Here is a 141085-nt window from a genome sequence, read left to right as displayed (position 1 = left end):
TGGCTATTAACACTCAGCAGACAGCTGTTCCTCTTCTACCCCAGAGGCAACTCTTTTCCTCCCTTTGCCTTACCTACATTATATCTGCCTCTTGTGTTCTGCATAACCGTTGGGATATTTTTCTCACTGCGATCCTGTCTTGTGAGTAAACACACTGTGAGCATCCCTTCCACCTACCAAAGCAGTTCAACTGTCATTCTGCATCTGCTGAGCTGGTCGTTTCCTTGGGGTGATCAAGCTGGCTAGCGTATGGCTTCATGAGCAAGGGACCAGGCTGGGTCCCACAGGATCGCTGTTAGTTCTTCAACATCGCCAGTGGAAGTCCACTGGTCAGGAAAGAAAGTTGCTGCTTGCAGCTTTCTGAACAGTTCTGAGTTCTTAAAGCTCTGACCAACCCACACTAATATCAGTGAAGCATTCCCAGTGATTCTCCAAGGCTTGCACAACCATAGAAAAATAGCCCTTTCTGATCACGTATTCTATAGCAAGGTGGCCTGGTACCAAAATAGGTATATGCTTGACATTTGTTGCCCACTGCAGTTAGAGAACCCTATTGCTGCAAATCCATTCATTATGTCCTGACCATTGCCAAGTGTCGCGTTCCTGCGTAACAGGACACAACTCGCCCTATGCACTTACATGACAGTGGTCCCCACTTTGAGTTTTCCAACTTCAAAATGATTTTCCATTGACTGGTAGCAATTCAGCATTGCAAGTTTCCAGTGTGCGAGTGCCATTTGTTTTTCCGTTCTCAACAAAGCTCTTATTCTGGTGTCCATGAACTGGAGGGCTGGGGTGAGCTCTGCACACAGATCCAGGAATGTGGCCTTTCATATTCGAAAGTTCTGCAACTACTGCTTGGTGCTCCATTGCAATGTAGTCTCATTGCAATGCAGACCCGTTGGTGATACTCATTTCTCGGGCCCAGAAACAACTGTCATCTGAAGCTGCTCTGTGAATGTCACCAACAACCTTGAATAGTTTTTCGCAATGTCCCTTAACAACGTGTCCTCCAAAGAAATCCTTATGTCCCCCATTGTTCTGATTCTTCCTGCAGCTCTGATAATACTGGAGAATTTGTGTCTTCTGTATTTGCAACATTCATTAGAATAGTATGGAGCTATGTGGTTCCATGCTTCTGTAAGAGGTGGTAGACTCTGAACATTGCCTCGTGGGTTTGTGAGGTTTTTTTAAAAAAAAAAAAAAGTGTTGGGATATGGATGTCCTTGTGGGATGGAGAAAGTTGCATGTTGGGAACTTGAACCCTAGTTCCTAGAGATCCCGGAGTGAGTTATTTCTATCCCACAGCATGTTACAAAAATTTCCCAGGTGGCAGCATGGCACACACTGGGATACCTACCCATGGTGCACCGCCCTTTGCATTAACATAAGCACTACTGGTGTGTACACACACCACTGACACAAGCAGCCAAGTGTGCACATGCACCAGTGATACTCACTTTGTTAACCGAAGTTTGTACTGTAGACATAGCTTTACTGTTGACATAGGTCATGCAGTATTTAAACTTGCACTGTGTTGACCTCTGTAGGTCGACCATGTTCATCGCTGTTTGGGGAGGTGGTTTTAGTGCGTTGCCGTAACAGGACACTTATGTTGGGGGAGAGAAACTTGAGTGTAGACATGTGCATCAGTAGGTTGATGCAAGGTGGCTTATGCTGACCTAACTTCATCGTATAAACCAGGCCTAAATCTCTGGAGCGGGAGGGTAGCAGCACAAGAAGCCTCTCATTCCCTGAGGTCAAAAGTCCTTCCTTTCCTCCTCCCGTGGCACCTTTAAAATCCTTACTGGTTTCTTCCCTGAAGTGTGTTTAGGCCAGTTAGCTGTAATCCCTTTGTTTTAAAGGGAATAATCTAAAATCTTAAGTATCCTTGTTGGACATCCAGTTTCTTTTTTGTGGTTGTGCCATCCCTCCTTCTCCCGCTCCTCCGGCCTCGGTCGAAAATCCAGATCCAAGTGTATTGTTTTCTAGGCTGCAGAGAAAGGTGCATGCTTTACAGGTTGGGTCCTCCAGTGTTTTCTTGGAAGCTGTGGGGTTTTTGCTGTTCATAGTGAGGTGGCTGTTACCCCATGTTTTTCTTTTGTATGCACAGAAGCATGTCTGCTTTGCAGTACACACTATTGGTTCTCCAGCAGGAATGGAATCACAGCCCAGTGATGTGCTTGAAAAAGGAGTGATTTTCTTACAATTTTACATGTATGTGTTCTGCTGCCTGTATAATTATTTTATATAGATTAGATTGATTCCCTACTTCTGAGGCCCTATATACTTTATAGCAAGCTAGACTTAAATTCTGCTGCAAGATCTCAGGGTTTTCCAGCACATTCTTGTAGCACACTAGAAACTTCTGTCACAGCTTCATTTTAAATTTAAAATGTAAACTTTCTTATGAAATATTTAAAAATGAATACTACAGTAACCATGTTTGTTTTTGATCTTTACAATTTATTTATGCTGTACTCCCACTCACAAATGCCTTTAGCGTATCTGAATCAACAACACAACTGCATCATGGAAGCCATGTGGGGAGGAAAGCTGGAGATTGTGGCAATTGGGGAAGCGTGTGAGGCAGTCGCATCTGTACATAAAGCTGAATTCACACCCCAGCCCTCTGTGCATATGTTTAATTTAAGCTCTAGAGAGTAGGATACAGGTAGTCGCCAATATCAAACCATTCAAACACTCTACATAGATTCCCTAAACCATCAGAAGAATAAATAAATTGGCTTGATTTTTGTTACCAATATTGAAATTAAATTGTCCTCTTTAGGTTGAGAGTTAAGAATCTCATTGAGATGAAATGAGCAGTTCATATCTCAGAGTTTGTGTTTCAGGCTTTCTGCAGACTCAGGAAGATAACTGCTTCATCACCATATGCTCAGTTTGTGTTTTCAAGCTTTTCTTTGAAGTCATAAGGGCTAGAAACATTTCTTATGCCAAAGATTTAGATTCTGGAGCACAGTTCTGTAGGTAGATTTTTGCAGTAAGTTCTTTAGCTGCAAAATACATAGAGGCCTGGCTTCTGACTAGCATCCTTAATTGTGCCCTTTCTGGTCTTATTCCTTGACTTTGCTGACATTTTCCAACACTTAAGAATTCTTCCTGGAGTGTGTTTTGGAACTTAAGAATTGGGAGGTAAAGAATTACATTTTAGAGTCTGTATTCCTCATGCTGGGTCTTGTTCTGTTAGCAGAATGTTGCCAGTGAAAATGGCTGACTGTGCTAAGTAAAATGAAGCACATGCTGTGTAGCTCTTATGATACCCTCTAGCGATGGCTTGAGATGTGTGGAAGAATGGACTGTATGTGAACTTTCATTGAATTTCAAACTGTTACTGTGTCCCCAGCATAATCCTGTTAATAAGTGTGACTAACTGGCTTGCTGCTTTGTAGCTCCACCCATCTGTTAAAGCCTTGGCACAAGAATATAGCAACATGCCATCTGAGTCCTTTAAAAATATTTCCCCATTGGAACACTTCTTCTTTATTCCCTTTGTTGCTCCCTCATGCAGTGTAACTTGGCAGAAAAGGCACTGATATTAATTTAGGTAGTGTGCAGTTAACTTTCTAACTTCTTTCTGGTTGTAGCCACTTATACATTTTCATAGAATATGTATCCCATGCCCCGTCTATTTCTGTTTTAGGCAACTCCTATGAACAGTTACCTTACAGAACGGAAACAAAACAAGAAGCTCTGATCTGATACATATAACTGAGGTTCCTCACTGGCACATGTACTTTCAATATGTCTTAAATGGATTACACACAAGCACACATTGGAAAGCTGAGTTCTTATGTCACACTGAGAGGGAGCTGTGTTAGTAATATGCATGAATTTGTCCTACTTCAGGAGGATTCTGGCTACCGAAAGGAAAAGTGTTTCATGAATTTCATTCCTGAGCTCTGTCCACACTACAACTTGTAATTCTCTTTGTAATCAGTAACTAATTAGTCTGGAGGAGAGAAGACTGAGGTGGGACATAACTGTCTTCAATTACGTAAAAGATTGTTATAAAGAAGAGCGTGATAAATTGTTCTCTTTAACCTCTAAGCCTGTTAATTCTTGTCCTGTCCTCAAAGCAAGGAAGATTTAGGTTAGACATTAGGAAAAACTTCCTAACTGTAAGGGTAGTTAAATAGTGGAACAAATTACCTAAGGAAGTTGTGGAATCTCCATCATTTTGGAGTTTTTTTAAGAATAGATCAAACACCTGTCAGGGATGGTCTAGATAATACTTCGTCCTGCCTTAGCACAGGGGACTATACTAGATAACCTAACAAATCATAGAATATCAGGGTTGGAAGGAACCTCAGGAGGTCATCTAGTCCAACCCCCTACTAAAAGCAGGACCAATCCCCAACTAAATCATCCCTGCCAGGGCTTTGTCAAGCCTGACCTTAAAAACATCTAAGGAAGGAGATTCCACCACCTCCCTAGGTAACGCATTCCAGTGTTTCACCACCCTCCTAGTGAAAAAGTTTTTCCTAATATCCAACCTAAACCTCCCCCACTGCAACTTGAGACCATTACTCCTTGTTCTGTCATCAGTTACCACTGAGAACAGTCTAGATCCATCCTCTTTGGAACCCCCTTTCAGGCAGTTGAAAGCAGCTATCAAATCCCCCCTCATTCTTCTCGTCTACAGACTAAACAATCCCAGTTCCCTCAGCCTCTCCTCATAAGTCATGTGTTCCAGTCCCCTAATCATTTTTGTTGCCCTCCGCTGGACGTTTTCCAATTTTTCCACATCCTTCTTGTAGTGTGGGGCCCAAAACTGGACACAGTACTCCAGATGAGGCCTCACCAATGTCGAATAGAGGGGAACGATCACGTCCCTCAGTCTGCTGGCAATGCCCCTACGTATACATCCCAAAATACCAGTGGTGGTCTTGGCAACAAGGGCACACTGACTCATATCCAGCTTCTCGTCCACTGTAACCCCTAGGTCCTTTTCTGCAGAACTGCTGCCGAGCCATTCGATCCCTAGTCTGTAGCGGTGCATTGGATTCTTCCGTCCTAAGTGCAGGACTCTGCACTTGTCCTTGTTGAACCTCATCAGATTTCTTTTGGCCCAATCCTCTAATTTGTCTAGGTCCCTCTGTATCCTATCCCTACCCTCCAGCATATCTACCTCTACTCCCAGGTCCCTTCGTCCTACATTTCTATGATTCTGTGGCTGGCTCTAAATGTGGATTTGTTCATGCATGGCATCATGAAGACTCTGTTGGAAATAATAACAGCAAGCAATGGGTTGCCTTTGCCAGATGCCTAACTTGGTACATGGCTATCTTCCTCCAGTCAGTTTAGCAAAGTATGTGGACGGGATCTTCTGACCAAGACTATGAAACTGCTTTGACCAGTCCTTTATTCCTCCCAGCAGTCCTTGTGGTAAAACATCCCAAAGTGCATTACCTCATGAGCTGTACTTACTGCTCTGCATGTCTTCCCCCTACTGAGGGAGTGGGGGATAACTGCCTGAACAGTGATCCTCAGACTGAGGCTCAGGTGGCTCTCTGCAACACATGATATTAAAATGCGGTGTGATTTTAATTAGCCAATTAGAGTCATTAACCATTCAGGATGTTTGTACTATGTTCTTAACCATTAACTGCTAAAGAATACTAAATTAGAATACTCGGTCAGTCATTCTCCTTTGAGAATAATATGCATAAAATAGTAAATGAAATAATGAATTCACACTATGGTGGTTTGGGTAAAGTTGATTGCTAATGTGGCTCCTGAACCACTGAGATGTGAGCATCACTGGCCTAGAATGCAGATGCAAACATGTTGAGGCTATGGAGCAGGTATGGACATGCAAATATGGTTATGATGGCAGAAAAGCTGCTGTATGGATACAAACCAAATTGTGTTACTTGTGGTTATGCTGCAATCAGTTACAAAATCATGGTTATGGCTATAGTGTGAACAGGCTCTTTGTCAGCCAAGATAGTCTTGTGACATACTGTGCAGTTGCTGACTAAAAGCATATCTATGTAAATCGCTAATTTGTTTAAATGGTGGTGAAAGCAATGTTCATTTACCAGTCCATTCAGAAAGATTACATCTTGTGGGGCTCTTTAAATTTTTCACCATCCCTCTGTAGAACTAGTTTAAAATGCTGATAAAATGTAGAGTGAACTACGAAGGTCACATGCATCACAAGCTGTGATTGAAAGTGGGCTATAGCTCTCTTGCTGACCTACATAATACTTGGTTTTTCGTAGAAGCAGCTATGGCTTGTTAACTCATTCTTTAAAACTTTTTCCAGTAGTGTAATTCAACCATTGGTCCCATTCGTTTTAAGCCCATAAGCAGTGAATGAGCTTAAGTGCTTATTTACCACTGGTTTCTCTGAACAATTTTGTTTAGTCTTATGCCATCCTAGTGATTATAGCTAGAGCTTTAATATCTTGCTTTTCTTTACCTCTCCTTCCTCTATTATAGCGTGCTCTATAACTGACTCTTAGCCAGATATATTCCATTGTGGGAGTTGTCTGTTGGCCACCTTCAGTGATCACTCGGCTAACTCTTTATCCTGAGGTTATTCTATATGAGATTTTTGCTGGAAAAAAAACTTTCAGCCTTTTCCACATGGAAAAGATACGTTTGTTGCATATCACATTCTCTTTATTTCTTGCCTTGAGCAAAGACCCTGAAAATGGCTCGTTCATGCAAGAAAACCAATTGATACCTGCTGTTTCTGACCGTCTTAAATCATTGCTGGCCACCAATACAAATTCACTAGTGATCACCAGTAATTTAGTACTGCATGTCTACTTTTGTAGTGAAAATTGATAAGCAGATAACTTCTAATTTTGCAAAGTGAGGTCATGTCTGTCTTTCTCCTATTGGTTGTTTCCAATTAAAGCATCAGGAAGAGGTCTGGTAGAGCTGCAGTAGAATACAGTCTCTACCTGTGCCCCTGCCATTCTCCAATATTTGAAATTTCCAGTTCTGCTGCGACACAACTAATAAGAAAAGTACAGTGTGGTGCTGTTGATACCTGCTTCCACCAGCCTATTGGAAGTGGTCAGAATAGGCAAGAATCTAGCAAAATATTGATTTACTCTGAAGTAAACCTTGAAAAGCTGCCTATTCTAGGAAATTGGCTTCCTGTTATCTCTGATTTCATGCTTTCCATCTGTCTTGAAATGAAGAGATTAGGACTGATCCTAGCTATGTGTGTGAGGCAGAATCAGGTAATCTCATTATTCTGATCTCATTACATTTAGTCTTCTGGATTTGAAAATTCCCTCTATTTAACCCTTTCTTCAACAGCAACAAAAATGGTGTAAAATGGTAATTATGGGGCATGGTGTGCTGTTTGCTCCTGGAGCGAGCAGTTACTTCCCCTCTTCAATTTCCAAACAAACTCCTATTTTGAGGTGAAAAACCTATTCAAGTTCTAGTTATCCAGCAGGCCATGTAAGGGTGATTCATAGTTTACTCATTTGAGTTCTAAAAGATTGTCACCCAAAATGGTGCAGCAAACAGCTAAGGGATGTTAAAGGGATAGATTAACATTTCAACATACTAACATTTTTCTATAATGTTAATTTCTGGGTTCAGAATATTTATATCAAATATGACCCCTTCTGAAAATCAGATCCTTGTGGGACAAAGTTAAATTTAGATCTAAAATAAGTGATGTAGAGATTTACAATTTGGAGAGATGCCGATACTAGTTCATGGTAGACCAGAAATTTCAGATTAGTTTTTTGGGTAGAATGGTTACTTAATTTACCAACCCTCATCCAAATCTTTGAAGAAAATTCTGAGGCCCTGCAGACTTCACAGTGGAGCAGCCTGTGGTCTCGTTTCAATGTGACCATGATCCACTGACTTGTCAATTCCTTACCTGTTTCATGCTGGTACTTGAGGTACATAGGTACACGTTCTATGCTTTGGAAAAATTGGCTGAAGTTTGAGCAAGCAGTCCCTATTTTTCCATTCCTGGTGCAGAAGTGCATTGACATTACTGGGGGGTTTGCTTTAGCTGACTGCAGAAAGTTAAATTATGGTGCTTGTATTTGTGACCGAAAAAAGGATTAGTGTATGCCTTGGACTAGCATGTCTTACTGTAAACACTCTCTAGTGCAAACTTTGTCAGGTGGACTCAGGTTTACAAGAGGCCTTTGTCTCTAGCCTGTGAAGGAAGCGCTGTTCTTTCTGGACAATCCCAGACATAGATTATGAAATAAACTCTTTCACTTGATTGGGCCTGTGTACGTAAGGAAGGTAATATGATAAAATGAGGATTAGCTGACAGCTGCTACACTTGGTAGTTGTGGGTAGAAGTAAGAGTCTGGTTCCTTGATGGCTTTAAAAGTGCAGTTTGCTGTAACTTACATTGGAACACATGCATGGGGCATTTGAGATTATATTGTACCATAATGCTAGACTTCCAGATCAATGAATCTTGGGCGTGTCTTTTGAGAGAACAGTGCCTTTGTCTTTTTCCTGGTACCTTATTGCAGTATGAGGGCAGCCAACACAAGGCAAGTAATCTGAAATATTAAATACTGTTAAATTTTAGGACAACCCCCACAACCTTGTGGCATTTAACACACAGGCTTGGTGGGAGGGAGGAGAACAAGGTTTTTTTCCTTCCTTTTACCGCTCCTTTTTTTCCTGGTTCTCTCCTCACTTCTCATAGGCCATGCCCATGGTAGTGAAGACAAGACAATATAGTATGGTCTTGCCTAGGTTAATCCCACATCATTATCTCCCTGGAACATACTGGTTGTGAGATTCTTTAATTAGGATTTGTTGCCATTCATCAACACAGCTGAGCAGTCTGCCCTCACTACAATCATATTGCTGCTAGCCTAGGGAGCAAGAGAGTACGAATGTAATTGGGTTTTCCCCACAGCAGAACAGGGTTCTCCTGTAGTCACTGGGACAGCCCATTAGTTTAATTACTTAAATTATTTTTCTCACTGTTTAGAATAATCCCTTAGAAACACAAAACTGGTGTTTGTTTCCTTACCAAAAAATATTGCCTCAATTGTGCATTCACGCTAGGTGGTGATGGTTGTTTTGCTTGTGAGAGCTATGTGGCAGTCAGTGTTGTTTTAATATATACTTTTTTAGATAAATGAAGTATTTGTTTAATGAGTAGTGGGAAATTGCAAAGACTAAAGAATTGCATGATCTGGTCTAGTCCAGTGATAGCATATGTCTTCCATTTTGGGGGTTCCTGGAGGGTGGGGGTGAAATGGGATGGAGCAAAGGGGAGTTTGCAGGAGACACTTCTCCAACGATTTTTCTTTTTTTGTCTGCAAGCAGTTATAACGGATGGCTGAGACTAACAAATTCGGGGTTTCGTTGTCTTTGGTCGTCTTTGGTGTTATCACAGTTCAAGGCAGCTACACCAGTATTGCTCCCTCCACGGTCCACAAGGGCACCTACTTTTAGGCTCCTGGCTCCTCAGCTGTCACCTCTCTTGGATGGAGACCCATGTGTGTGTCTCTCCTTACTGGGGTTTTTCCAGGCTGCAAAGTTCCCTGCGTACACTGTGATATCCCCAACACACCAGATGGCCTAAAAGGCTCATGTCTGAACTTTTGCTTACTCTTTGAAAGTGATGAACTACATAATTCCCAGCAATTATGACTTACCACCCAGGTCTTTCTAAGCAACCACATTTATTAAGGTGAAATGAAAGCATTAGATAAAACATACTAAAAAAAAAATTAAGGTCACCCCCATCTCCAGCAGGGGGCTTCTGGCAGGTGTCAGTCTTTTCAACCCTTCCCTAAGGATCGGGGGCCCCCCGCTCTTGGCCAAAGATTCTGTCTGTTTGCTGGATCAGAAACGAGGTCCTGATTTTAGGACTGTTCAATAAATAATCTGACTTTAAACTTTTTTTTTTTTGTCTGTTGGTTTCTGGAGAATCCAGTTTGAACTAGTATATGCAAGCCTCTCCAAGTGGCTCTCTGGAAGTGTTACAACCTGAGTGAATTTATCTGATCACTCTCAACTCTTATTAGTTCTGGAGGGCTGTGGTCATCCTCCCCCATGAAATTGCATACAATCCCTGGCCAACAATGGTGCATAGACTTAATACAGTAAGCTCTCCCAAAGACATTTCAGGTCATTACCGTATCTGTGACAGGTGTCACTAAAAATCAATGGGTCAAAATCATGCCTCTCAAAAAGAGAAAATAATCTAAACAAGCGTGATGAACCCATGTTGTAGTCAATACAAAACTGCAGAAGAGTTTTTAATGGGTGTCTTGCCTTGCTTCCAGAGGTAGGAGATGATCTGCAATCAGTCTGGATATAGGGAGCTGCCCCTGCAGATGATGGATTTAGTAATCCATCAAATTCTAGTAAAACAAACCTCCAGACCTCCTTTTACAAGAAGCAGGAGGCAAGTAATGACTGATTTGCAGACCTGCTTGTTTTTAAAGCAGCCAGGACAAATTTTGCAGCCAGAAGAGCCACGTCATTTATTCAGACGTTTATTTGCATAAAACAGAGGCAGTGAGGTTTTTTTCTGCAGTATGTTAATTGTGGTTTAAAGTCTACTTCTCGTTACTCAGGGTCTCTGCTGCCAGTGCATTAGGTCAGGTTAATAAAGATCTGTCCTCTTCCCAGTGCTCATCTGTGTCCTGTTCCTCTCCATTAGTTTTCCTGTTAATCTTGCGGCTGAATGCCCAAGCTATTCCAGTGGTCCCAAAAGGTGCAGATACAGTTGCTACTGCACTTCTTGACAGCAATAGTGAATCATGGGTTCTCTGTCCAAAGTGTTAATTCTTGATTTAGGAACTTCTTACATCCTTGTTCAGTGCATGGATATCACTCAGCAGGGATCTCAAGTAAAATCACCTTTAGATTATTTAAGAAAAAGAAGAGATTGCTATTTGCCATCCTCGCCTCAATCAAAAACTGAGATGTCAGCCAGTTTTTACTTCCTTTAATTGGAAGTGGGGATTTTAGAGAGATTCTGCAGTTCAGGGGATATAGCTGAAATTGTGATAACTGTGTTCATGGAGTGCTAAAGCTGTAAATCCTGTTTTGGTGATTACAAAAAATGGCAATCTTCCAATTCATTGGTCAGAATTTTTGGAGTTCTCTGCTGGGGTAATTTGATTAGTGACAACACTTGGGGCAGCTGTCTCTAGGTAATGAAATGTGGGCTTTTTCTTGCTTTCATATGTAATCATGCATACAGTGTGTTCTAGGGACTGACAAAAAATACACATCAACGTATAACATTCAAAAAGATCTAGTGTATGTAAATGTTACCTGAAAGGATATGGCAGTCATCATCATATGGCTATATCAAAACCCTCTTCTCTGATTGACTGGAGTCTCACTATTCATGCACTTGTATTAATAAAGTCTAGTTTTTACCATGTCAACATATAGCCCTAGTTTTCTCCATTTGTGTGGGTCTGTAATGCATGATCAAGTAGATTGGCAGGTACAGTAAATAAGGCCAATGAGGAGGTGATTAGAGAAACAAACCTGCCTAAGGACTTGAGGGCAGGCATGTCACTTGGATTATAAAGCAAAAAAAAAAAAAAAGGCTTTATCAGTCTACCATCCATTATTATAATAAACTCAGTGGCCCTGAACTCTGCAGCTGTCCTATGTGTGAGGCCAGTGTTTTCACCATTCATGCTGTAGAGAGCTTCAGTGTCTGTCTCCAGGATCAGGATTAAGGCTTAGCTCAGCCTGGCTGGCTGACCTGAGAAATATCTTTTATTCCTATCTCAGCAATTAGAGGTCATGATTTTCAGAAACGTGACAGAACTGAATTGAACATCTGTCTATATAGAGAGTTTGAAAAATTGCCTTGACATTTATTCACCCAAGGACTAAGCCTGGGAGCCCTGATTAATCAGTTCCATCCCCTCCAAAGAGTAAAAAACAATTCTCTATTCTTCCCCTCCACATCCACCAGTAAATTAATTTGGGGCTCCCACTACCTCTTTGCATGGCTCTGTCACTGTTGCCACCCTCCTAGACATTCAGGAAACCATCTGCGTCCTAGCTTTCTTTCATGTACTCTGTTCTCCTCCTTTTTCTCCTTCTCTTGAAGAAGCAGCAGCAACTAGGATGTTCTGCTTCCCTGCTCCTTCCCTCACAAATTATTGCTACCTCATCCACCATATTCCCTCTTTTCTGTTAGAGGCACAGCAACACTTGGACAATTCCGCTGCTTCCCTTTCCCCTCAAAGCAGCCAGAGACTTCTCTGCCTCATTTAGCTCACCTCCTGGGCAAAATCTGTGCTGTTCCGGGAAAGCAGAACTATTAAGTTGATTGCATAAATGGGTATTTTTGGAGCCTTAGATAAGGGTCCCTTGTATTTTAAGGGCTGCAGAATTGTGCTTCAAGCTCTCTGCTTTTTTTTTAAGTTAACATGAAAAATGTGAACTGAGTTTGAACTGTTGGGTGCATTGAAGTCTTCCTGAATCTGCAGATCACATGGAACAAATGCTTAGCATGTCAGTATTTTAACCATGAATGGAAGGTTTCGTCTGTTTTGTCAAAAAAGAGTGTTCAACCATCAAAAGGAAGGACCTCTATAGCCTGTTGTATAGGTGTTGCCATTGCTGAATTCTGTAACCGCAGTCACCTTCTCATTGTAATCACTGTAGCTGACACAGCTGCCAGAGTTATGGCGAAGTCCAGGGCTTGGCCACCAGATGATTCTCCATCACAAATTTGTTGATCTCCTTTCTAGAAACGTTAGGCAACTGCTCTGTGAATTTTGCCACAGAGCCCCAATGTTGAAAGTTATATTTTGAGAGCAATGCCTGTTGATTTGTGATCCTCATTTGTAAGGAGGAGGTCAAATAAATATTCCTGCCCATGAGATCCAACCTCTTTATCCTTGGGCGTGGATTTGTTCCTCCCATGACATCATCTTTTATTGGTCACTGTCATGGCAAGCAAATTAGGAGCAGGATGCATATAAGCACTCAAATCCCTCAGTAGGGATGTAGTAATGCAGTAATGCTTGTCCTTACGCTTTGCCACAGGTGCCGCAGAAGCTAGGGTGTTTCACAGAGTTCTGGCTATTTCCAATAAATGCCTCATTGATCAGGAGAGCTACTCTCCCTGGGGACAAGGACTGGAGAATGGCCACTAATTTGTGTGTTTTCCTGTATACCTTCAGTCTGGATAGAAGGTTGGCGTCAGCCCTAGGTAAAAAGTTCTTGATGTGCCCAGAAATCCCCTAGCACTGGAGAGAAAGCATCTGGTCCCATGGCATTGTCTGGTGGCAAGGAGGACAAAGGACACTGAGTCACTGGATACTCTTTGTGCAACACTGTACAATGGCCTCAGGCTGTACCTGCGCTGAGGTGGCATCCATCTGGCTATGCAGCATGGGTGGCTACGTCACAGATTGGTTAGGTGATCTTATCTAGAGTGGGTTGAAGATCAGGAGCTAAAGGAATGAGGAGGGCCCTGTGGATTCCAAGGCCACTGTGGATGTGAGTAAAGCATCAATGGACAGGCCACGAGCCCCTATGTCTACTGTGTGATCAGTGCTGATCCTGGAATCTGTCAGTATAGCCAGGGGACGATCTAAGAGGCAAAGGGCACGAGTGCTAGCCCTATGGGTACTGCCAGGTGAATTTCTCTGGCTTTGGCGCACTGGGTGCGCGCACACCTGAGTAGAATACATGTGCATCCACATTTTAAACAACAGTTACGAAACAGGTAAGTAACAGTCTTTTTTCCCTGGAGAGTGAAGTGTGTAAGGGCTAACGATTATTTTAGGTAAATCCATTTGAAATGTACTTTTTGTTTCAATCCTGTATCAGGTAGTTTGGGTCCATCACACCTTTGGAATAAGAAGGAAATGTATCTCCATCCCTATATTCCTTTTTGCTTTTCAGTCTTGGAAGAGGACTTTTGGGGGTGTTACGTTAGAGGTTTGGAGCACTAAGGGTGAGATTTTGAAGGAGTGGTTTGCTTTGGAGGATAACATCCTGTTCCTCTTCACTAAAATGGAAGCCAAGTTTCATTTGTCCTCTAATCGCAAGACTACTTCTGTGCATGAAATAATAGTGTGGTTTAGTGAACTGAGTGTGTGTCCAGCAGTTGGGAACTCCAAATTCTAATCCTGGCTGTTCCACTTGCTGTGTGACTTTGGGAAAATCATTAACCTTTGTTTCTTCCTCCATTTTGTAAGATGGAGAGATTTACCACAGAGATGTTGAGGAACATTGTTTGTAAAGTACTACAAATGCTAAATCCTAGGGTCATAAAAGAGGAGCAACAGTAACGTGGTAAATCAGTGAAATCTTCCCAGTTTTTTTCAGGGCAAAATGAGGACTGGACTCCCCGGGTTATAAATCTAGTATCACAACCCTGCTGTGACTAGTGAACCATGGTTTTTTGTTTTTGTTTTTTTTCCTTCCACAGGATATCTGTTTTTTAGCTTTCCTAATTCAGACCTGCTTCATTTGTAGTGTGGTGTAGTAAGAGGGCAAGCTCTGAGTTTGAATTGTCACAACAGTTAGTATGTACTGATCATGTCCCTGTCCTCCACTATTTTTTTCAGCTGTCCTATTTCTGACATATCATTTAGTAATGGTGCTTGCGACAGATTAGTTTTGCTGAATGGAAATTGCAAAATTGAGAAGATCCCACATTCTTGCAAAATGCCACAGGACCACTGTTAGACTTCTGCAAAGTCTCTTCCATGAACTTAAAAGGAACTGTAAAACACACTCACTGGAATGTGTTTGATAGCCCCTTTTTTATTTTCTGGCAATGACTTTCAACCTCCATCCCTCAGAAGTTCTGCCAAGAGCTTTTACAAAGGCCTTGCAATTTCATTAAAGGCTGCTCTGAGAAGTTACGGTCAGAGTTGTTTGTCTAAATGTTCTAAAAATGTACAACAGCAAACGTGTATTTCGTGCTCAATAGCTGTGCTCCTAAACTTAAACGGAAAGCTGGAGGCAGCTTGAGCAGACTGGGAGGGACAGCAGCTTTTAAGACCATGATGTAAGTGGCAGATCTGGGAATAGAACCAGGAGGACTGACTTTACCCTGACTGCTAGATAACACTACTTCTCATTTTGACGCGTGTTGTTGGATTGAATCAGAAGTGATTGTAGATTTTATTAAATGTTCGGTTAAGTGAATCTCATCTAAGTGAATAGAATTGATTGGTACATCACAGTCAGACCAAGTCTAAACTATGAAGTTTTGTTAGCATAGCTATGTCTGTTCGGGGTATGAAAAAATTTGAATTTGATTTTTTTTAAATAATTTCTGTGACTAATATGAGTTTGTTTTTAAGCATTTTTTTTTAGATTTTCACTTAAATTTCAGTTACGTAAAATTATGGGTTTTAAGCATTTCTAATTTTTTTAATCAATATTAATTTTCACAATTTCAGGAAATTATGGGGGAAAGTCAGGCTGTTTAATTATAGGAAATGTTGAGATTCAAAAAGTTAAAGCTTTGTAAACTGTTAAAACACAAATTGTCAACATCACTTGTCAATATACAAAGTAAATATCCTTTTAAATCAGCAAATCGTATCTGGTTTTGCTATTCATTTGATAGTCCGCTGTAACAAGCCCATTTCAAAAGTCTAAATCACTGGATTTTGAGGCTAGTAAATTCTCAAGCAGCATTTTTCTTTCTTTGCCTTTCTGTAAATTTTTATCAATGGAAATATTTTTTCATCTGTTTGTGTGTACACAGTGAAATCGATATTTACTGACATTTATTGATAAAAATCTAATCCTTCCAAGCCTATCTATAGCCGACATAGCTATGCCAGCAAAACCCCCAGTGCAGACACAGCTGTGCCAACAGAGTGCTGCTGTTGGGATACCTAATGTTGTATTGCCAGAGCCTGCGTAGTGTAGACTAACCCTCAGTCTAGTCCTCTTGAGCCTTGGTCTAGGATAGACCTATACTATATTCAGACTCAGTGAAGCCTGTCCATGCTCTTCAGTGAGTAAGTAGGAACTAGGGAAGAGGTATCTACAGGTTCTAAGAACTTGTATTTATGGTTCTTTTTAATTGCTTCATTGATAGTTTCTCTTTAGGGGGCCTGCTTAAACAGTGGTGATTTGTCTGTCAACTTAATGAAACTTCAGCATAGGGAAACATGTTAGATAAATGGCCATCTAAGCAGGACCTGAGTAAATTAATCCACTCTGCATAACAGCAAACTGAGGCAGTGCTGTGTTCTTCAATTAAATGTGGATTGGGTTTGGGATTAAGGAAGATCTTCTGTTTCCGTAATAGCATCCTGAGCGATGTAGTTAGTTATAAAAGGCAGCTGGTTCTGGGCTTCAGTCAGAGTAAACTAGTCTGTGATCTCTTGGAGGAAAACACTGTTCCTCTTCCTCTTTTTAAGAAATTGTTCTTGAGAGCAGAGCTATGGGATTTAATACATATAAGAGCCAAGCTATCGAGTTAGATCTACGATAAAGATCTTTTTATACCACATATCGGATTGTAATGAAAGTGCAGTGTGTTTACTGCACCCTGGAACTACTGAACAGTCATTGCTCCTTTGGTCCTAAAAGCATAGGAACTAAAATGGCGAGTTTTTATGCTTGGTAACATTATCTGGGGTGCCTGTCTTGAAGCTCATTTTTGGATTTCCTCAGTATGTTAATGGTACTTCTGGGAGTCGTTCAGGTGGAAGGAGGCCCAACCAGAGAAATGTATTGGCTACAACTATTTCGAACTCCATAAAGCTATTCTTATTATGGCCTATTAGTAGTTTGACATTTTAACTTATATTGCTAGCCCTCACTCTGACTACATGTACACTAGCCTTTCCATACAATTTCTTATCAGTGGTTAGCTCCACCTACCCTAGTCACAGTGAGAGGAGTAGTATAAATGAAGCTATTGCAATCTCTCACATTTCTATCGCTGTGCCTACCCTTTACAGGGAGTCTAGACAACACAACAGTAAAAACGTTGGCACTTGATCTAGGCCTACCTATGTCAATGGTAGCAACAGTGGGAAACTTTAGTGAAAAGTTAGTGTAGATGAGGCCTGTGGCTAAACTGGTAGAGTGTTACTCAGTATGTCTTTTGTACTGCTATACAACTTGATTTTGTATAGTGGCTTTTATGGTGGTGTTTGCTTTACAAAGCTAAATACAGATAGAAAAAAGCCAAAGAGAACAATCAAGAGGTGTAGGCTGGGGAGAAAGAGAATCATCTATCTTTTTAGATGAGTTCAGAAAATAGTCCAGATGGTTGGAACTACAGAGAAGTGTGGGCTCTCACCAGCTGTCAGTGAAGGGTTGCAAGGCTGGTGCTAGGGAGGGGCATAGTAGGAAAGTTTGGGAGGTTAGCTTGGGCAAATTCATGTAGGATTTTAAAAACAAAGGCAGTTTTGAACTGGACCTTGAGCACTGATTGCCTGACATGTTCCTGATTGTGATTCTTCCACTCTTATTGCATTTCTTATACTACCTAATGTTTAGGCACCGTGCTGTAGGTTTCCTGTCCACCATAATTCTTACTCTGTTTCTGTCCAGAGTTTTGCAATTTAAATGATGCTGTAATGGGGTCCCTGCAGGGCCCTCCTGGCTCCTGCTGGGCTGAGAAAGTCACACAGGGACCTTTTGGTGCAGTGCTCACCTGGTGCTTTTATTTACAGGCTGTGCTCCCACCACGTTTCCACCATACACAGTCCCCTGCTTACAATCCACCGGCAGGCAAGAGGGGGCAAGCTATCTGTCTCTGCTTCCCCTCACTGCCTTTCTTCTAGTGCAGCTTTCCTCTTTCCAGCTCCTCTCCCTGGCTTCCTCCCACTGGGGCTCTTATCCAGCCCCAGCCTGATGAGGCAGCAGCTGTTCCAGCTTCCCCAGTCAGGGCTAGGTGATCTACCCAGCTCCAATTCACCTCCCATAATTGGAGCTGGAGTGACAGAGGGGTTGGCTAAGCAGTTTTCTGCTTAGCACACTGTCACAGATGGAATGGTACTTGCAACTTGTCTCTAACTTGCGTGTTAGAAAGGGTATCTGTTACAAAGCTATCTTTCCCTCTCATCATTTCTTTGATGTTTTGGGATGTTATTTTAGCATATCTGTAAGCATTCCTGCAGCATGATACTGTAGTGATAGGTATGAATTGGTGTGACCCACACGGGGAGAGCCTTTGTTCTTTTTAGGCAGTGTGAAGAGAGAATCATGGGTCCTGGCACAGCTGCTTTCTGTGACATACAGAACAGTGGAAGTTTATGGTAACTTTCAGCTTTGTTTTATATTTCACTGCTGACCAATATAATGCCCTCCTTCAGAGACGGAGAGAAACAGCTAGTTACCTTCTGAGGAGAGAGGAAAATGTCCAGGGATAACACAGCATAATCAAAAAAAGTATTTCAGAATGTTCACGACAAAACCAGTTCTCCTTGGCTCTAGTTGTGTTTAAACTTCCTGGCTCTTGCTGCAGTGAATGGTGTCAATATGAGAACCCAACAATATGTATGCCATGTTGAAGTAGTAAGTCAAGACTTCGGCCAAACCTTCCAATAGAAAGAAGCATTGAAGTATGGGGCTACCCGTGCCGACTTTTCAGATTGGTTGTTATGTGAGCCCCTCTTGTTAGCTACTTTTGCATGGGCCTGATTTTTTTTTTTTTTTTTTTTTTTTTTTTTAAGGAATGAGGATGGGGAAAGTATTTATACGGAGGTATAGGCAACAGGAAATCTGGGGTGGAAAATGACAAACCTTTGAACCTTTTTCATATCAGTTTACATGAGTTGTTGAGATGTTAAGCTATGCTACTTGATTGTTGACTGCGGCTTTATAGGAAATGTATTTACACTCATTATCTGATGGCTGTTTCAAGCCTTCATTTGATGGTCTGCATTTTTCACAGCCTCTGCATTTGTCTGGATGTTTCTCTGCTAACAATAACAGATACTAAATTGATTAGTCTCTAAGGTGCTACAAGTACTCCTTTTCTTTTTGCGTATACAGACTAACACGGCTGCTACTCTGAAACCTATAGTTCTTCTTGTTACGCAACTGTGTCCAAGAAGCTCAGTGCATCAGCTTCTGGTCTGTAAAATGGAGATATTGCCCTATCTTTCCCCCTCATGCACACACACAGGGGGTGTGGTGAGGATAAATTGTTTGAGATGCAAAGAAAAGCCAAAAAATGTGAAATTTAGAAAGTTGGGTATTCCTGAACCAGTCTTCTCTTCTCAGGTGTTTAAGTGTATTCTTTAATGTCTAACATTTGACCTGGTGTAGTTAGAATTAAATGGAGTGAAATTATGACATGGTGGGCATAAACCAAGAGAAGGGGAACTTGCTTTGTGGTTTATAGCCTGATTTGTCTTTCTCGTATTGGAATGCTGGCTATTTTGATGTACAGGTTACCCTGTGCTATAAGGTGCTGTTTCCTTAACACACCCTTCTGCGCTATGTCCTCTTACTGCGATTCCTAAAAAAACCTGCCTCCGTGAGGGGAGTAGCTCCCAGCACTGGTGCACTGTCTCACTGCCACTTTACAGCGCTGAAACTTGACAGTGCTCAGGGGTATGTTTTTTCACACCCCTGAGTGAGAAAGTTGCAGCGCTGTTAAATGGCAGTGTAGACAAGGCCTTAGTATTCTGTGGTGCTAAATTACACAATTGCTTTCTTCTTTGGAATTAAACACAGTGGACCAGATTCAACCCTGTTGTAATCTGATTCAGTTTACATTGAAGTCATTGGTAATTGTGCTTGCTTGCATTTGGGCTAATTTGGTCCAGTTTTTTTGGAATAGGGGCCATCCCTTTTTAATCCCATCATCCTTCTTTGCGGGTTTTGTTTTGTTTTTAAAGGCCCTTTATCAAGTCAGTCTCCTGAGGAGGGTTGGACCTGGCTGTCTCTGGAGCCTCTTAGTGCTTTTTGATGTCAGCCAGGAGTCAGCTGACAATCCCCTCCTAGCCACTGTTCCACATAAGGATGTAGTTTGGGTAAAACATTCTGTGCCTTGCTGGGATTGTTTGTAACAATTGCTTGCTTTTCTGAGTTTGAGAGAATTCTCATTCTCTAGTTGTGGAGCTCTGTGGGCTTTCCTTGGATGCCTGAGACTTGAGGGAAGAGTTCTCAAAATGCTGCATTGTTTTCATTGTAATTAAGCCAACCCATCATTGTAAATGCGGGAAACCACATCAGCAGCTGATTATCAAGGCTATATTTAAGAGCTGTTCAGTTGCTTTTTCTGTCTTAATTTGCACAAAGAGGACATGAGGAGGTAAGAGGGGTACATCAGGGGTAAGGCGCCACTCTGCTGCAAGAGTCTTGTATTTTGTGGAACTCCAGTGCAGCAGTCTGGGGTCACCATGGGAATTAAAAAGAAATTTTAAAATGAGGTTAATTGAATATGAAAATGAATGCTATAATCAATAAATGTTCCCTGAACTATGTTAAATTTTATCCTCTCTCTAAACTAATGTTCTAAACTATGCTGCAGAATGTTGTATTGAAAATTCATAACACTGTAATAGAAGTTGACAGGGGAAGCTAAGGGTTTTAGAAGTTGGGCAAGGGACTGCCCCGGGATTTCCAGCATCTAAGAGGCTCTAACTGGATAGAAATTCTAGCTATCAATAGTTAATGATGACACTGGAATTTTCATGAGGTAACAAAGTTCATTATGATGAACTATGCAGTTCGTAACATTCAGAATTGTTTCAGGCTGTCTGCAGATTCAGGAAGTGATTGTATTCAGTTAATGTTTGGAAGATTTTCTTCTCAGGCATTTAACTTTTTTTAAGGAAGCTTAGATACTCAAGTAAAAAGCTACAGCTAGGGAGGATTTTGAGTAAGTTCTACATTTATGGAATTGTGGAGTACATAGGGCTGTCTTTTTATAGACCAAAAATACCATATACTGCAAGACTGTGCATTATGAAGTTCAAGTTGCAGCTGCTGTCTTCTTCCATGGAGTCCCTGTCACTTTGCAGAGCTACCTCTAAGAGAGGCACTGCCACAAGAGTGAGTCATGGAGTCAACATAACAGTTCTCAAGCTATACATAAAGCAGAAAACATTCGGTACATAAACAGCTTTGTCCTGAGCCTACTGATCAACCTTGATGTGGTTTTTCACCCTGTTGCGGCCAACATTATTTTAACAGTAGTTAATTTAATAGAATGGGCTGGCAATTTGTGGTATCTTTTTTTCACATTTATGGCACCTAGCTATGAAAACATTCTCAACACACTTCCCCTCCACCACTTTGTATATCAGTACAAGCCACCCCGATATGGCTAAAATTGCAGTTGTACTCTAATAGTCACATTTGTGGGCATCCCCACCCCCAACCAGCATATTTGAATGTGGGTGTCAGTCTGGGAATTAAGATGGTTCCAATTTTTACAGTTGCTAGAGATTTGGTTGTAGTTCTCCCATTCACAGTTTCTGCAGGCATCTCAAAACGTATAGCTTGTGTTTTGAAACTGTCAGGAAGAGGCTAATGTTCAATTTGGCAGAAACATTCTGTGATGCAACCTGGAACTCTGGTACCACTGAACCGTTTATCTTCCCAGCCTGGGCTCCCTCTCACACTGTGATGCTGTGACAAGCTGCAGACCCCTCCAGGTCCTGCACTCACACAACCAATTACAGGCAGGGACACCTTTTTGCCAGCCATTCATGAACTAGCAATAGAGAGACGCCAACCAACTCCCCATAGCTCCCCAGCATAGGACCCCAGAGCTATACCACCCTGCCCTGCTTAAAAGCCTGACCCGTGTAAGTTTATTACCCAGTCCGCTCCTCCCTCAATGTGGAGAAGACATGCAGGTTTTTGTTAACTGATCTAAGATTTTTTTTTTTCATGCACTTAACTCAAACCACACTGTTTTTAGGTGAAATATAAAACAGATTTATTAACTACAAAAAGATAGATTTTAAGTGATTAATAATAAATGTACAGATCAAAGTAGATTACCTAAGAAATAAAACAAAACTGCAATCTAAGGTCTATAAACTAGACAGGATTTGAATCAAGCAGTGTCTCACCCTGGTGGTACAAACAGTCCACCAATCTTCCATATACAGGCTGGAATTCCTCCTTTCCCACCTGGGACCACCTCGCCAGATCAGTCTTTGTTCTTGAGGTGTTTCCAGGTGTTGAATTGTGGGGGGAATGAGGCCAAGTGATGTCACTTCCCCCTTTTATAGCTTCTGCCCTGTGGAGGGAACTTCATTGTCCCAAACTAAGCCCCAGCACAGTTAGTGGAAAAGTACAGGCACAAGATGGAGTCCAGTGTCAGATGAGCTAGTCACATGCCCGTGCATGCTTCGATGACTCATACCAGGGGCCGTTACCCATATTCTGGCTAGAATATCCACAGGAAAGTCCATCAGGTGGGGTTTGAGAGTAACAGCCGTGTTAGTCTGTATTCGCAAAAAGAAAAGGAGTACTTGTGGCACCTTAGATACTAACCAATTTATTTGAGCATAAGCTTTCGTGAGCTACAGCTCACTTCATCGGATGCATACTGTGGAAAATACAGAAGATGTTCTTATACATACAAACCATGAAAAAATGGGTGTTTACCACTACAAAAGGTTTTCTCTCCCCCCCACCCCGCTCTCCTGCTGGTAACAGCTTATCTAAAGTGATCACTCTCCTTACAATGTGTATGATGATCAAGTTGGGCCATTTCCAGCACAAATCCAGGTTTCCCCCACACACACACACACAAACCCACTCTCCTGTTGGTTATAGCTTATCTAAAGTGATCACTCTCCTTACAATATGTATGATAATCAAGGTGGGGATAAGCTTCTTCCATAGCCCATTGTGTTCATTGATGGGCCATCAACTTGAATAGTCCATTCACAATGTGCTGGCTAGACTGGATATATACCTTGTGTGGGAGTTACAACAGGAGCAAACACATTTGAAATGCAGGTACATAGTCAATATTCATAACATCAGATAAAAAAATGATACATGCATACAAATAGGATAATCATATTCAGCAAACCATAACTTTTCCCTTGACCCCTCACATGACATATTTTGTACAAGATTTGTTGTGATTACATAACAGTGGTGAATATGGGGTGCCAGGGTGTTGCTTTGGGGTACAAAGTATCACAGGTTCCTTTCTACAGTTTCTTAAATTATTGGAAATAGTCATGGGGTGTAGGACTGGGAATATCTTGAATATTTTCCTCAAGCTGTTGCAGCAAAAACTTCATCAAAGCTGCCTTGCTGAACAGCCTTTCAGCAATGCATTGTCTTGGTTTCCATGGGCACAGATGGGCTTTTGCTGATAAGTGATCTATTATGGAACTAGGAAACTGACAGGTAGTATTTGAGCCACTATTACTGTAACACAGGGCTGACTACAAACTGAGACCATCACATGGCAATATTTGTATTTAAATATAATGGCTAAAAATATCCCTCCTCCTCCTTCCTCTCATGCACAAATGCTCCAGTGTAAAAGGAACACAGTTTTTAATTTCTCATTTGACATCAATAGCAGATTTGGGATTTGGCTGCAAAAGAAACTCAAGTTCATGTTTAACCAGAGAGCAGGAATGCTCAGTGCATTTCAGTGAGGATTACAGGGCTTCCACATTTCTGTAGGCTCCCCAAACCACCTTCATCTAGAACAGCAAAGCTTACAAAATTTGGTTTAACACTTTCATTTGGAGGATTTAGCTCTTTCTGTATGCCCTTCAGATTATTAGTTTGTACAATTGGTTGAGGTTGGGAAGCACTGTTACTGTACTTTACAGCATTCTGGTGAAACAGTCTGAAAAATTTGTGGCAGCTTTAGTGAAATTTAAAAAAATTAAGATTTCTTTTTTTTAAATAAATGGGATATAAAAATAATGCTTGGGATTATGGGATATGTAGGTTTGTCAGATTTTTCTCTGAAAATTTTCAGCAGCAAAATAGGTAACTGACGCTTTGTTACCATTTGGTTTCAAAGTTCACCCCCATTGAGATTGGGCCTGTCCTTACTCCTCAGAGTTGTTGTTTCAGGCTGTCTGCAGTCTCAGGAGAAACAACACTGCTTTAGTTTACTCAGTTCACATTTTTATTGTTGTGTTCACTTCCATGAAGTGTGGAGTTTTTTTAGATAAAAGCTGAAATTTTGCAGCATGCTTCTGCAGTAAGGGGTACAGTCCATGGCTGCAGAATTGTGGGATAAATTGGGCCTACTAAAAGAGCTGTTATCCGTTGAACTAATTATGTGGCTTCTGGCTCTTTGACAGTTCCACTGCTGCCATTTTAAAAATATTCCTTTATGCAACTCCTGCTTGGGTTAGTTTTTGTTTTTGTTTTTTTTAAATTGCATCTCGTGGCCTTTGGAGTCATATAATTGCATCGAGGATCGACAGCTCTCCCATCCTTCAGAAGCCAAAGACCAGTGTCCTTTGATTGCTATCACTAATGCATCCCTCAGCAATGACCCCATCCTGGCATTTGGCTCTGGGCCAATGTTAATGAGTACTCACAGGCATATAGAATTTGGATCTCCATATCTAAGCATATCTCTAGAGCCAAGATCAAGCTCATTTAAATCACGTATGTTTGAGTATTAGAATTTCAAATAATTTTTAATGCATCCTTACAGTTTTGGAAGTATTTCTTACTACTGAGCTATGATCCACCTATAAGTCTTCACTTTTATTCTAGAGGAGGGAAGAGGAGTCAGTTATGTTCCCTCAGTTACACACTATAAAACTTCAAAAAAATACAGCATAAGGGGAACTTAATGCAAGAACTTCTCAAAGTGCGATCTGTGTCATAGATTCTATGGTAAAAAAAATAAATAAATAAAAAGAAACGGCACATTCCCACAAAGTAAATATTCACTCATGGCATTCAGCATGTGCAGAACACTATCAAATACACCAATATAATTAAATGCAAACATGCTGCAAGTCAGCCTGCTGATGACTGCCAAGATATATAGCAACTGGAGCCTGACAAACACTAAAACAATACTTGCAAAACAAAGGAGTAGCTGCACAAAAGGCAGTCCAAAGAAAGATCCTTTAAAATTAAATTGTTTGAATGCACTTTCGTGTTATTTCTTATTCTTGAGTCTGCGTCATAGAAAGGACAACCCTTTCTGTGATACTCTTGGAGAGGGTGGACATTCCATGGCTGCTCAATGCCTATCTAATGAGTAGTTTGGTCTATGTTGTAGTGTTGGCAGTAAGGAAGAAATGGCCGTTAGATGATCATCCATTATTATTAGAGAACTGTTACTCATTTGCTAAAATCAGTCATAGTTATTCAGATTTTACTGTTGTCTGCTTTACTAGGGCCCAGTTTAATCCAGAGTGGGGTTTCCTTCTTATCCAGATCTAGCTATTGGAGTTGCATAGGTTATGATATTAAAATGCCACACAGTCATCAGCTACAAGGGCCTTGCTGAGGCACGTGCTAATAGCTTTGCTTTGTGTAATTCTGCTTCCCCCTTTTTCCTCCCACCCCTCAAAAAAAAAAAAAAAAAAAAAAAAAGTGATTAGATGGCCAAAACATCTGAAGTGGAAATAATTGCTAGTGAAAACAGGTTTTTCCTGAGAGGATTTCTCCATTATAGAGAAGGCTGTAAATCAACACAGATGTAACTTGTGAACTGTGTAACTGCTTTGTGGGTGCACCAGTATACCTTATTTTTCATACATTTCACACATTTTAGAGCCTAATAGTAGCATGTCCTGTTCCTTCTTTTGTCTTTCCTCAGCTTCATCTACCAAGGCAGCCTGCTGGTCCCTGATGCTTTTGTTACAAAGGGCCAAAGCCATCTCTGCATTTTTAATCTTCTAGATTGACAGCTTTTTGTTGTTTTTCTCCTGGATGAGTAACTATCTCTAGAGAGGTGATTTGGGAGGGAATAAAAAAGCATAAGGATGTTGGCCAAAAAGCATACCTTTACGACAAAAGTGTAAAATTACACACACGCTCACGCTCTCGCTCTCGCTCTCTATGTTGGTGTTGGTAAATGTGCTGTCAAATACTAATACAGTTGGACTTTGTCCTGTGGAGATTTCTTACCCTGTGGGGAAAAAGCAACTTTCAACCTAAGTGCCTAGGTTTTACTCCTTCCTGCCTTATCCATCAAATCCCTTTGAAATAAATTAAACAAGAAACAATGGGGATCCAAAGTATTTGGGAGTAAAGGCACTTAAAACACACAGTGTCCCTGGTGCTCTCTACTGTCCTTCATTAATACAGCCTCATCCCTTATGACTTTCTGGTCTTGTACTCATTTTAAAGTGTCGTCATAGTCAGAAAAGTGCATATTAAAAATTGGAACCTTCATGTTCCTACATCTGTTTGAAAAGTGCCAGAGTTCCGTTGACTCACTTTATTGATGTACACCTTGTCTACACTAGGGAACTTTACCAAAAAAAATTCACCACTGCTGCTCCCTGTTCATCGGGGTTTCGTTAATGGTAAAAACACCTGAAGGTGCCAGTTTTGTTTACAGTTGGGCTCCCAACAGTGCTACCATTAGGGAATTTTCAAAAAAATTCCCTAATATAAGCACTACTTAAAACCCTGTTGATCCAGTACAACCACAGGAGAGAGAGACTATCATCAGAATTGCCAAGTAAATTCTGAATGAATAACTATTACTGGTGGTAAAAGACAGAATACAACTTGTTTCTCAGATCACAGGTTGAATTTGCAGTGGTGGCAATTAACCAAATACTCTCTGGATTTATATACTGAACTTGATCTAGAGAAGTTGCTGAGGGTAAATATAGAACCTACAGACTATGGCTCTGGCTACACTAGAGAGCATACAGCGGTGCAGCTGCACCGATGCAGCTGAGCCTCTGTAAGCTGTCTAGTGTAGCCGCTCTAAGACGATGAGAGAGAGTTCTCTCGTTGACTTAATCCACCCCCACCGATTAGTGGCAGCTATGTCTGTGAGAGAAACTCTCCTGCTGACATAACTGTCCACTCCGGCGCTTAAATCGGCATAAGTTATGTCACAGAGAGGTGGTTAATTCACACCCCGAGCGACATAACTTATGTTTACTTAAGCTGTAGTGTAGCCATAGCCTATGACTTTCCTACTAAACCACCCAACTTCAACATTGAAGTTTCAGATGATTTCAAGTGACTTTTTTCCTTCACCCTGCCTGCTATAGCTTTCAAAGTGCATGGGGTGCATTGGAACAGAACAGCAGATGTCTATCATAAGAGCACCCTGGTTTCCTAAGCACATTTCTGTCTGTCCTGCTATAAACTAAAATATGGTAAATGGTTTCTTTGTTTTTGTTTCCTGTAGGTTTTGAATGAAGAATGTGATCAGAACTGGTACAAGGCAGAACTCAATGGGAAGGATGGCTTCATTCCCAAGAACTACATAGAAATGAAACCACATCCGTAAGTGGAGCATCACTGATCCCCTTCCTTCACTCTGCCTTGTTTTCATTTGCCCTTGAAGTAATAGGGAGGGCTGCTGAGCACATTGTAATGAGTGCAGGACCTTAGTCACTGGCACAATCCTATGGACTTTGAAAGATATAAAGAGGTTACTACTGGCGACTGCATCCAGAAATCAGCCCTATTGTGATGAATCTTAATTGCACAGCTCCTAAAGTTTGTAGTAGTGGGACTTTCTCCTGCATACCTCTTGAGGAGCAAGGGGAAAAAGTGTCCTGGTGGAATCTAACTAACTAAATAAATTGGCTGGAAATTTCACGATGTTGTCAAATCTGGCAGCCAGAAGAGCTTCAAAGTCTTATGTATTTTCCTATATTTTTTTGGTAAAAATAGGAGACTATTTAAAACCCAATCCTATATTAAGAGACTGTCAAAGTTGTATGGTTAAGCGCTGCAAAAATCAGAAATGCCATGTGTTTCACCTTAACTCTGCCCTTTATGTATTCGATACTTTTGCAACGTAGATTTTAACAGAGTAAGAGTGAAAATTGCTGGCATGTCACCTAAATAAAGCTACTTTTGTAGGTAAACCTTTATGATGTGAAATGTCCATGCTAAATGTACCAGTGTAGTTACTTGGCTCCCACTTCCAGGGAAGCCTGCCTTGAGTAGCCTCTCAACACATGTCCTTCCTCAAATACTGAAGAACAAGCACATAGGAACAGTACTGTTCCATGACTCTGGCTGGCCTCTTGATCATTTCTTTTCAGACACTTTTGCATCTTCTCTTGTTCTCGGGTTATACTGAAATTCTAGCTAGTTGAAGTGCTTGACAAGAAAGCAGTAGCTCTGTGCAGTGCAATTCTGTCGAGCAAAGAATCTTCTGGGCAGTCCAATAAAAGCTGTCACCGGGGTTTCTAAACACTGTGGTGCTGCTTTTGTCAATAGTTGGCTTCAGTATTTAAATAATAAAGAAGAAATTGCAGTTAAATATTGAACAGAAATTATTTCTGTGGGGCCTGCCTTCCAAACAGAAGGATGAAGATTCTCCCAGTAAGTGCGCTAAGAATGTGGTGAGGAATATCGCAGTAGTGGTAGATCATCTAGGTAGGAAACATGGCAAGAGGTCAGTTAAGACCTGTGAAGGGTCTCTCTAACCATTTAAAGCCTTGTCTATGCTGGGGGAATTCTGTAGAAATTTTCCGCTGTTAATGCTTGTTCAGCTCTGCTGGTGTCAGTAATGTTGGGAGCCCTAATGTAGCTGGCCTGCTAGTGATTTTAAGCACTGTCAATTATATTTCCTCTGAGCAAGTTTAGATGAACATTTAAATTGCTGATAGAAGCCAGTGGCCCATGGGCTCCCATCATTGCTTAAGCATAGAGCTAAACATGTATTAGCAATCCTGGAAAACTTTCCCATAATTTCCCTAGCGTAGTGCAGACTTAACTGTGGTACTGGGCTGTACATGTAAATAGATTAGCAGCATAGGTGCTGGAATTAGGAGTGCTAGGGGTGCTGCCGCCACCCGGCTTGAAGTGATTTCCTTTATATATAGGATTTATAGTTTGGTTCAATGGCTCTCATCACTCCCACTATAAAAATTGTTCCAGCGCCCTTGATTAGCACTTCGTATAAACAGCAAGTTGCAGGCAACTGAACAGGGACTTGAAAGTGCTAGGTTCTTTTGTAGGACCAGAATCTCAAAGGGCTTGTTGTGGGTGAGCAGTATGGAGACTACTTCAGTCAAGAGGGGTTGGAAACTAAGGAGCTGTCTATAAAACCTGGAATGATTTTCAATTTAAGACCTGTCATAGAGGGTGGGCTTTAAATCCTACAGTTCAATAGCAAGCCTTCAAATGTAATGTGGTGTTTTCCCCAGATCACATGGTGCAAAACTTCCAATTTGCTTCACAATTATTAACAAATGAAGCCTGAAAGAAAAGAATTACTCCTCCAGTTGCCAAATTCAGAAACCCTTATAAAACAAAGGGTAATTCACACCAATTAATACAGTAGAGAGAGGTGAGATACTCAATGAAGAGTAGCAAGAAGCTCTGGGAGGGAGACTTCCTGCTATGCTCAGCTCTGCATTTCATTGGCAAGGCTTGCTTTTTGGGGTTGCTTTCATGGTGTGGTTTGTGTTAGACTTTTGGCCTGTACATCTTAAGTGCTTGTGCATGCATACTGGGTTATTCACACAGATCTTGTTGGAATATCTCTTCACAAACATTGTAACTTTTATGTATGGAGGAAATACAGCCAAGCTAAATTATTGCAATGAGTGAGGCCAGAAGAACTGCCAAATTGCTGCTTGCACAAACAAGAAACTAGTCTGTATGCCTGGTGAACTTGGTATTTTACCTATCAATGCATCCACCTCCAGCCTTGCAACATCAGCAGTAAAATCTGGATTTGTTTGTCCAGTCCTGACTGGACAAACTTCACGAAACAAAACATTTGTCTCCAACTTGCTTTGTAATTAACAGATCTAACCATTCAGAAGGAAATAGTGGAAACCACTGGAATAGTAAAGGAGTACTTGTGGCACCTTAGAGACTAACAAATTTATTTGAGCATAAGCTTTCGTGAGCTACAGCTCACTTCATTGGATGCATTCAGTGGAAATCCGGTGAAGTGAGCTGTAGCTCACAAAAGCTTATGCTCAAATAAATTTGTTAGCCTCTAAGGTGCCACAAGTACTCCTTTTCTTTTTGTGAATACAGACTAACATGGCTGCTACTCTGAAACCTGTCATTGGAATAGCGTGGATGGGTTTTTTTTGGTTTTAAATTTTTTGGCTATTCTGAGGATTTTGCTAGTTTTTGAACCAACCTACAGAAAAGATTTGTGTGCAATATTCTGTAAAGCCAGAAATTTTATTGGTGCCTTGGATGTGTGCTCCTGAGCAGTCAAATATGTTTCCGTAAATACAAATTTCCTCTTTTTTTTTCTTTTTTTATATGTGAAGAATGCCTGAAAAGTATTTTTATGATTTGTGTTTTTGATTGCTTTTACATTAAAAATTCAGGTCTTCTCTATCCTGAGAAATCTGTGGATGACTAGAGAGCTAGTAGAATTATGACCTCACAAGAGACAAAGCTGAGCCATTGTAAAGAGGATTTTTAATAATTTTTTTCACCTATTTAACTCAGATACCTGGGAAATTATTAAAAAATGTCTGTGCTGAGGATTCGATTCAAAATTGTTTCTCTTCAATAATCGGAGATATTTCTTAATGTACGTTTGAAATCTCTAATGAGCCAGCAAAACCAGGGAAAACTAATGTTAATATTTCTGATTCAAACCAGCCCCCCCCCCCCCCCCCCCAAATGCACAAAAACATTTTTTACCTTTTGCAGGTCAACTTTAACATGGTGATAAAATGTCAATCATATCTGAGTAATTGAGAATTAGAACAAAGCAATCACACAATAGTGAAAATCATAAGCAGAAACTATGGAAAGAATCCTCAAATTCTTAATATAAAACTTGCAAAGTGCAGTATTAGGATAAAGTAAAATGTAATGCTTTACTATTACCGAAAAGCGAGAATGTGGGAAACAGAACCCCCTATCAATATCTTGACTCAGTGTGTTCTGAAGGAGTCCTAGATAACGGTTGCTCACAACTGATTTTGAAAAAAATACAACACACTGATGTGATGGTTGTAGGAGCTCCCTCTGCTGGCTCTGTGGCAACAAAGTGCTGATTTCAATGAGGTTATTGCAAAAACAAGGCAATATTAAATTTGTTAGTCTCTAAGGTGCCACGAGTACTCCTTTTCTTTTTGCGAATGCAGACTAACACGGCTGCTACTCTGATAGCAGCTCCTTTGCTATTGGATACAGGGTGGGGGTGGGAATTAGCCTGTCCTTTCTGTTTGGGGGGGGGGAAGTGTAACGCGCACGCACATGCACGCACACACACACAAAACTTACAGTAAAGTAATATACATGTAGTTGATGAGTAATGTCTGGGATTTGTAATAGAGGATGTTTCCTCCAATCTGAAAACTCTCCATAAATGGAACTACTTGGAGTGAAGTTAAAATTTTCTTCACAAGTTTTCAGTGGTGGAAACAATTTTCAGACATGCTGCCTATAGCAAAAATATCCCTATGAACATATCAGGTGTCCTTTACGTCAATGATGTCATTTATATACTGTGCATTGTATCAGACAGACACCATAGGCAGATGGTGAGAGGAGCTGGGGCTGCCAGTTACAGAAGAATCTGCTCATGGTGTGGTGAAGTCTCTCTCCCTCTAGATCATGCCTGATCCTGGAGAGCAGAAACTATTATTCCATCTCTGAGGATTTCACAAAAAACATCAACTAAATGAAGGCCAGTCTTACAGAGATCTGTGTCCTCCCTGCAAAAGGAGACCTTGGTGTGGGAATGGAAAGGAAGTTCTTTGGAATGGAAAGGAAGTTCTTTGGTATGGAGCCCTTGCGGTTTAGCCATGAAATGGGCCCCCAACAGGAATACCCCGCATGCTCATGTATTGTGGCAATGAGTGTCTCTTGACCCAGTTTGAGATAACTATCACTCAGCATTTTAGCCATTCTGTCTCTAACTGAAGGTAGCTCTGGTTTTCCCAACACAGCACGTGCCCAACATCCCAAACCCAGTTTGTTTTTGCTGTTCTTGGACTGGAGTCTGGATTAGAAACCTGTGATCAATGAGCTGTGGGCAGCACCTAACAGACTAGGCCTGTGATTTAATTTCACCCTGGCCCAGGAACAGCCAGCTACTGACTGAATGTAGTCACTTTGCTCACTGCAGTTCTGTATGAATTATTCATAATCACCTGATCCAGGACAGGCTGGAAATTGTTCTTTGGCACAAAATGCATTTTCCATTTGCGCAGTAGTGGTGCGGAGCTCCTATTAAGGCGTGAAAAGCTCCTGTCTCAACTATTTACAGCTATATTGTGAAGTGTAGCCTTTGAAGAAACCTGTGGGTGAAGTCTGCATTTCAATTTATTTAAAAGCGGAATAAATCTTGTTGCTTTCCCTTAAGTGCTACTAAAGCGACAGTTGTTGTTTTTCCCATAAGTTTTCTTTGCTTAATCCACTATAATCTATTGTGACCCAAGACCCCCTTAATGCCAACTGGCAAGGGAGTTACAGGAATACACTGATTCTGGTGTGTGTGTTCACCAAAGAATGTCATGTGAGGTCTTAAATGACAGCCGGAGTCACATTGATCATTAATATAGTTGAGAAATGTATATACAGATACTCGGGATATATATACTGAAAATGTGTTTTAAAGTCTGTATCAAGGCCGAGGTGAAAAACAGGTCTTCCTTGAGACAGGAGGTAAGAAATGTAACTCTCCTGGGATGTAAATTAAGCATTGTAAACCAATGCAATGGATGCCCGTTGATGTACAATGTGAGATGTTAGTGAAGAGATGTGAAGTCAATAGGGAAGCAGCACACAGGAAAAGAAGGCCATGGGTGGTTATCCTCTTTGAGTATAGACAATGAACTTGGGAGGGTGGGTATATGTCAAAAGCAAAGAAGACAGTGCGCTGCCATTCATGAAAACAGGATAGCTTTGGTTGAAAACACTGCTAAAGAGTTTGGGTGAGATAAATTCCTTCTGACAGTAAGGGTAACCTGGAAGTTTTGTCTCTAGAGAGCATGTTACAATTTTGTTTTATGTGTAACTGTTTGTTTCCAATATTTTTGTTCACTGTCTCCTGAATCTCTAGGCTTTGATGATAAACTTTGTTTTTGTTTTCACATAAATATATCTCAGTGCAGTGGTTTTACACTAAGTGCTGTCTTGAGCTGAATCTTAAACTGGTGTATATACTGTTCCTTTGGAAACAGGAAGCCTGGTAGTTCTGTGAGTAGCCAATGTCGGGATGAATATCACAGGGGAACGCTTCAAAGGGACTCAGGGTCTGGGATACATTTATTGTTAATCTGCAAGGCAAAGGAAGGGCTAGCATTGCCCAGAAGAGTGTGCTGGAGGGGCTGACTGACTGGTGGTGTTTGAGCTGATACCAACCTAAGCACAAGCAAGACTTCTCCTCACTTGTGGCAGGGAGTGACAAGGGGACTCACCTGTCCTGGGAACCCCAAGAACCATCACATCTGTCTTTCAAAGTGTCTGCTTTGCAAGTCAGTACAGAGGCACTGCATTTTTCCTTAGCAAACTCAAGTAATAAGAGTGTGTATAATTACTTTCTATTGACCCACGTAGATGCAGATTTCTTGGTAGTCATTGGTTAAACTGTGTATGTGCAACATGGGGAAGCAGAACTGGGTATCTTCTGCTTCAGAAACACAGGCCTCTACACCTGAAGTTGTACAGGAAGATTTCTATTAGCACTTGGCTTGCCCCAAAAGGGGAGCTGTTTTAGTCTAACAAAAACCAAACAAAAACAATAAAGTTATGGGACCTGATTACCAAAATACTCTCCGGAACCATTCTATAGCCTTTAGATTTAGTTAAGTAACTGGACAGATTCAACATCATCCAGGTGGGGCACAGTGCTACATGGTTTCCTACAGTAGTTTCTCTTTCTGCTCTTTTAAATTCTGCAATTTCAGTGATTTAATTTACAGACATACCGAGTCATCCCAATATAGTAGAAAAAGGCTAGTGTAAAGCCCCTCCTGGTGGAATCGTGGCAGCCGTTGCTCTCAAGATGAGGGGGCAAGCTACTTGTGCCGGTGAAGGTTCTGTAGAGTAGTATGAGGGTGCAGTTCAATTCATTACCATTCTTTTGAAATCACTTCACAGCTATGTACACGTCCAATCCTGATTTTTTTCCATGGAGAGGGGATTGACTTTAATTCTCATCTTTCTTCTTCCACAGATGGTTTTTTGGGAAGATTCCCCGAGCAAAAGCTGAGGAGATGTTAGGCAAACAGAGACACGATGGTGCCTTTCTCATCAGGGAGAGTGAGAGTGCTCCTGGGGACTTCTCTCTCTCAGTCAAGTGAGTAATGCTCTGTAGCATCCAGTGTGCTAATTAGGACACCCCTTGTGTGATAAAAGTACAAATGAGTGTTCCTATTTTTCACCTCTGACACTGTTTCCCACATGTGTAGTAGCAGTTCTTCTCTTCCAGTGACATGCACCCATGCTGTCTTTTGTAACAATAAATATGGGTGCTCTATCCTACTAAGAGTTACATTGCTGAGATTATGGTAACAAGATATTGTCCTGTTTTGTGTGAAACGATATACTGGTTCAGTGGTGAGAGCAGGGGAATGGGACGACATGACTCAATGGATTCTGAGGAATGATGATATACTGTTTTTCCCTCTTTCTGCTCTTCTTCTTTACTATTCTGAGGCTTTAATTCTTTCCACCTTCTGCTCTTGCTATCTGGCACCTTTCAAATGTGCAGTTTTTCATAACTCTGTGGGAGGCACATATTTTGGGAATGTCCTTATTCTCCAGCATAGAGATGTGGAGTTGTAAAAATGGAGCATGCTTCCCATCTCTTGTCAGTAGATTCCATGTTGGCACAGACCTGACTATTTCATTTTGGAGATGTAGCTGTGTTGCAAGGAGCTATGTCATAAAATAAAGGGAAGGGTAACCACCTTTCTGTATACAGTGCTATAAAATCCCTCCTGGCCAGAGGCAAAACCCTTTCACCTGTAAAGGGTTAAGAAGCTACAGTAACCTTGGTGGCACCTGACCCAAAATGACCAATGAGGGGACAAGATACTTTCAAATCTGGAGGGCGGAAGGAACAAATGGTTCTTTGTCTGTGTGATGCTTTTGCTGGGGACAGATCAGGAATGCAAGCCTTACAACTCCTGTAAAGTTAGTAAGTAATCTAGCTAGAAAATGCGTTAGATTTTCTTTTGTTTAATGGCTTGTAAAATAAGCTGTGCTGGAGGGAATGTATATTCCTGTTTTTGTCTTTTTGTAACTTTAAGTTTTTGCCTAGAGGGATTCTCTATGTTTTGAATCTGTTTACCCAGGTATTTACCATCCTGATTTTACAGAGGTGATTCTTTTACCTTTTCTTTAATTAAAATTCTTCTTTTAAGAACCTGATTGATTTTTCATTGTTCTTAAGATCCAAGGGTTTGGGTCTGTGTTCACCTGTACCAATTGATGAGGATTCTTATCAAGCCTTCCCCAGCAAAGGGGGTGTAGGGCTTCGGGGGAGGATATTTTTGGGGAAGACATCTCCAAGTGGTGTCTCTCCCTGTTCTTTGTTTAAAACGCTTGGTGGTGGCAGCATACTGTTCAAGGACGAGGCAAAGTTTGTACCTTGGGAAAGTTTTTAACCTAAGCTGGTAGGAATAAGCTTAGGGGGTCTTTCATGCATCTGTACCCTAGAGTTCAGAGTGGGGAAGGAACCTGGACAATCTATTTAATATTTTTATTACAGTAGCATCTAGAGATGCTTATTTAAATAGCTTTAACAGTAGCTTCTGTGTCAGTATCAGTCTCTCATATTCCTTCACAAGCTGGGAGAGCCCCAAGCGGCTGCCGTGAAATAGAATGGAAATGTTACAAGCTTTAACAGTATGGGTCATGTACTTAAATGAACAAACTCTTGTCCTTTAGCAGTTGATGCCCTTCTTCCCCTCCACTTCCAGTTGCATGCCCTTTGCCTGGAAGAGCTGAGCAAGATATCCTTTGGAACCTAAGCATCATATTTTGATTATCCAGCTGAGGTTGCTACAGAATACCGAGTTTTCCATGCCCACCAAGCACAGTACCTCAGGAGTGTTTCCAGCCCTTTCCTTCTGTGATTACATTCTGGACCTCATGTGTGGCAGCATAGAGTTTTGCCATCATGCTGGCTTGTTTTAGCAGTGCATTTATATTTTGCCTTTGGCACAATAATCAGATAAGCTGGGGTACACAAAAGGCGACATGAATTACCAGAAACGAGATGTAAATGGAACCTTCATTCCAGGAAGCATATTTCTTTACAACACTAACAAATGTATTCGAAATGCTGGGAGACCACGGATCATCTCTGTCTGCCTAGTAGCTCAGTGATAGCTCACCTACCGATATATTTCTCAGTTTGGGGATTTTTTTTGCTGATTAGCTCTTGTAAAGGCTTACTAAAACCTTATCTGCAGGATCTGAAATGGAAAGAAACTGACTGAGAAAGGGAGACTTGAAGCATTAGCCATGAAATACTTGCTGCAGATTTGACATTTGCTCATAGCAACGGTAGACTGTACATCTCCAGGTATTGAAAGACTAAACATCAAATGAGAACTGCTGCCTGCATTTGTCATTTCTTAGAGCTATAAAGGGAAAAATGGTATAATTCTGTCTACATGTACTCTCTATTGGTAGCCTGTTTGGATCTCCTCTTCCTTCAGAAGAAAATTATTGGAAGCAAGAGACAGAGGTTTTTATTAAATATCAAAACTTCTGTCTATTCGCATACCAAAAGATGTAGTTAAAGTTGAGTTAAAAATACTGCTGTGTAAGTCTATAGAAGTGTTTTGGGTTTTGTTTTTTCTTGTAGCACTAACAGGCTTTGTGTGGGGAGATTTTAATTGAGCACTTGTTCTGAAGTTAGACTTCAAAATCCCAAACTCAACCACCCAGAAGGGATGGGAAACAGAAAGGTGCTGTTGTGCAGCAGCAACCTTAACTCCTCCTTAACAAAGTATTTTATAAGTACGTTTCTTTTGTTTTTAAACCCGTGAGAACCTCCAGCCAGCCTGACTCATTCACATCTCTATCAACAGAATGGGTTTACTCTCTCATGGCTGGGATATCAAGCCTTAGTAGACAATGTTAGACATTCTTTGAGTCTTGGGGAGTTCAACTCAGGTGCTTCAGAAACAGCCAGCACCAGAAAAAGCCTGCATGCATGGCAGTCCTCGAGTCATCTCTTTACTTTGACAAAATGCCTAATCACTACTAATAAAAAAGCAAGTTACACCATGCACACAACATGCACCTATGGCCTCTACAACTCAAACATCCCACGTGATCTCCCCAGGAGTACAGGTGATTATGGTGTACATATTTATGATGCACATAGAATGCCATCATTGGTAGGGAGCTGTATCTTGGGAACCTCTTGACCACATTTGTACCATAGATCTTGATGGACTTTAGAGAGATTTGAAAATTTGGCTTTAAAGCAAAACCCTGTTGCAACCTTAAGTATGGAGTATCTAGTTACTCTATAGTATTCCTTTAACAGGTCCTGTCTTCTGTAGCTTCTTTTTTCGCCCTTTTCTGTCAGCACATAAAGTGGTAACACCTTCTACAGTCTTAGCTGTGCTGATAAAAAGAGACCGTTATCAGCTATTTATCTGGAATCATTTGAAAGAACCAGTTTTTCATTCCCGTCCCTAGAAGTAAAACCTAAATCTTCTGCTGACTTCATGTTCAGCTCTTTCACGCCTGCCTGTAATATGCATAGGGGATGTTCTGGAAAGGTGGCACTTTATTTCTATAAATATGGGTTCAATCTTGGCTCATATTGTGAGTGGAATGTTTCTGGTTCCAAGATGACATTCTTCCAGCCCCATACACTTGTCTTTGTTGAGGTGGGAGAGCAGCCATTGCTTTAGGTCAGGACTGAGTGCGTTGGCATAGCTATATGGAAGGAGTTTGCATTCCACCTGCCTGCCATTCTATTTGCCTCTCCAGCCAGTATTTTCATTCCCTCTTTCATGAAAGCTATCGTCACAAGCTTTTTTTTATAGTATTTATTTATACTTTTAAAACACACCCCAGACACTGATAATCTCTATGATCCCTTCTTCCCTGTGCAAGGTCTGAGGAAATGCAAAAGCTTCTTTCCACCAATCCTTAGCTTGCACAGATGACAGTGGGTTAGTGTATCTCCAGAATCATTTGAGACCTAGGTTCACAGCCGTTAAGAAGGGAGACATTTTTTATGCTAGTTATGCTTGGAATTGTTTTCCTAGATTTAATCAGTTTCCATTCATGTCATTCTAGGAAGAGAGACTCAGTATGACTGATACATGCAGTCTGTCTTCTCTCCCTCTCCCACATCCCAGGTTTGGAAATGATGTGCAGCACTTCAAGGTGCTCCGAGATGGGGCTGGCAAGTATTTCCTTTGGGTGGTGAAGTTCAATTCTCTGAACGAGCTGGTAGATTATCACAGATCCACTTCTGTCTCCAGGAACCAGCAGATATTCCTTCGGGACATTGAGCAGGTGCCACAGGTAAGATGGTGGGGGAGAGGAGCATTGCCACTATAACCAAAATGGAGAGCTTTCTGTCAACAGCCCAGGGTCTGAAGGATTGCTTGAATTTTCAGCAGGAAGATGTGGGGAGAGAGAAGTTAACCTTTTAACTTTCCCTTTCTGATGTAGAATTGTCTGCTTGTACAATTCTGAGTCCTGGATTCTGCAGACTAATTGTACTGAAAAATAAATGCAGCCCTTCTGCCTTCTTTTGGATGGGCTTTGTACCACTATGAAAAAGTTGTAAATCCCCTTTTGTTCTGGCAAAGGATGTCCCTATGACTTTTTGATCATTCAGGTCACATCTTTAAGAATAATTTTGGATTATGCCTATCCTTCAATACATAAAGCACCATAGTGAGGCCGTGTGTTTGTTCCCACCAGTAGAAATGGTCGTAATCATATGTTATATTCCCTTCCCCCTGCTGCTTTCATGGAATTTTGTTTGAATTAGTTTTTAGCCAGCAGTGCCCTCAGCAGTACACTGCATACCCTCAATATCTTAATGCACATTCCCCTTCAGAAGCACACTGTAGAGAATAATTAAGGATATTGGTATATGGAACTTATCTCCTCTAGGTTGCTGGTTTGAATCTAGTACAAACTGGTAGTGACTAAAAGTTATGGTCTAATGGAAGTTCTTGGTTTTAGTTCAGCTCCCAGGCACACCAAAATACCATCACAGTTGGCAATTGGTGTCTGTTGGGCTCTGCAAGAAGACCATCTCACCATTAGATGTGGCCCCTCCAGTCCAGGCTTGAGACATGCTGGAAAGGCTGAGTGGGGGAAGCTTAAGGTATGTCTAAACTAGAGTGTGAAGGCATAAATTCCAGTTTGAGGCGATATACCCACAATAGCTCTGATAACCTAGCGTGCTAAAAATGGAAAATGAAGCTGCAATGGCATAAGCAGCAGGAGGCTTTTGCTGCCCCAAGTATGATCCTGTCTGAGTCCAGAGGTATGGACTTGGGGCAGCTAGCCCCTCTCATGGCTCGTCCTACCATGGGTACACATCTATTTTTAGCATGCTAGCACAATCAGAGCTAGTGTGGGTGTGTGTCTCCTCAAGCTGGCATTTACACCTTCCAGCTCTAGTGCAGACATACTTTATGCTGCTCTGTCCATGCTGTACCTAGTCTATAGATAAACAGGACATCAGGGCTGTTGGACCAGTATTAAATTAACAATATCAAAAGAGAGAGAGCTGAAAAATACAGAAAAAATTAAAATAAAAGTACTTCCTAGCACCATAAACTCATTTTTAAAATGAAGCTTTCGTTTTCATGAACACAGTATGCAGATTTGCAGAAAACATATTGGATAAAGTCTGTCCAAAAATCTTCTCTCAACATGAATGAATGGTGGTTAGAAAACTTGAAATGGAAGCATTTAAAATTTCAGTGTGATCCAACGGTCATTGTTTAGGGGGAAAATTAAGTGTCACGGGTTAGGGTTGGTTAAGAATACTCACTGAATGTTGTGATCTGTGTGGGAAGCAAACTGAGGAAGAATAAGAGTAATGAAGCTGTTGGGACGCAGAAAGGAAATGGAGAAGAGGGACAAGGATGCAGAGGTGAAGGGAATATCTAGTAGCATATACAGTATGGGCCTCTGATACAACATGGTCACAAAGGGGTGTCTTACAGTGAAAATGCCCAAGAGACTCCACCTTGTAGAGTTTTATTGTAACTCATTTATTTAATTTTGACCATTTTCAAAGGCCTTGTGTATTCTAAACTTATCCTTTGAGCATCTTGTCACAGTTGATGAAAGAGGCAATTTGCAGAGAAATGAAACAGCCCAAATATTTACTAGTGGCACCTGAACTCTGTTGCAGAGGTAGAATGCAGCCTGTGAAACAGGGACAGTGGGAGATTTGTATGCTGTGAATGACTCTCACTCTTGGCTTTTTCCCCATGCAGCAACCCACATACGTTCAGGCCCTTTTCGATTTCGACCCCCAGGAGGAAGGTGAACTCGGCTTCCGCCGTGGAGACTTTATCCAGGTCCTCGACAATTCTGATCCCAACTGGTGGAAAGGAGCCTGTCACGGACAGACGGGCATGTTTCCACGCAACTATGTGACCCCCGTGAACCGGAACATCTAGAGATAAATATTAGAGATTATTTAAAGAAACCAGAGAAACAGTAAATACACATACAGAGTCTAACTACAGCCAGTGATCTAAAATCACAAGATGGTAAAACCTGAATCACTTCTTACCACAAAGTGATCTTCCTTCTCTCAGTATGGAACTTTGGGGGTGGGAGGGAGAGTTCAACTTACATGCCAAAATTTACCTTTAAATTAAAAAAAATTAACAGATTTCCTCAGCTGCTCCTGGGTTGTCCCATTCATTCACTCTTCCTTTTCCCCCCTCCTCTGTCCATCAGTGCATGAAGGTTTAATGCTATATAAAGTCCTAGCCATGCTGATAAAGGAAAAGGGAGAAACTCTGCTGGTATTTTCTCTCTGAGCAAACAGTCTTCATTTGACATGGAGGGACTTGAGAGAAGAACCAAATCCACTGTCCTGCCTTTAAAAAAACAAAACTGCTTTTTGCCTTCAGCATTCAGCTCTTTTTGGTTGGGAAAAAATGGTGTTTTCTTTATTTTTCCTTCTCCATAGCCACTCTCCCCTCTGAGGCTCAGCAGCTTCAGAGCAGAGTGGAGGAGACCAGCTTTTTTTCACAAGTCAGAGCGGCTCTGGGAAATTCCAAACTACAATCAAAGTCTGTTCTCTTTTATTTTGGTGACACCTTTTTTTCTTAAAGGTGTACGGTTGAGCACAGTCTGTAATTTTTTTCCATAGTGCCTTTTCCCTTATTTCCTTTTTTTATTATTTTTAAGTTAAAAGGACAGTCCAGAGGTTTTTTTCTGCATACATGTAAATATTTTTTTGAGGGGGAGAAGGGGTAGTTTTATCCGTGAATATAAAAAGACATCTCCAAAAAAGATGGAGCTTTAATATTTGTATTACCGTCTGACTTTCTTTATTCCAAGGAAAAATACAAGGCATATACAGTGTTGTAAGTGGCAGCACAGGCTGCTCAGAGGTGGGGAGCTGCAGCCAGGAGCCTCAGGAAAAAGGGGAGAGAAGGATTGCCTCATTAGGACTGTTTATAGAATCATTTAAAATGTAGGATTGGAAAGGACCTCAATAGGTCATCTAGTCCAGTCCCCTGCACTGAGCCAGGACTAAGTATTATGGGAAATGGGCAAACATATTTGGGGGTGAAGGTGGGCGATATTCTATCGAAGTACCATGATGGGAGAGAATAGTGTGGAGGTGTCTGACGAAATGTACGTTCCTCTTGACAGGAAGCTTTATATTACAGGGAAACCTCAAGAAATAGTACTTAAGTACACTTTAAGGTATTAGTGAATGTCCATACGTACGCATGTAATCAAGAGTCTGGCTCCCTTTAGGCTGGGGTAGGGAATATTTGCAATCATGTCTTCTTCTTGAAAAGAGGGGGTGGCATCACTGTACTCCACTTTGTCCCTACCTCCTCCTCCTCATGCCAGTGTTACACAATTTAAGAAGTTGATTCTTACTTTTCACTCCCAGTTCACAGCAGGCTGTGTGGTGACTGCATTCCCCCTTCCCTCACCACAGTGGCATTCGTTAATGCCATTAGCTCCTCTGCCAGAGCAGTTTGACGTTGATGTGGACAAAAAGGAGATAAATCAAACTGCAGAGCTTTGTGCCAATCTTCAGTTATATTGTTTCCTCTTGGCAGCCCTGTGGCTGAACCCTTCACCCCAACGATGAACCCCAAAACTGCAACAGAGATCTCCTGCCCAAGTGGAGATGTTCCTGTGTTGGCGGGTGCCTTTTTTGTACTAAGTGTTACAAATGTTTTATTCCTGAGATGGACTCTGCCTTACACTTCATTTCTCCAGCAGATGAAAGAGAGAGCTACCCTGTAGAGTATTACTTTCTCTCCCTGTCCTTGCTAGCTGTCGTTCACTTTGTCTTCTTTCTAAAATGATTGGAAAAGGAATCTATGGCATTCTACACCTGGACCATTTGATTGTTTCCTTATTTTGAAATTGGTGTATATCATACAGCCTTGCAGACATATGTCTTGTGTGTACATATATTAAAAAAAAAATCAGTGTTTAAATAAAAAGGCCTATGTACTTAATCCTTTAACTCTGCAGCAGCATTTGGTAGATAGTAATTAACTGTGAATAATAAATATACAATGAATTCTTCACTTTAGCATCTGTCTGTTATTTCCATTAACTGAGCAAAACATCAGCCAGTCAAACTAATTTATAACGTGTAATTCAGTGGGAAGGAGGAGATAGCTTAGTCCTTCATCCTACCAAGATAGATAAATTGAGAATTGCATAGGTTAGCATGCATGGCCTTCTGAGTTCAGATAAAAATCCTGTCGGCTGCTTGCAGACATTAAAGATCCTTTGTCCATTATCTGAACAGTAGGTGGAGCCTAGATGTTTTTGTTCCTTGCTCAAAACTTTTTATTGATCTCTACAAATGGGCATGAATTGCTGACACATATTAAGGAACCAGTTGTGGAAGATGCTTTGGTGTATCCGATCTGACTTCTGATTGATAGTCTCTGAGTAGTTTATTGCTGCTCTTTTACTGAAGGACCCGGGGGAGGGGGGGGTTTACTGGAATCTGACTTGTGAGAACAGCAACTGTATTTCCAACTGACAAATGAGTGTTTTATTTTTTTCCTGCTCGATTTCCACCTCAGCCTAGCTGCCTTTATGGATTACACCGAATTATGAGAGTTGGTTCCAAAAGCACTTTCAAATGGGACCTGAATGGCTTGCCAGGATCATGCTAATAAGCTGTATGAATGCAGTGGTGGAAATGGTCCTTGAAAACCTGTCTGCATCAATATCAACCCTGTGTTCTGTGTAGATTATGTTCACAAACTCCATAGTGGGATTTAAAGCACAACAATTGAAAGGCTGACATATAAGCTCCTTTGAGTTGTCAAAGAAAATTCTTGTTTGGTTAGGAATTCTTTCACCACATCTGTTCTGGAGCCTGCTGTCTCTGGCAATATCTAAATTATCCAGTGAGAATTTTTCATTGTTTTTCCTGAGTTGTGCCAATTATGTTAGTCAGTATCCCAACCAACCTTGCAATGATTTGCCTTGTGACTTTGAGTTGGACATCATTTATAATGTTGAACTGGGACACCTTCACATTCTCAGTGGTCTTTATCTTCTGTTGAAAGTTTAGAAAAATTCCTTATGGCTTGTAAAGGAAGCAAAACATATTTGTTGCCATTTTGTATGGTTGTGTAATATTAATGATGGTGCTTGGTTCTTGTTTTTGGTCAAAACCCCTTCTGAGTAAATCATGTATCTGTTTAAGGTTCTCTCTCCCACATGCACATACAACCACCACCATGGGTGCACACATACACCCCCTTCCCCTGACAATGCAAATGTCAAAATTAGGATTAAAGGTCTCCTTCCTCTTCTCCCCCCACCCCGCTGGAAAAAATAAAAAAGCTGCTTAAAAATCTCGACATACCTGACTGTTATCCTACCTGATACTAGCAAAGCAAAAGTGATATGGCCAAAATTTCAAGTCCTGGCAGTCAGCTTATATATAAAAGGCCTTTAAGTATCCATTGAATATCTACTGCCACCACAGCAACTGCTTCGGCTGCTGATGCTATATGTAAGGATTGTTTGAACAGGAGTTGTAGACACAGAACAAAGTAATGTGATGGGGCATACAATAAAATGCAGCTGATGCCTGTTATATTTAGCAATATATTTTACACTTTTTGACTCCTTTAAGAAAGGATCAGCTTCCACATAAAACCACGATGATCCTAATTCTGCATTTAAAAAAAAAACCCAGAAAACCTAGCACTTATCTCAAGACTCAGAAAGTCTGATTTCAGTATTTCACTTTATTTTAACACAAGTAAAAAAAAAAAAAACATATGAGCTGGCCATGTTAGAAGGTGAGTGAATGATGTGACTGAATATTTGCTGCCAAACCAGCATGACTAATCAATGACTTGCCACTGTGAGTAGTACATAATGTTAAAGGTGCAGTTCTTAGCTCCTCCCTCTCTTGTGGTAGTATGTACAAAGCCTGGGTATCACTACGTTCAGAATGAAGAGCCAGAAACTTTTCTTTTACTACCAGCTCTGCCATGGCCTCCTAAATAGCCCTTTGAGAGTCATTTTAATCTGCTTCCATTTCTCCAGCTGTGAAATGGGAATAACCCATCTTCAAGGGTTGAAGACTATTTAAAGTACAATCTGCACAGCGCATACATTTGCTTTATCACGCTTGCCATTAATTTAGAAAACTAAAACCATGGAAAACCAGCTGGGTAGAAGGAGTTAAGGGGTGGGTCAGGGAATCCTGTCTTTTAACGAAATGGTGTTGCTCTGTCAAGTGCAGGTGGGCCAGTGCTGTATTATATGCTCTGCTTGGTTTGAGTGGCTCTCCTGGACTGATTAGTGTTGGGTAATAAAATCCCATTGGGAGAAAAGGTAAAAAGAAAATAATCTTAGGGCTAGACTGATATGCTTCTGTGCTCTAATATCCACATAATAATCTGGGCTCTGTCTACACAGCTGGTCTGTGCCTTCGATAATGGCTTACTATGTCTTGCCTGTCTGCATGGTGGCTAGCAGGCGGTAGGTGTGCTGAATTAAAAACAAAAACTCCTTGTGAATCTTTGGTTTGAACACAAAACCAACACAAAACAAATGTATTTCCCCCATCCTTCTACAGGCCATCTACCTGGGACTTCCCTCAGTTGAGCGATTTGATCCTCTATAGCAACTGCCTGGCCCCTTCTGAGCTAGGTGTGATAATTGCCTCTGGGGGGCCCAAGCACATGTTCTGAAAGGGGGATCTGCCTGAGACTAGGATTGGCTGGCTCCAGGTTCTCAAAGGGGCAGATGACCCTGTTATACTGTCCCTCTTTTTTTCTTCTCTGTTGCAAAGACCAAGATGAATGTGGGACCTTTTTCCTCCTATCACCCCAACTGCTTTCCTATGACAGCTTGGGACGAGGGGATGGAGAGGCAGGGAGAAGGGAGTTCAGTTCCACCCTATTGCCCCTGGTGGCTGGAATGTTAGGGAAGGTGTCCAACTAGAGCTTGAGTTTGGGGAAGGAATTAAGGGGAACAGTGGCCCAATGCCACGTTATAACTGTGTAAAGGTTTTGCTCTGGAGTGGGGTGTGTCCAAAGCTCCCTCTCCCTAGCAGTGGTTCGTGGGTGCTAGTGCCTTGTCTGTAACGCTGCTGCCATCAGCCAGGGAGCAGGAGATGGTGGCACCGGGAGCCTGCTGGCTGCTGCTGCAATGCAATGGGGCCTTTGGACCAGTGTAAGGGACTGGGGGAGGATGGGAGCAGAGGGGGTTGAAAACCAGGTGCCTCCTGTGTGTTCTCACTGCCTGCGGCCTAAGGCTGCCTAGGTCCCACCCACCACGGGCTCCAGGGCAGTGAAGGCCGCAGTGACCAACACAGCCGCACCCTATAAGCCCAGCAAGTGGGGGAGTTCCCTTGCCCTGCACGCATGCGCGCCCCCCCCCCCCCGCATTACGCTGCGAGGTCTGGCGTGACTACATCTCCCACGAGGCCTGGCGCCTGCGATGATCCTGAGCATGCGCAGTCTGTTTTGTCCTCCCGGACCAGGACAGGCCGCTGGCTGGATTGTCAAGAAGCCGGGGAGCGGCTCTGGGCAGCGACGTGAGGAGGTGACAGCGTCCGGGAGCCGGCCTGGGCAGCACCGGGGTGAGCGTCGTCGTGGTGAATGTCTCCTCGGGAGGGCGCTGTGGGGCAGAGGCTTGAGGGGGAATTTCTGAGGTGCGGTGACCCCGGGTAGCTTCGACCTCAGCGCGTCTCCGTCCACACCAGCGACCGGTCCCCTCGGCGCGTCCCCGCGACCGGCCGTTGGGCGAACGGCCGTTGGGCTCGCGGCGCGTCCCCAGCCTGACCAGCCTCTGCCCCCAGCCTGTCCCGGTCCAACCCGGGAAGTGTCCCTTCTGCAAGTCCCGACCAGTAACCATCACTTCTGCCCCCCATCCACCCGAGCCCCACACCAGCAACCATCCCCTCCAGTAGGGCTGGTGCCAGCATGTCTGTTCCAAAAGTTATATCCTCCCCTTCCTCCCAAGCCAAGGTGTGTTTATTGTTGCCTTTGTTAGGCTGGATGAAGACCTTTTATTTTGCTTTATTATTGACCCTGTTTAAATAGTCCGTGTGTTCTGGTGGCGGGAGCAGTTTTAGGAGTCGGGGGTTCCTTTTTGGGATCAAAAATATTCACAGGCCTGAGGCTAGCTTGTTGTGTGACAGAGACTTCTTTGCTCCTCTGCGAGAGGTCAGAAGTAGACCTCTCACTGAAAACTCCTCATGCTCTTCTGTCTTTGGACTGTAGCACTCCTGGAGGTTGATGCAGGTGGAGGCTGCCTGTGGACCAGGTAGTGATGGTCGGCTATGACCCCAAATCTGAAGTGAAGTCCATCTCCGCTGTGGAGGTGGCTGTGGCAGGATCTGCATCTGGGTTTGTCACTCGGGCTCTAGTCAGCCCTGTGGATGTCATCAAGATTCGCTTTCAGGTACCTTTCCCAACAGCCCCCGTGACACATCTGGAAGAGGAACATGCAAAGAATAAAAAGAAGCAATGCTTTTTCTTTTAACCTTTTATAGTATTTAAATAAATCATTGCCAGTGTCACAAATACACCCAGAAGCTATTACATAGCTGATTAAACCTCTGTGTGTGAGTTAAATACAGATTATACACGGTAGACAGATCTATTCTCTTTGGGGGCCGTTTCTGCTTTCTGTTAACAAATTAATGTATTTTTCTGCTCCGTCTTATTTTCTTGTACATAGCTCTTATGTTTTTCTTGCTTTTCCTTTTTTTCCCCTCTCTATCTACCTGTCCTAATTTAGTTTTATTAACATTTTTGCTGAATATCACATCTCTTTAGCATTGCACATACCTCTTCTTCTACCCCCAACTCTTAAAGACCAGCAGCAGTGGTATCTGAGCCAGTTGTAGCTGCCATGAGGGCACACAAGGAGAGGGGTCTGAGTTAATGTAGGACACTGAGTGTTTCAAAGATCAGTTCAGGTCCTTGAAGCAGATCACAGAGTAAAGTAATTTCTTTGTTCTTTTTCAGCTTCAGATTGAACAACTCTCTCCCAGAAACCCACTGGCTAAATATTATGGCATCTTGCAAACGGCACACCGGATCTGCCATGAGGAAGGGCCAACAGCATTCTGGAAGGGGCATGTGCCCGCTCAGCTCCTCTCAGTCAGCTATGGAGCTGTCCAGGTAAGGTGTCAGGAAATCATCCAGGGCTAGCTTTGTTCTGAAATTTTTAGTTCCTATAGTGGCTTTGTCAGCAGCCTCATCCTGTCATAGCTGCCCATCGTTTACCCAGCTGTTTGTAGGGCTAGACCATTCATAGGGTATTTTGTATGCCAAAGTAAAGACTCTGGCAGTGTGATTAGGTGATGGTAGAGCAGTGGACCAAGAGGACAGATGTGGGTTCTAGTCTCAGATGACGTACTTACATGCTATGAGTCCTTGGGTGTGTCACTTATCTCTCTGGTTCACTTACTGGCTTTGTTCATTGAGGATGACAGTGTTGATAATACTGATTCATAGGTTGTTGTGAAGCTTAATTCATTAATGTTTCTAAAACCTGTTGAGACCATCTATTGAAAGGTGATGTATAAGAGCCAAATGTGTATTATTTAATTAATAAATTGTGGAGAGGAGGGAGAATTAAAATGGAATTGTCCTAGGAGGCCTTTTTGTTTTAAATCCCAGACTGTATTCTCCTAAAGGGAGAACTGAAGATTCTGAATGCCAAGAGTATTCCCCAATTTGATGGCTGCATCCTTGGAGGTTGCAAATGATGGATTTATTTATTTTTGTTAGAATGTGTTGGAACCAGGAGGGTTGTGGGTGATAAGAGTTTTCTCTGTGACGTATGTTTCTGTTTCTCTGTAAGTTTGTGACCTTTGAGTGCCTGACGGAATTGGTGCACAATGCCACATCATACAACACCCGCAACTGCATCGTGCACTTTGTGTGTGGCGGCCTGGCTGCTTGCACTGCCACCATGACAGTTCAGCCTCTTGACACACTACGCACCCGCTTTGCTGCTCAGGGCGAGCCTAAGGTATGAGTTAGGGGAGAAGACCTTTAGCTTTGTTATATTTGTTGCCAGTAGTCATGTTTCATTCAAATTAGTGTGGAGAAAACGTCACAACTTCCAGCAGGTGATCTGGGAAGGCTGGAGCCCTTAATTGGTGGTATTGTCATTACTGCAAAGTTATCCTTTGGTCCATTGACACATGTTTTGTCCTGGCAGAGAGAAGGAGGAACTTTTTTTTGGCAGGGCTGATTTGGCTCTCGTTTTGGTACTCAGCAGCACAAGGGATTTATTCCTCGGCCTTTCCTGAGGGGACATGTCTCAAACAAAGAATCAAAGAAATATAGGGCTGGAAAGGACCTTGAGAGGTTATCTAGTCGAACCCTCTGAACTGAGGCAGGACCAAGTATACCTTGACAATCCCTACCAGCTATTTGCCTAACTTGTTGTTAAAAACCTCCAGTGATGGGGATTCCACAACATCCCTTTAGGAGCCTATTTCAGTGCTTAATTATCCATATAGTTAGAAAGTCTTTCCTAATATCTAATCTAAATCTCCCTTAGTGTAGACTAAGCCCATTACTTCTTGTTCTACCTTCAGTCTACATGGAGAACAATCTATCACCATCTTCTTTACAACAACACTTAAGATATATGACGACTGTTACCAGGTTCCCCCTCAGTCTTCTTTTCTTAAGACTAAACATCTTCAGGGTTTTTTAACCTTTCCTCATAGGTCAGGTTTCTAAATCTTACATCATTTTTATAGTGCCCCTCTGGACTCTCTCCAGTTTGTCCACATCTTTCTTAAAGTGTGGTGCCCAGAACTGGACACAGTGTCCAGTTGAAGCCTCACCAGTGCCAAGTACAGCGGAATAATTACGTTCCTTGTCTTACGTACAACACTGTTGTTAATACACCCTCAAAATGATGATATCCTTTTTCACAACTGCGTCACATTGTTGGCTCATAAATATGCAAAGTGTACAAAGAGTCATGTGCAGGCTCTTACAGGTATGAAGATTTTAAAGCAGTCCTCTAGTAATCCAGTTTTATGTCCTTGTTTATACAAGGATCTGTCTCCCCCCAACCAAGTTCTGTCTCCCCTCTGTTCTTACTGGAGACACTTAATTTTGAATCAGAGCCATTTTCTCATTGTGTTTCTGCTTGACTTGTAATGGAATCGCAATCCATTCCCATGTAGTCAGTGTCAGGGCTTCACTGCAGGAGTAATGGTGAAACTAGGCTGTGAGGAAGAAATCACACCTCTGATACAAATACAAGTGCTGGTGAGCTAAAGCCATTGCGAAAATTACCAAAAATATGAGAAGTAGTTACATTTTTTAGTACGATAAGTCTTTGAGTACTGGTGTTTTCTAGCTACAGTCAAGACTGGACAAGAAATGTTCTCAGCTTGTTGAGTAAAGAGTTGTGACTGGCATATTTGACATCACTCTTGTAAATTAAGAATCTTTGAAGGACACACTATCGGTGAATTCAGCTGTGTTTTGCTCAGTTACCCAGAGCTTCCCACCTGCCCCATAATAGCTGTCCTGATCTGCCAGTCTCCCCTTACTGTCACTTTCTGAAGCTATTCAGATTAGGATGTTCTCAGTCATGGGGACCCATCTTTGGGGCTTGCTTCCCACCAGAGCCAAAGTTCAGGCAACTTCAGGATACAATGTCCAGACATGCCTTTCAGTGTCCAGCAGAACTGAGGGTTTGTTGGTTCAGTTAGTCTCATGTGGTAGAGATCCATGTTTATTCTGTCAGTCTGTTTTAATTATTATCAGGATTTCAAAGACTCAGCAGTGAGTGGTCATGTGATGATACGTGAAATGGTTTTGTTAATCTGTTTGTGCTAAAAATCAACCTGTTATATGTTGGGAGATGGGAATCCCCATGATCTATATCAGGAATGTAACCGATTTCTTAATAGCTGATTGTAAGTGTATCTAACAGGAGAACTTTACTGTTTCTGTTTCTTGTTGTTTAGGTTTATCGAAATCTTCGTCATGCTGTGGTGACCATGTACCAAACAGAAGGGCCTCTGACCTTCTACAGGGGTTTGACCCCCACTATCATCGCTGTCTTTCCATACGCTGGTCTCCAGTTCTCCTTTTACAATCTCCTGCAACAATTGTATAAATGGGTGATGCCATCGGAAGGAAGGAATGCAGGTAGGTGCTTGGGACGGTGAAATACTCAGTCATGGAGGAAGAAGAAGGGTGCTCCAGTGGCTAGGGCACTAGTCTAGAACTAGGACCTGAGTTCAATTTCTTCTCTTGTCACAGACTTACTGTGTGACCCTGGGCCAGTCACTTAATTTCTCTATGCCTAAATACCTTACCTGTAAAATACCTAAATACCCTACATCATAGAGGTGTTGTGAAGATAAATACATTAAAGACTGTGAGGCACTCAGATATTGTGGTAATGAGGCCCATAGAAGTATCATCGACAGGAAGATGAACTCTCCAGTCCAGTATATTATTTCTCAAATTGAGTCACGCGGCTAGTGCAGTGAAAAGACCTTGCTGAGACAGCCTTTATTTCTTTCAATTTTAGTAATATTGTGGGGATAGGACTGTCAGTGAGTACAGGATCTCTGAACAACTGTGTGTTCTAAAGTTGCTTCCCCTCTTTGGCTTGTACAAGAGGATTCATCTGGTGCAGGTTAAATCTCCCAAGTTGTTCTAATATTGATCTCCTGCTCTTTGGCTATTCTGAGTTTTTAAGAGAATTTCATGAAAAGTGGCACCTTGACAGCCCTGGAGATGGGACCTCCATCCACCAGAGCACATACATCATGGGTAGCATCACTGCAAGTTTCTGCTCCATCAGAGTGTTCTCAAGTAAAGAGATTACCTCCTGTGCGTGAGAGCAGCTCATCCTCAATGTTCATTCAGTCTTAGACAGCAGGTTGTGATGGTAGTTTTGTGTTGTGGACACCTGCCAATTAGGACCTGAACTAAGACTACCAAACTCTGTACAACCACCAGATGGTACCAATTTATGATCTCTACCAAACTGTTCTGATTTGAACCCTCAACTGGAAGCACAAGGTTCCATACCCTATTACCAATCTCCAGTACTTTTTTTCCCTAGCAATGTGAAAGCTTGCCTGGTTATTGATGATAAACCCTTCTGTTATTGTTTCTTTTGTGTATTGCCATTTGACAAAGCTGCAGAATAAATCAGTCTTTAAATTAAGAGTGGATATCTTTCTAAAAGATATGCCGTCACTCAAAGGAGTTGTGGACTTGATGCAAAAATTCTTGGGTGAGGTTCCATGGCCTGTTTTATGCAGAAGGTGAGACCAGATGATCATAATGGTCCTTCCTGGCCTTACAGTCTATGAATAAATGGGTCTGATTTACTTTCCATGATGCTTTTGTAAATCAGAACTTCATTCTAATCCTCCATTTCCTCCATACAATTTTCTTTCCACTTCTCTGCTTTTCAGGTAATGTTAAAAACCTCGTGTGTGGCAGCTGTGCCGGAGTTATCAGCAAAACCCTTACTTACCCTTTTGACCTATTTAAAAAGCGGTTGCAGGTGGGAGGCTTTGAGCAGGCCCGGGCAGCCTTTGGGCAGGTGAGAGATATTTTGATCAACTGGTTTTCATATGTTTATTTCTTGGTCTACATTTCAGCATTACCCAGAAAACTCATTACCCAGGTAACATCTGATTTTGAACAGGGTTCTGTTTATTTCCTCTCCGAGCCTACCAAAGCATTGTTGGTTGACTTGTTCACAATATACTATATATGAGAGAATCCTCTTATTAGACAGTCATTTGGGGTGGACCAGTCATCCCAGATAAGCAGCTACCCTGATTAGGAGATTATTTTTCCTTCTAGAAACAAAAATTTCTGAAAAGACCTGAAATTAAATAAAATACTGTAATGAGTAAAAATAACCATGATTTTTTTAAAAAATCACCTGTCTTCCTAATTTTGTAATTTCTGTGTTAAACTAGTGTTGAAGTTCTGAACTCTGATATTTTATCACCCAGTTAAACTCCTTAAACAAATGCAGAATTTTTGCTAGTACTGTTCTAAATAATCAGCAGTTACTGCAGTTCACTAGTGGAATAAATTGCCTTTCAGGAAGATGACCCGACTGAGCCGTGTATACTATATCTGTATGTATAGATCTAGGCTGGGAGACTCAAAGGCACCTACGGGATTGACAGTAGTCATGGCCATGTAATAAATTGCATTTATCTTGTACTATTGACTGAGCGTCAGATTTTTAAAGGTATTTAGGTGCTTAACTCACATTGATATCAATAGGAATTAGGTGCCTAAATACCTTTTAAAAATCTGGCCGTGACTCACTTGCATTGTGCTCTTGGAGAGGGGTTGAATGAAAGTGTGGAGGAGTTTGGATTTATTTTATTTTTCTAGGCACTCAGAATTCATGGTGGGTACCTAAAGAGACTTGTATAAATCGAAACAAATTAAATACTTCTAGCATTCCTTACCACCTTGAAATAGACACCCATTTTAAAATTGTATTAGAGAAATATTTCCTTTCTCCCCCAAATATGAAAATGTACCTTCCAGTTTCTATTGGCCTGACATGCAAATTGGGTAGTACCCAATCTTTGAACCAATGACAGATATATAGTCTGAGAGGAAAGGATGTAAATACTAGGGAGGGAGAGGAGTAAGTTAAGCACCAATGTTGACACAAGAACAAATGGATATAAACTGACTATCAATGAGTTTAGGCTTGAAATTAGATGACGGTTTCTAACCATCAGAGGAGTGAAGTTCTGAACAGCCTTCCTAGGGGAGCAGCGGGGGCAAAAAATCTTACTGGCCTCAAGACTGAGCTTGAGACATTTATGGTGGGGATGGTATGATGAGATGGTACAATGGCATGTAGCTGATCTGCGACTGCTTGTAGAAAATATCCCTAATCGCTGGTGATGGGACCCTATATACGGAGGGCTCTGAGTTACTACAGAGGATTCTTTCCCAGGTGTCTGGCTGTTGGGTCTTGCTAAAATGCTCAGGGTACAACTGATTGCCATATTTGGGGTTGGGAAGGAATTTTCCTCCAGGTCAGGTTGATCGAGATCGTGGGGGTGGAGCATGGGGCAGGGATCATTTGCAGCTTTAAATTAGTGTAAATGGTGGATTCTCTGCACCTTGAAGTCTTTAAATCATGTTTTGAGGACATCAGTAACTCAGCCAGAGGTTATTAGTCTATTAAGGAGTGGGTGGGTAAAGTTCTATGGCTTGCAATGTTCAGGAGGTCAGTCGACTGGATGATCATGATGGTCCTTTCTGGCCTAAAAGTGTATGAGTCTATATGGAAAATAATACCAGCACATTCTGAAACAGTTGTTCTGCAAACTCTGTAGCGTGAACAGTGCATGAGGTGTGGTATAAAGGATTTCCTGTCATTCAGTTGGCGTGTAAGCTGTTGCTGATAATGGTAAATGTAATTTGTGGCTGTGGTCCCTGCATCTACAAATCAGTGTACACTCAGACTGATTCTTTAATGCTGCCAATTAGTCATAGTGAATATCCCTAGAATCTCCATTGCACGTATCGAGAGTACATTTTTGAAACAGCCCTTGGCTTTCTTTCAAGTCCTCTGAGTCCCTTTCCTGGATGTGTGGAATATGTTACAGAGCTTTCTGAGAGAATTCTGCCCAGGTGAGCTGAGCTTGTGCTATTGCTCTCTTTACTGTCTCAACTCTTCTCCCCCCAGGTGCGGACGTACAAGGGTTTAATGGACTGTGCTGGGCAAATTGTGCGAGAGGAGGGGCCTGTTGGATTGTTTAAGGGTCTCTCCCCCAGCTTGCTGAAGGCTGCTCTCTCTACTGGCTTCACCTTCTTCTGGTATGAGTTCTTCTGCAACCTGCTGTATGCCCTGAAGAACACTGGCAGCACTAAGGGGTAGGAGGGCTGAAGAGGCAGGACTTATCATCTGCAGTTTATTCTGTGGAGGAGTAAGACTAGTGGCCTCATTGTCACATGGAGTGGGGTGGGGAATGGCTCCTCCCTGCCAGGGCTCTGAAAACACATGTCCACTAGCTTTGGAGGAAAGATCTGTTTGCAACAAAACCAAAGGAGCAGGTGACTGCGGCTTCTGTTGAGGACACTGAGCCCTGGGGTACACTGAGCATCTTTCATCATATCTCCTATAGTATCAGCATTCACTGGGAGAAGGAGTTTTATAAAAACCTAATGCTACTACCCGTCTGGCAACATGCTCTGAAGTGGCATCTGATCAAATGTATGAAATCCTTCAAGCACAGGGACCCATCTGACTTAGCTAGTGCCACTTAATGATGCCACATCTTTAAAGATTCAGCCCTCTGCTTAGGGCCTGTCCATTTGCTGCATATTCTCATCTCCCTGCTGTACAGGTAACCCCTTCCTTATTCTGCATAGACACCTGTCTTCTCTTTGCCATTGACATTTACCAGCTCCACATCCTCGGCCACTTTAAACGTAGCGTCATCTAGCAATGTTTATGCCAACCCTGATTTGCTTTCTCACTACAAGTGGCAAGCTTACTTTTGTTTTACAAGTGTCCCTTATTTTGCCTGTGAGTTCTGCTATGGGCCTCTTAGGGTTCTACTTTGCTAGTGTAATGCTCTTACAAACAGTTCTGCAGGTCTAATGCTGTTTGCTGTCAGGAAGGTCTCTCAATGCACAAAACCTATTCTTGCTTCGCACTGACATGTTGGGGCTCTGCTTTGCTATTAGATTGTCATGATTAAACAGATGCTATAAAGATTTTTTTTTTTAACCTACCTTAAAATAATAAAGATAGTCCTGTGGAAACTAGTGACTCTTTAGTCATCAGAGAGCCAAGGAATTGCTGAGCACCTGGTGCACTTGGGAGATTAATTCTTTGAGTCTGTTGCTGAGGCTTGAGAGAGACCTGAGAATTGCCAGTTAGACTGAAAGAAATGACATGGTTGCTCATGTGCAGGGCATTGGAGCAGATCTTCCTCCCTGGAAATATTTCCAAACCTTCTCTATTGTGGGTTGAATGATCTAAACCTGTCACAGTCCCTTGTCGGGACTGAAGGGCAAAGAAGCTTGAGGAGTTTGGAGTTGTTTATGTATAGTTTGTTTTTGTTTTTAATTTTTGTGAAGCAGCCTGGTGAGCCTCCATTTGCACTAGGAGGGAATGAATGGGCAGAGAGCCTCCACATTGATCATGGTTTGTTGCACACTGGGCTGTTGATGATACATGTGATGGGTCTATATAATCATTTAGCTGGTGGGGAAGGGATTTAGTGGCCTCTGTAGTAGAATGAAAAGACAAACCATGATAGTCATTTCATCTCCCATCCTTGATGTCTGTGTCTTTAAAGTATTTCTAATGTGCCAATCACTAGTCTCTAAACATGAGTCACATCATAAGGAGGGGAAGTGGCTAAAAACAAGAGCATTGATTCCCCTTACGTAAAGGAGAGAGATACTGGTTTAATACAAAGAATTAGCAAGGTGGGTCTTATTTTCCTCCTGTTGAGTTTTGCAGGATCAGTACGTCGGGGTTATATTTCCTAGAATCAGATAAATTAAGTGATGGAAAAGATTCATTAGGTCACCTTGTTCCTCCCACCTGCAAGTGCAGGGTTGTTATTTTTGACTGTATACCTGACTTCAGTCCAGTTTCCAGTGACTCAAGTCAATAGGCTTGCACCACTTCCCTCGTGAGACTGTGCCCCAGTCTAACTGGTGGCGATTGTTGGAAGTTTCTTCTAATGTAATCCTATCAGTGAGGATTTGCTTTGCCTGAAATTCACCCCACAAGCTGCTCAGCAATTGCATTTGTTTTTATCCTAGTGCCTTTTATCATCTGGGTAAAGCAAAGCACTTTACTAAGCAAAGTACAACATACTAATATTACAGTAGCTGTAATGGAATCCACAACAGTGGCTGCCTAGCCTTGGCCATTAGGTCCTCTATGTGCAAATACTGCAATGAACACTTTCCAATAGCATGTGTATTATTTCCAATAGCACTGATTACTTGAACTCATGTACAGTAACATTCATCTCTCAGGATGTTTACACAGAGCCGTATTAGGTGCTTCAGTGAGAAAAACAAATGTTCTAGGATTGGTTACTGAAGTGAGTCATTTTCCCTTTTGATTTTAAGCCTCCATTGTTATGCAGAGCCTTAATCCTCTGCGGCATTTCTAGCGAACATCTGAATGGACCTTTTGCAAATTCAGTAGACTTAAGGCTTCTGACCAGCTGTGTTTTTTCACAATATATGTTTAACGTGTGCCTGTCTCTAAAGAGAGGAAAGAAAACATTAAATATTTATTATGTTCCTGTCTGGCTTTTCCTTTCATCTCTTTTGAAGCACTCAAACCATGTACATGATGGGGTGATGCAGTTGGATCATATTGTTCAAACACCCTCTAACAAGGGCCTGATCTTGCTCCTGTTGCCTGCAGTGAGAACAAGGCTCATGAATTATACTGCAGATGCAACCATATTTTTTATTAGAATTCCAAAGTTCCTGGGCTTGGTCACTAGAGGGTACCGTTGCCCCAACCGCAAAGCAGGAGATGGCTTCAGTGCTTAGATATCCATTACTGCACGATAACTAGTGATTGTCCAAATGGATTTGCACAAGCTTGATCATTCCACGGTGTGAGAATTAAAGAAGCAGATGTTTGACCTACTTCGCCAATCTGTGGTGGACAAGTTCAGACTTAGTTTATATGTATCTGTAACACAGTGTTGCAGAATGTTATCAAAAGCTGCTAATTCTTCATTCACTAAAGCTGCTTTCTAGCTTCAAGAGTATGCTTTGTTCTACTTTTTATAAATATGCTAATGCTAAGGAGCCTCATCACACATTAAGCACTTGGTAACTTTGGAGCATAAAGTGTGTTCTACAGCACCTGCTCTTTTGAGACCTTGTTAAAGTGTGAGCTGGCATATTCCCCCTCTCTCTCTATTTATTTTTTTTTTTTAAAGCTCATATATTTTCCCCATTCTTAAATTCTTCAAATGTTTTTTCCTACCTTGCAAGTAAAACCCCTAGTGCCAAGACCTGAGCAGTTCTGCTCCAACATACTCATCAGGTTGCCTATCTTAGAGAGGGAAGGAAAAATAGAAGAGTAAATAGATTTCAGTTTCAAGCTTCTGAAGTTCACTTATAAACTGTGAAGGAAAATACGAAAGCAAGAATAAGAGGTTCGGCTCTTTGTTTATGAGCAAACCCCAGACTTCCAAGCTAACAGAGGAGAATGTGAAGCCATGGACTACTACTGTACAAAAGGAATAGCCTGAAAAGAGGAAAAGTAACCGTCAGCTTCAAGCACGTGAACTGATCTGAAAGTTACAACCATGTGGTGTCTGCTGGGAGGCACATGAGGCCTGTTGGATATAGACATGCCCAATTCCCAGTGAGTAGTTTTTCATGTTTCATTAATCACCATAACCACTAGTGAAAATCGCGCACCCCTTCTCTCTATTCTGGTAGTGCCAATAGAGGCCAAAGGTTGAATGGACCATGGAGTGGGAAGGACTCACATGCCTGGAAAGTAGATCCCTACAGGGCAGGAGTGGGGCATGTTTGCAGGACAGTGTGGGGAATCTGCACTGCAGCTTCTTTTGCTGTATTGTATCTATCCTGCATTTAAACAGAGGGCTGTAGCCTTTTGCTAGGGCTAAGTTCATAGAAAAGTCAAAAGATTGTATGGTCAAAACAGAGTATTAAAACACAGCTATGGACGAAGAGCTCTTCTGACTGGGAGACAACAGTCTGAGTCAGAGGGAAACGGGCACACTCTGACCCTCACTCCCCCAAGTCGTAGGATGGTGAAAGAGAGCGGGGGAACAGGGGGTTGCAAGGAAAGAGATGGACAGGTGAATGCAGAAGGTTGCGTAAATCCTGGTTCTTCCAGGCGGTGGCGCTGCTGTTTCAGCACTCCCAAGTTCCTCCTCCCCTTGGCTCTGGCTGCTAGGAAATGACCTAAGAGGAAACCCGCAGGTTTGCAATGGAAAGAATCCGTCTGGTGGTAATCACTGACCCCAAAGAAGCTGAAAAGTAAGAGCAGCAGTTGAGAGTTGCCGCCTGATTGTGCTGGCTGGGGTCTCTCAGGGCGCTTTCCTGGTGGAGGGGCGAATGTACGAAGGATGCCTATCTTGCATTTGCATTCCATGCTTGAACTGCTGCCTTTCCTGCTTCTGCTGCTGCTGTTCTTGGCGCTGGGTTTTTTCCTGATCTATCTCCAAAAACCCGAACCTGAAAGCAAGAAGAATTAGGGGTAGGGGTGGTTCTTCTCTATGCAAAGAAGGCACCAAAGATGCGAGCGCTCGAGTCCTGAAAAAAACTCTCTGGCAGAGTGAAGAGAAAAGCCGGAGCAGGTTGGTGATATTTGCAAATCTGTCTGGGCTGGGCTGCTCAGAAACAAACTTTTGCTTCTTTTGGGTGGAGTAGCAATTATTTTTCAAGCCGGGACATTTCTCTACTGACTTTCTCGACTGCTGTCCTGCTTTTAAAGCAAACCAAACACCTGATTCCTTGATCCCGTTCTAGGCTTTTTCAGTAAATTTTTTGTTCGTTGTTTTTTCCTCATCCAGGGAGAGAGTTTGTAATTTTAATGGTGGCCATAATTTGAGGCAATTTTTCTGGAGTTTTTGAGGCCTAAAATCACTTTTTTCTCTTAACCAGCTAACCTAGATAGATAAATTCCTAAAAACAGGTGATAGGGCAGGCACTTCCATAATTGTTTTATGCTTGAAATTTACATTGATATCCTGATTTCCCCCCTCCTGCTGACAAACAATGGGAAAGTGTTCCCCTGCTGTAAATTAATATATAGGTGGCTGTTTAGGTACCATGGTGATGGGGTTCCTTCTTAAAAGGTAAATGGATAGAGAGACACGCCCCTAAAATTGTGTTATGAAGTAAATCAACCCACATCAAGTTCTGGGTATTTAACCCCTTCTCTCAGCGTGGACCTTCAACCCCACCACCATTATCACCAGCCACACCCATACACATTATAGATAACCCAGTCCTGGCAAGGGGAAAATCTTGACTCCCTGTTCTATCTTTTATTCATGGCTCTCATTACCAAAGTATCAAAACGCCTCACAATTTTAATGTTTTTATCCTCAGCACCCCTATGAGGCAGGACAGTGCTATTATCCCCATTTTACAGTTGGGGAACTGAGGCACAGAGAGACACTGACTTGCCTGAGATCACACAGGGAGCCTGTAGTAGAGCAGGGAGTTGAACCCAGGTCTCCCAAGTCCCAGGCTAGCATCCAAACCACTGGGACTGTCCTTCCTCTCTTTTGTAGTGGTTTTAGTTGGAATCGGAGATTTTAATGTTGGGAGAACCCTGTTATGCTGCCTTACTGTTTTTCCTGCCCACATGTCAGGAGATGAGTCCCAAGATTTGGGAAGGGGTATTTATAGTCAGTCACTTGAGTGAGGGAACCTCAATCCTGTTGCTCACTCTTACTGTTTGTATGGAGCCTTCTCTGAGCTCTAATGTGGGGAGGCTGGTATTGGACTGACAGGACATAGTTGGGAGTAGTGGAGGTGGGACTCCCACAGCAGTGTTATAAAATATGCCAAGGAACCAGCAGCAAACTGAGTTGCTTGGGACAGTTTCAAATGTACCAAGTCCTGTGTTTTATCCTGCTCCTCCCCAGCAGCCATGTAATGACTCTTCTGTGGTGAGTAAAGGATCTTCAAGGACAGATGAAACATGTTACTGGTGGGATCACTTGTTATCATCTTAAATTGAGTTATTTTCTCCTGGGCTTCTGAGGATCTCTGATCCAGGCCTGGGAAGCTCAGTGTTCGGGTGTGGAAGGTAGGCAGGAGCTCATCCCCCCCCCCCCCCCACCTCCCTGTGGCAGTATTAAACCTATGAAGGTGCATTGTGCAGAGTGATGTGCTTCTAGCCATGGCAGCAGCCCACATGCTGGGGTTGGTAAGTGGCTTCGCTCTGCACTCAGCTGGCAGCTCATCCCCATTTGGAGGGGTGAGACCCTCCTATTCTCCAGAAACCTGAACAGGCTCAGATGAAGCTGAGTGCTTGCACAGTTAGTAAGAGTGCTGGGCCTTCTCTCCAGCCAACCCACTTGACTTCTGGGTGCTCTCACCACACATTCTCTGAAACACTCTCATCCTCTTCTTTCTGGAGAATGAGCAGCAACTGTGCTCTGGCCCAGATGTCTGTGGTAGGAGACAGAGGGAGAGAGGACCAAGAGAGGAGAAATGTGACTGAGTCTTTAGAGGATTTAATAAAAGAAGGGAAGTCTCAAGCTGTGGCCTGAAATTCCTGAGAGGCCAATGGGGGTCACAGGCGCTGGCTTCTAATTTTCCCTGGGGGTGCTCAACCCCTGCTCAGCCCCAGACCCTGCCCTTCATAGAATATCAGGGTTGGAAGGGACCTCAGGAGGTCATCTAGTCCAACCCCCTGCTCAAAGCAGGACCAATCCCCAATTTTTGCCCTGATCCCTAAATGACCGCCTCAAGGATTGAACTCACAACCCTGGGTTTAGCAAGCCAATGCTCAAACCACTCCTTCTCCCAAACCCCCACCCTGTGTCTTCCTGCCCCCGATCTGGCCCCACCTATTCCCGCCCCCACTCCACCTCACCTATTCCCTGCCCCATTCCGCCCCTTCCCCCGAGCGCACCCCATCCCCGCTCCCCCTTCCTCCCAGCGTCTCCTGCATGCTACTGAACAGCTGTTCTGCAGCATGCAGGAGGCACCGGGAGGGAGGGGGAGCAGTTGATCGGCGGGGGGGAGCTTGGCTGGCGGTGGGTGCAAAGCACCCGCTAATTTTTTTCCATGGGTGCTCCAGCCTTAGAGCATCCACGGAGTCAGCACCTATGATGGGGATGTTTGGTTGTCAATCAATAGAAGCTCCATTCTGCATATCCACAGTGTATGTGTCTGCCCCAGCCCCTGTGTTCTGTTCCTGCCCATCTGCATTGCACAAGGAACTGGAGTCATGCTGTGTGGCTGGCCACTACTGAACTGACTGCCAAATGCTGAAGTTAACAAGCGGGAGGGGTATTGGGACCAGGTGGCAGATACTTGAATGCAGTCATAGATTTTAAGGCCAGAGGGGACCATTATGATCAGTGGGTCTCAACTTTTTTTACTGGTGACCCCTTTCATATCACAAGCCTCTGAGTGCGACCCCCCCCCAATAAATTAAACACACTTTTTACTATATTTAACACCATTATAAGTGCTGGAGGCGAGTGGGGTTTGGGGTGGAGGTTGGCAGCTCGCGACCCCACCATGTAATGACCTCATGACCCCCTGAGGGGTCCCGACCCCCAGTTTGAGAACCCCTGATCTAGTCTGAGCCCCTGCGTAGCCAGAGGCCAGACACACTCACCCACTGATTCCTGCATAGAGCCCATATGTCAGAGGTTTTCATGTTGGGGGGCGCACAGAGGAACGTTCGGGGGTGCTAGCGATGATGCCAAGTGCCTCAGGCTTTGGCTGTGGGTGGCGGGGCTTGAGGAGAGAGTGCCACCTCCACCCCCTGACTTACGTTAGTGGGCCACCCAGCCTGTGAGTCAGTGTCAACACCTCCGTGCCCAGCAATGGCTACGCCCCAAAAGACCATTGCACACACCTTCCTCCACCCTGAAAATCTGAGGGGGGGAGGTTCAGGTATTGGGGAATGCAACCAAAAATTGTAACTCAAATTGGGGGCTCAGCTCAAAAAGTTTGCAACCGGTGCCATATGTTGTGGCTGAGCTAGGCAATCTTGTTTTTAGAAAGATGCCCAATCTTGATTTAAAGACTTGGGTGTTGTGTTCCCTGCTCCCCTTTTGCTCCGTGATCTTCACTGCACTGAGAGTCATTGATGCTGCAGTGTCCCTTGGAATAGAGACATGATGGGACTCGGGAGTAGTGAACACAACTGGGATTTGTTGTTTATTACGCTGAGCATTCATGGCTGGTCTTCACAGGCCCTTTTCTCCCCAAACATCCCACCAGTGCTAACCACAGTAGGATCATTTGATAGACACAGCACTGGCATTTTTACTATCAGGCCATCTGCATTTGCTTTGAGCAGGGTTAGTTGATGCAGTGGTAAAAAGGCCAGCAGCTATGGGCTCTCTACACTAAGGCGACCACTGGCTGGGAGCTGTTCGTGTGTTAGCAGTGGTGGGATGCTTCAGGGGAAAAAGGCTAGGGGAGAACCAGATCCTGTAGCCTCCTAGCACTCTAGCTTGCAGCCTAAGGTGGAGGTGCTGCACAGTGTTACCACGCAGGGTGTGTCAAAATGCCAGGCCGGACTCAGCAATCGGAAAGTGGACTACCACTACTGCTTACCCTACCGGCCATTCATGAAGCTCTGCCTGATGGAATGACATCACATCCTCATTAGGAAAGAGAAGTTTAATCGAGAATGCACACAGAGCTCTGTGTGAGTCATCATCATTGCTGAATCTCAACATCTGTGTCTGCTCTCTGTGAGAGATGGCTGCCAAGATAGGCAAAATATTCTACATTTTCCAGTTCTTCTTTTTCAGTGTAAATCTTCCTTGCTGGGTCTGATGATTGACCAGGGACTGGCTGGTGGAGAACTTTTGTTTTGCTGATGTTTAGAGTTAGTCCTAGGCTTTTGTAAGCTTCAGAGAAGCAATTTAGGGCTGTTTGTAGATCCTCCTTTGAGTGTGCAACTACAGCACAAACATGTGCATACTGAAGTTCGGTTATTGTTGACGATATTACTTTAGTTCTGGCATGCAGACGATTTAGTTGAGAATACACACAGAGATCTGAGTAAGTACGTGGTATAAAACCAAGGAGGAGTTTACCTCGAAGAGACGCCTTGTGGACAGGGAGCAAGAGATTGTAACTTGTGTGAATTTCCGTAACCAGAGAATGTTTGCTAATTAAACATTGCTGTAAAACCAAAAGGGACCTCCCATCTCCTTATAAATGCATTAGGGGGTATAAACTATATCTAAACCCAAGTCTCTAGGCAGACAACATGTTTGACTACAGGAGAGTGTTCTGCTGTCCGGAATGTAGTCAGACACAGAGCTGTGAGAGAGCTAGAAGGTCTCTGCTGTGTTTGAAAACAGGAAACTTGCAATGACTGGGTCTGATTCTGTGCTGTGCTTCGGGTACAGCCGAGCGGGGAGCAAAGGTGGCTTTACCCCACCTTTGCACTCTCCAGTTTCTGGGCTGCTCCAGGAACCAAAATGACGCTTGTGTCAGTTAGAGCATTGAGGGGTTGCTCTAACTTACAGCAGCCTGTCCCAAGCTGCTTTTGGGCTGCAGGGCTATACCCTCTTACTTCTGGCACACCTCTTATATAGGCCTTCATCTCGCTAATCCCTGATATCTGCTTCCTGGGCAGTTTGCACAGTGACTGTGGAATTCTGATGAGCTGGCAAAACCCATTGAATGCTCCACTTGGACATTTGCCCTCCCAGTGTTTGTGACACAGGCCACTGCAGGCCTGCAGTAAACATTTGGTGCCGCACCGACCAGTGGCTGGTCTCACATTAGGTAAGACTGGATGCGTATGTGAAATGACTACTCCCCCAAAATAACTAAGCAGAGGAAAACCCAGGAGTTTCTAGGATCATTTCGTACAAGGGAGAATAATGCGAGCTCTGAAGGAGACTAGAGACTTAATAATGTTGTTGGCTGTAGAATTTGCTCGCTATCTCTGTTTGCCACAGTGAGCAAGATTAATCTCTGGTGCAACCCCTCTGAAGTCGATGGTACTGTGTGAAAGCAGCTCTGCTATTAACTGACAGTGCAGGAGGGAGGTGGACTGGATGATCATCCGTATGTTTTGAATCTTTCCTATGTCTTTGAGCAAAATCAGCTGAATTGTGGGTTCAAAGCCACATGCGAGCAAATGAATCAGCAGATCCATGCCGTGCTCTTGTGTGCATTTCCCTGTGACAGGCTCAGGCTGTTACTCCCTTTAAAATAACATATTTTTGTTGCCTCTGGGTGGGCTGTTTGTTTTTGAAGTTGCAGCTCAACAGTTTAAACAGGTTATTATATCAGAAAATATATGGTCTACCGAAGAGAGCCCACTGGCCCAAAACCCCTTGTTAAAGTGTGGCAGACGGAAGGGATTATAAAAAATAGTAGTGATGGTTTCCCAGGATTTGGGGGGTGCAGTTTGAAAAAATCTTACAACCCCAAAATAACTGAGTGCTCTTTACATTAGTGAATTGGTTAAACTATACAGTACTCCAGCGTTTCCCCAAATGGCAACAAAAACACCAACACTTACCCTCACCCATCTCCCTGCCTAACTAAGCCGTGTTTGATCTCTTCTTCAGGGTTTGCCACTAACAGCCACTTCCCTAACTGTGCTGTCGGAGCAGGCCAGACATGGGAGACACGGGCAAAGAAGAGTATAAGATACAGTCGTTCGACACCGAGACGCAGCAGTTACTGAAAACTGCTCTCAAAGGTCAGCAAGCACCTGTCTTTCCAGCCCCCATGCCATGGCTTTCATGCCCAGGCTGGCTGGCAGATCATTCCTGAACAACCAGATGCCATTTTGTCTTGTTAACACTGATGGCTCCGAATAGGAGAGCTATGTCAGAAATGCCACTAGGCTGCTGCTTGGCCCCCAAGGCCTTTTCCCCACCATGGGTGAGCTAGTGCTCGAACACACAATCTCTACTCCCTGCCACCTCCTCCCTGAGATTTAAGGCACAGTTGTCTGAGTTCAATTCCAGATTCTGGAGGGGCGTGTCCTCTAGTGGTTATAATCTTTCTGCTCCTGTGCCCTCAAACTGTCTCTGTTCCCATCCACCGGCCATCCCTCTATTCATTCTCCCCCACTCCCAGATTCTGCTCTCCCACCCTGCCACTATCCCCCCATCCCCCTACTCCTACCCCAGCCTCTGCTCCTGCCCAGTCCCCCCATCTGCTGTCTGTCTCCCCCATGCTCCGAGTCATCCCTAGCTACTTCCCCATCCCCTTCAGCAAATAATCAACATCCTCCAATCCCAGATTCTGCACTCCCACTCCTCCTCCTGCCCCAATTCCCTTTGCTCCTATCCAACCCCCCTACCTTGCCTTCTGCCCCCTCTACCTTTGTGCCTATATATTCTCCCATTCTCCTCCCCTGCCCTCTGTACATCTCTCGCCCTCTGGCAACTGCTCCCCTTCTGCTTCTCCCCACCTCTTGCTCCTGCAGTCTCCCTTCTTCCCCCTGCCACCCCATTCCTCGCTCCTTTGCATTGCAGTCAGGGAGCTTCCTCCTTCTCCTGGGCCCACCAGCAGGGGGAGCATTGAGAGCACAAGGGAGAGTGTCTCACTGCTCTTAGGTTTCAGAGGGGTAGCCATGTTAGTCTGTCTCAGCAAAAACAACGAGGAGCCCTTGTGGCACCTTAGAGACTAACAAATTTATTTGGGTTATGCCCAAATAAATTTGTTAGTCTCTAAGGTGCCACAAGGGCTCCTCGTTGTTTTTTCCCTGCTCTCAGTTCTTGTGCCTGCTGCCACGGTGGCGTCTGACAACCAGGAGAAGCAGTTGCAAGGAGAGTCCTGACCAGTCCCTGCAGACCTAGGTTGAAGCATGCTCAGTGCAGCCAGAATTGGCAGAGAATTTCTCCACACGTTTCTAATGAGCACAGAATCATAGAACTGTAGGGCTTGAAGGACCTCAAGAGGTCATCTAGTCCAGCCCCCAGCGCTCAGGACCAAGTAAACCTAGACCATTCCCAACAGGTGTTTGTCCAGCCTGTTCTTAAAAACTTCCAGTGATAGGGATTCCACAACCACCCTTAGAAGCCTATTCCAGTACTTAACTATCATTATAGTTAGAAAGTTATTCCTAATAGCTAACCTAAATCTCCTTTGCTGCAGATTAAGCCAATTACTTCTTGTCCTATCTTCACTGGACATGGAGAACAATTGATCACCGTTTTCTTTGTAGCAGCCCTTTATATATTTGAAGACTGTTAGCAGGTCTTCCATTAGTCGTCTTTTCTCAAAACTAAACAAGCCCAGTTTTTTTAAGCTTTCCTCAGAGGTCGGATTTTCTAAACCTTCTACCAGTTTTGTAGCTGTCCTCTGGACTTTCTCCAATTTGTCCACATCTTTCTTAGAGTGTGGAAACCAGAACTGGACACAGCACTCCAGCTAAGGCCTCACCAGTGCCGAGTAGAGCGAGACAGTTGCTTCCCGTGTCTTACGTATGATACCGCTTTTAATACAGCCCAGAATATTAGCCTTTTTTGCAGCTGCACCACATTGTTGACTCTCAGTCAATTTGTGATGCATTATAACCCCCAGGTCCTTTTCTGCAGTATTCTTGCCTAGCCAGTTATTCCCTGTGTCATAGTTGTGCATTTGATTTTTCCTTCATAAATGTGTAGCTTTGCCCTTGTCTTTACTGAATTTCATCTTGTTGATTTCCGAACCAATTCTCTAATTTGTCAAGATCGTTTTGAATTCTTATCCTGTCTTCCAAAGTGCTATCAACCCCACTCATCTTGGTGTTATCCACAAATGTAATTTATAAGCATACTCTCCACTCCATTATCCAAGTCATTCATTAAAATATTGATTAGTCCTGGACTGACCCCTGCAGTATTACATCCCCACAGTTTAGCAGCAAACCATTGATAACTACTCTTTGGTTATGGTCCTTCTACCAATTTTGCACCCATTTTATAATAATTTTAAGCTAGACCACATTTCCCTCTTTTGCTTTTGAGAATGTCATGTGGGACTGTGTACAAACAGAACACGTGTAAACTGAAGGGTTTTTTGTAGCTTGTAACTTGGCCAAATTTGGGTGGAATGTCACTCCCCAGCACCAGGACCACCCCTCTTGCCAAATGTGTGAGTCTGTGCCTCAAAGCATGGAGACCCTATACTACAGCATCTCAACTAAACAGTTGTAGGAAATTTTTTAACATGAGTAAACAACATGTTTCCCCCTAATTTCATTCTTAGAAACAGCTGAACCATTTTAGCTGAAATATTTCAAAAACTTCAGCCTGAGGCAGGCATCCAACATAGAAAATTTCATGTCAAACAGTTTGTTTGGCAAAGCTAGCAGCTGAAAACCAGGTCTTATAATGGAAAGTGTAGGGCAGTGGTCACCAACCGGTCAATCGTGATCGACTGGTCGATCCTAGAGGATCTCCCAGTCAATCACAATCTCCAGTTGTGCAGCAGGGCTGCCACTAAAGCAGGCTCCCTGCCTGCCCCAGCCCCACGCCGCTCCCGGAAATGGCCAGTGCGGCCCTGGGGGGAAGGGGGGACAGGGGTCTCCCTCTCCGTGCTGCCCCTCTCTGCAAGCATCGCCCCCGCAGCTCCCATTGGCCGGGAACAGGGAGCTGTGGCCAATGGGAGCTGCGGGGGTGATGCTTGCAGAGAGGGGCAGCACGGAGAGCCACATGCCCCACCCCAGGAGCTGCAGGGGCATGTTGGCCCCTTCCGGGGGCGGCATGGGGCCAGAGTAGGCAGGAAGTCTGCCTTAGCGGCAGCCATGCTGCACCGCAGACCAGGAGCCGCCGGAGGTAAGTGCTGCCCGGCGGAAGGCCACACTCCAACCTCCAGCCACCCTGAGCCTCCTCCTGGAGCCAGCACCCCATACCCCCTCCTGCACCCTGAACCCCCTCCTGTACCCCAAGCCCAGCCTTGAGCCCCCTCCCAGAGCCAGAACCCAAAAACCCCTTCCTGCACCCCAAGCCCCAGCCCTGACCCCCCTCTGAGCCAGCACCCCGTACCCCCTCCTGTACCCATGCCCCAGCCCTGACCCCCTCACAGAGGCAGCACCCTGTACCCCCTCCTGCACCCCAACAATCTGCCCCAGCCTGGAGCCCCCTCCTGCACCCAAACTCCCTCCCAGAGCCCACACCCCCTCTTGCACCCCAACACTCTGCCGCAGCCCAGAGCCTGCTCCTGCACCTAAACTCCCTCCCAGAGCTTGTATCCCTCACCCCTCCTGCACCCCTGCCCCAGACTCAGCCCAGAGCCCTCTCCCACACTGCAAACCCCTCAGCCCCAGCCCAGAGCCCACTCCCCAACCCCAACCCCAGCCCAGTGAAAGTGAGTGAGGGTGGGGGAGAGCAAGCGACGGACTGGGGGAATGGGATGAGTGGGACGGGGCTTTGGGAAAGGGGTGGGGCCTCGGGGAAGGGGCGGGGAAGATCCTGAGTTGCCCTTAAATTCAAAAATGATCTTGGGCGTAAAAAGGTTGGAGACCACTGGTGTAGGGCAACCTTAACTATAGGCAGCGCTAAGGGTGCTGCCTACAATAACTGTAGAATGTGTTTATGTATATACATACTACTGCTCCCAGCTGGGTGGAATTAGAACTGGTCATTTGTGTTTTAGGCTCTATGCCACTAACAAATTCTCCTGTAGGTCAAGTGGCTAGGGCTTCTGCTTTTGACCAGAAGGATCTTAATTCTGTGTGCATTGTCACCATGTAGTCTCAGGTCCTGATGGTGCAGCACAGTGACAACTGTGAAGTTCCATTGTGGCTTCCAATTATAGGCGTTAACTCTTGCAGCCTCCTGTGAATTAGAGCAGTATAGAATCATAGAAATGTAGGACAGGACATTGTCCCTGTTTTTCAGGTGTGGAAATTTAGGCACGAAGAGGGTAAGTGACTTGCCCAAGGTCTCACAGAGAGTTGGTGGCAGAAGCAGGAATAAAGTGCAAATGTCCTTACTCTTGTACCCTTGCTCCGGTCACTCCTCAGCCTGTTACCAGCATCCTCCCCTCGTCAGGGGCTTAACAGACACTGCCATATTCATTTGTCTTTCATGCTTTTTAAGCATTTTTTTCCCCTTCTGGAAGTTTGGTGTCCTAGGGAAAAGCCCAGGTAGGAGGGGTTGGGGTTGGAGGCCTCATAGGGAAAAGCCAGCCCGGCTTCTCAGCTATAGCATCTGTATTCAAAACATAATGAAAATTTGCCTATTCAGCTCAAATTTAAACTAGCCCCCTACTCTCACTCTTTTCCCCTTTCTCCTCCCCTTGTGATGACTGTCCCTCTGCCAAAAAATGCTAAGCACCCTCTGAAGATGCCAACCCTGATGCAGTCTGTAGGGGGGCTACAGCAGCTGAGTTAATTGCCTCTGGTCCCTGCCAGCCTGGGAGTGAGCCTGAGTTCTTACAGCATGGTAACACAACACACTGCCATGTGCACCTTAGCTGCTTTGCTGGTGGTCTGAAGCACGAGCAGGGAGGGTGTGAAGTGGGGAATCTGTGCAGTGTTTGGAAGTGAGTGTGCTGTGCTGACGGTATCATCTCTTTCCCTGCAGACCCCAGCAGTGTAGACCTGGAGAAAGTGGCTAATATAATCGTGGATCAGTCCCTCAAAGACTCTGTGTTCAGTAAGGAGGCTGGGCGCATTTGCTACACCATCATCCAGGTGAGAGGATGTCAGCATGCTGACAGCAAATCCGTAGTGAGTCACACAGCCTGCCCTTCCGGATCACAGCTAGTGCTAGTGGGTACCCTGGCATGTCAGCTGGGCCTGCCTCAGTCCTATAGCATTTACAGAGAACTTTTAATCTGCAAAGCACTGTACTAGCACTACTGAGCCTTCCAATGCCACCCTCTAGAGGAGTATCATCTCCTTTTCAAAGAAAGGGGAAATTCAGGCACACAGAAGGAAAGACTTGCAAAAGGTCACGCAGGGAATACAACCCAGCACCTCCTTTCTCCCAGTCCTGCATTCTGATCACCAGGCCAGCTGCTCTCTGTCTTTGTAAATGTTTTAATGGAGGCTACCACCACGTGCCCCATCTGCCACAGATATGCAGAAATCCAAACCTGCCCCCGTCTGTGAGTTCCAGTTCAGCCTGAGAAACTGCGGAGGGTTCCCTAATCTTGGGGGCAGTGGCCTTCATGGCAGAGGAACTTATCCAGCATATATAAATGGTTTATTTCCATAAGATCAGGAGTGAGGCTGGCCTATGGAATTCTGCATGCTGGGAGGAGATTCTCTAGCTCCAGTGAAGCAGTGAAATAGAGGATGAGAATGGGAAAGGATGTACAGGCCATGACAGTAGCCTCAACTCCGCTTGCAGTTAGACTCCCACCAGTCATCTTTCTCTGTGCAACAATGGGAGTCTGATAATGAGTGATATGTAAAGACACTAGTAATGTGGGTACCCACATTGTCTCCCCCCTCCCCTTTCCTCACTGTTCTGGGGTCCTAGGCAGAGAGCAAGCAGGTGGGCCAGAGCATTTTCCGACGGAGTCTGCTTAACCGACTGCAACAGGAGTATAAGGACCGGGAAGAGCTGCGAGCCCGCTCACCCCAGGCATGGATCTGTTACGTCACCTTCATCTGTAACATCTTTGACTACCTGAGGGTAAGGTGCCTATGCAGAGGACATCCCTATCTGCTGCCTTATGGCTAAAGAGGATCTGAACCAAACCCCTCCAGAGTTAGGGGCCAGAGTTTGGAACCTGGAGTGAATTCTGAATTTTGTGGCTAAACCCAAAAATCTTGATTCTGAACCCCTTACTCTTTGTGTGGACTGGGGATCTGCATTCAAACATTACAGTTCAGGCTCTTCACTATTGTTATGTTGCCCTCTGCATATTGGAGACCATTGCTTGCTGTTCCCCTTATCAATAAAGTAGGGGATGAAGGAAGCGTTGTCGGTATGTAGAGCTGAGCAAATAATTCTTAACAAACAAACTTTGAACAAATTTAGCATCCCTCACAGCTCCTGGAACAGGTGCGCATACCTTTATTCGTTGCTTGGCACACACTTTTTGGAGTTCTTTGCTCCAACTGATCTCTAAATTCAAGTCTCGTTGCTTAATTGCAATTGGTTGGGGAAGTTCCATGGTATTATTTCCTGTTCCCTGACTGGACGAGTGCTAAAGCCCTCCCAGCATGCATACTGAAATTAGTTTTCTGGGAGCTTTGTGCTCATAGAACTCATGGGCTCAGATACTGGTAGGCAGTGAAGACGAAAGGACTGTGAACACATTTGAAATGTGGGAAAAAAGCATGGGTTTAGCAAATTCATTTTAAAATATAACCAAATATTTTTGGAAAATGTGTATTTTTGCATCACTGTCCCATCTCTGTTGGTACCTTTGCCCCATGCAAAGATCCCTGGTCCTCTGACTAAGAGAGACGTGTCTATATGGTCTCTTAGGCAAATCCTGCTAACAGGAGCTCTGAGCCAGAGTGACACTGTGACCGGTTTCCAGGGGAGCAGTTCCCCTCCCATTTGAGAACAGTGAAGGAACAATTCTTTAAAAATAAAACTCTTCCTCCTCTACCCATGTTATACCAATAAATTAAAAACCAGCAGGATCTTATTAAAGGGAAAAAGGCAAATACCACATTTATTGTGAATACAGAAAGAATCATAGTAAGCAGTTAGTTACAGCTATAACATTCCATTCAATCTCATATTTACACACACACACACACACACACACACACACGTTCTGCAAGGTTGTTATCATGGTTACCAGCCTTAGAGTTGCTCATGCCAAGCCACTGGCCAGGTGGCCTGGACATGAGGAGGGAGCAGGGCCTTGTCAGATGCTCATCTGATGCTCCTGGAAGTTGCTTTGCAGAATCAGACCCCAAAGTTCTCACTTTTTAGAGTCTATTTTTATAGGAATTTCTTCCTATGCCAGTCTATGGGAATTGCTTCATCATGCTGTTGCTGAATCAATCAGCAGATAGCACATTCCTGACGGCTCCAAGAAGTTATCTTGTTCTTTGGTTCTCCCATTCTTGAGGCTGTTGGGTGGATTCCAGTCTGCCCTCCGGGGGTCCTCTGGTTATTTCCACTTGACGCCTTCTTCAGCCGATGGACACTGGATTCTTAGGCTGGCACCTCCCTGATCATTCAGTTATTATCCACACCAAGCATCCATCCACATACATCCTCTATCTCTATTTTAATCACAATTGTTAATACAACAAAAGGGCGGGGAGCCTCTGGGTGCTGTTTCTGTTGTTAGAGTATTGCTTTGAGTCTCTCTCTGTGTGAATTGCTTTGAGAACAGACTGTCAATTAGCAGCTTGCAAGTTTCACACATAGAGGGAGAGAAACAGTACCAAAACCCAAGAGACCTCTTAATTAGTAATACCCTGGAATTTAAACTATGGGGAATCAAACTCATTTGTGATTTTAATACAGAACTTCTTTAATATGATCCAACACCCATGAGCTGATATGTGCATCCGTCCCATTAACAGGTGAACAACATGCCCATGATGGCACTGGTGAACCCAGTTTATGAATGCCTGTTCCGACTGGCACAACCTGATAGCCTGAAGAAGGAGGAGGAGGTGAGCGCTGGTGGGACGCTAACACGCAAGGAGAGTTTGTACAGCCAAGTGACTGGCAAAAATACTGTCCTGTAAGGGCCGCTCAGAAAGGTTTGAACTGATGTCTGGACCAAAAGGGAGGCATAAAGCCAAACAGAACTTATTTTTCCCTTGTACCTATTGTAAGTGGGGTGGGGGCAGGGAACAAGGGAGGCTTGTAAGGTGGGACGTTCTCTGCAGCCCCAGAATGGAGGAATTATGGAGGTGCTGGTGCATCCATAATTATGTTGCAACCAAGGTTCCATTCTCCTCCCCCATTCCAAACATTTTTAGTTCAAACTCCAGATCTGACTGTGGCTGATGTAGCTGTGCAGTGATCAGAGCCTCTGAATGCCAAAAGCACTGAAACAACCAAAGGACTGTTATAAAGTTCATAAGCCACTGGACATGAATTTTGCTTTTGCTTTGATGTTCTCCCTGGCATCCTACCACAACATACCCTTCAAGCACTCAGCCTTACCAGCATCCTGCTCATAGCACAGGTGCTGCTGTTCATTGTTAGTTGTGAGAGCAACCACCATATGGTCAAAAGAATCCAAATCACCCTGGAAACAGAGCATGGTTCAGACAGTTCTGTCTGTTCTGTTCAGGTGCTTACACTGCACCCATTGAAGGAGCTCTGAGGAAATGGTGATCTAGCTTTTGCCACCTGCTGGGACCCTCAGTATGAGTTGATGCAGGTCTAATGGTGTGAATTGCTGCCAGCATGTTTCTTCAGTAATTTCATGTGTGAAGCTGTGGGATCTCATGGAGACACCTCTTTCTGAGAGAGAGCCCCCTCCAAGCAGCTGTCAACATTCAGGTTCCTAGTCACTACCAGAGATTGATGGCAACAAAGAGTAGATGTAGCAGAAATACAGGGGAACAGGGTGGGGAGAACCAGCCTGGATTAATTTAGAGGTGCTGGGGCAGGAGCTCTATTTAGAAACATCATAGACCCACACTCCATCTTAAGGTGGCCTTTTCCTTTCCTCTTTTAAGGTGGACTGTCTGGTGCTGCAGTTGCACCGCATTGGTGAACAGCTGGAGAAGATGAACTCCCAGCCAATGGATGAGCTCTTCTCCCTTCTCCGAGATGGTTTTCTCCTGGAGGAGGGGCTCAGCTCGCTCTCTCAGCTCCTGTTGCTGGAGATCATAGAGTTCCGGGCTGCAGACTGGAAGATGACAGATGCGGCTCAAAAATACTATTACAGTGAAGTCACAGATTAAACCTTCCACAGCCAAAACTCTCACCCAGGGGCTCAAATAGTTTCACCCTGGCACTTTCACGAGCAAACGTCACAAATATGTTTCAGATATTTTTAAGTTAACATTTTTTCTAATGCTTTTTCTAAATAGGATTTATATTGTTTACTCCCAATAGACCCTTTGTACTGTGCTAGACTGCAACAGGGGACAGTTTGATTTGGGGGCAAGGGCAGTTTTAACCTAGCTAGAGCTTCCACTGTCTGTATTTATGGCCCATGTTAGTTAATGCCTCTCAAACCATTTTACAGTAGCAGTCAGGAAAGCACAGCCAATGGTTTATACTGAGGTCAGCTCTTGTGTGCCAACTCTGTCAGCCACCAACCGAGTTAAGACAAGTGGAAGGAAAAGCTTTCACAGCTTATTTGGAAAACTCCCCTCTTTGCTGCTTATGACACATGGAATCTGAGCCCATAACACACAAACCAAGTTTTAAAACCAGTCCTCCAGGATGAGTCTCACCTTGTTCCCTGTGAAATCAATGGCCCTTTACATGGGCAATCTATTATTTCTCCCAACCCTGCCCTCTGGTAGGCTGGGTGCCTGTGGAAAGCAGAAGCAACACCTGCTCCTGGAGGAAGGAGACACCACCCAGTGTACATCATAGCAGCAATTTCCTTGAGCACATGTAGCTAGAAACTGTTTTTATGAGTTTTATATAGTAACCACTATGGAATTTTTTTTCTAAAAAGCAATGTAATGAACTTCAATATTGTACATTTCTGTTGACAAAAGGGACAGGTAAAGGGGAAATAATGTGTTCTATTGAGGTTTTTTCTAATAAAAGTTTTACACTAATGAACACCATGTTTTCTCTCTCCACAGAGCTCTTGCTTTGTAACATTTCTAGGGAGTTAGACTACTATGGAGGTAGCTACAAACAGGGCATGAAGATCTCTTCGGTAAGATTGCCATGTGTTAGTTTTCCTCTAGTGCAGAGTTGCTTGTGAGCACAGAATTAGATTTTTAAATCAAAACAGAGGCCAAAGTTTGTGGTACTGAATTCTTCCCCATCCTCAAACTAATCGGTCTTTCCTTTGCAGTGAGCAAAAGTGCTCTGTGCTTTCTAGCAAAGCACAACAGGTGCAGAAGTGCTAGCAGCTCTTTTACAGGACAAGAGAAGGATTTCAACTCTGTCTAGCAGAGTGTAGGTGGGAAGGCATCTCCTAGAGAATAACCCTTCCTTTGGCTGACCCGCTGGAGGGCTGAGAAATATTGCTGCTCTGGTAGAGTGATGGGCATCAGTACAAAACCCTAAGGCAAACAGCCACCACTAGAATATGGTGATAGTCAAACTGAGGATGATAGAGAGGTTCCATTTTTATTTTCTCATTAACATCCAGGTCACGTGCTCAGTCAAAATGATTCTGCTAACAGACAGTACTGCAACAATCACAAAATTCAAACTGGGCTCTTTTCTGTCTCTAGCATTGATACACATAAAGAACATTCACAATACATTCCAGCTTGCTCACCCTTGGCTTGGATGCTAACAAGAGCAAAAACTTGTTTATCATGTGAGTAGACTGACTTGAAGACATCCCCTCCCCTGCTCTCAGAAAGCAGGTACATGGAGGAAAGAGGAAATTTTATATAGTGTTGCTCAGAAAAATATCTAAAGGAAATTAAGCTTTTATGGGTGCATTTTTCATCTTGATTTTTATCTGCTTAAGGACCCTGCCTAGAAGCAGTTAACAGAAGCTGGCAGGCAACCTCCCCTATACATCATCTCTCCAGAAAGTAGACAGAGGCTACTTCTTCACAGGTCTGGGCTCCACAAGTATAGGAGTGTGACGAAATGTTCTTGTTGTTGTAAGGCAAGGTCTCTCTTGCTCTCAGGGGGTCCCCTACCACCAGCGATAATGGGCATACGCCCGGTTAGCCTCGGCCATCTTGTGCATGTCATGCTTTCTCTTGATCACAGGGCCCTCATTGTTGAAGGCCTGCAGCAGTTCCTGGGATAGTTTTTCATGCATGAATGTCCGATGATGCTTATGTTCCCTGCATTCAGTAATTAACCACTTCATGGCCAGGAAGCGTTTCCGATTGTCCTTCAGGGGACTTGGGACCTGGCAGACATTCAAGCAGTAACATGGTTAAAAATGCCTTACCTCACAATAGGACCATATGCTGAAATACCTTTTTTCAATTGTTTAACACTCCCAGGTGATTAAAAAGAAAGTGATTGCTGTTGAGGGGGAGGGAAGAAATTAACTCTAGCCAAGAATGAGTGAGTTTAGCACTGGTGAAACATTCCACTCTGACTCCAGCAGCAGCAAACTGTCTGCCTCTATCAATCCACAGATCACACACAGCAGTACAAAATTTCCCATATTGGCAGCAGGCAGCATTTGCCTCAAACCTGCCCAAGAGCAGTAGCCACCTGTTGGGACTAGAGGGAAGTTCCATTTGGTTCTTGGCCTCATTGCAGAGACTGCCACTTACAGACTGGTTTTTGCGATGTAGACTCTTGTCTATGGGAACTTGACCAAGATATTTCCTGCAGGTCTCTGATCAACCAGCAGAGGGCAGTAATTTATTGGCTGGATAGGAGGTTGGTGAAGCACTCCATATTTCATTAACAATCCCATGAGTTATCTAGGTGCATTTACCTAATTAGGAAAGCTGAAGAGACAGCCTTTGTCCAGGCTTTACATAAAACAAGGTATCTATATGAACCTTTTCTATTTGCAAAAAGAAAAGGAGTACTTGTGGCACCTTAGAGACTAACCAATTTATTTGAGCATGAGCTTTCGGGAGCCACAGCTCACTTCATCGGATGCATACTGTGGAAATTGCAGAAGACATTATATACACAGACACCATGAAACAATACCTTCTCCCACCCCACTCACCCTGCTGGAGAGTGGGGTGGGAGGAGGTATTGTTTCATGGTGTCTGTGTATATAATGTCTCCTGCAATTTCCACAGTATGCATCCGATGAAGTGAGCTGTGGCTCACGAAAGCTCATGCTCAAATAAATTGGTTAGTCTCTAAGGTGCCACAAGTACTCCTTTTCTTTTTGCGAATACAGACTAACACGGCTGTTACTCTGAAACTTTTCTATTTGCTAATCTGCCTTCTGCAGGGGCTAAACTACTCTGCTGTTTCTACACAGAGGCAGCATGGTCTAGCCAATAAGACATCGGCTTGGGATTCCAGAGACCTGGGGGGGTTTCTTGGCTCTGCTACTGGTATGTTGAGTCACCTTGGACAAGTCACTTCACCTCCCTGTACCTCAGTTTCCCCTCCTGCACTTTATCCATTCAGATTGCAAACAATTTGCAGCAGGAACTCTCTCTAATTATGGGTAAGTACAGCACTCAGCACTTACAGACCCCAGCCAAGATCAGAGCCCCATTGTGCCATTATAATACAGATGATAATAAAATGGTACTTCCAAGGGAAATGCAAGCAAGTTTTGGGAGGGGTGGGAAAGACACTGGTAGTTTTGCCCCCTGTCCAATTCTTTCTATCCTGGGTTGGTCTTCAGGTCCCTCTCCTGTTTACCTGGTAGGTTTTGCCTCCTTTCTGGATGTTGCAGAGCCCAATGATGGGCTGGCAGTTTTTCAGTGCCTGATGGAAGATGATGTAAGGGTTGCACTCAATGCTCTCCCTCTCCTCCTCAGAGGCTTGATGGTATTTCTCAATCTGCTTCCTCTTAATGGTTTCTAGGGTCTAAATACAAACACAAGGAAACATGCCCATGCGCCTCAGTGTATGGAGTGAAGTTAGAATCAGGACAATTTCAGACACACCCTCCCCTTCATTTGAGAAATCTGGACCATGGAGGATTCCACCCTGCTACACCTTAAGTAAACCAGTAGAGAGTGCTCTTGAGCAACTACAGGTTTTACTCAATCCTCTCACCTCCTTACCCCAGATTTCCACACACAGACACATTCCCTTGCTGGAGTCCAGTCCTCACTGGTTTTCCCTCTTACAGCCCGTTGGTGGGTGTGAAGTGTAGCAGTGATCACCAACAAATGGGGGGTAGCAGAGAGGCGATAAAACACTACTGCCCTCTCTCTCACCTTACAACTACCTATTAGATTTTCCCAAGATGCACTTCCACCTCCTCAGCGTATCAGTTACACCAGTTTACATATCATACGATTATGCTGCATTCACCAATTTTCTGGTCAACTTATACCCACCATCCAACACATACTGACCGTGCAACACACACTGCCCTTTACAGCACCAGTGGATGCCCCCTAAATCAGGAATCCTGAAGCCCATTAAGTTGGGGCAGTTTGGTACTGAAGAAATTAGAAGGCTTCTAGACTTCAGCTCTACATCAACTAATGCCCAAAGGGAGGCAGCCTGGTTCAGTAAACTGAGTTGGGGATACCCTGAGAGGCAGGACACCTGGTTCTGACGTCTGGCTTTGCCCCAGTTGTCTTGTCTGATTTTAGGCAAGTCACTTGACTTTTCTGTATCACAGCTACCACCAGTAAAACTGGATAATGATATCCCCCTTCTTTGTGAAGAGATTAAAGATCCTCAGATAAAGAGTGCTAAGTAATAATATTATAGAAAGGAAGTATCCACCTATTAGTGTTGCCCAACACTTCTCATAAAACCACTATTTTCAGTTGCTTATAACTTGGCCAAATTTCAACTCTTTGGGCTGACATTTTCCATGCTGGGTGTCTGCCTCAGCATGAATTTTTTGGAGAAATTTTTATCCAGAACAGTTCTGAAAGCAATGCTAGGAAAAAACATTTTGTACATGTTAAAAAATTCTTGCAATCTTTTCTTTAAGCTCTAGTGCCCCCTTGCTTTGGAACAAGGACTTCAAATTTGGAAGGTGGGTGGTCTGTGTCAGGGATGTGCCTTTTGCAATCCCTGTGAAAATTCACCCAAATGTGGCCAATTTATAAATCACTGAAGAAAACTGCAGTTTGCACATTCTCAGTAGATACTAGCTAGAGCTTAGCAGCTAGATTCCATCTGCAGTAGGCATGCTCCATCCCAAGGCTGAGTAAGACTTTCACTGCAATTGCAGCTCTGTGCTGCTGCAGTCTGTGCCAGTGATGGGCATCAGAACTGAAAGCAGGAAGCATGTCTCTCCTGTATTCTCAATGACCCTCCTACTTGGCCCAGGTAGCATGGAGAAAGCTACCCGATTTGATTGTAGGGGGACAAACTCTGCACAGGCAACCTTACTTCTGGCATTTCTGAGTGATTCCCTTGGCAAGTTTAATAAGGTTATTTTAATGCTGTTTTTTGGCATGCAATATTTAAACACAAGAGAGTCCAGTCCCCTCACCTGTGTAACGATGGATCTGGCCAGCACTTTGTTTCCTCCCTTCATCATCATGTTGGTGAACTTACTGCAAGCATAAAACCAAACATGATATAACTGAAACTTTGGTTCCATCACCAGAGGTCCCTAATTGTGGTGTTCCTGTGATTAAATCCTATCCCTGCTAGATTTTGGGTGGCTGTGCTCATCTTTAACCACTATTATTCAATGGATCTTTTTCATGGAAAGAGATTAATCAAAATAAAGGGATTACACAGAGTAACAAGAAGGCAATGGGCAGCAGGTAGACAAAGGCTGATTGGGGGCGGGGAGGCACTGCAATGGCTTTACTTCTCAGCAGTAGTGGGCTCAGAAGCAGAGCACTCAATTACTCCATCCATTACGTTGTTTCATAATAAGAGCTATTTATTCAAATATAAACAGCAAATCCCTGTCCAGGTAAAGAGAGCTCACTAACAAACCTCTGTATCCAACTCATCTGCTGCCCTCATTCTGAAGAGGGGAAGAGAGAATTCTGTGGACATGATCCTATTAGGAGCTGACCTCGAGCCATCCGCCAGGGTTGTGGCTGCTCAGCACTTCTGAGCAATGAACCCAGTCCTGCTCCCATTGAAGTCAATGGCAAAACTCCCAGTGACTTCAGTGGGAGCAGGATCAACTGTCCATGATCCTTGGGAGACAGCTGGTGTTAACAGCTTTCTGACCTGATTGTAGGGTCACTGAACACAGAGCTGGTGACATTAGAAGGGGTAGCTTTTATAGGCTGGAGGGCCTTGAGCTCCTGTTGCATTTTCTCCTCCTCAGACAGCTCCTCCAGGGGTTTGCGGTACACCTCCTTGTTCACTTCTGGTTCGAGGTAACTGGGGCCATACTGGCTCCATCTCACCTGGGTCAGCCTGCAAAGAGTAAGATGGGATGAAGGGGTCTGTAAATTGGCATCATTATATACAGCATTCCTCAGTCTGGCTCACCAAGTCCATCTCCAGTGTTATGGAACAAGTCTCAGAACAGACAGGGAAAGAGACTGGTACTGGGGATATGCACCCTTCCACCTTTATTAGCGAGATTTGTATTCTAGTATTGCTCTGGGGCCCCAGTCAGGATCAGGGCCCATTGTGCTGGGTGCTGTAGAAACACACTGTAATAGAGTCCCTTCCTGAAAGAGACTGCAATATCAATAGGTTCTAAAAATGTCCACATGGCAAATAATGAACTTCTGGTCACCCATAAACTGACCCATAAACTGCTGAATGTTAAAGTTAATAATTAATATAAAGCCAACAAGAATAGAGCGCCTGGATAGCAGCATGCATCTCTCCCTCTCTGCCAACCACTCACCTGAGCTACTCCCAAACAGCAATGGTGCCCTCTCCCCCGCGAGGATATACAGAAGGCTCCTGAGAGGCTGCCAACCCCTTTCTGTGCAGGGACCAGGGATGCTAATCCCACAAGCCCTAAAGTCTGAAAAAAATTAAAGGCCTGAAACTGTGAGGTTCCAAGTGCCATCACCTCTCACTGGCTCCAATACAAACAAATCTTGGTTAAAGAGTAATGTTATTTTAATAGTGGTGTGGACAAAGTGAATAAGGAAAAGTTATTTACTTGTTCCCATAATATAAGAACTAGGGCCCACCAAATGAAATTAAATGAGTAGCAGGTTTAAAACAAATAAAAGGAAGTTTTTCTTCACTCAGCACACAGTCAACCTGTGGAACTCCTTGCATGAGGAGGTTGTGAAGGCTAGGACTATAACAGGGTTTAAAAGAGAACTGGATAAATTCATGGAGGTTAAGTCCATTAATGGCTATTAGCCAGGATGGGCAAAGAATGGTGTACCTAGCCTCTGTTTGTCAGAGAGTGGAGATGGATGGCAGGAGAGAGATCACTTGATCATTACCTGTTAGGTTCATTCCCTCTGGGACACCTGGCATTGGCCACTGTCGGTAGACAGGATACTGGGCTGGATTGACCTTTGTTCTGACCCAATATGGCCACTCTTATGTTCGTAATACTTTTGACAGATATGGGGCGGGGGGGAGGGAGCATTTCTTATAAACAGCTCCTCCGTAAAAGCAAAAGTTATATAGATGTACTTTGTTCAGGGGTCCTAAATAGGGTGATGTTTTCCCTTTTAGTTACTGTTAACAGGGAACTATGGGGGTTTTTGGAGGGACAGAGGAAGAATACGGTTACCTCTGGATCCTACCACCAAAGCCTCTCCAAATAATGTAACATTAATAATGTATCCATGATACAATCCACAGAATAATAAATGCAAAAGGGTTCAATTCTAGGAGGAATTTAAAATTCTGGTCCCAATCCTGGTCCCTTTTAACTTCAATGGAAATGGGATCCGGCTCATTATTTAAAGTAGGGTACCACTTGTGAACGTTATAATAGTAATTAAAAGTATATACAAGAATGGCAATAGCAAAAAATACAACTGAAGTTCAAGGAAGAAAACAGAAGTGGCAGCCCTGAGCTTTAACATACAAATCAGAGTCTCCAGTTCAGTAATATTGCTTTGATCACAATTATCCTGCAGTTGTCTGCCACTTTATTGTTAGAGGTACACTAGAGGGCACAGTGCTTTACAGACAAATACAGAGACAAGGTACCTACCCTCGGGAGCAAAGATCCTGGTTACCCTTTGAAATCAAAGATCCCAATCCTGCAACTGGATCAGCATGGGTTCAAATTTCCACCTGTGTAAAACCAGTTGCAGGATGGGAGACTAAAGTCAGACCAAAAACATAGTGAAAGAACAGACCACAGGGTATGTGGGACTGCTACCCACAAGAGGGAGTGGAAAACAAACATGTTTTTTGTGCAGCCTACCGTGACTGCTCAGAACTTCATAGAAACAGTAGGGCTAGACCTTCGATCCTCCTGCTCCAAAAGCACAGGCCCCTGCCACATTAACAGTGAAACTTTTTTTTAAAGTTGTTAGCAGTACAGGGGCAACAATACATCTTATACTAGTCCACATCTTTCACTGGTGGAATAGTAATGGAAGGGCTTTAAAAGAGAAGCAAGCTCCAAGAAGGGATTTGAATGAGGAGAGGGGAGATTGGTTCCAGGCCTGAGAGGCAGCACAGATGAAGGGCAGAAAGACTTTGAGAGCAGAGCAAATGTTGAGAAAAATCACTCCACTGGCATAATAGGCAAAGCCAGGTCAATGTCAGTAAGATTTCAAGCCTTTTCTTGAAACACCCAACAAAATCCTCCCTGGATGCTCTAAAAATGATTTTAAAATAATCCATAATAAGTGAGATTTGGCAACTCAAAAGATCAAAATCTACAGTGGCACTTACACTACAGTGGGGCACCACCACCAGAACACACTCACTTGCTCACCTACCATCCTCCCCGGGGTGCTGCGAGAAGCGGCTAGTGCATGCACAAAGCTTGGAAGCTAGGAAGTGCCATCTCCTTACTAAGCATCACTAGAATGAGCCTTTCCCCCCATAGGATCCCAGGGCCCGAGGCTGGCCTTACACATATGTCCCCCATGTGTGCTGGAACTAGGGATACTCGCTTAAAGTGGTTTCTATGATATACAGTAGTGGTCCCCAAACTTTTCAGGGTCACACACCCCCTTACCCCTGTCTGTGCCCCCCCCCCCAGGGCCCAGAGCAGGGCCGCAGCTCCGGAGGGGGGGCGCAGATAGGAGTAAGGGGGCCAAGGCTGGGGCCACAGCCAGGACCCTGGGACAGGAAAGGACGTGAGACCGGAAGCAGAGCTGGGTACCCCTATGGGGACTGGCCTAGCTCCCAGCCACGCCCCCCGCCGCCCCCACGTTCCTCTGCACCCCCTAAGGGGGACGCGCCCCACAATTTGGGGACCTCTGATATACAGAGTTTAGTTCGGTTCAGTGGCCGAGCACCCCCACGATACAAATTGTTCCAGCGCCCCTGAATGTCCAGGTCGGGGGGCAGTCGCGCTGCCCGCTCTTCCCCCGGCAGCAGGGCCGAAGCTTGGGGAGAGGGAGAGCGGCCTGTCCCCTCCCGGAGAACAGGGACTAGCGGGTCTGCCGGACAACCTGCCCCGGCAGCGGGGGCAGCCCAGGGCGGCGGCGGCGGCTCCCCTCCAACAGCGCGAGACGCTGCCCCAGCCGCTCCGCGCCGCCAGCCCCGCGCCCCGCCGCCCTCGTTCAGCCTCCGCCGCCGGGCTGCTCCTTACCCGGGCAGCCAGGCCCGCGCGGGAGCGGCCAGCCGACGGCCCAGCGCCGCAAGCCGCCCCGCCGTGGGAGCCGCCATCTTGCATCTGGGCTGCAGGACCCCGTCAAGCTGCCCCGGCCGCAGCCTGCGTTGCTGTATCTTGCCCGCCGGGTTGCCGCTTGCGTGTGCAGAGCAGGCCGGTGCGCGCCGGCCTGCTGATGAGGGGCAGGCCGCTTTCCTGTGGTAGCAGGATCTTGTTTTCTCCACTCTGTCACTCCCACCCCCACCCGTCATGTGTATTGCAGTAGAGTGAAATGTGGGTCTCATTCTCCTCTCATAGCAGTTTTACTCCAATGCAACTCCATTGACTGGGGTGGAGTGCATCCTGATTTACCCCCGTGTGCGATCAGAATCAGGCACAGTGACTCTGTTTCCCCCTCTTTACAGCTTTCAAATACTGGCATCTGATCTCAGCCAGCGGTCTGGCGGCAGTTCTCAAACTGGGGGGCACGACCTCAAAGTGGGTCGGGACCCCATTTTAAAGGGGTGGCCAACAGGGCCAGCATTAGATTTGCTGGGACCCAGGGCTGAAGCTGAATCCTGACTTCCACCCCCACCCCCGGGGTGGCAGGGCTCCAGCTGCAGCTCCCTCTTCCCCCTACCAGGCCAGTGGGGCTCAGTCTCCATTTCTCCTCCACACTCCCTCCCCAAGGGTTATGTAGTAACTTTGTCATCAGAAGGGGGATGCAGAGCAATGAAGTTTGAGAACCCTAGGCTAAGCATTGGCAGACATCTCTGTGGGCCCTGACCCCTGCATAGTGCTCCGTGGAGACAGACTGGAGCACTCAGGATATCTCAGCACCAGCTCTGCACATTAAGGAGCAAAGGGTAATATTTTCAAAAATACCAAAGTGAATTATTCTCACGAAAGCTTATGCTCAAATAAATTTGTTAGTCTCTAAGGTGCCACAAGTACTCCTTTTCTTTTTGCAAAGTGAATTAGGAGCTTAAATCTCATTTTCAAAAAACTATTTAGGAGCCTAAGTCCCATGAGTCACTTGGGCTTTTTGAAAATGTCACCCAAAGTGCCAGTATCTGTGCTTTTAGTCCGGTGTGATGTCTCGGTAGGATGAAATGTAAGCCTGTCTTATGATCACTTTTTACATTACTGTCATCGTACCAGACCACAGTTTAGATTTCAAGTCCAAAATATGCATTTTCCATATGCATGGAGTTTCCATCCACTGGATTTTGAGCCAAAATTGGGTAGCAACTCAGGCTCTGGTCCTGCAACTGGAGCCATACAGGTGCAGAGTCCACCGACGCGGACCTATTTGCCAGGAAGGGGCCTCAGTTTGCTAGTTAAGGTTGACAAAATAAATAAAACCAAGCCACATAAGGGGCTCTGGGCTCCACTTCAGACATAGCTGCGTACTGTCCGTTTAGGCTAGTGTTGTGGATAAGAGAACCCAGGCGAAACTAGACCCCGGGGCCTGAGTTCTGGGGGCGGCTCCCCTGGCCAAAAGCTCTGCCACCCAGTTCAGGGGTCAGCTCCGCTGCAATGGGGCACGCACCCTGGCATGGCAAAACCTCCGCCACACTTTGGGGCCTGTTGTAGAGGGAGCTCCTGGGTACTGTGAGTAAATCAGAACAGCCCCGGCTCAGCCTGGGGCGCTGTGCGCACCCAGTGATCAGGGATGTCTGAGCCCCAGTCCCACTGGGGCGAGGAGTTGAGGGGGCTTTTACTAGCCATTTGTTCTTGGGAGTTAGAATACCCCCAGCCTGCTGCGGGAGCCCTCTGAGAACAGCACTAGAGGGGGCCACAGCGGGGACGGGACCAGTCCCCCGCCCTGCAGGATCCTCTGCCCCACAGAACTGCCGCCCCGCCCCCCCGCACCCCTCCCCCAGCCCGGCCCGGCCCGGCCCGGCTCTCGCGCGGCTGGGGCGGAGTCTCAGGCCCGGCCGGCAACATGGCGGAGGCGGAAGGGGAGAGTCTGGAGTCCTGGCTCAGTGAGTGACCCCCGTCCCCGTCCGCTTCCCGTCCCCCAACCACAGCCCCCAGTCCCTGTCCCCTCAGCACCCGCCTGCCGCCCTCCCTGGCCATGTCCCCTCCGTGCCCCTCTTCTGCTGCTCTCCGCCCCCTCCATGCCTCTCTGCCCACCTTACTGCTGCTCTCGGAGCTCATGTCCCCCTGTCCAGTCCCCACTCTACCCCGTCGGTGACCTGTCTACAGCCCTCCGCCTCATCAGTACCCCTTCATCCCTATGTCTCCCTGTCTGCCGCCCACTGCCCCAGCCATGCCCCTGTGTCCCCCCGTCCGTGTCCCCCCATCCTATCCATGCTCCTGTGTCCCCCTGACCGTGTCCCCCCCGTCCTGTCCATGCCCCTGTGTCCCCCCGTCCGTGTCCCCCCATCCTATCCATGCTCCTGTGTCCCCCTGACCGTGTCCCCCTGTCCTGTCCATGCCCCCGTGTCCCCCGGTCCTTGTCCCCCCTCCTGTCCAAGCCCCCGTGCCCCCCCCTCCTGTCCATGCTCCTATGTCCCCCTGTCCAATCCATGCCCCCGTGTCCCCCTGTCTGTGTCTCTCCGTCTGATCCATGCCCCCGTGTCCCCCAGTCTGTGTCCCCCTGTCCTGTCCATGTCCCCCGGTCCGTGTCCCCCATCCTGTCGAAGCCCCCGTGTCCCCCCCCGTCCTGTCCATGCCCCTGTTGCCCCCATATCCATCATTCTCTGCTTATGTCTCCCCCTCTGCCAAATGCTCCCATGCCCACTCCATGCCCTCCCACTCCATATCCAGTTCCCTCTCCCCTTCTGTGCCCATGCCCCCTCCACCCACTTTCTGTCACCTCCACCAGCTCACATGAAAAAATACTCTTAGCAGCATGATGGGCTATAGAGGTGTTTTCTCTGTGTGTAGATGGACAGAGCCTTCTGGTCTCTTGCAAAGGGAAATGATTATGTATGCAATTATTATTATACTAGCTGTTTTATAAACAATGTACCAAGCATCTGCCTGGAATAGGGCTTTCCAGTGCATTTGGGTTTTATCCCATGTGTTTGTTTGTCCTTACTGCCCATTTCTGAGTCCCTGTCAGGTTATCTAATAGCCTGATGCTGTCTCTGCTGCCTTTTCCCCTTTCCAGCCCCCACCTAGAGTCATGCACAGTCTTTCCTCATTGCTTTTAAATTGAAAGTCTGATAATTTCTGAGTATGTACTTGACCTGTCTTGTGCCTGTCCCCTCTTCTCCCAGTGCCTGCTGGCTATCTCCACCTACTCGCCCCACTCAGTTTTGGCTTGCTCTCTCTCTCACTGCCTGGCTTTCTTTCCCATTCTCTGTCTGCCTCCCTGTCACTCACTCCCTGTCCCTTTCCTGCCACTGACTTCCTGTTGCTCCTCCGCTCAACTGTGTAGCCCATCCCTGTTGCTAAAGGGGATTGCCTGCTTATGGGGTAATGCCAAGGAGGAACTGACTCTGTAGACTGGCTCTCTGCTAGAGCTGGGGCGGAAGGGGAGACGCGTTGTTATGTATTCACACTGGAGGAATGATTCTCCTCTCAAAAATATCCCCACCAATAACTTGTCCAACTGAGTGTTCAATGTGCTCATCGTGACTGCATGAGTGAAGCAGAAATCCAGAGCTGCAGTTGCAGTGGCCGCAGCAGCAGGTCTGGCCTGTTATTTGGTGATTCATTTGTGAACCAGGGAAATTCTTTACTCATTCCCCACCTCCTCCAAACTACCAGTTCTTTGGCTATAAAAGGTCAGTATTCACTTCTTCTCTAAATTTTCCTGTGGTTTGGATTCTCATATGCAAAGTATACTGTACTAGGTGGCCACACACTTTGTAGCTTTTGTAAGCCGAGCTCCTTGCATTCCTCCATTCCCTTCCACAGGTTCCCTGTGTGCTGCTTTCCCACCCCCCTCTATTTCAGGGACTCTCTGCAACCCCCTCTTGCCAGGAGCTCTGTGTGTGTCCCCATACTCCCTCATTCTTCCTATGCCAGAGATTCCTGTGCTCCCTCTGCCCCCATGACTGGGGCCCTCTTCTTCTCCAGTGACAGAAGCTCTGTGTCCCCCCTCATTGCCCCCTCAGCCACATGTCAGGGGCTCTGTCTGTCCATCCTCCCCCCAGACCATTGTCCCCCATTTTTCTCCACTATAGCAGGGGTTCTGTGGGCCCTCCAATTTCCACGGTCTTTATGTCCCCTTCCCCCATTCTGCCCTCCCATACTAAATGCTCTGTGTGCTCCCCCTACCCCTCCATGTGAGGAGCTCTGTGTTCCTTTATAATGCCCTTCTACACACCATTATTATTTCTTTGTGGGAGGGAATGGGAAGTCATTCAGGGTGTCAACATGTTAAACTCTGTTGGAAGGATGGGCAGAGATGAGATGGGGGAGATAGTTTTGCTGGAAAGTGTTAATTGGTGTCATCAACTAGTTCTTGGATATATAGACAATTACAGAGGTGGTTGAAGCAGCTGGGTCTGTTGACTAGCCGGAAGGAGCTCCATGTGCCTACCATTTCCGCTTCCAGTTTTCTGATTTTCACCTAAAACAATAGGATTCTGCCCACTGATGCCTAGAACATTCCCTGAAATTTTGGAATAGATCAGGTGCACCATTCAAAGTTATTGTAATAGATAGATGACAGAGAAATGCCACCAAGTTGAATGTGAGACCTCGCTTCAATTACAATGTGCTATTTGTCTTAGTCCACACCTATAGGAATTTCTCCATTAAATCAGTCATACCTTATACGTGTTGTTGTAACCATGTTGATCCCAGGATATCAGAGAAAAAAGGTGGGTGAGGTAATATTTTTTATTGAACCAACTTCTATTAGTGAAAGAGAGAAGCTTTTGAGCTACAACCTCACCGACTGTGTCTCTCTGATACGTTATACTGTCATGGGAAACCCAGGCCTTATTCAGAGCTATCATTTCACAGTAGGAGTTACAGGCTTCAGATGAAATAAATAGAGTTTGTCTTTTAAAAAGATTTTATAACAGGAACTGTTACAGACTTCAGTATTTGGAATCATATCTTTAAGGGCAAGTCACTCTCTAGTCACAGAATCCTGGAAAGTTAAGGTAGAAAAAGTCTTGGTTAGTCCATCTCCCAGCCAGTGCTGAACAGTTCCCAGTTGTACATTATTCTGTCCAATCTGACTGTCTTTTTGTCCTGTGTTCGTAAGGCGTCTAGCATAATGAGGTCCTGGTCCATGACTGGAGCTCTTAGGTGCTGCTGCAATACAAATAAATAATAATAATGGTAATAATTTGTTTTCAAATGTTCCAAGGTCTGGGGCTTCCACCACTTCCTTTAGCCACTAGATCTTACTGCCTAGATTTTTCCCTTTCATTATTTCATCCCACTTCTTTCTTTATTTGTGTTACAGTGGGCCTAAAAGCCCCAACCAGGGTCCAGTACTGTACAAATGTAGAACAGAACATAGTCCCTACCCTATAGAGTTTACAATCTAAAATCTATTACTCCTAGTTGTATTTCCATACATTAGCTTAAATAATTCCTCTTCCAGCATGGTGTTTACACTGTTCAAATAGGTGTAGAATGTTATCATCTATCTCTGTAGTTATGTCAGTTGTTTTTAGCTATTAGTCTTTTCTTATACATCATTTCTGCCTGCCTGCTGATTATTTTGGCTGATCTTGTGAGCTCCTCACAATGTGTCAGTATCTTTCTGGCAATGTATTAATTATAGCCAGTGACATAATCAGAAACACCCAGTCTCTCTCTCTTTCTCTCCCCAAAGAGAACTGATTAATGGAATACAGCTCATGTATGAAAATATGTCTAATATGAAGGAAATTTTAGGTTGAGTAGCAGGAAAAGTTTCCCAATAGTTTGAATTTTAAGACAGTGAAAGTTGAGGGACCGGATATCCTATGGCTTGGTCACTTACAACTAGATAGGCCATATCACTAACTTCCGTGAGCCTGATTGGGGGCTGAGGGAAGGGCATATTTTTCATGGGACATAAGTGGGCTTGAAAGAATCTGTTTTTTATTGGTAAATGTCGATTTCACCTCACATGCACAAACTGACAAAAATATTTCCATGGATGATAATTGAAATGTACAGAGAGGCAAAGTAAGAAAAACACTGCTTGAGAACTTAATAGAGTTTGATTTAAGGACATTTACTTTGTGTATTTTGACATGTGATATTGAAAATTTGCATTTTAATAATTCTAAAGCTTTATATTTTTGAATGGCAGTGTCTACTGTCTTTTAATAATTATTGTCTGATGACCCATATTTTCTGACCCTCCACATAATTTCCCACAGGTGTGAACATTTAAATCAATAAAAATAGAAAAGCTTAAAAATAAACATATTATCCATCTAAATTATCAACAAAAATGAAAATGGAATATGCCAAGACTAGATATAAGACTTGAATGTTGCTTCCTAATTTAAAAAAATACGTTTATGCTTGATCACTGGTACAGTGACTCATGCTGGGCTGATTATAGAATCCTCCCATTGTAGAGGAGCACAGATAATTTATTTTCCGTTGGCCATTGAAGAAATGTATGTGGGCTAGTGCGGGGAGTCCGGGTGTCTTTGCCAAATGACACGCCCTCCCTTAGGGAAGTGGAGTTTTGGGAGGAAAAGGTCACAATGGAGATATACAGGAGAGGTACCTGGTGCCTTTTGGCCGTTCTGTTGGATAAAGGTGAGGGGAATGTGTGACACTGTATAACTCTTCATTACTTCATGGTAATTGTGTGATTATGGGAGTGGGAAACTTGGTTAGGAAGCGGAACTGCTTAGACCAGTGGTTCTCAAAGCCAGTCCGTCGCTTGTTCAGGGAAAGCCCCTGGTGGGCCGGACCTGTTTGTTTACCTGCCGCGTCCGCAGGTTTGCCCTTCCCACAGCCCCCATTGGCCTGGAGCAGTGAACCACGGCCAGTGGGAGCTGCGATCGGCTGAACCTGCGGACGCAGCAAGTAAACAAACCAGTCCGGCCCGCCAGGGGCTTTCACTGAACAAGCGGTGGACCGGCTTTGAGAACCATTGGCTTAGATTGTTTTTCTGATAACTTTCTATAAAAAAGAGTGTTGTGTCAGACGCTAAGCTAGAAGATTTGTACCCATTGTGTCCTTACTGAAGGAAGGGGCAAAATCCATACAGCAGTATTGACCAACCTCCCACATCAAGGAAAGGACAGAACATGACTTGTGTTACCAGGAATTTTCTGAATCAATGGCACTTGCCCTTCAGCTGAGTGGCAGAGCCATTCTGTCATCAAATGGGAGTCACAGGGCCAGAGTAATCTCATCCTCCAGTCCTCACACTGCAGCAGGAGATGTGCTTCAGTATGTGATGACCCAGCATCTTTATCCTCTCTCCCTTCCCACTTTTGGCAGTTGGGATGACAGGGCTCTTTCTCTCCCTGCATGCGGTTCCACATCCAGCCTTAGCTGAAGGAGGTTAATAAATGAATTTCAGTTGCTCCCACACAGCTGGATCCTTTTACTTAACACTCTCTGCTCTGTCTGATGCCCACATACAAGGTAGCTTATTTATATTATAGTTACCTCCATGATGTGCTAGACACTGTCCACACATATAGTAAATATATTGTGTACTGCCCCAAAGAGCTCATAATCTAAGAAGAGGGAGGGGAAAGAGGGATAAAACCTACTATATCTGTGTGTGTGTGTGTAAATGCTGTCAACTATTTCTATGTTATCATCAGTTAGCATTCTGCTTATTCTACCTGGGATACAGACAGAGTGAGAACACCAGACATACAGCTGCTAGGAGCTGAGGATCCCAATTCAGGCCCTCAGTCTGGTAATGGGCATCTAGAATGTTGGTTTGTAAGTTTTCTTTCTTTCAACAGAGAAGTAAAACTGTGAAAATATGAATAATTCATTAGACAATTAAAGTTCTCTGTTCCCCAGGGTTCAAAAGCATTGTTATATAAATGAAATAGGCACCCTTGATTTACAGCTGAGTGTCACCTCTTTAGTGTTTCAGGATTTAGAACAGCAAAGGAATGCTGAGTGGCTTTGACACTCAGATCAGGTATGAGATAACATTATTATACCGTCAGATGTGACTCAAATGTTTCAGTGTCTAAAAGCCAAGCGACTGGATGGTGATGGGATTCTGGTAATGTGTTATAGAGCCCTTTCCTCTAGGTGCTGGTTCAGATGTACCGAGGGCTGTTCAGTGGTTGATGTGAAATCAGCTGATAAGTTTTAGTTTGTGTCCTAGTAGACCAAGTGTTCACATGAAACCTGCTTCCACAACGGGTGCTAACTGGATCCTTGTTTGGCAGTATTAACAGAGAGGCCAAGGACTGAGAACACTGAGGAGTAAATCTCTCCTCCTAGAGGTGACCCTTCCAGATCATGGTTGAGGCACCTTAATGAGGCAATGTGGGGAAGCTTGTTCTGCTGCTGCCTGCACTTTACCTGCTCTGTAGACAGAGGATTTCACTCTCCAGGCCAGGACAGAATTTCTGATAGAGCATGTTGACTTCTCTGAAATAGGATGATATGCAGATATTACATTGATATTTGTAAGGGGTGATTTCCGTATATGGAATGTAATCTCCCCCTAATAATGTGTCTCTTCTTATTGGAATTGACTATCATGAGAGTTCTGAGTATAAAACAACAAGGCTTGTGAGGTGACTCCAAGCCTAAACTGAGAATATGCAACCCTCTGAGATTCTAAGAGATGTTGGGAGAAGTCATTCGAGTTAAAAAGCAGAGCAGCTTTAAAATTAGTGACTACCGTGGAAATGTCATTTATGTTTCATTGCCCAGACCAGATCTCCCTCCTGGTGTCAGATTGCGCAGCCACCCAAATGTCCATTGATTGAAAGGAATTAGTTGTTTTTTTGGTAATAATAGTACATCCCATTGTATATTTCTTAAGTCTGCATTATGCAAAGAGCAGCACAAGCTGGTGGCGCTAGCAATGGAAGGGTGCTTTGGAACACAGAGCCATACAGAATGCTGCTTTGCTTACATGAAGATAACAGGCTGTTTTGTAAGCCTGGTTTTTCATGCTGCTGTCATGGTGTTTAGAAATCAAGGGCATGGTAATAAGGTTTTAGTGTGTTTAACAAATACATGGCACTACATTTTTAATTAAACTTTCTTGAGTTTAAAACAAAGCTCGGTAGCTTAATTTAAAGACTAAGGGAAGCAGCTTTGTAGTGTGTGCCCTTTTGCTCTCCCAGAGTCCCATAGAAGCCACTGGGGCTCAGCCTGGGCACAGGGATCCGCATATGTGGAGCATCTCACAAGACTGGGGCCTGTGAGATTATGGGAGCATTTTTCTGGGGAAAGCAAAGCCAAGCAAACACTGTAGGAATAAGAAAAGGAGTACTAGTGGCTCCTTAGAGACTAACAACTTTATTTGAGCATAAGCTTTCGTGAGCTACAGCTCACTGCATCCGATGAAGTGAGCTGTAGCTCACAAAAGTTTATGCTCAAATAAATTGGTTAGTCTCTAAGGTGCCACTAGTACTCCTTTTCTTTTTGCGAATACAGACTAACATGGCTGCTACTCTGAAACTGTAGGAATACAACAGCAAGAGGGTTTGGATGCACTTTAAAACAGACATTTCAGTGCAGTAGTTTGACAATTGTTATATTTATGGCAGTGGACTGGTGGAAGGATGTGTTTTTCTAAATTAATGCTGATATTTAATGACAGTTTGTAGAGTAGTGTGCACTTAAACTTATTCTTTTACATTTGCATTTAAGACTACAATACATGCATGTTTACATACTTTCACTATGGTTTGATTTGCGGTATTTCAGCTGGATTTGTAACACATTTCTCTTCCTTGGTATTGATTCCTGCTGTTGATAACTTAGTCATTGCGGGACGGAGAGAGTCCGGATTGGTAATGCAAAACTGCAGCATGTTGTTGCTGCCCCTATAACAAACAAATTTCCGCTCGACTACAGTCATGCCTCAGTTGGCTCTGCTGTAAAATTAGGTTGAAGCGGGAGCCTCGGTCACTGTATCTGAGTTGACTTATCCGGAGCAGATAAATTCTTAACAAAAATAGATCTCAATAGCTTCAGGATTCTGCAACCTGCTTCTTTGTGAGCTAGGGAGTATCCCAAAGTAAGGTATTGGAAAACTGGATTGTGAATCTCATTTCCAGTAAGAAATGCAAAGGCATCTAATAAATTCTGTGGTATTCCAAGAACAAGGCATCAAAGGTAAAGGATCTATGTACTGTATTAAACCCCAGGTCCTGCAATTTGTACACATGCAAAACTCCCAGTGACTGCAAAGGGAGATTAGCATACAACAGGATTGAAGGCTCTGGCCCTAAGTAAACGGGCAAAGAGGAGAGAGACAACATTGCAAGCCTGCCTAGCTGGGGTACGACTGTGAGGTTGTTCTCTTCTATTCAGTAACTAGAAAATACTGAATCTGTAAGTACTTGAGCTTCATTGCCTGGTTCTGCAGAAAACTGTGTTAGGTGTTTTGCTAATTTTGGGTGGCCTGACTTGACTTTGACACGCCTTCCTGACTGAGCACCCACAGATATATGGGAATGGAAATTGTGAACTCATTTCTCAATTTTGATGGGTGGCAGTTGGCGCTTCTCCCTCGGAAAGGCCAGTTATTCTGCTTCTTGTGTTTTGGTAATATGTGTTCTCTGTTTTTATTTTTTTTTTACTAAAGATAAAGCCACCAACCCGTCTAACAGGCAAGAAGACTGGGAGTACATCATTGGGTTCTGTGACCAGATCAACAAAGAACTTGAAGGGTGTGTGTTCCAAGTCAGTTAGACTTAGTATTGTATTTTAACATTCTCAATTGAAACAAAATTTTATGTCCAGCTGTTGATGTTTTATGTTGGAAAAGTATGTTGATATTACAAGGAAAACATGAACATAAAGGAAGTAGGGTAATGTGGAAGCATATAGCAAACCTCTTCCTCTTTTCTTTGAAAAACAACGTGATCTGAGCGCAGGATTGGGTGCCAGGAAAACATGAGTTCTAAACCTGCCTCTGACGTTAACTGCTTATCTGGCCTTGGGAATCTTTCCTAACCTCTCTGCCTCAATTTCTCAATCTGTAAAATGGGGATAATAATCCTTATCATTCATTTTCATAGAATATTTCATAGAATCATAGGACTGGAAGAGACCTCAAGAGTTCTAGTCCAGTCCCCTGCACTCAAGGCAAGACTAAGTATTTATCTAGACCCTCCCTGACAGGTGCCTGTCTAACCTGCTCTTAACCTCCAATGATAGAGTATACAACCTTCCAAGGCAATTTATTCCAGTGTTTAACTACCATGATAGCTAGGATAATGTCCAACCTACACCTCCCTGGCTGCAATTTTTATATATTGAGTGTTCTCCATTCTGACTAAGCCATTTACAAGTTGATATAAAGCTTTACATCTTTAGAAAACTTTATAAACAATAACTAATGAACCCTCATGGGTCATGGCACTCCTGCAAAGTAGGGAAGTATTATTCTACCGCAGACAAAGCAAAGTGAGGCACAGAGAAGGTTCAAGGCCACACCATGAAACATTCAGTGAAGCAGGATTAGATCTCAGGAATTCCTGGCTACCAGTCCTGTGCCCAGACCATGTGCACTAGACCATGTTCCCCTTTTACATGTGTAAACACCCCAGTTTACATAGATGCTGTAAGGATTATTTTGTTAAAGTGCTTTGAAGATGTAAAGCTATAGAAGGGCAAAGTGGCATTTCCTTTTAATTTTGTGATACCGTACTTGTCTAATCAGAAGATTTTGTGAAAGTCTAGAAAGTCCTAAAATCCCTGTGTCTGTTTTATTTATAATGTGGCACCTTGGTTTGTTTCAGTCCACAGATAGCGGTGAGACTGCTGGCTCATAAAATCCAGTCACCCCAGGAATGGGAGGCAGTCCAGGCCTTGACAGTAGGTAGTCCTTATCTCCTCTCTCAAAGCCCAGAGCCCAGTTGGGCTCTTCAATGAGGAATTTATGGGGGGGCGATCCCTACTGTTCAGTGGGGTTATCTAGTACCATCATTCCCATGCTCACTGAAACTGACACAATCAACTCCTTAATTCTCCTCCTCTGCAAGGGGAGGAAGACCGAGAAAGAAGGATACTTGACTCATGTAACTGAAGCATGGAGTTAGTTTACTAACTGTACTGGAGCCAGAAAAACTCAGTTTCACTCTAGGTCCTTTGGTTTGTTACCTTCAGGGAGGTTTTTTTTTTTCCCACCGCTGCCACCCCTCCGCAGGAGAGGGCTCCTCAGCATGCTCTCTCGAGATTGGGGAAGCTACCTGTTTCGATAATTTCACAGTCAAAGAAGTGGGGTTCGAGCCTTGTGTCCTTGGGTGGAAGTTCCTCTATCTCAATGAAATGTGACCCTTACCTGTCACCTGTTCTAGTTGGGGCCTCCCTTAGAAGAAACCAGCTGTGTTATTTCTCTGGGTTTGGGATGTGTTGATTTCACCACCTGTTTCTGTTGCTTGAACACAGGTGCTGGAAGCTTGTATGAAGAACTGTGGGAGAAGATTTCATAATGAAGTAGGGAAGTTTCGGTTTTTAAACGAGTTAATAAAAGTTGTGTCTCCAAAGGTCAGTCTTTAAGCTATTTTCTATACCTATTTTGTAACAGTCTGGCCTTTCTAAAACCACAAGTAGCTCCCAAAGTGTGCAGCACAGTATCTGGCTCACTGTGTGAATTAGTCTGTAGCTTTTGTTTGCTGGGTGTTTTGCACTGTGATTACTAGTTCTCTCAGCAAGCAGCAGTTGTTTCTCATTGCTTGTGCAATACTTAGCATTGCTCATTCCCTTAATGTGGTGCAAGCACTTTTAGACCATGTGTTACTCATTTTGTTTAAACATGATCATCAGCAGGGAGCAATCGTAATTCAGTGGTTAGAGAAAGGGACTAGGAGTTGGGGCTCCTGGATTTGGTTCCTGGGTCTGCTACTGACTTGCTGTGTTGTCTTGGGCAAGTCACTTAACCTCTCTGTGCATCAGTGTAGCAGGCGGGTAATACTTACATACCTTTTAGGGATCTTATGGGGCTTCATTCATGTTTGGAAAGCATTTTGAGATTCTTTGGTGAAAGGTGATGTCAGTGCAAAGTATTATCATCACCATCATTTTCTTATGACAAAAGCAACTGGATACTAACAGGAGGTTTGATCCTTCTTCCATTGAAGTCACTGGCAAAGCTCCTACTGATTTCACTGGGAGCAGGACTGGGCCCAGAGCATTCCATTTAGCCATGGAATAACTCCAAACTGAATTTGGCTCATGTTGTCTCAGACAGGTGGAGACAAGATGATGTTTTATCATGAAACACAATGTAAATATTACTTTAAAGAGGTAAGGGAAGTTTATGTCGTGGTGAACTTCATCTTTTATCAGTGTAGTTAGTGATGAGTGCTCCTGGCCATCTGTGTTACAAAACTGTATCCCAGATCAGCACAGACAGGATACAGGGGGATATTCATACTCCCATCTAATATGAAAACAGACTTTAATGAGCACACAATGAATTTCCATATTGAGTGGTTGGGTTGGTTTTTTTTTGTTTTGTTGTTTTTTTTTTACAAAGAGAGAGAGAGAGATTGACATGTTTTCCTTTCTTCCCCCTGCCCCCTCAGTACCTGGGAGACAGAGTCTCGGAGAAGGTGAAAACCAAAGTTATTGAGTTGCTGTACAGCTGGACAGTGGCACTGCCAGAGGAATCCAAAATCAAAGATGCCTACCATATGCTGAAGAGACAAGGTGGGAAGCAGCTTCTCGTTCGTGCATTCCTGCACCCTACATGTTTAAGCAGGAATGTCACAAAGTGGGGTCAGTCAAGAAAGCAGCCTGTATCTGGGGGCAGGACTTGTTCAATCAGATGGTAGAAAAGACCTAGAAAAGTCTACGTGAGAATTTTACACTGGTTTAACTTAAATTGGTTTTTAAGCTGATTTAGTTAGTGCAAACCTCTGTGTAGACGCTCTTATTTTAGTTTGAGTGGATTATCTTGATTTAGCTTAAATTGATTCCTAATTAATTTAAACTAAACAAGCCTGGTTTAAACCAAAATAAGAGCATCTTTTTCACATAGGCAAGGCCTAAAGTGGTCAGAAGAGACGCTCATAGCTTCAGCACAAAGAGTTTGCCTTTGGAAGCCTCTATGAGTATAATGCAAAGTTAAGGATTTTGTGGTGGGGCCTGGCTGTGAAACTTGATCCTTTCTCCAACTAGTGGCTCGGAGTCTGTGGATACCGCATCCTGCATTATTGTTCTCTGCTTGTCTGTTCTGCTTCCCTTATGCTAAAAATATACATGGCTTTGGATTTGCATAAAGCAGGATTACATGGGGCCTTACATTGAGGTTCCCAGGCCAATGTGAAAGGAGAAAGACCCAGAGTGGAGAGCTATTGATTATGTGGGTTGTAAGGATGTGGCAAACTAACCCTTGGAGAGTTGGCCTTTCCCTAAGGAAAACATCCCTCAGTTCACCAGATAACATGCACAGGGATTTTGCTGCTGTATTAATCCTCACTGAAATATCCTTCCATCTCAGTGTTCGAAGAGCTGGGCTGCATGTTCCCTCTGAACCCAGTATGTGAACAGCAGTGCTGCACCCTCTCTGTGCTGCCTGTATACAGATATTAGCACTATCCTGAGTGACTGCATGTACAAACCTACTTTGTTTCTCTTTCTTCTCAGGTATTGTTATGTGTGACCCTGTAATTCCAGTGGATAGAACTCTGATCCCCTCTCCACCACCTCGCCCCAAAAACCCTGTGTTTGATGATGAGGAGAAATCCAAGGTAAAGTGAAGGCTGGAATCTTGATACCCACCAACAAAACAAAACAACTTAAAGTATAAGGAAGTGCTCTGACTCAGCTCTAATCTGCTGGTATATGGGCCTGATTTCACTTGGACTGTGGGTTGGATTCTTACCACTTGGAGACTCAGAGTTGAAATCCTGAGTTAGAGACCATCTCAGTGTTGTCACTGTCTGGCCATTTCTAGTTAAGTCGCTTTCCAACTGCTGTAATGGAGGAGAGGAAAAGCTTTTCACCTTTCTGCACCGGGAGGAATTCTTGTCTAGTATCAGAAAGTCTCCAAGATCCCAATGTGCTTGTACTGTACATGAATGAAAATCTGGTAATTTAACAAAAAACAAAATAGCAAACCCATTGAATGACTCCTAAGGAAGTTACTGTAGCTGAAAAAGCTTTGACCTAAGTCTGCTTTCTCTGAACTGTCCACTTCCCTTTCTCCAGTGCAGCAGCCATTGGATACATGATCCTTCTGCCTCCCTTTATTAAGAGGCTACTTTTCCCTAAAAAGTTCTCTTCTCTTCTTACAGCTTTTAGCCAAACTGTTAAAAAGCAAAAACCCAGATGACTTACAAGAGGCAAACAAGCTTATTAAATCAATGGTAAAAGAGGTAAGAAAACACAATAGAATTATTTAAGAAATCCCTGTAGTAATGATCATTATCAGGGGCTTGCTTTGTCATTTGTAAACATTTTAACACCAGCTGGTACATAGCTTTAGTGACTCGTGAACAGCAGAATCGCTGGATTTGTTCTTTCACTCTCCATTAGTATTGCACTAGTTCAACTATTTAAACCGGCCTCCTCATCTGTGCTTGAAGCTTTGGGGACTGAATGACTCAAGGGAATTAGCAATGAGGTCTAGAACCTTTCACCTTTAGGATTGCCAGTCACATCTGGTCCATAGTAACTGAAAGTTGATATCATCCAGTGGCTGTTGGGTGGGCTGTGTGAAATGAATTTGTTGGTGAGTCTCACTCTGGGTCCTAGTTAGCAGGTGTTTGCATCACAAAACCTCTATAGTTGGTTCCCTAGTTGGAATATAATAGCAGAAAGGGCAAGGATCAAATGAACCATGGGGAATGAACTACCTTCTCACTCCTCAAGGGGGCACTCTGCATCAGGGATTGGTGAGGGAGAAGCTTGAATTGCTGCTGTCTTTGTAATATCTGATCTATGGATATAGAGGACTGTCTCCAGGGTTGTCAATCTGGCACTTATCGCAAGTTGTCTACATGCACATATACATCCAACCCTACCTATTAATGAAATTCTGATGTGTCCATCCACTCCAGTATCCAGGCGTCATGGAGTTCAAGTTACCCAATGTTGTTCTGGCAAGGAGAAATACAGTTTCTAATTTGGAGAGAATACAAGTCACTGGAATCTCTTTTCTGTATAAGTTAACCCTGCTCCCATGGAACTGTAGGCATCACATTGGAGGGGTCTCCCTTATCTTTGGTGGAGAGCATATGTCATAAATATAAAGGGAAGGATAACCACCTTTCTGTGTACAGAACTATAAAATCCCTCCTGGCCAGAGGCAAAACCCTTTCACCTGTAAAGGGTTAAGAAGCTAAGATAACCTCGCTGGCACCTGACCAAAATGACCAATGAGGAGACAAGATACTTTCAAAAGCTGGAGGGGGGGAAGAAACATAGGGTCTGTCTGTCTGTGTGATGCTTTTGCTGAGACCAGGTCAGGAATGCTCTTCAGAACTTCTGTTAAGTTAGTAAGTAATCTAGCTAGAAATGCATTAGATTTCCTTTTGTTTAAATGGCTGGTAAATAAGCTGCGCTGAATGGAATGTATATTCCTATTTTTGTGTCTTTTTGTAACTTAAGGTTTTGTCTAGAGGGATTCTCTATGTTTTGAATCTGATTACCCTGTAAGGTATTTACCATCCTGATTTTACAGAGGTGATTCTTTTACTTTTTCTTTAATTAAAATTCTTCTTTTAAGATCCTGATTGCTTTGTCATTGTTCTTAAGATCCAAGGGTTTGGGTCTGTGTTCACCTATGCAAATTGGTGAGGATTTTTATCAAGCCTTCCCCAGGAAAGGGGGTGTAGGGCTTGGGGGGATATTTTGTGGGGAAGACGTCTCCAAGTGGGCTCTTTCCCTGTTCTTTGTTTAACACGCTTGGTGGTGGCAGCATAGGGTTCAAGGACAAGGCAAAGTTTGTACCTTGAGGAAGTTTTTAACCTAAGCTGGTAAGAATAAGCTTAGGGGGTCTTTCATGCAGGTCCCCACATCTGTACCCTAGAGTTCAGAGCGGGGAAGGAACCTTGACAGCATACATGCCTAATTAGAATGGGTTAGAAATTTTCTGACAGAATGTTTTTGGAATGGAAAATGCCAATTTGTTGAAAGTGAATCATTTTGCAGAAACGTGTTGATTTCAACAAAATTTTGTTTAGGGAAAAAACTGAATGGAGCATTCCAATATTCCAATTTGAACTCTTCGGAATGGAATGTTTTGATTTTCTATTTCGAAATGCCTTTTTGTTTAATTTTAAAAAAAATTATATTGTGTAATATAACATTTAAAAAAATCAAAATGGGAACAAAACATTTCAATTTTATTGGAACAAAACATTTCAGTTGACCCTAAACAATTTTGTTTTTAAATTTCTTTCACAAGAAGTTTTGAATTTTTTTTTGGTTTTGTTCTGTGTCAGAATGGAAGGCTTTTTTGAAATTGCAGAATTTCCAGCAAAATAGAAAATCTAGTTCCTGCCCAGCTCTATTTCAAATACGCATCAGCATTTCATCTGATGCGACTCACAGCTGAGCTCCTGCTGTTGAGATCTTGTGGGAAGATTCACTCTCCTCTTTTTGTTTTAAACCTTGAAGGATGAGGCTCGGATCCAGAAGGTGACAAAACGCATGCACACTCTAGAGGAAGTGAATAACAACGTGAAGCTGCTGAATGAGATGCTGCTTCACTACAGCAAAGAGGACTCGTCGGAGGCTGATAAGGAGCTCATGAAGGTGAGTACAAGCTCATCGCTCTGCATAGGAGTCCTTCAGCATTTCCTTCTTCCAGACTTTATGGAGCTTTACCTTTGCACAAAGTTGCAAATACGCAGAACAAAGTGGTCAATGATATGAAGAGCAGCAACCAGAGCTGAGAGCAATCTATGGGAACGATCAGCTGGAGATGATAATACTATGCACTTAACACTTTTCAGCTGAAGGACTCAAAGTTCCTTGTAAAGAAGCAGGCACTATCTCTGTTTACAGGTAGTGAAAGTGAGCACACCAAGAATGCATGACTTGTTGAGATCACACAGTGTGTCAGTGGCAGAATCAGGAAGTCACATTTTCTGATTCCCAGTGCCACTGGCCATGCTGCTTGTGGTGGAAAAAGTCATCTCTCAAAGCACCATATTCAAATAAACTTAAAATCTTTTATCCAAACAAAAAGGTTTCCTTCCCTTCAGGGGAAGAGCTTGTCAACACTGTATTTAATGGAGAGAGCACCAAGAAAATAATAATCGAAAAGGACCGTAAAGATTGGTTTAATTTCTATAATAGGCACTGATTTTTAATCCACCAGGGGTTCTCCCTGGCTGTACATGCAAATTTCACTCTATAATATAAAAAATAAAAATGATACATACATGAGCACCTCAGGTGATGGTAAAAAAAAAACCCACAACTAATTCAGAAACTTGCCCTTCCTTGAACCCATCTCCACCAGAGTGGAGGTAGTGACCTGTGTGCTCATGGACCACTCCCTGGACTGAAGACAGGAATTTTGGTTATGGCACTGACTGGGACTAAAGAGATCTGGATTCAGTTCCCAGCTCTGACTTTGAATAAGTCATGTGGTTTTCTTGTGCCCAGTTCCCCACCTGTAAAATGGGGATGACCACACTTCTGTTCTTCCAATTAGATCGTAGGCTCTTTGGGACAGGGAGTGTACAGCACCTAGCACAATGGGATCCCATCCTCATTTGGGGTCTTAAGGAGCTACTGTAGCAGAGATGATGATTAAAATAGTCCAGCATATGGAGTACAAAGAGAATTAAGTATAAATGCCAATAGCATGGAGGACTGATGATATCAGTAGCAGGCCATGACATTTGTAATTAGACATGCAACAACTCACTTGCATGCCTTATGTGGTCCAAACGGTGTCCTCCATTCAGCATGACCTTCCAAGTACAGCAAGCTTTACAAAATGGCATCCCCCTTGGGGGCTGGACAGAATAGTCCTGCGATCTGCCAGTGGGACAATGCACAACCAGTTGGGCATGTCGTGTGTGCCTTGTGTACATAGCATGCCACTGGCTGGTATTCATCTTTATTATACTGAGAATGTAGATCGGACTTGGTCTCCTTATGCTGCTGAAATGGTGAATAGCTCCCTATGGGACTGGGAAAGGGGAATTTGGACACCTAGTTGGACCAGCACTCGCATCAAGAAAAGACTCTGGGTCTCCCTTCATACTGGGACTTCCATGCAGATGAATCATTTCATGCTGACTGCAAGAGCAAGGTTTGTTGCTGTCGATGGCTTTTGGCTAATAAGACCCTTTCTCCTGATCTCTCTTCCCAGGAGCTCTACGAAAGGTGTGAAACCAAAAGACGGATGTTATTCAAACTGGCCAGTGAAACAGAGGATAACGACAGCAGTTTGGGTAAAACAACCATCTCCCCTTTTTGGTGGGAAGGGTGTGTGGCTTAAGGAGGAGTTTGCAGCCAGGCTGGTGTGGCCAGTAACTGTGTAGGGATACAGCAAGGGGGCTATTAATGTTACATTACTTCTTTCCGTGCTTCCATGGATGTGAGTGGCCTCTAACAGGCAGATAAAAACCCAAGGCCCTTAAAGCTTACAGTCTAAATTAGAGCAGGCCCTGGCAGTAAGAATTGGTAAGGAGGGAGGCTGTGTGGGAAACGATCTCAGTGAACACAAGGTAGGGGCATACGGCTCTTAGAGGAGGGGAGATGTCCCTATGGGAGCTAATCACTGAGTTGTTATTATTTATTACGGCAGTGCCTCAGGGCCAGCTGAGAATGGGGCCCCATTGTGTGAGGCGCTGCACAGACAGCCCCTGCCCTGAAGAACTTGCAGTCTAAATAATGGGTTGTTGTTGATGATGATTATTGAGCATCCAAAGCAGTAGAGAGAGCAAAGTGACTGAAATCTCTACTGGAGTTTTTGCCTCTCTCCCACATCTAGGGGAAATTCTGCAGGCCAGTGACAATTTATCCTGGGTAATAAATTCCTATAAAAAAATAATCGAGGGTCAAGTCATCAATGGTGAAGTGGATATCCCGACACTGTCTGCAACAGAAGGTGAGTAGCCATCTGTTCAGTTCGGTTTTGAATCCTGTCATTTTGAATTTCCTCTTGTGAAGGGTGTCCAATTAATTGCAGTAAAGGACAGTAATATCAGCTGTTTGGGCTAAAATCTGCCCAGGTAGGAATGACAAATCAGCTCCCAAACAGCAGCCATTGATGGACACTCGGATGAGTTTATAGTTCTGGCCACCGGTGACAATGCTTTGACTTGGGAGGCTCTGCCATTTGCACGGCTGGCTTTTTAATAATGAAACCTTATGACTTGTGACGTTCTGACTAAGCAGACCTGCATGTGACCTTGGCTTTCCTGTGTGGATTACTAACAGCTGATGTGGAATGCAACCTTTTAGTTAGATTATTCAACTGTCCTGGCCCCACCTGAAGGGTTAAATACCATCAGGGGAGAAGTTAACATACATTTATTGTTTATCTTGTTCTCTGTGCTTAAATGTAAGGTTAGGAGCATTATCTAAGGGATTGGAGCAGGGGCCTGGGAGTCGAGGGATGTGGGTTCTGTTTCTGGCTCTGCTAGCAACTCAGTGTGTGAATTTAGGCAAGTCCCTTGTGCCGCCACTATCTGCCTCAGTTTCCCCATCTGGAAAATGGGACTAACAATACCCACTTCTCTGGGGTGCCATGAGGCATAATTATTGTTTGGAAAACACTCTAAGATTCTTGGATGAAAAACATGAGGGAAATGATCGTTGTACAGAATGGTGTCCCTTGTCACAGGGAAGAGTGAGGATTTGGTTGTGATGAACTTGAAGGAGACTCTGGACACAGAGAAAGTCTGCAGTTCTTTTTGGCTCGCTAGTAACACCTTGACTGACTGCAACTTGTGCTGCCTATTGTCACCACACTGGGTCTCCCAAGTTCTAGCCAGAGCTAAGCAGGCATGGAAAGGATTGCCATCTACACTACACATAGTACATGCAGTGGAGAGAGCAGTGGCTGGATTGGGCTCCTCTTTTTATTCAGAAGTTTCCTAACTATACAGTGTCCAGCTCAGTAGCAGTGTAACAGCAAATACTCCAGTGGAAAGTATCTAGGTTTCCTTTCTTCTGACGAGTCCAAAATTCTGATTAAAAGAGAAACCCCCTTACCCAGAGCATCTCTCTGATAACTTTGCCCTGGCTATTGCCTTCACATTGTTCTGAGCCTTTGCTCCAGCTGACTGCAGTCCCTCTTATAATTTTTCTCCCCATCTCTGCAGGGAGCGATCCCACCAGTAATCTCAGTGCACTCATTGACCTCGCTGGCATGGACATCTCCAGCACCCAGCCACCACCAATGCCATCTGCAACGCTAACGCCAGCACCAACGCTAGTGCCGACACAAGCTTCATCAGAAATCCCCATCCTCCCACCTCCTCCCCAAAAGTTTGGTCACTCGCGGAGCCGGTCCTCCAGCCAAGTAGAAGCTCCTCTGACTCATCAGAGCAGCACAGCCAGTTCCCTCTTCTTGCTGGATGAGGAGCTGCTGTGTTTAGGTAAGAGGCTGGTGTGGCTAGGGTATGTTCTGGGGAAAGGGTTTTATCATGGAGCTTGGTTCTTGAGCTGGGCTGCAGAGAACAGTGTATCAGTACTAGCCATAGATTGCCAATTCTGTGGTTTATTATTCTGGTTTGTTTTGGATGTCATCATCCAATGGACACCTAAGAAGCTCCCTCCACAGAGTGGCCCTGTGAATGGGAATTTGGCAGTAGGCTAGAGTTAAAACCTCTGGAGACTCCTCCTGAAATAGGAGTAGGTCACAAATGCAGTGACTTTGCTGTAATCCCAGTCTAATCTCTACGGGTGCTTGTCCACATCAGAAAACCACCACCACACTTGGTTACAAGTTTCAGGACTGAAATAGCAGTGGGTGCTATGGTTAGAAGAAAAGTGCATTAGCAAATCTGCATACAGCAGTCTGCACAGTACGTGCCTTTGGGACTCTGATACTGAATAACAGGGGATGCTACAGGTCAGGAAACAGGAACATTGGAAGTGCTGCATGGAGAAGGTTGCCTGTGTGTGCAGGACATACCTGCATTAGATCATTGAGCCTGTGGCTGATCATTGACACGGAATGTGCATGTCTCTTTAATCAAGCTTTCAAACTGTACAGAGTTGAACTGAGTAGTTTTACCACAGTGGTGAAACACCCTATAGGAGGTGGGAGAGGGTTAGAAAAACTAGCCGTCGAGCTCCCCTTCTTATTGCCTCTTGACTTTAATGTTGAGAATTTTTGCAATTTTGCTCCAGTATCCAAATCTTTACTTCTGCATTCAGGCCTGAATGACCCAGCCCCCAGTACAGTGAAAGAGTCGACCGAAAACAACCAGTGGCATATGTTCCAGGTACAAAGAGAGGGATTTATTGACAGAAAGACTGTCATTGTGGGAGGTCTCTGAGCACTCTCGATGTTGCAGTGGTGGTGCTTTTACCATATCCTGCGGGAGTGCTCACACGCAGGCCAGAGATGATAACTTCCAGACGTGAAGGCCTGTGTCTTGCCTCTGGCCTTGTGTAACTGGGATATCTGAACCAGTACAGAGAAGATATCTCTGCTTTCACTTTCCTTCTTTGTATGTGCTGCTTTTTGGTATCTTAACAAACCTTGATACAAAAGCTACCCTTTCACATGGGGAGGATGTCGGTAAGTCTAGACTGAATAGAAACACAAGGGATGCACCCAGTTTGCAAGGGAATAGCTGTATTCTGGACTGAATACACTCGGAGGCCAAAGGCAGAGTCCATCGTCCCAGGAGACTGGGACTGCTGAATGAACAGTTAGCACCCTTCAGTTGTTGCTACGCTGAAATGTACTGTCCATCTTCTCTCCCCTCTGCTCTGGCTATTTACTCCTGAGGGCATTCTGCACCAAAAAATTAAAAATTCCATGCCAAAAAAATAAAAATTCTGCATACAATATTTTAAAATTCTGCAAGTCCCGTCCTCCCCAGCACAGCCAAGACTAGTAGCTGAGCTCAGTGCAGGGTAGGAGCCACCAGCCAGGTCTTCCCCAGTCCTGCCCCCTGCGATTTACCACTCTGCTGGCTGCCCTGGGCACCCAAAACATACTGCTGGGGAGGGTTGGATGACCGCTCTTGTGGCTTCCCTTTGCTTCCCTGTCAGAAAGTCATTTTTCTGCATGAAAGCAAAGAAATCTGCGGGGGACATTATTTCTGTGCATGCACAGTGGCACAGAATTCCCCCAGGAGTAGGCTATTGTAAGTTTCTCTGCTCTGTTAGGATACTGCCCTTAGGAATCCCCATCCAAATGCCCATAATAAAATGGCCACCTCAACTTCTGACTCCTCCCCACTTAGCTCCTTTCCACTAGTAGTATCCAGTCGAGCACAGCACCATATGCTGTCAAGTAAACTACAAATTGGATGTAGTCCAATAGATGCAACATACTCGTCTGCTTGCTTCCTCCCCCTTCATGTCCTAATGGGTAAGGCCTATCTCAGTGAGTTACAGTGGTATCTAAGGCATGGCAGGAATTAATAGCATGCACCTGTCCCCTCTGTTGCAGAATGACCAAATGGACCTGGACTTGTTTAGTCCGAAGCTGGTGACTGTCGGCTGCAATACTGCAGTGAACCCTCTTCTTCATCACACACCACAGTCTGCGTGTGGAACATCAGCACCTCTGCCTTCCACTTTCACAGCCTCTCATATCCCTGCACCTAATACAGCCCCGTTCTTGTTCTCTGCTGGACCAGCAGCCCCTCTGGGCCCGCCGAAGACTATGCCAGTTCAGTACCTCAGTTCAGCCGTGGGAGACAATGCTTTGCATAAGATGGATGCATTGGGACATCTTCTTGAAGAGGCCAAAGGGTAAAAGTCCTGGATTTTGCTTCCTCTCTCCCGTTTGAAAGTTATCCTTGCTATAGCTGTCAGGTTGGCAATAAGGATGTCCTGTTTCTCGCTCTAGTTTGATGGAAATTTACTGTTGGATAGTGATGGTCTTACATTTATTTAGCATCTCTCCTCTTGAAGGATCTCAAGCACTTTACAAACTGATATACAAATTATACCGAAAGGTCACTGACTCACCACTGAAATGCAGCCATCTCAGTGGTGAAGCACAGCATCTGCTTTGCACTGCACAGCTACACTACACAATGGTTTAGGTAGGCAGATTGGTAAGTTGACCAGAACACTGGGGCTAACAGGGCCTACTCTTGTGAAAAGTGCCCTGAGATCCTTAAATGACCATAAGTGACCAGGACCCTTGTTTTCATCTCATCTTCCAGCAGTATTGGGTCCCAGCACAATGCTGAGGCACTGGCTCATTGCTGATTTGGAGAGGAGTGACACCTCCCAAATCACCACCACTCCCTGAAACATTGCGTAATATTCACCCAGCCCAACACTGCTCAACACAGAAGACTTTACAGTGTCACGACACGAGGGTATGATTGCAGGCCACTGGTTTCACTCTAGTGATTTGCCATTGTCTCTGGTAGTGCGGGAGATGGAGTGAAAGCCTGCTTCACGCTCAGTGCTGTCACTGCCACTTCTGCTAGCCAATATAGTTCTTAATTTGCCACTTCTGTTTTTGTCTCCCTCCTAGGACTTCAGCCCAAGTGAAGTCAGCGCCCTCAGTATTCCACCCTGGGGTTACCTTGCCAGCCACTGTCACCTCTGCCCCTTTAATATCCACCACAGGATTGCCAGTTGCTGCTCCAGTGGCCCCTACTATTCCTTTTCCAAGCATCTGCACGGCAGGTTCAGGAAGCCCTCTATACCAGCCAGCTTCATTCCAACAGCAGGGCAGCCCTCTGAAAGGGCCTGATGCTTCTTTGGCCAATGTCCATGTTCCACTGGAATCCATTAAACCCAGTAAGTATCTCAGACCCTTTTCAGCCTGCTCCCAACCCTGGACTGTTGCTGTTCCAATACTCTAACTCTCGGACGTTGTCAGTTAGCGGTATAGGGCCAAATTCTCTCTGGAGCACCCAGACAACACTGAAGCATGTCTATGGGGTTGCAGGGATGGAACTGAGAGCAGAATCCAGCCCTTAGCACAGACCGCATTTAGGGAGGCTATGCAACCAGTTCTGGTTGTAGCTTTCTGGTTGCCAAGGATGGGGCTGTTGGCAGCTAAGCATGGAATGGACTTTCTTTCACGTGGACCTGTCCTGCCCACAGTACAATATGTGCAAAAGATTGTAGGGTCTCAGGCCAGGGTTTTATGGCCACCTCCTTCCAACCAGCAAGAGAATTAAGAGGTTTTTAAGTCCCCTAATTTGAAACTACTGTTTCTCCTTGGAATCCCCTGCCTGTGTTCTCCGAATACTGCCGTATGCGTACAATAGAGCCGACAGTCGCCTCTGAGACTGTGCTGCCACTTACAGCGCTGGAGTGCTCTGAAACAACACACTGCAACGTGCCACTCAACCCAGGTGCTACGAGCCTCACTACTGTTACTGCAAACCGTGGTTAGCTTGAGCCGGGGTCCCTACTGTGTAGCAGTGCTGTCATCTTGACACACACCCCACTATGCTTCTTGCCTGTGTTACTGCCATTACACACCTCCACTGTGTTTTACCTAAAAACCATCGGGCTATGTCAAAGCCCAGTCCAGCCCTGGCTAAGCAGGAAAGCGACATGCAGGGTGTCTGTGCTGATGAGCAGGCGATTGGCCTTTGGATAAAGTAGGTGGTTCTGTCAGCTCTGTTGCATTGAGAGCACAAAACGTTTTGCTTTTCCTACCACATAGATAGTCTTGTGTTTCTCTTCCCCTTCCTTCCATCCCCAGGCCGTGCTCTTCCGGTGACAGCCTACGATAAGAACGGGTTCAGGATCCTCTTACACTTTGCCAAGGAGTGCCCGCCGGGGAGGTCAGACGTGCTGGTTGTGGTGGTGTCCATGTTAAACACAGCACCTCTTCCTGTGAAGAACATTGTACTGCAGGCTGCAGTACCAAAGGTAGGGACACACAGACTCAAAGATAGATTGGGATCCTGCTTCAACACAATGGGTGTGAGCTCTGGGACTCAGACATGACATTACAATACTAGCTTTTCTTGGGCCTCTACTCTTTCTGCTTCCAAAGAGCCCTAGAAGAGAGGAGAGATGGTCTCTGTGTATCCTAAGTAACATACAGCAACAGATACTGCCGGTAGGGAGCATGTTCCCCCTGCAGGGTAAGGTCAGCTCATAGCAGCATCAGGGACCCTGTTAAAACTTGGCTAACAGTTGTGGTGTAGCTGAGACCTACCCATGTCCCTGTAACTGGGTTAAAGCCTCAGCTTCCTGACAGCACGATCAACAAATGGAATAAACTCCCAAATGGTGGGTTTAAACCCCATTGAAAGGGACATTTAAAACTAAACTGGACATTCGACCAGAAAATATACAATAGGGAATAATCCTGTCCTGGCCAGGATTGAACTAGAAGATCTAACAAGGCTTTTCCTCTTGTCTTTTCTGATCACATTGGGGCAATGATCCCATGTTCTGAAATCCCTCCTCCACCAACGTCAGAGGGTGTCGTTCAACAGAATAGGAAAGCTGGCGTCTAAAATGCAGACACAAAGCAAATGGGTGGGGAGGGGGGTGTCCAGTTTACAGAAGGGGATTGAAAGACATAGAGCCCCAGTGGAAGTAGTGCCTGGTCGTGTTTTTAGAAAGGGGAAGAGACAAAAACGAGACAATTTCAGGGGCTAATATTATTTTGCGCTGTGCCCTGGGAGAGGTTTCAATGTGAGCTTTTGATTTTTGCCCCTCTCTAGTTTTGGATGCCTGATTATAGTGTTTGAACATCAGCTCGGAGCTGGGTTGTATTCTGTCTGCATTGGCTAAGGCAGTGGTTTTCAAACTTTTTTTCTGGCGATCCAGTTGAAGAAAATTGTTGATGCCCGCGACCCAGCGGAGCTGAGGATGAGGGGTTTTGGGTGTGGGCGGGGCTCAGGATTGGGGCACGGGGCTGAGAGCTGTGGGATGGGGCTGGGGATGGGTTTGGGGTGCATGAGGGGGCTTTGGGTTTGGGAGGGCTCAGGGCTGGGGCAGGGGGTCAGGGTGCAGGAGGGGGTCAGGTCTCTGGACTGGGAGTGCAGGCTCTGGGCTGGAGCCGGGGATGAGGGGTTTGGGGTGGCGTGGGGTTGGGGCTTACCTCAGGCGGCTCCCCATCAGCAGCGCAGCAGGGGTGCTAAGGCAGGCTTCCTGCCTGTGCTGGCACCACAGACCGCGCTGCACCCCGGAAAAGGCCAGCAGCAGGTCCAGCACCTAGGCAGAGGCGTTCTCGCCCGCAGGCACCGCCTCCCTACCTCCCATTGGCCAGTTCCTGGCCAATGGGAGTGCAGAGCTGGTGCTCGGGGCGGGGGCAGCATGGGAAGCCCCGTGGCCCCCCTCCCGCCTAGGAGCCGGACCTGCTGCTGGTTGCTTCTGGGGCACAGCATGGTGTCAGAACAGGTAGGGACTAGCCTCCCTTAGCCGGGCAGCACCACCGACAGGACTCTGAATGGCCCGGTTGGTGGTGCTGATCAGAGCCACCACGACCCAGTGCCTCACATTCCGCAACCCAGTTTGAAAACCACTGGGCTAGGGAATCTGTATTAAAATCTTTCCAAGGACACCGCTGTGCTGGAAAGGTGCTGTCATGGTTTTCCCAGCCAGTGCATTATCTCCGTGTTGATTTATTTTAGTATGTGCCTATGACTATATGCTCAGTATAGACCAGGCTTATCTGTGTCCCCTGCTCCTCCCAAATGAACACTTGCTCATGTACACAGCTTGGGTGTGCAGCCTGTGCGTAAACCCTTTGTTACCCCAGTGCAGGTCATGGTACCTGAGGGTTCCTTTTGTTTCACATTTGCAGTCCATGAAAGTGAAGTTGCAGCCACCCTCGGGTACAGAACTTTCTCCATTCAACCCCATCCAGGCACCCGCTGCCATCACCCAAGTCATGCTGCTGGCAAACCCTGTGAAGGTGAGAGGGGCTCAAAACTTCAGCAAAAGTGACTTCTCTTGTTGTTTTACGAATCTGATGAGGATCGAGTTCCATGTGGGTTTAGACTAAATATTTGTACAAGCGTGATTGTCTGTCCCCAAAGAGGAATTACCCTGGAGTGCTGTCTTGAGGCAGAGTGAGATTAATCATCGCGGAGGAGTATGTTGGTATATTAACAGTATCTCACCCCAGGGACAGGGAGTCAGGGGAGGGAGAGATGGACTGTGCTTTTGCCTCACTCCACAGCAATCCTTCTAGATCAGTTCCTGTACAATTCCCCATAATGTTAACACTTCAGTGGCAAGGAACAGTTAGGGCTCCACCAGGGACTCTTCCCTCACCCCTTATGGGATAACATTCACGTGACTATATATGGTGATAGTTTACAGGGTGACATGAATTGTAAGAAGTGATCAGGTATAATAGAAATATTATTGCTTTATTGAGTCTGTAGCCAGACTAAGTTGACCTAATAGCACCTAGAAAGGTCTTTCTCCCCCGTACCTTTGCGATATTAACTGAAGTTTAATTATGACCACTTAAATAACATAATTAACCCCCTCTCTTCTGATCATCATACTAGAAGCATTCAGCTATCATATTTACCTGGAGCACCTTGCTATCCCAGTTGTGTGCTATCCATTTGAATAAGATGTTCCAAAACCAGATACTCAACACAACTACTATTAACAAGGGGGAAGGAACACAAGCCACAGTAGGGAAATAATAGGTTAACGAATATTTAGAGAAGTTAGATATATTCAAGTCAGCAGGGCCTTATGAAATGTATTCTAGGGCTCTTAAGGAACTAGCTGAAGCAATTTTGGAGCTATTAGTGATTATCTTTGAGAACTCATGGAAGAAGGGTGAGGACCCAGAGGACTGGAGAAGGGCGAACATAATACCTTTAGAAAGGGGAACAAAAAGGCCCCAGGGAATTATAGACCAGTCAGCCTAAATTTGATACTTGGAAAGATACTGGAACAAATTATTAAACAATCAGATTGTAATTACCAAGAAGGTAACAGGGTTATAAGGAATAGCCAGCATGGATTTGTCAAGAACAAATCACGCCAAACCAACCTAATTTCCTCCTTTGACAGGGTTACTGGCCTAGTGCATGCGGGAGAAGCATTAGTCATGATATATCTTAATTTTAGTAAGGCTTTTGACACAGTCCCACATGACATTCTCATGAGCAAGCTAGGGAAATGTGGTCTAGATTAAATTACTGTGAGGTGGGTGCACAACTGCTTGAAAGACCATACTCAAATAGTAGTTATTAATGGTTCGCTGTCAGACTGGGGAGGGTGTGGCGGTTCAATGACAAGACAGAACACAGCTTTTAGCAAGCAAGCAGGCTGGTCTCTGCTAACGGGCTTCTGCCTGTCAGCTTTCCACCTTCCCCTTTATTCTCTCTCTCTCCCCCCGCGCATTACATTCTCCAACAGATAAAAGGAATACATTGGCTTTGTTTAACATTCTTATTTACCAATTTCTATCTACCGCATTCCTTGCTCTCGGGCCTTGAGCCCAGTCCTGAGAGGCTTCCCACGATACATATCATCTTGGCGAGATTCCAAGGTTGATGCCCTTGAAAGGAGCTGTGTGTGCACTACTCCTACACAACACTCCGGGTGTGCCCTGAATGTTGCCAAGCGCATAAACCTTTATGAATCCTACATCCCCTCCTTTTTTGTTTATTTGTGCTCGGCCATCTCATGGTAGCCATCAATTTGCATTTGCAAGCCAATTAACTCCCGGACAGACAAGGTCATAACTCGTGGAGCCTGCCAGGGCGGGTCTCGACAAAGCCTTAACAAAAAGGAATACATTGTACACAGCAGCAGCAAAAAATAAGCTTAAGAAGGTAAAGTGTGATTGGCCTGGCCCCGATTAGCCATGCTAGAGTACTGGGAAGAGAGGTTCGAGTAAGCAGCGAACATCATCTCATTCCCAATTTCCTCAGGGTGATGACATACTGGAATAAGGCACGTACCTAACAATTCTTCAGCTGCTACAAAATCAAATAAACAAAAGTGGGTAACATTTGCTATTGAAGCCAATCTTTCCCATAGGTTATATGTCATTCGGGCCTGTAACGGAGAAAGCGCTCCCGAATCAACCCCTCCAGGAAATAGCAGGCACAAAAGGCATACAATCAGTACAGAATTAGCAGTAATTTGGGCGAGAATTGCCACAAACAAAGTCTCAAGAGTCTCTGGCTGTTGGTTTGCTGCCAGTCTTCGTTGAGCCGCGGCGACCAATGCTTTTACTGCTCCCCATGTCACGGGCTGGCTTGGGACGCTACGCCTCTTCTGTTTCCGTCCCGCCGTTGTCGACCCGGGAGGCACCGCGGTCTCCTCCAAGGTCAGCTGAAAATCCGGTATGGGGTTCGACAGCCCTGGTGCCACGCCATGCTGTTTCAGTGCCGGTCGCACACACCAGGCCGGAGCCCACAACGGTCCTGCAGGGAGAAACACAGCAGCATATCCCTGACCCCAAGTGATTAAAGGCACTGGGCCCAACCATTGCGGATCGGGCAGCTGATGGTAATAGACACGCGGTCTTTCCATTTGTGAAAATGCCGATCCGCGGGGGTCTGCTGATCTGCGTTCAGCGTTAAATTATTTAAAGTAAACAAAAGGATATGCAATTGTTGCTGAATGTCTCCTAAGATTCGGAGACGCAGCTCCCCTTGTTTTAATTGTTTGTCGAGCAAGATTTTTAGCATGCGATTTGCACGTTCAACAATAGCTTGGCCTGTGGAATTATAAGGGATCCCGTGTTTGAGACGGATGTCCCATTGGGCACAAAAGATGAAAAGTGCTGTGGAGCAATAGGCTGGGGCATTATCCATTTTTATCTGGCTCGGGTGACCCATAACAGCAAAACAGGCTAGCAAATGGTGAATAACTTTGGGAGTGGCTTCCCCACGCTGTGGGGTCGCCCAAAGGAATCCCAAATAGGTATCAATGAAAACATGTAAAAACGAATAGGGGTGGAATTGTGGCACATGAGTGACGTCCATTTGCCACAGCTGATTCGCTGCGGTACCTCTAGGGTTAACGGCATAAAAAAAGGTAGGGGCAGCAGCGGCACAGTGGGGGCAGGAATGAACAATAGAACGTGCATGATCAGCAGGAATATGAAACTGCCGGGCCAAAACAAAGGCAGACTGATGAAAAAAGGAATGGCTTTCAATGGGGTCAGAAAAAAGGGAATTTACCTGACCACGTAACGCGCGATCGGCGCGCGCATTGCCTTCAATGAGTAGCCCAGGCAGAGGGGTATGACTGCAAATATGAGCAACAAAATAAGGGAAATTACGAGTGGTGATGAGATACTGTAAGGACAGAAACAGGCGAAGGAGGTCCGCATCGACCTGAGGGGTAATGAGGGCAAGGGGTAAATGATCAATTACCTGATAAACATAATGCATGTCCATGATCAAATTAAAGGGACAATCAGCAAAAAATTGAAAGGCCAAAATAACAGCAGCTAATTCCAAGGACTAGTAAAGCTCTCCAAGCGCTGTGCATGCAAATATTGTTGTACAAGTGAATGAAGCGCTTTCAGCTTTTCTAGAGGGAAGGGCCACTGGTCAATCCATATGGGCTCTAAGGATTGCCATACCAATGGTAATGCGGATGGCAAGGTGGGTGAGGGAGGATTTTGGGCCATTATATATTAATATCGAGGGTGGTGTCCAGCTTTGTAAGTAAATCACGGCCCCAAATATTGAGGTGGACAGGGAGTACAAAAGGGCGGATTGTAGCAAGGGCACAGCCTCCTGGTTTAGAGACCGTGACCCAAGACAAACTTTGGCGCCCGGGTTTGCTACCCTCGATCCCCCACAACTCTTTAGAAGGAACTGTTGGCCAACCGACCGGCCACTCCGGATCACGAATCACCGTAACGTCAGCTCCAGTGTCCACCAACCCTGTAAAAGGAACATTATTTAAGAGGAGTGTTAACTGAGGTTTCGAGGGGCGGACCGACATTGTCAGAGCAACAAGTGGAGAGGACGTATTGTGAGACGGTGACTGAGACAGCGTCGATCCAAAGCCGTTCCCGCCCCGGGTTCGATCCTCTGCGGCTGGCACCTGATAGGGGACTAAAATCAATTGTGCAATTGACCGTCCACGCGGGAGCGATTGCGGAAGATGGGTCCACACCTGAACCTTAATAACACCAGTGTAATCAGCATCGATGACTCCTGGGATGACAAAAAAACCCTGTTTCCCAGCGTGTGAGCGAGGGAGAACCAGACCCACAAATCCGGCAGGGAGAGGTCCCGTCACCTGTGTAGGTATGGCGCAAACCTCCCCTGGCAACTGAAAATCAGCGTCCTCCTGCATAATCAAATCAAGCCCTGCACTTCCGGCAGTCGCCGCCCTCATGGAATCTATGGATTGTAAGGCAGAGGAACAGTTGTCTGAGTGGGAAACACCCCCGTTTGGCCCTGGGTTCGGGGGGGACCCGTCGTGTGGTTTCCCGACCCGCTACGACACTGATTAGCCCAGTGATAGCCCTTCCGACACTTGGGGCACTTCTTTGAGGGGCGGGCGGGCGCCGTCGATGAGCAGCACTCCCGCTGAAAGTGACCCTCCTTACCACAGCGGTAACAACGCTTCCCCTCCTTCCCGGTTTTTCGCAGGGCGGCAGCCAGAACTCCAGCCTTATGTGCTTGGGTTCCGATGTTTTGGCACGCCCGCAGCATGTCCGACAGCTCTAGAATTCCAGAGGCTTGTGCAGCCTGGAGAGCACGGCGGCAATCCTCGTTCGCATTTTCAACCGCCATTTTTAACAGGATCTCCTGAGCTGCCGCAGGGTTATCCACCTGTCGGAGGATAGCCTCCTGCAATCTGTTGGTAAAATCCATAAAGGACTCTGATGCACCCTGACGGATACTGGCAAAGCTTTTAGTAGGCCTGCCCGAATCCGGGACCTTCCGGAAAGCATGCTGGGCGCAGGCGGAAATAATGGGGAAGACGGCCTGAGGGAGTTGAGACTGCAGCTGAACGGTAGCAAACTGGCCCTCCCCTGCCAACTGCTCATAAATGATACCTTGCTCTCTATATACCTGGGCTTGGCGTTCCGTCATCTGCCGATACTCACTAAGCCAAATAACATACTGACTGGGTGTCAGCATCATGCGCAACAGCGCCTTCCAATCTTCAGGGATCAGGGTGTACCCAGAACCTAGCCCTTCAATGAGACCACGCACATACGTGCTAGTCAGGCCGAACTCGCGAATCGCTTTCTTTACCTCTCTGATCACCGAGTAAGGCAAACTGACCCAGTCTGCAACCTGGTTGCCCTGGCCATCATCCTGCCAGGTCACAGGACAAACTGAGACCAGATCAGCCAGCTCCTCTGCTGTAAGATCTGAGCGAGTCTTCGCTGCGTGAACCATTTGTTGCACCAGCGAAAGCCTCTGAGCAGACGCAGACGACCCCCCGGGGGGCCCCGGAGCATGGGGCCCCACGGGCGGAGGGTGATCACACACCGGCTCTGGTGGGGAAGGCCAGGGAGGCGGTGGTAATAGAGGCACTGGGGGCGAAGCAGGGGGAGGGATGGTTGCAGGAGCGGACGGGGGTGGTGGGATTGGCAGTCCCTCTATTGGCGCAGGAGAGGGTCTTTCTGAGGCGACACACTGTTTCGCATTGTCAGGAGGGGGGATGGCTGCAGGAGCGGACGGGCGTGGCGAGATCACCAGCCTCGCGAGGAAGGGCCTGTCCGAGGCGACACACTGTATTGCGTTGCGGCAGAGGTGCCAGGCATGTAAAGCCTGCACGGACGCCCGAGGCTCTTTGTGCAATGTCTGGCCCAACCGCTCCCAGTCCGCTAGCTTAAGGGTTCCGGCTTCAGGGTACCACGGGCATTGGGCACTCACCTCCTGTAGCAGGAGAGTGAGTTCTCGAGTGGGGCAGTCATGATGAGCCTTATGCAGCAAATACTGTAGCTCATTGCGGTGCTGCACTTGCAAAGCAGAGAGAGAGCTTCCCATACTTACCACAATGAAAAATACTCACCGGGATCCACGAAGCGGATGAGTGACGCGTCTGAAACCCTTGCCGGGCGAGGTGAGTGCTGAGGGCCCCACGTTTGGGCGCCAGTTGTGGCGGTTCAATGACAAGACAGAACACAGCTTTTAGCAAGCAAGCAGGCTGGTCTCTGCTAACGGGCTTCTGCCTGTCAGCTTTCCACCTTCCCCTTTATTCTCTCTCTCTCCCCCCGCGCATTACATTCTCCAACAGATAAAAGGAATACATTGGCTTTGTTTAACATTCTTATTTACCAATTTCTATCTACCGCATTCCTTGCTCTCGGGCCTTGAGCCCAGTCCTGAGAGGCTTCCCACGATACATATCATCTTGGCGAGATTCCAAGGTTGATGCCCTTGAAAGGAGCTGTGTGTGCACTACTCCTACACAACACTCCGGGTGTGCCCTGAATGTTGCCAAGCGCATAAACCTTTATGAATCCTACAGGAGGGGACACATATGGGGTCCCCAAGGGTCAGTTCTGGGTCCATTACTATTCAATATTTTCATTAATAACTTGGATAATGGAGTGGAGAGTATGCTTATAAAATTTGCAGATGACACAAAACTGGAAGGGGTTGCCAGTACTTTGGAGGACAGGCTTAGAATTCAAAACAATCTTGACAAATTGAGAGAGTTTGTCTGAAATGAACAAGATTAAATTAAATAAAGACAGGTGCAAAGTACTACACTTAAGAAGCAAAAATCAAATGCACAGCTACAAAATGGGGAATAACCGGCTAGGTGATAGCACTGCTGAAAAGGATCTGGGGGTTATAGTGGATCACATTTTGAATAGGAGCCAACAATGTGATGCCGTTGTGGAAAAAAAGCTGCTATTTTTCTGGGGTACATGAACAGGACTGTTGTATGTAAGACACAGAAGGTAATTTTTTCTCTCTACTCGGCACTGGTGAGACCTCAGCTGGAGTACTGCATCCAGTTCTGGGTGCCACACTTTAGGAAAGATGTGGACAAATTGGAAAGAATCCGGAGGAGAACAATAAAATGATGAAAAATTTAGAAAAGCCAATCTATGAGGAAGCGTTAAAAAACTGAGCATGCTTAGTCTTGAGACAAGAAAACAGAGGCGGGGCCTGATAAAAGTATTCAAATGTGTTAAAGGCTGTTATAAAGAGGACAGTGATCAAATGTTCTCCATGTCCACTGAAGGTAGGGCAAGAAGTAATGGGCTTAATCTGCAGTAAGAGATTTAGGTCAGATATTAGGAAAAACTTTCTAACTGTAAGGGTAGTTAAGTCTTGGAATAGGCTTCTAAGCAGTGAAATCCCCATCAATGGAGGTTTTTAAGAACAGGTTGGAAGAAACACCTCTCAGGGATGGTCTAGGTTTACTAGGTCCTTCCTCAGTGCAGGGTGCTGGATTCAATGACCTCTTGAGGCCCCTTCCAGCCCTACATTGCTAGAGTATATAAAGTTCAGAGTCTGAACTCAAGTAGTCCTTTGATTTTTCAGATAACCTGAACATTTGCTACTTACTATTTTAGAAGATTATGATAAAAGTGGCATTTACAGCATCAGTTAAAAAGTTTTGGATCCCAAGGTACAAAGATAATGGGGTTTTGTTGGATTTCTATAAACTCACTTTGTGGAATATCTAGAAAAGCCACGTAACCAGGGGAAGGCAGATTTCTTTTTCCCTTGGTCATTCTCTAAGGAATAGGAATCTGTCAGGTTTTATCCTTCCTCTACATCCTGCAGTATAGTTTTGTTTTGAAGCTTCATACTCTTTTAGCACTACTAAAGCATGTGTTCAGTAGGATCACTGGGAAGCAGCTGAACTACAAATGCTGGTCAGTGTATACAATGAATCTGTATTGCAATGTAAGTGCTTTTCTCCTGCTGTTTCACTCCAAGAGATGGATCTCTCATATTTACAAACTAAACAATAAATAAATCAGTCTTATTAAGTATCCAGAAATGTTCCATTAACATATGCTGGCCCCTTACCCCATATGGTGTGTCCAGACAGAGCTGTTGTGGGCTCTAAAATGTTATTACAGAGAAGTGTGTCATTTGGAAGCACTACCATTGTTCTGCTGTATCATGGCCTTCCTGCTCCAAGGCAGGCTGCTACTTTAACATCTTGTTTTTCTTCTTCCTTGCAGGAGAAGGTGAGGCTGAGGTACAGACTGACTTTCACTTTGGGAGACCAGCCCAGCACAGAGGTTGGGGAAGTGGATCAGTTTCCCCCAGTAGATCAATGGGGTAATCTATGACCCAGCGAGTCTGCCACAGCCTCCATGAGAGGACCAGGCAAGGATCCCAAAGGGACTGAAATGAATGTGACGTGGAAGGGGCACACATGCTATCCACTGGTGATGTTTAGCTTTGTTTACATGTCCTGACCACTTCGCTTGTAGCTTTAGTCTGGAATGTTTTACCTCGGGTTGAAGTGGGCCCGGGGCATCTATGCCAAGAATGAACTGAGTGGCAGCCAGAGAGAGGCTTTGCTGGCTGCTTTATCTTGGCCTCTGGTTCTATCTTCCACTTTGTTATTAAACTTGAAATTATGGTGTTCTGGAAAAGGAGACCTGTAGCCAGAAGGGGATTGGTCAGCTTCCTCCCTTGCTGTTGTGCAGAGATGCCTACAGGCTGGTAGGGTTATGATGCCATGCCGAGTTTCCTCGGTGCAGAGCCCTAATGTCTGTGCCTGCCCTAAGGCTTTTGTCTCCTTGACACCAGAACTGAACCTTCTAGGCATGCTGTGCAGTAACCATTGGCTCCAAGACGGGAGGGTTTTTTTTTTACAGTAAAATGACACTTCTTGCCCCCTCTGTTCTCCTCTCCAAGGGCCAGCCTAAGTCAGTGCTGCCCGTTCAGACAGTAATTGCGCATTGTGTGACACTCTCTTTAGTTGCTTTCTTTTATTTTATACTTCCAGCTGCCTCTGCACTGTCTGTCTTCCAGGCAGCTTGTGCTAATTTTTGTACTCACATGCCTGTACTGAATATTCTTCTGCCTTCATCACATTCCATAGTATGGGGGAGAGGAAATGTGTGTAGCAAGGAGGTAAAACCAACAGGGCCAAAGGGCTCCAGTTGTCTTTGACTGAGTGGGTAGCACAGGTTACACTGATAAAGGATGGCAACTACAGTGCAGTAGCCTCAGTGCAACCACTAATCAGGTGCAGGGGCTGGACCAGGGGTACGGAGAAAAGCCTCTCAGTTTCCCTTGTGCAGGTGGTATTATTATTAAAGTTGAATAGTGTGTTCTCTTAAAAAGACTAGGAATACAAGATGTAAATAGTAGAGCTATAGGACATCTAATGATGAGCAGATTGACGAAAGTAAGGCAGAATCCACTAGGCTGTGACGGTGCACTGCTGGGTTTAGAACCCTATTTTATTTGTTCCCAGTATTAAGTGGCTAAGTGCAATTGTCTCCACACGGGGAAAACCAACTGTATTTTTAAATCATGGGGCTCAGCCGAGTGAGCCCGCTATCTACATGACTTAGGAGACGTAGTTCAATACACTGAAAGTTTGATTCCAGCAGTCTCTCCCCCCACTCTTAATTTAAAATCTACACAATCCTTCAGTGACCTTTTAGCAAATTGTTTTAAAGAAGCATTTTTTCCTGTTTTAAGTCTGTAACCTTACACTCCTGTGAAGACAGCATGCGGGGTGGCTGTATGGAAACTTAATTACACTAGACAAAGTATTTCTAGCAGTGCAAGGTACAGGCAAACAGATCTTAAATGGTCAGCCTGACTGTCCAGACTCAGTACAGCAGGAAGATACTCCAGCCTATTATAAGAATAAAGCTAAAATGAGGAAGTGCTGCTGGATTTAGTGGAGGTTATAAAACCCATTACTGTACGTAGAGCTCGGAATTCTTTCTAGCCATCTTATACTTTCCACTGTGGCTCCATGTTTTTCTTCAGAGCAGTGAGAAATACAAACCACAAGGAGAAGTGACAGACACAGCAGATGCCCTGATGCGAAGGGGGCACTAGCCATTGAAAGGTAAGTACAGAAGTAAAAATCCAAACTCAGCTTGCTAAGTGTCAGCGCTGGTTTGGCACTCAGGACCAAGGCGTGTGGCCTCCTCAGTTGTCTTTGAGTGGAAGATGCTCCTGGATCCTGAAAAAAAAGCAGCAGCTGTGTTCTTAAACTGATGGAAAGAGGTGGTGAGCAAGGAACATTCTTTCTGCTTTCAACGTGGGCCTCACTGGCATTGTAGACAATACATTTAGGGGCTTCGCTTAGCTCTTTAAGTCTGCCCAGGTGCTGTAACGTATTGTTAGGAAGCAGATTTCACTGCTTTAGATGCCTAGAAGTGACTCTCACGGTGGCTGTGAGGAAATCAGAAGAGCACAAGTGCTTTCTGCAGAATGGCTTCATCCTCCTTGTTAACGGCACTGCAGTGCCCATGCTGTACAGTCAAAGGGCAAAGTACCATAGTCTCACTGTGGGGAAAAGTATTGCACAAGCTTTGGAAATCAAACTATTTATGAATGTTACTTGTTCATAGGTTGAGGTTGCAGCTTCATACTGAGCCGTCATTGTAAATATGTCTCCAATGCATTTGTTTTGCTGCATGTTAAATAAACTGTTTTCCCTACTTTGCTCTGTGTGCCACATTTCGTGACAAACTGAGGAGTAGGCTGCCGTTTATGGAAGCCAGGAGATTCAATCCACCAACCCAAAGGAGGTGGTGTCTGCTACATCTATCAGGTTTGAAAGGTGGGCTATTCAAATTCAGTTCTAGTTACAAGAGATGACAACTGAAATGGTATCAGAGGCAAATGTTACACGTTTAGCTACCTGACTAACCATGTAGGTAAGCCGGGCAAGCATCCCCCTGCAAGCCGACTCATAGCAACCAAATCCTTCACAGGAATCTAGGGCCACAGAATGCATGTTGGGGACAGTTTATCGCTAAAGGAATGTGGAGTGGGGGGAGACTTCCTACATGTTCATTGTCATTTAAAACAACATTTAGAGAAGACAAACAACACTGGCACAAGAACAGCTAGAAATATGCAAAACAAGACATTTATTCTTAGAAAAGCAGTCAGTTTTATGTACAGTATGTCACAGAGTTACTTCAGTAGCCCCTTCTCATGATCCTTCCAACGTGCCCTCCTTGACAATAGCTCGGGCAAGGTTTCGTGCAAGAGCAAGTCTCAGGATTTCCACCTTGGTGGTCTCAAAGTCATCAACCTAGAAACAAGAATAGTTTTATGGAGACTTGCTTCCTCTTTCCCATGCTACCCCAGTTGAATCATCCAGTTGACCTCAGGCCAACATTACCTGGAGTTTCTGGTTGTCTGTCTTTCCAGCTGTCAGGTCCTCCAAGCAGCGCATCAATTCATAGGTCTGCTCTGCTGAAAATATTACCTGTGGGAAAGAGACTGTTTGCTTAAAACATTAACCACTTATCTAGGAGATCCAGAGTGAGAGGCTCCGGAGGGATAGGTCAACGAGAGGAGAATGCTTCTGCATGCCCATGACTCCACTTGGACCACTTAACACCTGGTAAATTGTGGGTCTTGCACTTGTGAGGCTGTAATTTTCTGGATGGACCATAAGCCAGAGGAATGCACACTGGAAAATCCCAAATTCAAGCACCAAAAACAACTGTGCAAGTCTGTAGCAAGCCTAAATCCTCAACAATGTATTGAGTCTGCTACTTTGAAAGGAGAGGGCTGAATTTAGTGCTGATTTACACCCCTATCCCTCACCACCTGCAATCCTAGTGTAAACATAAGGATTTCACAAGATGTGCATCAGAGATTAATTTTGTCCTAAGTGCCTCTGCATCCTCCTTGCCACCACTGGCCATGACTTTCACATGGCCACATTTCTTGAACAGCCAAATCTAACTCATTTGCATGAGAAGTATGGAGAGTCGCTTGTGTCAGTCATGAGGGGTGGACACGTAGTTCTGAGATTCCCTGTCATATTTGTGTACACCTACTTCCAGTCAGGAAAAAGAGGGGTGCCTGTGGGTCAACAAGTATGGTGGTTGTGCCGTTGCATCAGAACCCCACATTCACCTCTTTCTGCTCCAGGAGGGGAAGAGCGTCAATTAACAGGGTCATCCAGAAGGAACACGGAGCAATACGAGCCGTCATCAGCATCAGGAGCAGCTTGGCAGCTTCAGAGAACCGTTTCTCACCATACAGCCGATGGAATTCTCGGTACTTCCCTGTGTGTGTGGTGGGCGAGGGGAGTAAAACGTTAGCTGCAGTCAGAAGATCCCAGGCTTTGGTTACAAAAAAAATAAGAGGGTAATCCTGCTAATACGAAGCCTGTGGTACAACTCCCAGAACTTAAATGGGTGGAAGACTGGGCCCTTTGGCAGGTCTGGGCTAAAGAGGGACACTAGAATCTTGTACAATTTATACATCCAAATAGCTTAATAAATACTGGCTGAGGACAGAAGGAAAACTGCCTTTTTTTGATGTTTACCACTTGAGCCTGCTTAAAGGACAACACCCAGTTTTGTTCAGGGCAATATAGCGAGTGTCTGTGCAGCATCTTCCAGAATAGCTCAGAGAACAGTTTTAAAATCAAACACCTTCTGCAAGTCACCATTTCCTTTAAAGGTGGCCTGCAAGGGAAGAAGTGGGCCTCTGCCCTGTGGACTTGCTTTAGAACATAACAGGGTTTGAAAGGCTTTCCGGAAAGCATTGATTTTTCTGATTGCTTATGTTGGAAATTTAGATCTTTGTTAACCTGTAAGTCTCGGAACCCCCAGGACCTGGTTAGGAGAAGATCTGACACCTAGGAAGTGAAGTGGTTAATTGAGGCGGGAAGGGATTTCACCAAAAGACAGGCAGGTATTGACAGCGTATGGTTTGGTGCCACCAAGGGAAAGAAGTTGTGCATATACAAAGGAAGCGGATGGAGCCCTTCCGCTGCTATTTGGCAGAGGGCCAGCCCCCTAGTTCCTGTATGGAGTCAAGTCCTCCTCACTGTGAGCTTGGAGTTCCATGCTGAACAAATAGAGCTGCGGAGAGGTACTTTGGAGAGCTCTAAGTAGTGGGCAGAACTACCATATGGACAAGGTAATTAGCACAAGGGGGTTGCCCTTGTGTGGATCTAGGAAAATCGGCACATACGTTTTTCCAGGTTCTGATCACTAACTCCTCACAGGAAGCACCACTAGATAGGGAAACAGATGGGAAAACTAAATGCTTACTGAGTTAGACTTCAGTTTAGATTTATAAATCCCAGAGCCCTAGACTGCCCGGCACAAACGGGTGGAACATCAGAGACCTTCTGTGAATGCAGTTTGAGGTAAAACAGTCTGCCAACAACAGCAAGAGGACGGCACCCCAAACCACACACAGTAATTTTGCTCTCTCCCTGACATCTCTAATGGACTCAGGATGTAAAGGGGAGAAGAAATTAAGAGAACAGTAGCAGCTCCAGAGAAATGGTTGTAGGGTGAACACCACTCTAAAGCAGTTCTAGGAAGGGTCTGCAGGCAGCAGATTCTCACCAAGAAACGTCAGCCGATCACTGAGCAGCATGGAGGGCCCCAGGTTGTCGATAAGGTCCAGGTCTGAGAAGCTGCCCCTCTCACAATAATCCTTCAGGAACCTACAGGGAAGTGGCACACGCTGGAGGTCAGAGACTGGTGTTCACCAGGTTCAGCCTACGCTTCCCAGAAGCTTAATTACCCAATGTCACTCTGTTTTAATCACCCGCCCAAAGAGCCAAAACCAGTCCACGGAGGCAGGGCCCATTCAGATGTTACTGTGTATGTTTAATACACCCGTCTATGCACCCTTTATTTCTGTTGTTGTTCAGGATATTTGCAGTCACCAGGATTTGTTTTTCAAAGCAAAGGTGGAACAGCAGCAGCACAGCAAGCAGTCCTGAGGCAAAGAGATGCATAAACAGCTCTGCCAGCTCATAACAAAGGCTTTGTTTTTCTGCTGCACAGAAGAGGTGATAAGCAGCAGGAGCAAATTAAGTCTTAAGAGTTTTTCCAGTGGAGCCTTTATTATGCTGCTGCTTTCAGTGCCTGCTTCCTGGGTTGGTTTTCTTCCACATTCTGTTCAAGTAAATAGAGTCCCTCCCCCTCCTAAAACAAGACAAAAATAGCACTCCTTTCTCAGGTTACTCAGCCCTGAAATGTGAAATAATACCTTGCGCTTCTATGGCAGTTTTTCCCAAACAAATGGGTCCTGGGGGTTGTGGGAAGATTCTAGATGAGTCGCAGGACACTAAGCAAACATACACTTCTCCTAGCCCAGAGAGCAGGGTGGCCCCTGAGGAGTGTGGGCTGGAGATCAAGCCTGCCCCACGCTCGCCCAACAGTGTCAGCTCCTGTCCCAGGGGCTGGGCCCAGCTCCTGCTCTGGGGCATTGTGACCTGGCACACAGGGTTGCAGTGCCACCCAGCTGCCCAGGATTAGGATTGCGATGGCAGGGCAGAGTGCGCATGTAGGTAATGGTGGATCACAAAAAAAAAAAAAAAAAAAAAAAAAAAAAAGACAAAATGCAGTTTGTGGGTCACCTTAGCAAAATGTTTGGGAACTAATGTTCTAGAGCATCTTCTACCCACTGATCTCAAAGTTACAGTTTAATCCTAGCTGAGACACGGGTACTTTCCCCATTTCCTCCAGCTGTAAAAAATGAAGCAGGTATATGATACGACTTGTCAAAGATCACACAGGAAGCCTAGAGCAGGTCAGAAATAGAAACCAGATCTCCTTTCTCCCAGCCCTGTGTTCAAACTAGTAGGGTGTTACTCCTCCTGTACAGCCCCTTCACTGCCCACAAGATTAAGTGCTGAATAGTTTCTTCAGTTCAAAACTAGGATCTCTGTGAAATAAGGTTAACTTCCTCTGTTACCTAAGATTAAGTCAATCTGTAGGTCTTATCTCCCTATTCTTGTCCTCTCAGGATTGCAGAAGGTGGGGAGGAGAGTGGTAAGGAAAAGAGAAAGGGCTAAGGAAGAAGGATGTTGCAAGCATTGCATAATCCTTTGTCTCTGAAAGGGGTCAAGAATTTAATTCACTAGCACAGATGCTGCACTAGTTTATCCTAAGGGGAGGAAGGTTCTATTCTAAAACAGATTGTCTCAACTAGCCTTCAGAAGAGCCTTCTCAGGACAGTGGTTCCCCTCCCCCAACCATTACTGCAATGTCTTTAAAAGGTTCTGCTCAGTCTAGAGAACAACAAAGACCCACCTGTCCGATATGAGCGTAGCAAACGCTGCGTCCTTGGCTCGGATGCTCCAGGACAGTGCTGAGCCTAAGCGATTATTCCGCACAGCTTTCATGGCCATGATTTTACAGGTGCTGCGAACTTCGGGATGAAGTGGGGAGAAGAGAGGAATGGAGAGTCAGTTTTTAGTAGTTACACCCAGGTCACTATAAGGCAAGGAAATGTCATGAAGAGTTAGTCACCTTGTTCGTGCATCTGTCTCTGCTCACAGATCCTCAGCACCTTGAGGGCTTTTTGCTCTGTGTTGAGGGGGATTCGCTCAATATGAAGCTCCAGGTAAACCTTGCCATACTCTGGACAATGATCAAAATAATCTACCCCCAACTGCCACAGGCTACAAAAGAGGGGAGGGAAAGGTCAAATGTTCCTTCTAAGAAGAACTCTCAGTTAAAGCACTTTATTATAGTCACAAGAGGGATTTGAGACCAGATTAAGAACAGTAACACTCTGTAGGAGACCCCTGATTAGGTCACTCATCTTTGAGACTTAAATTGGCTTTTACTTTTTAATCTAGTACTGATCCTATAGTAACCACTCTGGAATACCGTCACCTGCACCAACTACTCTACACACTTCGGGTTGTGACATTTATAACTAGAAAAGACAAAGCACTAAAACTATGGTGTAGGGACTTGATGGACTCTAATAGATCTCTTCCCTCTTTAATTCATGGTTCTAGCAGAAGCAGCCCAAAGGCTTTGTCAAACAGCTTGATCGATATCCCTTTCCATAACACGAGCCACTTAATTGTGCTGCCTTTCACATCATTAACATGAAGGTTTCTCTTTTGTTGCCCAGTGTCAGTCTGGTATCTGAAAGCAGGGAAGGAGTTATTACCTGTGATGGGAAAAGAGCCCGGAGGCATACTCCAACAGGAGGAATTCACGCATATTGGAACCAAAACTGCAACAGAAAAGTAACACATTTTAATCCTAATGTATACTCAGACTACCATGTGATTACCTAATTTATTAATGACAGGTTTCAGAGTAGCAGCCATGTTAGTCTGTATCCGCTAAAAGGAGTACTTGTGGCACCTCAGAGACTAACAAATTTATTTGAGCATAAGCTTTCGAGACCTACTGCGCTGTAGCTCATGAAAGCTTATGCTCAAATAAATTTGTTAGTCTCTAAGGTGCCACAAGTACTCCTTTTCTTTTTGATAATTTATTAAGTGTCTCACACAGTCCAGGCTACAAGTTCTTTTTGTTTTTTTAAGAAGTCTCTAAACTAGTCTATTTTTTTACATCACATGCACATCAAGGTTTTTTATTACAGTGGGATCCCTCAGTACACACCCATTAACAGCTGCAAGGTTGTATCTCAATGAAAAGACTCTGCTGAAGCTATTGTTAATAAATACTTTTCATCCTAGAGTATCTGAGTGTGGTTTACAAACTCCACTGAAAATCGGCCACCTCTTGGGAGAGACATCACAGCTGTTGAATAGCATTCCACAGCTAAAAAATAATTTAGAAGATCCTTTAGCCAACTGAAACTGCAAGCGAAATTTAGATAGAACGCAATTACTCAAGTTGGAATTTAGCAAAGGCAAGAGGATTAATACTCCTACTTCATTCAAAATGTGCCATGAGATCTCTAATAACCAGTCAGTTACATTTCACCTGGAAAAACTTCACTGCCATCAGCACAGAAGACCCTAACATCACTCTGAGGCGCTGATTCAGTATCAACTCAGAGGTGTGGCAGGTTGGCATTCTCTCCTGCAACATCACTTCTTGCAGCACTTGGATTTTCCTCTCTATTCCACAGGTTTCACTGGAATATACAGCACATCCCCTCTCTCTGAATCTCTGATATGTGGTTCTTCACCAAGAAAATACCACATTATCCTTCTATCACCACTCCTTATTTCTACCTCTGGACAGTTGAGTAAACAATGCAGAGGCACTTACTAGAGATTGTGAGACTGCAGGAGTTTGCAGTGATCCAGCAGGTCAGTCAGATGAGCCACAAACCACCAGTTGCTCAGTGCGATGCTGCATTTACAAAAAGCAAAGGAAGAAAATATCAGCCTGTTAATCAGTGGTTCTCAAACTTTAGCAACCCGACGAGGACCCCTATTTTGATTTAAAATTTTTCACAGATCGCCAAGCCCCTCTCTCAGCCCCAGGCTCCATCCCTTTCCCCGAGTCCCCAACCCCGTCCCACCTCTTCCCGCTCCCCCCCCCCGCACCTCCTCTTCCCCCCCTCTTTCTGCCCCCTCTCCTAGCATGCCCCGTCCCTCCCTCCCCCTCTCAGTGCCTCTTGCACACCACTGAACAGCTGTTCCCTGGTGTGCAGGAGGCACTGGGGGGGGGGGGGGGGAGTTGATCAGCGGGGCTGGTGGTCCCAGACATAATTCCGCCCCCTCCCATGAGCACGCCCCATCCCTGCTCCTCCCCCTTCCTCCCAGTGTTGAACAGCTGTTCCCCAGGGTGCAGGAGGCGCTGGGAGAGAGTGAGGAGTTGATCAGTGGGGCCTGCAGACCCCCCTGAGGGAGTACCCTCACAGACCCCAGTTTGAGAAACGCTGCTGTAACTGACAAGTGACGTTATGTTTTCTGGCAACATTTCCGACTGTCATAGAAGCAATACACTGCCCTAACCCAGCAGGCTTGCAGACGAGTGACACTATGTCACAGACCTAATGGAATGGTATTTTAATTGCCGTCTGGCCTTAGGTGTTCTTGCCAAAGTCTTTAAAAGGTAGATCAGAAAGGCTCAATCATTCTTCTGATGTGCACATATCTCCACATGCAGGCAGACTCCTCTCCATAAGAGATGCCAGCTTGCTGCTGGACTGAAGGCACAGAGAAGCAGTTATGTATAACCAAGAAGTCAAAGTCTTACTAAAACTCAACCTGCATTCTTTAATCACTTGATGGATCTCGAACTCAAAGGCTGCCATTAAGATGCTGTCTAGAGGCTCAGGGCTGCTCTCTCCTCCCAGGAACAGGTTCAGGCTAGACTGTGGAAGCCCCAGAAAGACAGGACACAGTCAATGCAAAGGACCGTGGGGACAGTGCAGGAGAAGAAGTTTATTTGGCTGCATCAGCCTTATTTAGACCGTTTTGGAAAAAAATTGGGGGTGGGGGGGGAAGATGGAGAGATAAACAAAAAAAAAAGTGACTGAAAGGGTTAAACAGGATTCATCTGTGTTTTCCTAGAACAGATTCAACGCTATGACTTAAGGAAATTAGCACAGGTATTTGCAGTTTGCAACATTCACGTAGAAACTGAACCAGTTACATGGCACACTGAAAACTCTTGGTCAGCTGCAAATTTTTCACTCATAGCACATGTGTGGAACTCCCTGCAGGTTGCTGTTCCACTTTCAAACTCTGTAGGAAAATCACACAAGTATCTGGACCCTGTAAAACTTCAGCCCTCCCAATGTGGTTTGAATGCAATAACCCCAGACTTACCTGTGCGTAGAAGCGAAGTTCCACTGGCTTCACAGTCGGATGGGAGTAGACAAGTCGGGTGACCAGAAAGTGGTACCAAGTAGTCATGAGCTCCTTCTTCTCCAGTATGGCGTTCTCATCTCCCAGCAGGATCTAGCACAAAAGAAAAACACCTCCATAAGCCCCCCGAAGACTCACATCTTCATTACTAGCTTCATTCCTTTTAATCCCTCAGCTCTGCTTCTCTTGGCATCACGCCCCTAACAGGACATGCAATCAACAACAACTTAATTAAAACCAAATAACTAAGAGGAAAAGAACAGCAGCTCTTGGGCACGCCATTGACCAAAGCATTGTATTGAGGGGACAGTCTGAGCTGATGGTATCAACCTTGCACTTAGGATAGCAGATTTCAGCAGAGAGCCTCAAAGTATTTCACAACAGTTAATCAGGCCTTGAAACATGCCCATGAGCTCAATTCTATAACCAGCATTGCTGCCCGACTTATGGAGAGGTGAAGTAAGGGGAAGCCATTTGCCCAAAGTCATGCAGAGTCCAACACTCTAAATTTCCTGCTTTAACCAGCAGACCAACCTTACCTGTGTCCACACAGCACTCCCAATCCCCAGTGGATGGCTACTGGTGCCTTCAAATGTGTGACCATAACCTCCTTCCTTCCCAGCCACAACACACCTTGCAGATGGACTCCATGTGGGGATTAGAAGCAAAGGTCCCATCCTGGAGGTACCGCTGACATTCTTCATGCCAATGCTGCCATTTCAGATCCATCTCAGTCAACGTCTGGGTGTTGCCAATCTGAACCGGGAAGATACATACATACTATAAAGCAAATGCAAAGTCCAACCTCTACAATGGTCATTCAGTGTGACTCTCAAACAAGACTTTCATGGGCAGAACAAAACACTGGCCCCGGCAAGGATTTTGATGTGTGCTGCTACCAAGCTTCTCCATCATTTCAGCCATTTAAATATCAAAGTGACAGAATGTACAGGAACCCACAGGGGACCACAATGTAGCATCTGCCGCCTTTTCACCATGAAAAGACCACTGCAGCATGTGCGGATGAAGTCTACAAGGAAAGTTCTCTGGGAGGTTGTGTAAGAGCTGTCAATTGGAACATTCTGAAGAACTGGAAAAATGACCCCCCCTCCCCAGCGTTGAGTAAGAACAGGAATCACCGCCAAGGCCATGTTACCTTTTAACATAATATGCTGTTCTCCCTGCATATGGGTCTTTTGGGTTGTTACAGAACATGTATGTTACAGCCAGAAGGCGTCAGAATTCAGACATTTTAGTAGTCAGTAGGCCAGGATGTTATGTTATAGTGGCCCACAGGTGAGATGATACAGAGTGGACTACAAATGCCACCCCCACTATAGACCACTGCATGCATTATTCCCCAGTGGAACTGTATGAGAAAGCTGCTGCATGCATACAGTAAGAATGGGCATCTTCTTCATCAGGTCATCCAGAATTTTGCACATGCCCATCGACGTGGGGTTGGCACTGGCTTCCTTAGAGAGTAAGTGCCGTGCATCATCCATCCGGCCCTGCAGCACGAAGATGTCCACCTGCAAAAACCACCACAGTCCGTGAGCACCAAGCAGAAGCAATGCTGAGACACCACCTTCATGCAGAATCAGACCAAAGGTGAATTTTAACGGAGTTAACATTTGTGGCTTAGAAAAGTTAAAGGAACCAAAAGTGCTTAAACTACAGATCCTGTTAACTCAAATGCGTGCACAGCACAAGCCTCCTGGCACAGGGTGAAGGGCCCCTTTAAGAGGGAGGAGAGTCCATGACTCCTCAGCTGCTTCCCAGTTGAGTTTAAATGCACCTGGATCATATAAATGGAGAGACAGACAGACAGTGGAGGAATCAGTCAGGAAAAGGGCCTGAGAGAGACAAGACAGGGGGAGATGAGAATTGCCTGGGGAGGAGAGACCCAGACAGAAAAAGAAGTAGCAGAGGAGAGCTGGTATACAGAACCAGCGGTAAGAAGGTGATGTTGGTGGTGGGGACTGGCCAAAGCTGGGGAACCCCTGCCAAGTTACAGCACAGTTCATGCAGAGGCCTCTAGGAACCAGGGGAAGAACCAGCCCTGGTTAGGGGAAACCAAACCCAAAACAAGAAGGTTGATGCTGGAGGGTGGATCCTAGGAGCAAGGGCAGGACTCACAGGCAGGGGGACTGGGGTGAATGAAACACTACAGGAATACCCCCTGCAACACTCCTGAATGGAGAACTGTGGGAAATCACACCCGGAACAAGGGGTTGGTCCTGCAGGGACATTCCCTGAGCATGGGTAGGACTCTCAGGCAGGGAGGCCTGCATAGGAGGAACACTGCAGGGAGTTCTCTCAGACTTGGAGCGATCAGAGAAGCATCATGGGGGGAAGTTTGACACTGGGAGCTCTCAGGTGGATAGCCTGGAGAATGATGCCTTGGAATAAGGGTGAAAAGACAGAGAAGATTGGCGATGGACTCTCCCTCAAGAGGGTGAGCTGGAAATGGTGTCCCAGGAGGGGGCATGAAAAACTGCTATGAACCTGCTGTACTTGGGGATTTCAGGGAGAAGGGTTTTATACTGTAGACTATTGTATATGTGCAGGAATTAATTATGCCTAAAGGTGGGCTTTTGAATCAGACATTGAAAGAGACTGCTCCTTTTATGGACGGACCTGTCATGCCAGGGCCTGCTGCAGGAGGGCACCCCAGGTGGGGTGGCCCTATAACATATCCCTATACTGTGCTGGCCCTGGCCTCTATTTTGATCTGAAATCCTCTCTAGGGATGAAGGTAACAGTCTTCATGATGGCTTTACCAACTATGCCAAATGTGAGTTTCTGAGATGCAATCTAGTGTACAAAGCCACTCATGAGGAAGGAGGGACAGAACACGCATGCAAATGTATAAACGCCTTTGATGGAGAGAGCACTAATTTCTTTACTCACAGCATTCCAGAAGTCTTTATGTTTTGATGGATTTTCACTGCTCAGAACTTCACGGACCATGCTGTCTACGTCACAAATATGAAGACGAACCCAGTCGAGGAGGTGAAGCAGGAGATGACCAGCTGTAGGCAGAGAATACATCTCTCCATCAGATCCCTGTTGTTTTAAGATTCTAACACTATTAGTTTCATAATATATTTCCCGCAGGCAAAAGCAGAGGACAAGTCTACCTAGTCCTCCGGCTCATTCATAGGATTTTTATCTGCCAGGCTCAATCCACCAAAGGCCATGGAAGAACAGCAGGCTGCTGCCAAATTAACAAACTCAGAATTTTACAAACTGAAAGGGGATTTGCTCCTTTGTCTATTAACCTGCTCCATGACACAGAGACAAAACAACGCTAGTTAAGATTGCTAGCTAACAACATTGTTGTCACTTGTCACAGGCACTTCAAAAACAACAAGGTGAATAATTATCATACATCTTATATTGCCCACATGATGCACATAGTTTTACTCTTCATTTTATTTTCCTCTCCAATCTGTTTTCTCTTTGCTGGAAACGAGGAGGAAAACTAGTACCAGGTAATTCATTTACTCTCAAGAAACCACCATCAAATGGTCCAGTTTGAGAACCTCTCTTCTGGAGTGTGTGATTGAATAGGCATCATATGTTTACATATTTTTGACTGCCTAAAAAGTAACTTGGATTGAAATCCTAGGCCAAATCCTCTCCTGGTGTAATTCAACTGACGTCAGTGAAGACACTCTAAAGTCAGTGGAGCTGCACCAAAGAATGTGGCCCCTAATGGGTAAGTGATACTTAGCATTTATATATAGTCCTTGCTTATGAATTTAATAGTATTTTGTACTTAGAGAAGTGTGATATCAAACAGAATTTTTTTCTCAGGTTGTTGAATTTCAAGCATAAACAACCTCTATTAATTTCAAGTACTATGAGCACGCTCCAGTTCCACTGTAGTACAGAGGAAGGCAAAAACTGGAACAGAAAAGAAAAAGAAAAGAAAAGGGAAAGAGGTCTATTAGTTTAGGGCACAGTGCAAGACAGAGAAGACAACTCTTGTCCTAGACAGGAAGCATTAGGGATAGGGTTTGTTGCCACTTCCTGACAACATTAGTATGACTTTTAGAGACATGCCAAGATATGTTCTGATGGGCACGTTATACATTTCTAGAACAAATACCTATGCAAACAAAAATACCTATTAACATCATTATACTCCAATTCTCACCTGGCACTACTTCAACAAAAAGGATCTCACACAAGTTCCAGATCAGCTCCATCGCGGACAGAATAGAGACCTGAGGAGCAACAGGTACAGGTTTCACATGCAACAATCACTCCAGAGTTTCCTAACATAGCAACCAAAGAAAGACATTTGAACCACAACATGTCAAATATCAGCCTTCCTCCTTAACCACTCCTCTGATAAGTTTACTACTTTGGACAGAAGTGTTTTACTAACATTTCAGAGAAGATCAGTACTCAAATGAGACACTGGGCCATATATTTGATTTAGGAAGTTTCAGTGCTGCTTGCACATTAAAATAAAACATCTCCCACCTGTGGTCAACACTAAGATAGTACAGGAATTCTTTCTGACATTAAAGCTCAGGAATCTAAGAGACCTCAATTGAAAGCTACAATGTTTATTTTGGTTCTCAGTGAGACCTCAACTGAAAGCTACAATGTTTATTTTGGTTCTATAAAGATAACTTAGTTCTGAATTTATAACCCAAGGAAAAGTTATGATAGAGAGAAAAGGCCAATACGGCAACACTAATGCTGACAAGATAATGCCACGGCTTGTATTCTTTACTCTTCCTGGACAATAGTTCCACTATTGCTTCAAGTGCATGATTTCAAGGCTCGCTACAAGCCTCAGCAGTTTTGGGGTGGGACATCAGAGAGGTACGATCTAAGGGGGGGGCTGGGGTATTAGTTCATGGTTGGATTTTGTTAGAGGGTGAGAGTATCTGAGGTCTATAAAATTGGATCTATACATAGATTACATCAGAGCAACCAGAGCTCTCAGATAACTCCTACAACTTGTGTCTCTTACAACATTAGCAGCATACTGCTGCCTATACCACCAATGCAAAAGACTAAGGAAGCAGATTTAGAGCATATCATTGTCACAACACACTTGCCTGGTGTATTTGCCGGCAATAGGTATTTTTTTCCGGTTGTGACTAGATTTCACAATACAATGTTTTCTAAATTACCTGGGTGCTGTGCTGGCATTGCAGCTCAGGGTCCCGGGTAGAAACTGAGGGAAGAGAGAGAAAGAAGTCAAAACACCCCAAAAACATTTTTCCAGCCCTCTGGTGACACGGCTCAGAAATGAAGCAGTTTCACGTTTGGATCCAGTGATATGTGTGATCATTCTCCAGTCTCGCTATCATAGACTTTTAAATGTTATTAGATATTTCCTTAGTTACTTAGCACCTTTTATTAATTTTGTACAAGTTCTGATCTCTTTTATAAGTGTGACAGAATACATAACATCATTCTGAGAGCTCTGTGAAAAGATAATATTCATAAGATGTTATAGTAGTAAGCATCCTTCAGTCTCGAGAGACCAGGGGTATGCACCCCTGAGAGGTAAAGAATTTACTCAGTTGGTTTTATGGCAGCTGCGATCGTGGCTGAAGAGACCCACTCGAGAGACAATATTTGCCATATTGGTCACATTTAAAGATGTTTTGATAACCTCCAAGCACCCATTAAAGCAGGCACATTGTGGCAGGACAACATCCTATTGTCTGGGGGCTGCCCAGTTGTATGCGGGTAGTGAGATATGATGATCTCTCCCACCATCAGAGACAGCCCCTGATCTATGCCAATCGAGTAAGAGCTTAGAACTGGTGGACTGCTGCCTCCCGTGTTGTGTCGATGCTCGAGGTGAAGCTGGAGTACCTCTCCAGGACGCAAGCCTGGACGGATGATATGGAGGCCCTGAGTTGCCCATGCATCAACCCCCCCGCACCCTCCTCAACATCACCGGTAAATCCAGAGGAGAGGAAGAACCAATACATCTGGTACCCAATCTACTGCAGGAGTTGCCAGAAAGATACTAAAATATTAGTACCTGACCGCCTTTGGGGCTCCACTCCAGATTTTCTGTCTGAGTTTATTCTCATAGCCCTGTATTCTCCTGAATTCCCCAACAAGGCAGTGGGGCTTTTCTGTCAGGGGTTGCTCCCTTAGCCTTACACCCTCCCGGGCTACCCACAAGGCCGTGGATTTGATGAGGTAGTACATCTACTCTCATTACGGTAGCAGGCATAGCCTGACCTGACTTTCTATGATGTTATATCTGGAAACAATTTTGGTTGCTGGACTGTATTTCAACATTGATTGATTGTGGTAACTGTCCTGCTAAATGTCATTATTATATATATGATATACGATGCTCAGCGGTACAAGAGGAGTAGGAGTAAGGAAGAGAGCAAAGTTATAGATGGGGTGCCACATGCAAGAGAGAGCCTATTAACTAAACAGAACAAGGATGGCACCAACTGTCATCAGACTCTGCCTAAAAGTGACAACAAAACAGGGACATTACACTTGTAATAATGATCCAGTATGGTTACCTACTCTTCTGACTCTAAGAGTTAGAAGCTGCATTTCCCAGCAGAGAAGATGAGAGGGAATCCTCAATTAATGGAGTGACAAATAAATAATGAGAAGCCTGGCATTCTAAGAGGGACAATAAGAATGACTGTTTGAGGCAGTTAGAAGTGGGAGATTACAAAGTATCTTGAGAAAAGAAAAATATCAGATTTGTGAAGCAGCTGAAAAGATTAAGGAGGGAATCAAAGAGTAGAGAAATAAATTAGAAAGAATAAGAATCTTAAAAAGTGAGTGCAAGAGTAAATTCTGAAAATTCAATTAAAAAATAATGCACAAAGTCTCTCCCTAGGTTTACAAATTGACATGGCACCAAGGGAGTGGAACTGCAGTCTCAACAGTTACTGAAATCTGAAAACACTTTTACAGCAGTTATAACAAATTGCAAATGTTATTTTTATGGTCTCGAATACAGTCTCTTCTTAAATGGAGAACTTACTAGCCAACTGGTGCATCTCCTCCATACAGGCTCTTATGACTGAACGGTAGTTTTTACTCACTCGAACCAATCTGCCAAGAATACAAAGGCTTTCTTTAGAGATTTATTTATTGTTAGCTTGTACCTATAGGCTAATAGGGCCCCAATTCTGCACGTTTCTCTGCAGAGGCAGACCCCTTCTGCACTATACTGAAGTCAGTGGGGCTCCACACAGCCACGAGGTCTGTCTACCTGCTGGACTGGGGCCTAATTTTGTAAAATGGATATTGGAAACATTAGTTTCACAATATTACAGAGGATCAGCTGCTGAGAGAATGTCAGTTTCATTATCTTCCTCATTGGATATAGATTCATATGTTTGGTAGAAGGGGAGCAACATACTGGTCCTTTCCTGCACAGCATAATTATTATTGTATCCCCTTGCCTCGCTTCCTAACAAGACAATCTGTAAAAGGCAAATACACCAGTCAAAGGGGAGTTGCTCTCCTACCTCATGTCTATAGATGAGGCAGTATCCATCAACAGTGAAGGAGACTGGGTATAAATAAAGGGAACAATCAAGATAAGAAATGTTTCTTTAATAAATTCAGTAAATGAACAACAGGTATGTACTGTATGAACTGTACCTTTAATAACTCTCACAAGGTTATGACCTAAGGAGATGCATGGACACCACACTATTTGGGAAACAGATCTGAAGGAACCCTTCCCAACCTGCCTTCACCCTCCACTATTAAGTGGCACAGAACAGTCTATCTGAATTGCACCTCACTATTGACAAGTTCTCCATGGGGGACAGGGAAGCTGACATGTTCTCTGTTTGTTTCAAAACTATCTATCATTTCTGTTTACTCACTGTGCTTTCCTTGACTTCCCAGCCAGCTCTTCCTCACTCCTCTGGAGTCCAACAAAGATCCCATGAGATTCATTGAAGAGTTTGCGTAAGGTCTGCGAGTACACATCTTGATCTTTGCGAACAATGAAAATGTTGGGGCAGCCTGGCCTTTTCTCTGCATGTTCTGAAATGAAGCATGTAAACTATAAAATAACCAAATGAATGCTCTGCTGTGTCTAATGCAGATAATCCATCTCAACCCTTCAAAAGTTAAAGCCTACAGTAATGGTTCTTAAAATATTAACTAGGAATTTATTTGGTAAGAAGTCTAAGAGTCAGCACAAAAACAGGGCAAGAGGCACAGAACTACTGATAAAATATCAAACACTCTGTAAAACTCAATTCCAACAAAAACCGCTAATAATTTGTGTGTGATAATGAAAATACAAATCTCTTCAATATATTAATTCTTAAGTCTGATCACCTATGCTTTATAAACACTGACTGAATTCTCAACTCTGACACCATTTGATGGTGTTCTTGAAGCCTCAACTCCTGGAGTCAAATGACTGCCCAGAAAGTTTCTAGCTCTCATGTTGCAGAATAAAACTTGAAAGAACATGATCTGAGAGTACCCCAAACTCTTGGAAAGGCAAATAAAAAGAACTCCAAATTTATTTTCAAATATCTCATTTTAAGCCAATTTATTTTGGGACCTAACTCACAATTTCTGAACACCTGAGGTTAGGTGTACACCTGAGGTTAGGCATACCCCTGTTCACTCTGCATTAGTAGTTAGTAAAATCCACCAAGATAAACACTCAAGAATGAAAAAGAAGTTATCCACCTTTTGGGAACAAAGTTTCATACACCAGCATCTCTCCAGGTCCCCAGGCAAAACACATTTGCTTCCTGTTGGAGTCCACCCCAGGAATTAGCTGTTAGGAAATAGGGCAGAGGGTTTGTCAAGAATGCAGCTGTTCTCTAAGAGAACTGAACAGGCAAACACGATTCCTCTTCCCCTTCTAGGGTATGTTTACCCTGCATCCGGGAGTGAACCTCCTAACTGGGTCCACAGGCTCATCTATACAGCCATTTTTAGCACACTAGGGCCAGCCCCACTAGCACAAGTCTGTCTACAGGGGCTGGGAGTCTTGCTCTCAGATGCAGTAGAGACATGCCCTCAGTTTTCCCATCTGTAAAATGAGGATAATGATACTACCCTCCCATGTAAAGCACTTTGAGATCTACTGCAGAAGGGCGCTGGGTGCTGCTCTGATTATCCCTGCATCTTTTTGAGAGAGAGGACTCATTTGTGCTAACGAAGGCAGACAACCAGTAACGCACATGCACGAGGTCGAAAAGCTCAAGTGATCCACAACAGTTCCCTGCCCCCCACAGCCGCTCCCCTCTACCCCGCGTGCCCCCTCGCCCGTACCCTCCCCCACCCTAGAGCTCCTGGCAGAGGGCGTCCAGCCCCCCCCGGCAGACGGGGGCTCGCGCTGTCCTACAGTAAGCGGCGGCTCCACGTCCAGCTCCTCCATGTCAGCAGCGGGCTCGCCGGACCGGGGACGGCGACGGGCAGCGGAAGAGAACGAGCTCCACCGCCTCAACAGATGGCCCGCACCCAGGGAGCCCCGCCCAACGCCAGGCGCCGGGCCGGGCGCCGCGCAGAGACAGAGGCCCCTGGTTCGGGGCTGCCCTGGCGATGCCTGCAGAACTCTACTCCTCCGGGCCCTCACTGCTTCAAGCTTCCCCTCGCGATCAGCTCCCGGGACGGGATGGGGACTAGTGTGTGTTAGAAAGTGGGGGGGGGGGATAAATCCTCCCTGTGTGGGCTTTATGTTGAGTTTGGGGAGGCCCTGAACTGGACAGTCCGGTGGTGCGACGGGCTCCGGAAGGGCCCCGCGAAGGTATATAGGCGGGAGAGTCGGCGGAGGCGCGCCAGTCAGTCAGTCAGTGTGTGGTGGGGTTTATGCTGCATGTGGGTGAAGTGGGGGTGGGGTAGTTGGCGGCCGTTACCCGTTTCCTGGGTCAGCTACTGGGGTTTCTTCGGGAGCCCGGCTTGTCCGTAGGTCAGGCCTCTGGTTGTCCCTCCCTAGCGCTGGCAGGGCAGCTGAGTTGCTCGCGGGAGGGCGTTGCCCCTTGCTGTGGTTGTCTCCCTTGATCCTGGTGACGGCTGTAGGGCGCCCTCATATCGCGCCAGTGGGCAGCGGCACCCCCTCAGGATGGAGCGGGAATGCCGGGGGGTATTGGTGTGTTCCCGTGGGGGGGGGGGTGCTTCCCCATCCCTGTAAGCCCAGAAATAACTCGGGGGTGAGAGAGATGGTTGTCCCAGCAGGGCTGGCGGAAACCCCGTCTGCTGGCCTCGTCTTTCTCTCCGTCTGCATAGGTGGGGAGGATGGAGTAAATTGGTGTGATGGAGGGGCTGCCTGATCTGCTCCACATCCTGGGCCTTGCTGCTGGTAGTCTATTCTGCACACTGATGGGTATCATTATCTGCGTGAGTTGAGGTGTAGAAAGTGTAGTTATCCATCCCTTGCCACCCGGGGACCTTAAGCTGGCATATGCCTCCCCATTTATGATCGTCATTGTTATAATTTTTTTTCTTGTGAAGGGGCTCAGAGAAACTTCTTAATGGTTGCAGTGCCTACACAGGTGCTCTTGAACAATGACAAACAGGACAGCAGATGGCTGGGCACTTTGAAACATTACTAGACTCCATCCATCTCACCAGGCTGACTTGGGATC

The 141085-nt window shown here is 44.7% G+C and overlaps 6 protein-coding genes across 13 annotated transcripts in view; 4 read left to right on the top strand and 2 right to left on the bottom strand.

Annotated features, from left to right (window-relative positions):
- GRB2 (growth factor receptor bound protein 2) overlaps positions 1-42748 on the top strand; it is an 83175-nt gene extending 40427 nt beyond the window's left edge. For all 3 annotated transcript variants that reach the window (XM_074970632.1, XM_074970631.1, XM_074970630.1), the window contains exons 3-6: positions 27260-27357; positions 34196-34318; positions 38355-38523; positions 40467-42748. In XM_074970632.1, coding sequence (XP_074826733.1) covers positions 27260-27357; positions 34196-34318; positions 38355-38523; positions 40467-40652 — 576 coding nt within the window. In that variant the 3' untranslated portion in view covers positions 40653-42748. The remainder of the gene's footprint in view (positions 1-27259; positions 27358-34195; positions 34319-38354; positions 38524-40466) is intronic.
- Positions 42749-46166: 3418 nt separating this feature from the next.
- On the top strand, positions 46167-65103 carry SLC25A19 (solute carrier family 25 member 19). The gene is made up of 8 exons (XM_074971948.1): positions 46167-46306; positions 46950-47130; positions 47700-47855; positions 48541-48711; positions 50681-50864; positions 52151-52281; positions 54415-54602; positions 64994-65103. The coding sequence occupies exons 2-8, from the start codon at positions 46999-47001 to the stop codon at positions 65004-65006; spliced, it is 975 nt and encodes a 324-aa protein (XP_074828049.1). The 5' UTR covers positions 46167-46306; positions 46950-46998; the 3' UTR covers positions 65007-65103.
- Positions 64994-75018, top strand: MIF4GD (MIF4G domain containing). The gene is made up of 5 exons (XM_074971953.1): positions 64994-65127; positions 69950-70059; positions 70853-71008; positions 72871-72963; positions 73984-75018. Exons 1-5 carry the CDS (start codon positions 65046-65048, stop codon positions 74209-74211), a joined length of 669 nt encoding a protein of 222 aa, XP_074828054.1. The 5' UTR covers positions 64994-65045; the 3' UTR covers positions 74212-75018.
- Positions 75019-75561: 543 nt separating this feature from the next.
- On the bottom strand, positions 75562-83930 carry MRPS7 (mitochondrial ribosomal protein S7). 3 transcript variants are annotated; one of them, XM_074971951.1, is made up of 6 exons: positions 83774-83865; positions 83703-83728; positions 80225-80416; positions 79524-79587; positions 77759-77926; positions 75563-76316 (listed from the first exon to the last, which is right to left on the bottom strand). In XM_074971951.1, exons 1-6 carry the CDS (start codon positions 83777-83779, stop codon positions 76095-76097), a joined length of 678 nt encoding a protein of 225 aa, XP_074828052.1. In that variant the 5' UTR covers positions 83780-83865; the 3' UTR covers positions 75563-76094. The 3 variants fall into 3 exon arrangements, with proteins under 3 accessions (XP_074828053.1, XP_074828052.1, XP_074828050.1); XM_074971952.1 differs by having other exon boundaries at positions 75562-76316; positions 83668-83930; XM_074971949.1 differs by having other exon boundaries at positions 75564-76316; positions 83703-83858.
- Positions 83931-85619: 1689 nt separating this feature from the next.
- Positions 85620-122369, top strand: GGA3 (golgi associated, gamma adaptin ear containing, ARF binding protein 3). Of its 3 annotated transcripts, none has more exons than XM_074970895.1 (17): positions 85620-85690; positions 94378-94462; positions 95537-95612; positions 96186-96284; positions 97325-97448; positions 98388-98491; positions 99038-99118; positions 101364-101501; positions 103075-103156; positions 103699-103815; positions 105035-105310; positions 106095-106162; positions 107344-107648; positions 108388-108656; positions 109576-109745; positions 111637-111747; positions 119947-122368. In XM_074970895.1, the coding sequence occupies exons 1-17, from the start codon at positions 85651-85653 to the stop codon at positions 120055-120057; spliced, it is 2256 nt and encodes a 751-aa protein (XP_074826996.1). In that variant the 5' UTR covers positions 85620-85650; the 3' UTR covers positions 120058-122368. The 3 variants fall into 3 exon arrangements, with proteins under 3 accessions (XP_074826996.1, XP_074826997.1, XP_074826995.1); XM_074970894.1 differs by lacking the exon at positions 85620-85690 and adding an exon at positions 87059-87442; XM_074970896.1 differs by lacking the exons at positions 85620-85690; positions 111637-111747 and adding an exon at positions 87057-87442 and having other exon boundaries at positions 119947-122369.
- Positions 122370-122860: 491 nt separating this feature from the next.
- NUP85 (nucleoporin 85) lies at positions 122861-140006 on the bottom strand. 2 transcript variants are annotated; one of them, XM_074972036.1, is made up of 19 exons: positions 139783-140006; positions 139182-139272; positions 138356-138518; positions 137500-137570; positions 135653-135696; positions 134659-134728; positions 133407-133528; positions 131891-132025; positions 131127-131249; positions 130455-130586; positions 129891-129997; positions 128944-129027; positions 127865-127930; positions 127210-127361; positions 126991-127108; positions 125293-125393; positions 123842-123993; positions 123096-123182; positions 122861-123005 (listed from the first exon to the last, which is right to left on the bottom strand). In XM_074972036.1, exons 1-19 carry the CDS (start codon positions 139876-139878, stop codon positions 122904-122906), a joined length of 2016 nt encoding a protein of 671 aa, XP_074828137.1. In that variant the 5' UTR covers positions 139879-140006; the 3' UTR covers positions 122861-122903. The 2 variants fall into 2 exon arrangements, with proteins under 2 accessions (XP_074828137.1, XP_074828138.1); XM_074972037.1 differs by having other exon boundaries at positions 139846-140006.
- Positions 140007-141085: the final 1079 nt, after the last annotated feature.

Source organism: Natator depressus, chromosome 14 (assembly GCF_965152275.1).
Source record: "Natator depressus isolate rNatDep1 chromosome 14, rNatDep2.hap1, whole genome shotgun sequence".
NCBI classification, from domain to species: domain Eukaryota; kingdom Metazoa; phylum Chordata; order Testudines; family Cheloniidae; genus Natator; species Natator depressus.
Note: the sequence above shows the minus strand (reverse complement) of the source record. Positions and strands in the feature narration are given on the sequence as shown.

What these genes read in the sequence shown, in the direction of transcription:
- SLC25A19 (XM_074971948.1), top strand. Translation starts at nt 46,999, where the DNA reads ATGGTCGGCTATGACCCCAAATCTGAAGTGAAGTCCATCTCCGCTGTG. An exon ending in TCAGCTATGGAGCTGTCCAG is followed by an intron (nt 47,856 to 48,540) that starts GTAAGGTGTCAG and finishes TTTCTCTGTAAG; the next exon opens with TTTGTGACCTTTGAGTGCCT. An exon ending in ATCGGAAGGAAGGAATGCAG is followed by an intron (nt 50,865 to 52,150) that starts GTAGGTGCTTGG and finishes TCTGCTTTTCAG; the next exon opens with GTAATGTTAAAAACCTCGTG.
- MIF4GD (XM_074971953.1), top strand. Translation starts at nt 65,046, where the DNA reads ATGGGAGACACGGGCAAAGAAGAGTATAAGATACAGTCGTTCGACACC. An exon ending in ACTGAAAACTGCTCTCAAAG is followed by an intron (nt 65,128 to 69,949) that starts GTCAGCAAGCAC and finishes CTTTCCCTGCAG; the next exon opens with ACCCCAGCAGTGTAGACCTG. An exon ending in GCCTGAAGAAGGAGGAGGAG is followed by an intron (nt 72,964 to 73,983) that starts GTGAGCGCTGGT and finishes TCCTCTTTTAAG; the next exon opens with GTGGACTGTCTGGTGCTGCA.
- MRPS7 (XM_074971952.1), bottom strand. Translation starts at nt 83,786, where the DNA reads ATGCAAGATGGCGGCTCCCACGGCGGGGCGGCTTGCGGCGCTGGGCCG. An exon ending in TTCAGTGACCCTACAATCAG is followed by an intron (nt 79,588 to 80,224) that starts GTCAGAAAGCTG and finishes TTATGCTTGCAG; the next exon opens with TAAGTTCACCAACATGATGA. An exon ending in AAGGAGGCAAAACCTACCAG is followed by an intron (nt 76,317 to 77,758) that starts GTAAACAGGAGA and finishes AATGTCTGCCAG; the next exon opens with GTCCCAAGTCCCCTGAAGGA.
- GGA3 (XM_074970894.1), top strand. Translation starts at nt 87,298, where the DNA reads ATGAGTGAAGCAGAAATCCAGAGCTGCAGTTGCAGTGGCCGCAGCAGC. An exon ending in CTGATAAGGAGCTCATGAAG is followed by an intron (nt 101,502 to 103,074) that starts GTGAGTACAAGC and finishes CTCTCTTCCCAG; the next exon opens with GAGCTCTACGAAAGGTGTGA. An exon ending in GGATAACGACAGCAGTTTGG is followed by an intron (nt 103,157 to 103,698) that starts GTAAAACAACCA and finishes TCCCACATCTAG; the next exon opens with GGGAAATTCTGCAGGCCAGT.
- NUP85 (XM_074972036.1), bottom strand. Translation starts at nt 139,878, where the DNA reads ATGGAGGAGCTGGACGTGGAGCCGCCGCTTACTGTAGGACAGCGCGAG. An exon ending in ATAAAGACTTCTGGAATGCT is followed by an intron (nt 132,026 to 133,406) that starts GTGAGTAAAGAA and finishes TGGTTTTTGCAG; the next exon opens with GTGGACATCTTCGTGCTGCA. An exon ending in CAGACAACCAGAAACTCCAG is followed by an intron (nt 123,006 to 123,095) that starts GTAATGTTGGCC and finishes TCTTGTTTCTAG; the next exon opens with GTTGATGACTTTGAGACCAC.